Source organism: Squalius cephalus (genome assembly GCF_949319135.1).
Source record: "Squalius cephalus genome assembly, chromosome: 3".
Lineage (NCBI taxonomy): Eukaryota > Metazoa > Chordata > Actinopteri > Cypriniformes > Leuciscidae > Squalius > Squalius cephalus.
The window spans coordinates 1,062,675-1,185,174 of NC_137124.1; the positions used below are offsets into that span (position 1 = coordinate 1,062,675).

General features: G+C 40.8%; 3 protein-coding genes across 8 annotated transcripts in view; all 3 read left to right on the forward strand.

Moving 5' to 3' along the window:
• Nucleotides 1-1,173, forward strand: part of LOC307155301 (butyrophilin subfamily 1 member A1-like) — a 25,876-nt gene extending 24,703 nt beyond the window's left edge. For 2 of the 5 annotated variants that reach the window (XM_079865885.1, XM_079865887.1), the window contains exons 11-12: nucleotides 1-221; nucleotides 278-566. The exon at nucleotides 1-221 is cut by the window's left edge and continues 414 nt beyond it. In XM_079865885.1, coding sequence (XP_079722011.1) covers nucleotides 1-176 — 176 coding nt within the window. In that variant the 3' untranslated portion in view covers nucleotides 177-221; nucleotides 278-566. Of the gene's footprint in view, nucleotides 567-854 lie in introns of those variants that run through there. The other 3 variants (XM_079865886.1, XM_079865884.1, XR_013820474.1) reach the window with 2 other exon arrangements.
• A 7,634-nt stretch (nucleotides 1,174-8,807) lies between these two features.
• Nucleotides 8,808-71,251, forward strand: LOC307155302 (butyrophilin subfamily 1 member A1-like). 2 transcript variants are annotated; one of them, XM_079865888.1, is made up of 11 exons: nucleotides 8,830-9,145; nucleotides 9,263-9,319; nucleotides 32,984-33,346; nucleotides 66,376-66,669; nucleotides 67,141-67,242; nucleotides 67,344-67,364; nucleotides 67,512-67,550; nucleotides 67,763-67,804; nucleotides 69,020-69,058; nucleotides 70,088-70,129; nucleotides 70,250-71,251. In XM_079865888.1, exons 2-11 carry the CDS (start codon nucleotides 9,265-9,267, stop codon nucleotides 70,858-70,860), a joined length of 1,608 nt encoding a protein of 535 aa, XP_079722014.1. In that variant the 5' UTR covers nucleotides 8,830-9,145; nucleotides 9,263-9,264; the 3' UTR covers nucleotides 70,861-71,251. The 2 variants fall into 2 exon arrangements, with proteins under 2 accessions (XP_079722015.1, XP_079722014.1); XM_079865889.1 differs by lacking the exon at nucleotides 67,344-67,364 and having other exon boundaries at nucleotides 8,808-9,145.
• A 4,635-nt stretch (nucleotides 71,252-75,886) lies between these two features.
• LOC307155303 (butyrophilin subfamily 1 member A1-like) lies at nucleotides 75,887-110,890 on the forward strand. Its single transcript, XM_079865890.1, has 9 exons — nucleotides 75,887-76,180; nucleotides 76,298-76,351; nucleotides 87,488-87,847; nucleotides 89,456-89,749; nucleotides 90,104-90,202; nucleotides 90,280-90,300; nucleotides 101,333-101,371; nucleotides 107,717-107,758; nucleotides 107,846-110,890. Exons 2-9 carry the CDS (start codon nucleotides 76,300-76,302, stop codon nucleotides 108,433-108,435), a joined length of 1,497 nt encoding a protein of 498 aa, XP_079722016.1. The 5' UTR covers nucleotides 75,887-76,180; nucleotides 76,298-76,299; the 3' UTR covers nucleotides 108,436-110,890.
• Nucleotides 110,891-122,500: the final 11,610 nt, after the last annotated feature.

The following is a 122,500-nucleotide window of genomic DNA, read 5'->3' on the forward strand; positions in this document are numbered from 1 at the left end:
ATGTCAAAGAGAGGAAACATCTGCTGACCATGAGCTCCAGATTCACTGGATCAGTCGCTCCGCTGTTTAATCCAGGTGTAGGTGATGAGAGTCCGCTTGAAATTCTGGATTGTCCAAAACCTGTAGAATCACCTGTAGAGTCCAGTGAACCTTTACTGAGCAGCTCAGACGCCTGACTGACCAATCCAGTGTGTTTAGACAGAAGAACGGATATGAAAAAAGTAAATCTCTCTTCTCAGATATACATACTAGAAAAGTGTATAAAATGCACAAGTAGAGCATCAAGCTCATGGTTTGATTCCCAAAGATCATGAATACTGAAATACAGCTTGAACACAGCAGCATCAGTTCAACCAAACGTTAAGATACGACAACTTTAGATGAAGCAATATTATTACAATAATCCCATAACGTCATCAGATCAAGTGCTGCACATTTGCTGCTCACAGCAACACTATTACAGCTCGAGACACTCTTGATCTGACTGATTCAGGGATCTCGTCTTGCTCTGATACTGACTGAACTGCAGAACAGAAAACTGAACATGAACCAACAGTGTCTGACATTCATCTAGTGTCTGAAACAGAGATGATGACGTGAGTTATTACAGTCTTCACATATTAAAGAGTTCTTCATCCTCTCTGTTACTAACACATATATCCAGAAACACATGAACTTACTATAACTATACTTTTACTTTCCTGCATTTAATGTCCCTAACCTGTGTATTAATCTGTGGTCCGACTCTAAACTTGTGTATTATGAATATTGTTGGCTCTTATGACAAACTGCTTGTTCCTCATTTGTAAGTCACTGATAAAAGCCTCAGATAATGAATAAATGTAAATCTTCAGTCTTACAGGAGGAATAAAAGTCTTCATGCCTTTAAAATCAAGGCTCACAAAACATGATGCTCAAAGATATTTGTACTTTTTTACTGTATATTGATGGAGAAACATGATGTCTAAAATGTTTGATAAAATCTCTATAAGGTGCCTTGACCAAATACTTTTGATATTTAACAGATGATCGCTGTACTTTGGGCTCGTACTTTTCTTTTATAAAACACTGTAGCTGATAATTGAAATGCACATTGATTGATGTTTGTGTTCATTTAATAAAAAACACAATGATCTGAAATGTAAAGTCTGATACAGATGGCTGAGGGCGAATCCACAGAACAAGATGCTCAGAGTAAATGAAAACGAAAGACACAACTGCAGCATCAATATAAAATAGAATCAAATCTCAGAATCAAAATACAACTGTCACAGTCACTTATTCTCAGTTTCATTATCACAGACTTTTAGTTTGTTTTCACAAGTTTCCTGTTTCCCTTTTGCTCTATTTTCCCGCCACTCGTTTGTCTCCTTGGTTACCGTCATTATGAGTTCTGTGTTTTAGCTGTGTTTGATTATCATCTCGTTTGTGTTTGCTTTAGAAGTTGTACACTCAAGGTTGTTTTGTTTGCCTGCCTGTATGGATTGCCTTCGAAAGTGGATTATTAAACACTTTTGAAACGACCAATAAAGAAATGGACATTGTGTCTATTAACGTTGCTCCAACGTTGCTCCACGTCCCTCCGGCTCCACCTCTGTCCTCTGTCCACCGACTCCACCTCAGTCCTCCGTCCCTCCAGCTCCGCCTCTCTCCTCCTTCCCTCCGGCTCCGCCTCTCTCCTCCTTCCCTCTGACACGGCCTCTCTCCTCCTTCCCTCCGGCTCCGCCTCTCTCCTCCTTCCCTCTGACTCCGCCTCTCTCCTCCTTCCCTCTGACTCCGCCTCTCTCCTCCTTCCCTCCAGCTCCAGCCTCTCTCCTCCTTCCCTCCGGCTCCGCCTCTCTCCTCCTTCCCTCCGGCTCCGCCTCTCTCCTCCTTCCCTCTGACACCGCCTCTCTCCTCCTTCCCTCCGGCTCCGCCTCTCTCCTCCTTCCCTCCGACTCCGCCTCTCTCCTCCTTCCCTCCGGCTCCGCCTCTCTCCTCCTTCCCTCTGACTCCGCCTCTGTCCACCGACTCCACCTCAGTCCTCCTTCCCTCCGGCTCCGCTTCTCTCCTCCTTCCCTCCGGCTCCGCCTCTCTCCTCCTTCCCTCTGACACCGCCTCTCTCCTCCTTCCCTCCGGCTCCGCCTCTCTCCTCCTTCCCTCTGACTCCGCCTCTCTCCTCCTTCCCTCTGACTCCGCCTCTGTCCACCGACTCCACCTCAGTCCTCCTTCCCTCTGACTCCGCCTCTCTCCTCCTTCCCTCCAGCTCCGCCTCTCTCCTCCTTCCCTCCGGCTCCGCCTCTCTCCTCCGTCCCTCCGGCTCTGCCTCTCTCCTCCTTCCCTCTGACACCGCCTCTCTCCTCCTTCCCTCCGGCTCCGCCTCTCTCCTCCTTCCCTCCGACTCCGCCTCTCTCCTCCTTCCCTCCGGCTCCGCCTCTCTCCTCCTTCCCTCTGACTCCGCCTCTGTCCACCGACTCCACCTCAGTCCTCCTTCCCTCCGGCTCCGCCTCTCTCCTCCTTCCCTCCGGCTCCGCCTCTCTCCTCCTTCCCTCCGGCTCCGCCTCTGTCCTCCTTCCCTCTGACACCGCCTCTCTCCTCCTTCCCTCCGGCTCCGCCTCTCTCCTCCTTCCCTCTGACTCCGCCTCTCTCCTCCTTCCCTCTGACTCCGCCTCTGTCCACCGACTCCACCTCAGTCCTCCTTCCCTTCGGCTCCGCCTCTCTCCTCCTTCCCTCCGGCTCCTAACTGACCAACATTGTCCCCATGAATGCTCCCACCATCAGTTCCTCCATGGATTCTCTGCCTGTCTGCTTGCTTGTTATTACCAGTCCTTCGCCTACTCCTAGGCCTTCTCCAAAAAACCCTCCCTCCCTCATCTCCTGTTTGTTTTTGTCACGACGTGAGGTCGTGCCTTCTGGGGAGGGGGCTAATGTCACAGACACTCATTTCTTATTTCATTCTCATATCTTCTTGTTCTTCCTTCAACCTTGTGTGACAACAGAGCTGTGATTTCTTGTTTAAGTTTATTGTCCGTTCTGTTTGTCACAAGGCGGAAATTTGTCTTTGACACTGGTGACATCCACATTAACGCCTTAAAAAACATCACACATTAACAACACAAACACAGAATTAACTAAATTATACAACTAAACACTATTCTCATCATAAAAATAAAAAAATCCATTAAAAAAAAACGCTATAATGCCAGCTATTCTCTTGAATTATATTAGAAAATAAGATAATCACTGCCATTGGGACAAACGATTTTTTTTTAATACATGTTTCTTCTGGCCAAAGGAATTGAGTCTACGCTCAGATGGAAGCATTTTAAAAGTAGAATGAAATGGATGAGTATGATCTTTAAAGATCGCAATTGCCTTTTTTTCATAAAACAATCAAATAAGCCATGAAGTGGGTGTTGTTTGTGTCCACTGATTGATTATTTGTAAAAGTTTGTTCTTCTGTTTAACTGTTTGATTACCTTACCATGAAATATTATTATATGTAAGAATAATACATCAATAATTGTACCTAGGTATTTAAAATTCGTGGCCTGCTCTACAGTTTTTCCTTTTATGACAACTGGTTTGTATACAGGGCCATTACCTACTATTCTTGTTTGATTCCTCAGGCATATCTCTTTTGTCTTTTCAATATTAAGAAGGTTTGATAGCTGCCATCAAACCAACAAATAATTAAGGGTGTAACAATACATCAGTATGGATCGATGCATTGATCAAACGTCTAACGATACGAAGCATCATTGCCACATGTAAAATATCGATATGAGGTACCTTTATTTTGACACTCTCCATATCCTTATGTAACGTCCATCTATGCAGTTCCTCCAAAACGCGCATTTTCGTTTACTCGCCATACTGTCTGCGGTGTGTCTTTAAAATGTTAATCTCCTCATCTGAAATAGACGCCTGACGATTGACTGAATCCTAAACACGTTTCGTCACAAAAGCCGGTATTGTCCACGGTCGAGGCATCGCGAGTTCATGTTTTACAGCAGAAACCGACAAGCACCCTTGTTGTTTGTGGACACAACCCGATAAGTCCGTTTTAGCAAATCAGCGCACGGTATTCAGGTCAGGTGACAAGGCTACTTGTCACTTCGAAAATATACGCTAGCTGAGAGGAGTTTAATGCTGATTAAAAGTGATCGAGGATGGATAATTTCAACAAACTTGATGAACCCGTGAAATCTTCTTCGGGGCGTAAAAGGAAAATAAAAGCTGAAACTTTTTCACAGAACCTTGCTAAAGCAGTACGTTACAGTGTTGAGGGAAAAGCTCCCAGTATTGCGTGTAACCACAATAACAAAGTTTGTCAGGCGTCTATGTCAGCTGAGGAGATTAACGCTTTAATATATGAAAAAACATTCTTCAATTAACTTTAATTTTGCAAGTTGCCTGTATTTTTTGAGTTATTATTACTTTATTAAAACAACCCAGCTGCAGTTGCATTGATGCAGGGCTCTCAAGTGTCACGCATTGAGCGTGACAGTCACTCATTTCGGTCTTTTGTCACGCACTCCCGCCACACATTGTATTTCTCACGCGGAAAAACTGTTTATAATATATTTAATATTCCGCAGCACCCAAAACTTCTCTGGCCGCGCCGCTCTCACTATAAAACCAGCAGGAATCAAGCGCGTCTCCCTCCCATATTCTTAGTCGAGCCTGCCACTTATCAGCCAATCAAAAAAAAGAAAGTGGGTACACAATAGCCAATCAGAAAATAGCACTATTGTATCTGGGGCACGTTCAAGTTCAAAACGGTGCGCAACGTTTTGCTACGGTTTCCGGGTTGAACGTCATGTTTCCTGGAAGCGGCGTGCACCGGTGTACAACGGGGTTTGAGATACGTTTTCTCTTGTTTGGTGGGTGTGTCAGAACTGCTGTCCAATCAGCAGCAACATGTATATAAAGCACGCGGTATTAAAGTGAACTCGCACAATGGGTTCAAGGAAAGTAATTTACAAATGTGTTTGATGCAGCTCGGTATACGCAACAACTGAGGATATTAGAAGACATGTTTGTTGTAAGTTTTATTGTAAAAATATAGGATATCAACATAATGATGTAGTTGTTTATATTTTTAGCTTCATTGCAAGTGTATGACATTTGGTATAGAAATAAACAATGGTAATTAAGTGCTTTTCCTAAAAATGAGAAAGAAAATACAGGGTATTAAAACAGTATGAACTACAAATAAAGTCAGTATGTGAGGCTAAATAGATGTGTTTTAGTCTGAATTAGGTATGTGTGCTTCAGTTTCAGCAATCCCTTCACTCGACTGGGATGTTCTCTTGTGTTCTGGGCGGCAAGTGCAGTAACTGTAACATCGGGCATATTTTGTAGTATTAAACACATATTTATACCGACTTCATCAGGCTCAGAAAATTCTTCACAAAGAACACAAAGAATGGCCTTCTCAGCTGCCATAGTTGCAACTCTTGCGTCATCAGAACAGTGTGTTCAACGCATCACCGTTTCTGTTTAAAAAACGTTGTGCAACGTTTTGTCGGGGCTAAACCATAGACTGTAAAAAATATGGACAAAGCGTCTGTGACGTCACCCATAGACTTTCTGAAGAACGGGTTTGAAGCCGTTTATGGGGGGTATGGGTGGTGCCATCTTGGAAAATCTTGGGAAATCCTAACCCCGCCCACCTTCTGGCCAATCCATATATGGGTAAAGGACGCGAGTCCGGTTATTCTGCAAATGGAACAGCGCCTGTCACTCAGCTCGCTCTGCTACTCCGGTTATCTCTGTGTGTATATTTTAGGCAACGAAATATGTTATAAAACACCATACTAACTCTTTTCGTTTTCATTTAAAGAAATCTTAAACATTATAGCCACACAAATGTGGTTCAGGCAACGCGTATTGATTATATTCACTGCATAACGTTAGTCTATTTATAACAAAACGAAATATAAAACACAAACCTGCCTCCTTTCGTTTAAATATAATATAAAAATATTAAACATTTTAATATGGACCAGGCAATATGTGCATTTGTACTAAACAACAGATGTTGCAGTAAACAACATTACAGATCATCTTCGTTGTATTAAAATTTAAAATGACAAAACTCAACCCAGTCTCTTTTTGTTAAATTTCAGATTTATCAATATTAGCTATTATAAAAGTATAAGTAAAAGGAAAAACTCTTAAAACTACATTTCATGATACAGAAACAGTAGTATTATATTTCAACTGTATATTAAAAAATGGCGCTTCTAATGTTGTCATTCTCCTTGGCGCAGCCTATGCTCGTTATCAGCTGTCAATCGAGCTGTCAATCAAAGTTAACCACGCCCTTATTTGTCATACATTTTATATCTAAATACTCTCTAAACTAACGAGTTAGAACAAATTCACCCCCCTCACAGTTGTCAGGCACTCGGAGCCTATCGAAAAATACAATAAAAGTCCATGGGACCATCCTGTAAAAACATGAATTTATGCTGTGAAAACGGACATTTTAACAGGGGGTCTATGGACATTTGCTCCTTTTGGGACCTTCCTCTAGCGGATTTTCAATGTATTGCAGTTTTTCGCACTTCCGGGTAGGCTTCATTTTTCAGATTAGAATGTTGCCGCTTGGTGTGAACGCAGTTAGGCAGTGACTTTGCAGACACGAAACTGATTTCGGACAGACTTCTGAGGCAGCCTAACGGTGTAATGATCGACAGCAAAATAGAGCGAGCTTCATTGAAAACTAGGTGAATATTTATTTACTACAATAGTATTTTCTCGCCAGAAATGACTTCATAAATGGAAAACGTTTATCAAAAATGAACATTTACACACAAACTGACCACTAGCCACAACTTTCAGACGCCATCTTTACGTTTCTAGCTCAACTGTCACAGAATGGAAAGCACAGGATTGTGGGATATCGAAGGATAGATCTATGCTACCTTCACAAATCGATCAGATGAAGGAGTCTCAGGAGACAGGAAGTGAACTCGGCATTATAAAGCAAACACAAACGAGACGATAATCAAACACAGTTAAAACACATAACTCATAATGACGTAACCAAGGAGACAAACGAGTGGCGGGAAAATAGAACGAAGGGAAACAGGAAACTCGTGAAAACAAACTAAAATTCCATGATAATGAAACTGAGGCTGCGTCCTAAAACTGATCAATGCTGCCTTCGGATTCGGATTCCAAGGTCGGAAGGCATCACGTCTGAATGCAATGTTAGTGTTCACACTGCACACTGGATCGGCGACAGGAGGTTTCACACTGCAAGACTTCACAAAAGAAAGAATCGCCGACAACTTCTGTCTGGTTCACAAACTACGTTTCACAACCAAACACGCACGAGAAATGATAAGGAAATAACGCAAGATCAGAGTTCTCACGCGAAACTGAAATTGTTATTAAAAATGATATCCTGCTGCAAGAAGACTGCGATCCAAACTGTCTGTGCGCTGATTTGCAGCGAAAAGGAGAAAAGATAAACCGCTTATTTGGGGAGACGCGGAGAGCAAGGAGTGTGTGTTCTGCAAAGAGAGTTGAGGGTAAATAAATCATTTTGCAATGCGCTGCTGTTGCTGCCGGTCAAGCAACTGTGTACTTTGTTTCTGTTTGATATGACTGAATATATATATTAAAATACTGATATTTTAGTCTATAACTCCTCCCCGAACTCCCCGCTGCCCTGTTTCCTGCTCTCCCATTGGCTGTCGGTCATCGCCGATGTAGTTTTCAGCCAGAACACATTCACACAGCAGGATTGTGAATCGCAGTCAGGTCCAGATATTTAGCAGATCAATCACTCACAGGCGTCGGCGACTCGTCTGCGATTCTCTCAGATCGCGTCTTTGATAATTCACGCTGCGTGATTTTCACGTGAACGAACACCGATTTGCCTATGATTTCAGGCATTTGTCGGCGATCTCACAAAACCTGTCGGCGAGCGAAAATCGGACCAAAATCGTTCAGTGTGAACTCGGCATTAAGCGATTTCTGATCGTTACACGCTGTTGAGCGCTGTACATGCTGAGAAAGAATTGTTTTTCTGTGGCCATGAAAAATACCCTTTTCTTAGAATTAATAAATGATAAATACTGAGTGTTCGCTGGACGAACTGATTAATTAATTGAAATATTAATTTAGCTACATCAAGTTAATCCGATTAGCTGATCCAAATATTCATAATTAATCATAAAAAGTATTAATATTTCCTCTTTGAGCTGATTTGTTAGTTCAATGAATAACACATAATGACACACAGGGTTTTTTCTTTCTATCAAGTATTTACCATAATGTCACTATTTTGGTCTTTGCCAATTAAAATGAACCATATTTTCATAGAGGATCAGATTAAACCCTTAAACAGGAAAGATCAGATTGTTCACTTAAACAGGGTCAAACAAAATGCAAACCCGGATTTCTCTATGAAAATATTCATTACCATGAGCAGAAGAACAGGCTGATGAAGCTTCTCTCCTCCTCCTCCCTCCAAACTAATGACGTCATCAAAATGAGTTGAATGACGTAGTTAGCAGTTTTCTACAGCATCTAAATTAATACATTTATTTTCACTAACAAAATATTCATAATTATATGTATCATCAAGTGTGCTAAACGCACGACATGTGTTAAATTATTAATAAACGCATCCTGTTTTTAAGGTATAGCGTCGTCTCTGTCGTCCTGATCATCGATCCATATTGATCTACAATATCGCACACCGCAGGCTTGGAAAACTCCTGTCCTGGAAAACTTTTTTCTTTTTTCTACAGTGGATCCATGAGGGAAACATCCTTCTACACGTCACTGTCGGTGCGACGAGATCTGTATGGGATTTACATTGTTTATTAAATCGCCTCGTAAAAACCGGTACAGAAAACACACACTCATATGCATGTTCACACCTCAGAGATTATTACACAAAAACACATCTAACAGAATTAAACTGAATATGAAGCGTTATTAGTCATCTGATGACGTCTGTTTTATTGGGATCGCGTTATTTATAGAAAGTGAAAGTAAGGAGGAAAATCGGGAGCACGCTTCATAGATTCTGATTTTCGTCTATTTTATGGTTTATTTCGACTCTATGATTGTGTTGAACAGCTCATATTCATCTAAACCAACCAGACTACTGTGATTTAACTGTGAGTCTCTGTCTCCGGTGAGTTTCTGTCTCCTCGTTGAACACGACAGTCTGATCATATCTCTCTCATATTATCCGCGTGTTTGAGGGAGAAATCCCGCAGAGTTTGTTTTATTTGAGTCTGTATTTTCACAGGAATGATGTCGAGTATCATCATCGCTTTACTGGTGAATCTCCTCATAGAGACATCTGGTAAGAACCCGGTGGATTTCATTCAGATGGCTAAAATATTCCACAGCCCAGACAGCAAGCCAACATTGAATAGCCTAAACATTGTTTTTCCATCTGAATCATCATTATGGTTGATATTGAAATTTCATTGCAAAATAAATGTTGAATCACCATTACCATATCGATGAAAACCTGATGTTATTAATGTTGATGGCAACAATATTGAAACAACATTGATCTATAGTTATTTTTATGATTGATTAAGCATTGATATTTGGTTTACCGGGCGATCGCTGAATGTGTTGAAAAGTCATTGATTTATAGTTGACCGGGAAACGACGCTGATGTTGTTGAAAATTCATCGATATATAGTTGACCGGGAAATATGATTGAAAATCCATCAATTTTTGGTTGACCTGGAGATCAACACCAACGTACAGCACTGGACACAGCTCATTTCTGGACCCTTGGCACAAGCGTACAGGTAAGCTTGCTTAATATGAATGAATTGTACCAAATCAAATTACTGTTAGGCTGATCGTTAACATGATGGTTAGTGTTACCGACGCAGTGTTGCAGTGAAATAGATTTTTGTTTTACCAATGTGTGAAAATCTGCCAAAAGTACTTCGTGGTTCTCTTCTAGGTTATAAAGTTATCAAAACCTCCTAGTCCAGTCTATTTTTGTGATAGCTAGCTCAAAATACATGTTTGTATGTTTGTACCCATTGCTAGTGTCGTGAAATCTATTAACACAGCACCGCTATCTCTTCTGACCGCCGGAGAACACCGGCGAAACCAACGCTAGCATAGTGCTCCACCGAGCGCTACCGACAGCAGTGACCGCGGCTTACTTACAGCCCCACATACTTCATATAGAAACAATTAAAATGCCTCGTTAATTTTAAAGACATAGCCTATTTATTATTATTAGACTGTTTTTGCAGTGAGATTTATGCATGCGCTCGAGCGCATGCTATATTCCTCCATGCACCCAGTATTTAAGCAGAAATTAATGTTATAAGTAGGGGAGACCGGGGACAGTTGCAACACTTTTTGCATTTCCCTCAATTACTCAGAGACTATTTGGACTAGACCAACCAAATTTGTATATATTAAACTTGCATCTGTCTGCTAATTACCCATACCATTTAAAGATGATTATATATCGTTCACAATATTTATTTGAATGGAAGAAGTCAGATGTTGCAACTGACCCCGACCCAGGGACGGTTGCAACATGTTAAAAAATACCTTAAATTTCATTAATTAACTTAAGCTTTTTGTCTCAATGAGCAAAGAATTCTGAAAATATTAACTGTTTTAGGCCTACTATAATATTATAGTATTATTTATTTCAATAATTTTATTGTAGCCTATTATTTATTTATTTAGTCATATCAAATAACAGTTATTGAGTTTTGTTTGTTCATGTGTAGAACATAGGCCTACACAGATTCAGTGTGCAGGTGTTACAGATGCTATTCAATCTCTCCATATTTCAGTGTCAGACAGGAAGAATTGAACAGTTTGCAATGCAACAAACTTTTATTAAACATGCAATTTATAACTTGTTGCAACCGTCCCCAATCCTATCAGCCATGACAGATCATCATATTCCTGCTAGACACACTGACTTTGACACATGCTAACCATGTCACTTAGAAGCCAACAAAATAATAATTCAAACAAAGTAAGTTTTGATTAATTCATACAAAATTTCAGGACAGTATGACAAAAATATATCTCATGAAAAAATTTACTTTCATACCTCCAAAACAATTTTTGTTCAATAAATGCAGCAGCAGATGTTGAATATGTCTACTGTTTTCTTGGTAGGTGGAGGGTCTAACTGTGCATGTGCAGTGTGAGTGTCATCACTCTAGCTTGTTTCTGATTGGAGAAAAATGACATGTTGCAACCATCCCCTGTTGCAACTGTCCCCGGTCTCCCCTAGCCTATCCAGTTATTTATATTAAATTTGTTGAGTTAACAATTAGTTCTGAACTTATAAAATAATATACATGAATGAGTCACTTGGCCTCATAAATTGTCCTTATGAAAGATGTCACTGCAAACTAATCCTTTTTGCCTCCCTTTAATTCGAATACATGCATGAACATATTGGGCAGCTTTGAAAAGTGCTTTGAATGTAGGGGAAACATCATAGGCTAGCCTACAACACATGGACAAATATCCGATCATTGAGAAATCATAGGCATAGGCTGCTGAATTTGTTCCAAGTGTTCAAATATGTGTTCTGTTTAACATAAATGTTAATTTTTTGCATTGTGATTTTATTTTCTGTTTTAGATGCTCTTACTCAGCAGATGGGGACAGCGGCCGTCACCCAATTCACTTTTGCACAGGCTGTGCTGCGCTATGTGCCAGACCGGGCATAACCCAGCAAACACAGAACGTTGGCGCAACGTACCCAACCTTCTAACAACGTTTTAACAACATGGCCAAAAGGTTGCTATAACTACGTTGTGTAGTGAAGGTTGTTACAGCATTGTCACAATGTTGACATTGAACCACTGTTCAGGGCCATTGCTTAAGGTTGTGCCTGGGGTGTCTGGACAACCACTGGACTACATGTACTCGTCACTGCCCTGAAGCGGGAAAATCAGCCTTTTAAATTCCAACCACCTGTTGGGCTCATTGTGTTCTCGTTCTTCATCGAGCAAGGATACGTGAGTATTGCGTTTAATTTAGCCTACCTCAGCTATCAAACACAACCTACAACTTTAATTTCTAATGTGATTAATGTAGCCTCGCTCGCACTGTTTAGTTTTTCATTAGATTTTCCCGCTATTTAGTCTCATTCGTTTCTTTGCTCCTCTATCGTCCGGCTTTCGGCTACTGTCTGCCATACAGACCCGGTTTTGTTCATTAAATGTTCTGATCTGCTTTTACTTTTTATGTTTTATTTATTATACTTAAAATAAATTGGTATATTCGTTTATTTCTTTTTTTTTCTTTTTTCACAAATGTATTACTTTTGGAAGTGCAATTTGATTACCATATGCAGTTTTAATAAAGTTGAATTAACGAAACCTTCTGTCATTTTTACTCTTCAAAGTCTCCACTTGCAGGTGTTGATAGCCCCATTAAATAATAATATAGATAAACAAACGATAAAAAGTATATAATTATCTAACAAAATGCTAAATGGGGATAATAATATTGTCAGAACGTCGTCTCTCAGTTGCTGAATGTCGCGCAACAGCGTTGCTACAGCCCTGTGTCACGTCTTACAATTCTACGTTGTTACAATGTTGCGAGCACGTAGACAGCGACGTTGCCATAGCAGAAATGCAACGTGCCACAGACATTGCCACAACGTAAATGTGTTTGCTGGGAAGGGACTGGACGACAAAATATTCAGGCGTCAGAGGACATTGAAGTGTAAATAAAGAGTACAAATAATTAAATAAAAAGGCTAATAAAAATGAATTTGTTATTAGTGTGGTGTGTTCAGTGTTTTATACAAGATTTCAAATGTTCCATTACTTTTTAAAATCCTGGCTGTAGATAAAGCAGGCTATTTAATTTATGGCATTACATTTAAAATTAACATTTAAAAACGATTGAAATTCCATTGAAATCACGTTGATCCTTAGTTCAGTTGAAATTTCAACGTTGTTTCAATATTAAAACAGGGTGCAAAATGATGTAGAATCAACATCAGAGTTCGATGTTGATTCAATGACTTAATGTTGAAAACGCAATCCCAGCAAACACATTTACGTTGTGGCAATGTCTGTAGCACATTGCATTTCTGCTATGGCAACGTCGCTGTCTACGTGCTCGCAACATTGTAACAACGTAGAATTGTAAGACGTGACAGGGCTGTAGCAACGTTGTTGCGCGACATTCAGCAACTGAGAGACGACGTTCTGACAATATTTGTATATGCTGCTATATCCCCCATTTAACATTTTGTTAGATAATTATATACTTTTTATCGTTTGTTTATCTATATTATTATTTAATGGGGCTATCAACACCTGCAAGTGGACACTTTGAAGAGTAAAAATGACAGAAGGTTTCGTTAATTCAACTTTATTAAAACTGCATATGGTAATCAAATTGCACTTCCAAAAGTAATACATTTGTGAAAAAAGAAAAAAAAAGAAATAAACGAATATACCAATTTATTTTAAGTATAATAAATAAAACATAAAAAGTAAAAGCAGATCAGAACATTTAATGAACAAAACCGGGTCTGTATGGCAGACAGTAGCCGAAAGCCGGACGATAGAGGAGCAAAGAAACGAATGAGACTAAATAGCGGGAAAATCTAATGAAAAACTAAACAGTGCGAGCGAGGCTACATTAATCACATTAGAAATTAAAGTTGTAGGTTGTGTTTGATAGCTGAGGTAGGCTAAATTAAACGCAATACTCACGTATCCTTGCTCGATGAAGAACGAGAACACAATGAGCCCAACAGGTGGTTGGAATTTAAAAGGCTGATTTTCCCGCTTCAGGGCAGTGACGAGTACATGTAGTCCAGTGGTTGTCCAGACACCCCAGGCACAACCTTAAGCAATGGCCCTGAACAGTGGTTCAATGTCAACATTGTGACAATGCTGTAACAACCTTCACTACACAACGTAGTTATAGCAACCTTTTGGCCATGTTGTTAAAACGTTGTTAGAAGGTTGGGTACGTTGCGCCAACGTTCTGTGTTTGCTGGGATGTTGATTTAACATAAGGTGTGTTGGACATCGGCTGCGGCTGAATGCACCCGATCGGCGAGAGTAGCCGCGTGCCGGCGGGAGGAGCTGCAAACGGAGACGTGAAGTCGGACACTTTCTGGTTCCCGTAGTGACCGCTCACGTGGTGTTTGCATACTTTACCACAGCTGAAGTGAAATAAATGCAATATTTGCCAAGTAATAGATGTTTCAGAGACATTTTCATTCAATACTTTATGTACTGCTTCACAGCGTCTGTTTGAACAAGAATAAAGTTCAACATAAGCTACTAATCAATGAAGTGGAGTCTACGTTTTTTTTTAATCAGTTTTAATTTGATAAACATGACACAATATAACATCGCAACGACATGAAAAGAGTGTTTACTGTTATAAAAAACTGATTTGAGAGCTTTAGAGGAACTAAAGGTGTTCGAATAAAAACGAAACACACTATTAACCTGAAAATCGGAAACAGTAATAAAAATAACAAACCAAAAGATTATTGGAAATTTAACTCTCAGTTACTAAAAAAGAGTTTTGTTATTCCATTAAAAAAAATATTTTTGATATAAAAAATGACAATACACTAGACACATCTATACTAAAATGGGAATTTCTGAAATTTAGTATTAGAAAGCATTCAATAACGTTTGGTAAAAAAGTGAATAAAGAAAAGAGAGCTCAAGAAGCAACTTTGGTTAAAGAACTCATGACACTTTATAGTAAATCAGATTGGAGTGAAGAGGACAAAGAAAAAATAAGTAATTTGCAATCCAAATTGGATAGAATGTATATAGATAAAGCTAAAGGTGCATATATTAGATCCAGGGCCCGGTGGATTGAAGAAGGAGAAAAGAATACTGCATACTTCTGCAAATTAGAAAAACGCAGACAAGAATATAATTCGATTTGTAGTCTAACAGTTGATGGAGAGGAATGTACAGAACCCAAACGCATTGAAAAAGGAATCTTTATAAATCTTCCTATTCAGAACAAGATGTCTCATCTTTTTTTGATAAAATTAACAACTTGATTCCTGTTATTGATGAAAATTTTAAAGAAGTTTGTGATGAGGAACTAAGAATTGTAGAATTTGACTATGCTAAAAAAAAAAAGGCATCTGATCGTTCGCTAGGACCAGACGGTATTACAACTAACTTCTATAAACACTTTTGGGAAGACTTAAAACACCTATTGTTTCAGGCTATAAATGAATGTATTAATCAAAAAGAACTGATGGAAACAATGAAACAAGGAATAATAAAATTGATTCCAAAACCTGGAAAAGATAGAAAATATTAAGCAATTTAAGACCTATTACACTGTTGAATACAGACTACAAGATTCTAACAACAGTTTTGGCAGCAAGATTAAAGACGGGTATATCTAAATTAATCAGCCCAACACAATCTGGTTTTCTTAAAGGAAGATCCATCCATAATAACATCCGCCTGGTCCTGGATCTTATTGATTATAATTATTTAATTAAGGAAGATGGTTTTATCTTTTTTTTGGATTTCCATAAAGCATTCGATTCAGTGGAACATTTATTTATTGTTAACACACTGAGACACTTTGGCTTTGGAAATAAGTTTCTTGATATGATCACTATGTTACATACAGATATTAATAGCTGTGTTTCCCTCTCAGAAGGTACCATCCATCCATCCATCCATCTTCTACCGCTTATCCAGGGCCGGGTCGCGGGGGCAGCAGTCTAAGCAGGTATGCCCAGACTTCCCTCTCCCTAGACACTTCCTCCAGCTCTTCCGGGGGGACACCGAGGCGTTCCCAGGCCAGCCGGGAGACATATTCTCTCCAGCGTGTCCTAGGTCTTCCCCGGGGTCTCCTCCCGGTGGGACATGCCCGGAACGCCTTTCCGGGAAGGCGTCCAGGAGGCATCCGGAAAAGATGCCCGAGCCACCTCAACTGACCCCTCTCGATGTGGAGGAGCAGCGGCTCTACTCTGAGCTCCCCCCGAGTGACCGAGCTTCTCACCCTATCTCTAAGGGAGCGCCCAGCCACCCGGCGGAGAAAGCTCATTTCGGCCGCTTGTATCCGGGATCTTGTCCTTTCGGTCATGACCCAAAGCTCATGACCATAGGTGGGAGTAGGAACGTAGATTGACTGGTAAATCGAGAGCTTCGCCTTGCGGCTCAGCTCCTTCTTCACCACGACAGACCGGTACAGGGACCGCATTACTGCAGAAGCTGCACCGATCCGCCTGTCAATCTCCCGTTCCATCCTTCCCTCACTCGTGAACAAGACCCCAAGATACTTGAACTCCTCCACTTGAGGCAGGAGCTCTCCACCAACCTGAAGCGGGCAAACCACCCTTTTCCGACTGAGAACCATGGCCTCGGACTTGGAGGTGCTGATTTTCATCCCAGCCGCTTCACACTCGGCTGCAAACCGTCCCAGTGCATGCTGGAGGTCCTGGCCAGATGAGGCCAACACGACAACATCATCCGCAAAGAGCAGAGATGAAATCGTGTGGTCCCCAAACCTGACCCCCTCCGGCCCCTGGCTGTGCCTAGAAATTCTGTCCATAAAAATTATGAACAGAACCGGCGACAAAGGGCAGCCCTGCCGGAGTCCAACACGCACCGGGAACAAGTCTGACTTACTGCCGGCAATACGAACCAAGCTCCTGCTCCGGTCGTACAGGGACCGGATAGCCCTTAGCAAAGGGCCCCGGACCCCATACTCCCGGAGCACCCTCCACAGGCCGCCGCGAGGGACACAGTCGAATGCCTTCTCCAAATCCACAAAGCACATGTGAATTGGTCGGGCAAACTCCCATGAGCCCTCCAGCACCCTGTAGAGGGTATAGAGCTGGTCCAGTGTTCCACGACCGGGACGAAAACCACACTGTTCCTCCTGAATCCGAGGTTCTACTATCGGCCGGATTCTCCTCTCCAGTACCCTGGCATAGACTTTCCCAGGGAGGCTGAGAAGTGTGATCCCCCTATAGTTGGAGCACACCCTCCGATCCCCCTTCTTGAAAAGAGGGACCACCACCCCGGTCTGCCAGTCCAAAGGTACTGTCCCCGACCGCCACGCGATGTTGCAGAGGCGTGTCAGCCAAGACAGCCCCACAACATCCAGAGACTTGAGGTACTCAGGGCGGATCTCATCCACCCCCGGTGCCTTGCCACCGAGGAGTTTCTTGACTACCTCGGTGACTTCAGCTTGGGTGATGGACGAGTCCGCCTCCGAGCCCTCAGCCTCTGCTTCCTCAATAGAAGACGTGACGGCGGGATTGAGGAGATCCTCGAAGTATTCCTTCCACCGTCTGGTGATATCCCCAGTCGAGGTCAACAGCTTCCCACCTCCACTGTAAACAGCGTTGGTAGGGCACTGCTTCCCCCTCCTGAGGCGCCGGACGGTTTGCCAGAATCTCTTCGAGGCCGACCGATAGTCCTTCTCCATGGCCTCACCGAACTCCTCCCAGGCCCGAGTTTTTGCCTCCACAACCACCCGGGCTGCAGTCCGCTTGGCCCGTCGGTACCCATCAGCTGCCTCAGGAGTCCCACAAGCCAACCAGGCCCGATAGGACTCCTTCTTCAGCTTGACGGCATGCCTTACTTCCGGTGTCCACCACCGGGTTCGGGGATTGCCGCCTCTACAGGCACCGGAGACCTTACGGCCACAGCTCCGAGTGGCCGCGTTGACAATGGAGGTGGAGAACATGGTCCACTCGGACTCAATATCTCCAGACTCCCTCGGGATCTGGTCGAAGCTCTGCCGGAGGTGGGAGTTGAAGATCTCTCTGACAGGAGATTCGGCCAAACGTTCCCAACAGACCCTCACAGTACGTTTGGGTCTGCTGAGTCTGTCCAGCTTCCTCCCCCGCCATCGGATCCAACTCACCACCAGGTGGTGATCAGTTGACAGCTCCGCCCCTCTCTTCACCCGAGTGTCCAAGACATACGGCCGGAGGTCGGATGAAACGACCACAAAGTCGATCATCGACCTCCGGCCTAGGGTGTCCTGGTGCCATGTGCACTGATGGACACCCTTATGCTTGAACATGGTGTTCGTTATGGACAAGCTGTAACTAGCACAGAAGTCAAATAACAGAACACCGCTCGGGTTCAGATCAGGGGGGCCGTTCCTCCCAATCACGCCCCTCCAGGTGTCACTGTCGCTGCCCACGTGGGCGTTGAAGTCCCCCAGTAGAACGACGGAGTCCCCAGTCGGAGCACTTTCCAGCACCCCTCCCAGAGACTCCAAGAAGGCCGGGTACTCTGCACTGCCGTTCGGCCCGTAAGCACAAACGACAGTGAGAGACCTATCCCCGACCCGAAGGCGCAGGGAAGCGACCCTCTCGTTCACCGGGGTGAACTCCAACACATGGCGGCTGAGCTGGGGGGTTATAAGCAAACCCACACCAGCCCGCCGCCTCTCACCATGGGCAACTCCAGAGTGGTGAAGAGTCCATCCTCTCTCGAGGAGTGTGGTTCCAGAGCCCAAGCCGTGCGTAGAGGTGATCCCAACTATCTCTAGTCGGAATCTTTGAACCTCACGCACAACCTCAGGCTCCTTCCCCCCCAGAGAGGTGACATTCCATGTCCCTAGAGCTAGATTCCACGTCCAGGGATCGGGTTGTCTAGGCCCCCGCCTTCGACTGCCGCCCGATCCACTTAGCACCGGCCCCTTACGGTCCCTCCTGCAGGTGGTGGATCCACGGGAGGGTGGCCCCATGTCGCTCCTTCGGGCTGAGCCCGGCCGGACCCCATGGGGGGAGGCCCGACCACTAGGCGCTCGCATACGAGCCCCAACCCCGGGCCTGGCTCCAGGGTGGGGCCCCGGCTGCGCCATACCGGGCGACGTCACGGTCCTCTGTTTTTTTGGCATCATAAGGGGTTTCTGAACCGCTCTTAGTCTGACCCGTCGCCTAGGACCTGTTTGCCTTGGGAGACCCTACCAGGGGCATATAGCCCCAGACAACATAGCTCCTAGGTTCATTCGGGTACTCAAACCCCTCCACCACGGTAAGGTGGCAGTTCAAGGAGGGGAACTCTCAGAAGGTACATGTCCTAGATTTAAGGTTGAACGAGGAATAAGACAGGGCTGTAGTATTTCTCCTCTTTTATTCATTGCAGTGACTGAACTACTAGCAATTGCGGTTAAAAATTCGAATATTAAAGGTTTAGAGATAAACAACCACAAGTTACTCATAAGTCAGCTCGCTGACGATACAACTCTGTTTTTACAAAATAAGGAACAAATACCAGAGGCTGTAAAAGTAATAGAGTGGTTTTCACAAGCATCAGGCCTATATCTGAATCTGAGTAAATGTGATCTGATATCTGCTCTGAATCCTCACTATATAATATACCAGTCAAAAATGACATTAGATATCTAGGTATTTGGAGTTCCAAATCATCAGATACAAGTGAAAAAAAATCATTTCCAAGATAATATTGATAAATGTGGAAAAACATTAAACAGTTGGCTACAAAGAGATTTAACATTATTTGGAAGAACAATGTTGACCAAGATTGAATCTATTTCCAGACTGATATATCCATCCTACTCTCTTGCTATTTCTCCAAAGTTAATTAAAGAAATTAATAGAATCAATTTTAATTTTATTTGGAAAAATAAACATCACTACATTAGAAAAGGGGATCTGTTAAAAAATTATGAGGAAGGTGGCATAAAGGCAATCGACTTTGAAATTATGAATGGAATATTGAAAATTAAATGGCTCCAATCTTTTTTGAGGAACGGCGAAGAGATATGGTTCTCCTTACCGGCATATATCTTTGATAAAGTGGGAGGTATTAAATTTTTAATAACATGTGATTTTGAAATATCTAAATTGCCTATAGGCAAGGCAAGGCAAGTTTATTTATATAGCACATTTCATACACAATGGCAATTCAAAGTGCTTTACATAGAAGAAATTAAAATAATAAAAGAAATAGGAATAATTAAAACAGTTTAGAAAAATAAAATAAAATACAGTACAAACAGTCGGACGAACATTGGCACAGTGCTCATTCAGTAAATGCACAGCTAAACAGAAGTGTTTTGAGTCTGGATTTGAATGTGACTACTGTAGGAGCACGTCTGATCTCCTCTGGAAGCTGGTTCCAGGTGCGGCTGGCATAATAGCTAAAAGCGGACTCGCCATGCTTAGAGTGAACCCTTGGTATTTCTAGCTGATATGATCCTAATGATCTGAGTGATCTGTTGGGTTTATATTCAGTAAGCATATCTGCAATGTATTGAGGTCCTAGGCCATTGAATGATTTATATACCAGTAATAATACTTTAAAATCAATCCTAAATTTAACTGGGAGCCAGTGTAAAGACCTGAGGACTGGTGTGATGTGTTCAAATTTTCTGGTTCTGCTCAGAATCCTGGCGGCAGCGTTCTGTATGAGCTGCAACTGTCTTATGGTCTTTTTGGGAAGGCCAGTGAGGAGTCCATTACAATAATCCACCCTGCTGGTGATGAAAGCATGAACAAGTTTCTCTAAGTCTTGTCTGGAAACAAAGCATCTAATTCTTGCAATATTTTTCAGATGATAGTATGCTGATTTAGTTATTGCTTTGACATGACTACTGAAACTAAGGTCTGACTCTAGGGACACACCGAGATTCCTGACTAGGAAGTTGTTTTTAGTTGTTTGACCCCTAGAGTGAAGGTATGCGTTCACCTTGAGAACTTCATCTTTGTTTCCAAATGCAATGACTTCAGTTTTGTCTTTGTTTAACTGAAGAAAGTTTTGACACATCCAACTGTTGACTTCGTCAATGCATTGGCACAGGGAGTCAATGGGGCTGTAATCGTTAGGCGATAGGGCTAAGTAGATCTGTGTGTCGTCTGCATAGCTGTGGTAAGCAATTTGGTTCTTTCTCATTATTTGGCTCATTGGGAGCATATACAGGTTGAACAGGAGTGGTGCAAGAATTGAGCCTTGAGGGACTCCGCATGTCATGGATGTCCACTCAGATTTATGGTCACCTATACTCACATAATAACCTCTCCCATCTAAGTATGACCTGAACCATTTTAGGACTATCCCAGAAAGCCCCACCCAGTTTTCCAGCCTGTCAAGAAGTATGTTATGATCAACAGTGTCAAATGCAGCACTGAGGTCGAGTAGTACCAGCACTGATAATTTGCCTGAATCAGTATTTAAGCGAATATCGTTTATTATCTTTATGAGCGCTGTCTCTGTGCTGTGGTGCGGTCGGAAACCAGATTGAAAATTGTCAAAGTATCCATTCAAGCTCAAGAATTTGTTCAGCTGATTGAAGACAACTTTTTCAATGATCTTGCCTATGAAAGGAAGATTTGAGATCGGTCTATAGTTGCTTAATATGGTCTTATCCAGATTGCTCTTTTTCAGGAGGGGCTTGACAACTGCAGTTTTCAGGGAGTATGGAAAACTCCCAGAGCGAAGTGAGACATTTACCACTTCTAGGAGATCTGCTTCTAAACTGTTTAACACACTTTTGAAAAATGATGTGGGAAGTGTGTCAAGAGCGCATGTTGATGTTTTAAGGTGCTGTACAGTTTCTTCCAAAATTTTGCCATCAATTTCTTTGAAATCAGACATAGTAACTACTTTCTCAGGTGGTTTGATCTGTCTGACCCCAGCGCAACTTAAGGATGTGCTGATCACCTTTCTGATATGATTGATTTTCTCAGAGAAGAACGAAGCAAACTCACTACACTTGTTCACTGAGAGCATTTCACTGGGAATCTGGCTTGGAGGGTTTGTCAGTCTCTCTACAGTAGCAAAAAGAGTGCGTGTGTTGTTTAAATTGCTGTTTATAATATTTGAGAAGAAAGTCTGTCTAGCTTTGCCTAGTTCCATATTGAAAGCATGAAGGCTGTCTTTGTAGATGTTATAATGGACTACAAGTTTAGTCTTCCGCCACATGCGCTCTGCTTTTCTGCATTGTCTTTTCATATTTTGCACTGCTGTTGAGTTTCTCCAAGGTGCTTTTTGTCTGCCACTCTTCTTCCTGACTTTAACAGGAGCAATATCATCAATTATACCTTTAACTTTTGAGTTAAAAGAATCAAGGAGAAAATCAACAGAGTCTGCAGATATGCTTGGTGTTAAGGATATAGCCTTCATAAATAGTACACTGGTGTTCTCATTTAAGCATCTCTTCTTGACAGACACAGATTTAGCTTCAATGGCAGGAGAGATCAATATATCAAAGAAAATACAGAAATGATCAGACAGTGCTACATCCTTAATAACAATTAATGAAATGTTTAGACCCTTACTGATAAGTAAATCTAGAGTGTGTCCACGATTGTGTGTGGGTCCATGTACATGCTGAGTCAGATCAAAAGTTTTTAAAACAGTTTTGATTTCTTTTGCCATATTGTTTTCTGCATTATCGATGTGAATGTTAAAATCTCCTGCAATGGCAAAACAGTCAAACTCTGAGGTAATTGCTGATAACAGTTCTGTAAAGTCCTCAGCAAAGGCTGGAGAGTATTTTGGAGGCCTGTAAATAATGATAAGTAAAATGCGTGGAGCACCTTTCAACACAATACCCAGATATTCGAAAGAAGGGTAATTCCCAAATGATATTTGCTTACATTGATAGACATCTTTAAAAAGAGCAGCTAGACCCCCACCTCTCTTAACAGCTCTGCAGACACTCATAAAAGTAAAGTTCGGAGGGGCTGTTTCATTGAGGACTGTTGCACTGCAGCTGTCTTCTAGCCAGATTTCATTTAGAAGCATAAAATCCAGGTTGTTTGTGGTTATTAAATCGTTGACTAGAAGTGATTTATTTTTAAGTGAACGAATGTTTAAAAGTGCTAACTTAACAGTCTTACTTTTTGTCCCCACATCAATCTTACTTTGACGTGTAATAGGCACCAGATTAGTTAGGTTTGCTGCACGGCTATTGAAGGCCTTAGATTTTCTATCTTGTAATAGAACAGCAATCGAGAAAGATACAGGCACACTGGGTTCCCGCTTGTTCTGTAAACATTTGAGAAAGTTACTGTTATCAGAGCGGGGACCCAAAACACATCACTGAGAGCTGGTATCAGTTGTTTTTGGTTCACCTCGAGCAGAAGGAGGATGGTGTGGGCCCTGGCGTTGTGGCAGAGGCCGAAGAGCTCTCACAGGAGGGGGAGGGCGAGCTGGGCCTGCAGGCTTTGGTGCGGGTGGTAATGGTGCCTGCCGTTTTTTGGTTGGTATCTGGGGGCTTGCAGCAAAAGAGTGGGATAGTCTGGTTCCAGCATACACCAGTTCTTCCATTTTCTGTGAGAAACACAGTAGTGGCGATGCTGGAGAGAGGGATAGCGTATCTGGTGAAAGGTGCTGTTGCTCTGGTGTTATATGAGGTTGTGATATGCTGTCCTGGCTTCCCTGGCTGTTTTCCAGGAAGTCGTCCTTGGGTGCTGAATCTTCAAGCAGTTCTGATATGTCTCTCTGTGGGCAGGGCTCAGCTGAGATTGTGTCCGTGAGCAGAGGTTGTTGTGGCGGAGTGGATATGTCAACCGCATGTCCATTTTGCTGCTGAAGTGAAGTCCCGTGGTCATTCATACTGTGTCCATGTGTGTGTGTGCCGTTCAGATTTAGTGGATTGGCACAAACTATAGAAGGATGATTGAGGGAGAAGTAGAAATTGTCCTTTAACACTCTTGAACCAAGTTTGTTTGGGTGATGGCCATCCCGATGAAACAGTTGTCTCTGACTCCAGAAAAGATTGAAATTGTCAATGAAGTTTACTCCTTTTATATTGCAGGTTTTTTGCAGCCATGTATTTAGCCCAAGCAACCGTGAAAACCTGTTTGTTCCTCTTGCTGGGAGTGGTCCACTGATGAATGTTTGAACTTTCAGTCTTTTAAGTGTTTCAAAAAGTTCATTGAAATCCTTCTTAAGGAGTTCTGACTGCTCTTTATGAATATCATTCTTCCCCACATGTATGATGAGTCGATTTGCAGTCTTATGTTTCATCAGAATGTTCTGAAGTTCCCTGTTTACATCCGAAGTTGTTGCTTGTGGAAGGCAGCATGTAGTTGTATCCCTGCCGCTAATGTTTCTGATTATCGAGTCCCCCACTATCAGAGTCCTGGGCTCGGCTGCGCTCTGAGCTGAGTGCCGCTGTCTGCTCGACCTTGAGCGCCAGTTAGCATCAGTGTTAGCTACTGGCCCATTCAGTCTGTGTTCGATCATATTCATCACATTTGGGGATTCCTCATTTACATTCATTAGTACTTCAAATCTGTTCTCAAGATGTATAGGGGGTGGTAGAAGACCAATGTTTGCAATCCTTGTCAGAGCTGTATCTGGGGTAGAGGATGCTACTGCGGCAATATGTGATGCTCGTGACAATCTGATGTCTCGAGTGCCTTTGGGTCTAGCTCCCTGTTTGTGCCATCGATTAGTAAGTCGATTGGCTTGTTTCTCTACCTGTCGAGGAGCACTAGTTTCATGGGACTCACCGGCTATATGCTGAGGGTGTCCATGACGAAGCTCTGTTGTGTGCTCCGTCTGGTTTGGTGGTCCCGTAAGTAACTTTGTTTCAAGAACTGCAATCCTTTGTAAAAGTCTGTGGCAGTTAGTGCAGCAAGTAGATTCTTGAACCAGAAGAGGCATTTTCTCTCTTATCTGTATGAATGTAGGCAGTTGTGTTTTCCTTTCCCGGAATGTAAACTGGTCGGGTAAAAGAATTCTGCGTTTTTGTAGTAATCCAAACTTTGTTGTCTGAGCACTGTGCTGATTGCTGAAGTTAAAATTAGATGATAAAAGGAAATAAAATATAAAATATAAAATAAGCGATAGAGCAAAGCACGGAGCAGTAAGCAAGAGCGTCCGAACAGTAGCTGAGCAGGAAGTTTTTCGTCTTTCAACTTTTCATCAACAGGTTTTGTTACAGTGGAAACTGATGTTTAAACATAACTTCAGTCCCCACAATGTTCCATTCTGGAACAACAGATTTATATTGTGCAGAAGGAAATCTATGTTTCTGAAAGACTGGTGGGACAAACAAATATGGTCAATTGTTCATATATTGGATGAAAATGGTAATATTCTTGAATTGGAGGAATTTAATTCTAAATATAATATTAACTGCTCAATTGTGGATTACAACAAAGTAACACAGAACATTCCAAAGGTCCTTATTCAAGCAATAAAGAATAATTTTTTGAACATTACATCACCAAGACTACACAAAATTAAAATCGATTATGTGGACCTGGTAGATACAAAATGTAATAATAAATTCCTTAAGCAAACTCTTGTTAACATTTTGTACCCGGGTAGAACAAGAAGCACTCTCTTCTTTCTTGGTTATAACAAATCTGAAATATCTTCAATTAGAACAAAATTCCTAAAATATCCAATTCCCCCTAAATTTAAGGAAGTACATTTTAAAACAATAAATAATATATATCCCTCTAATGAATTTGTAAAGAAAAGATTCAATTTTGAGGTAGACAATTGTCATATCTGCAACATTAATGTTGAAACAACAGAACACCTGTTTTATGAATGTCAACTGGCTCAGAATTTATGGAAATCTCTTCACAACCTGTTGTCCTCCAGATCTATAAACATAGATTTCTTTTCATATCAAAACATTCAGATGGGTGTAATCCTACAAAATAAAAATGATGAATTTTTGGTCAATAATCTAATTATAGCAACAAAATATTATATACATAAATGTCGATTTGCTAAGTCCTCCCCCACATGGTCTGCACTTAAAAATGAACTTTTGCTGTTCCAAAACTGTCTTATAAAGGTTGAGAATGCCCAGGCTAAAAAACTGCATAAACGTTTAATAACACTTTGGATGAGCTGAGTCCCTCTTACTTGGTTTGTTTTATGTTATTTATTTTGTTTTAGCTTATTTTTATTGTTTTGAGTTCTTTCAATCTAGTTTGTTCTCCCTTCTCATGTGAACGGTATAGAAAATGTCTTTGCAGATGATTTGCTGGAGGTGTGACTCTTAGTTTATAATACAATAAGATTTATATTGTACATTTTGAGGATGTCATTTTTTTTTTTTTTTCTTTGTCAGACGTCTTTATTGTTCATTGTGATAATAAAAAAAAAAAAAAAAAAAAAAAAAAAAACACGAAACACACGTGATCGTTGTCATGCAGTGAATCCGGCCAATCGTGGAACAGCTGTGTCGTCATCAGCCCTCGTGCAGCCGCTCTTGAGAAGCTGCGCTGGCTGAGTTCTCCGGCTACTCTCGAATCGCTCTCGCGGTACTTTGATGGCATACGTCACATTCACGTGGCGTCGGCGCTGGATCAAGTCGGACAAAATTTCTAACCGGCATGCACTGCTTTAAGTCAGCCGCCGATCGGTCTGCGCAGAGCTGCATGAAGTCGAACAAGCCTATAGTTTCAATGACTGTTTGCTATCTGGGAGACCTGCTATTGTAACGTGGTGTTCTGTTGTGTTCTTGCTGGGGCTGGGGCACCTTGACACACCTGGTTATTCATAAAATCAACTATGAGTTAATTTACCAGTTTCGATTAAATTTTGGATACCTCCATGACTGATTTAAACAACTGAGACAGAGGACAACTATGTATAAGAAAAGTTACACTTTACAATAAGGTTTCATTAGTTAACATTAGTAATCTACTTTAGTTAACATGAACTAAGAATGAACAATACTTCTACAGCATTTATTAATCTTAGTTAATGTTAATGTCTTTCATCTGATTGGTCAAACCGCTCCGCCATTATTACAAGCTTTTCTTTCTGTCAGGCAGAATAAGAGTCAGTACGAGTGCGGCACTGACAAATGCACTTTAATATAATAATGTCTGAAACCAGAACTGACTGTTAACTATGCACAATATGTGAAGCAGAAACATGTTGCTGGTCACGTAATTTGTGCTGCTGCGACTTGCAAGCGACCCCAATAATGTGAGCCACAGTATATGACAGATTATTTTAGCATGATGTATTTCCCATTGATAAATACAGTGCAAATAGCTCAAATATCTCTTTGGATAAAAGGGAAGTGGAAATAAAAATCAATAATAGGCTGAACTGTACCATGTTAATATGATTAGATGTCTGTAGATGACCTACCCATAACTGTTACATTAGAGTTAGCTAAGGGGATAACATGGTTTGTACAGTATAAAAATCATTATGTCTAAAGTTCCCAGAAAACATGAAAACCCAACAACCCAATGGGAATATATCCCTGTTCATAATCTGTGATTACACAATTCCAATACCAATAGCACCGGGAGGCATCTGGAATAACTCTGCAATGATCAATCCGCATTTTTAAGACAGCTAATTTTACAGTAGGCTCATATTCAGAATGTCCTTCTCGTATAACGCCAACGACCGCACAAATGGGCTTCCTTTGTGAAATATAGCAGACCACCGTTTTAAATAACAGTTTAAAAAATATAACTCTATATTTCACAAATGAAGCTCAGTCAGTCAGTCAGATAGATAGATAGATAGACAGACAGACAGACAGACAGACAGATAGATAGATAGATAGATAGATAGATAGATAGATAGATAGACAGATATAGACAGACAGACAGACAGACATAGATAGATAGATAGATAGATAGATAGATAGATAGATAGACAGATAGATAGATAGACAGATATAGACAGACAGACAGACATAGATAGATAGATAGATAGATAGATAGACAGACAGACAGACAGACAGACAGACAGATAGATAGATAGATAGACAGATAGACAGACAGACAGACATAGATAGATAGATAGATAGATAGATAGATAGATAGATAGATAGATAGATAGAGTATCATTTTTGGGGAGTACTCATGACTTCACTCAAGTACATTTGAGAGGCAAATATTGTACTCTTTACTCCACTACATTTCTATCCATAACTGTGAGTACCCGTTACTTCTTCTAAAAAATAAAAAAAATAAATAAATAAAAAAAGGAAAAAAGAAACATCTTGGAAACCCTCTCAAATGTGATTGGATTGTGCAGGCGCCACTGATTGGGACAGCCTATCAGCAATCACCTTCAGCTTTCCGCCAAAGTCAACTGCATGGTCAGATTTAGATAAGAGACGAAACCATGGACGAAACAATGGATGAAGACGCAGCAGGTCCATCCCGGGAGCGATATTTTTTTTCCCAGGATGGTAGGGGAAGACCCCAGTGACGGGTAGGTTTAGGGGTGGGGTTAGGGGTAGGTCATCAGACCAATCAGGGATGACTTTCCTAAAGAATATTCACGAGTCTTCCCCTACCATCCTGGGGGAAAAAATATCACATCCCAGAAATGTGCCAAGCCGTGGCCCCACCTCGCCAGACTATTTCAATTTTCTGAACAAGTTAATGATAGTTTTCGCTTCAAATGTTTGCTGTGTTTACCAATGTAAGCACTGTGACAGTAGTAATGCAATATTTAGAAAATGTACTCTTGTACTCTTGATACTCAAGTACTTTTAAAAACAAGTACTTTAGTACTTTTACTTAAGTAGACATCTGACTGTAGTACTTTTACTTGTACTTGAGTAAAATTTAGCAAGGGGTATCTGTACTTTTACTCAAGTAATGTAGCTGTGTACTCTGTCCGCCTCTGATTCTGGGCAGTGTGGCAAGCCATGGCAAAAAGCAGGATAACTTGTAGGCTATAGCCTACTTGAAAGGAAAACAAATTTGCTGAGTAAAAACAGAGTTTGTGTAGTTGAAACTTCCATCATGTGCAACTAAACCTCTACAGATAATCCAGAACGATGCAGCTCGTCTTGTCTTCAACGAGCCCAAGAAGGCCCACGTCACTCCTCTGTTCATCTCTCTGCACTGGCTACCTCTCGCTGCTCGCATCAAGTTCAAGGCATTGACGCTCGCTTACAGATCTATCACAGGCTCAGCTCCCTCAGACAGCTGAAAACCCTTCTCTTCCGTGAGCACTTAACCTCATTAAAATTAAATAAAATAAATAAATCCTTTCCTTTAAATCCTCCCTTATCGGGCTTGTGCTACTCTGAACAATGCCTGAACTTCGTATGTTGAGCACTTCTTGCGATGTTTTTGCCTCTTCACGACGACTCGCTTAATTTAGTCCTAAATTGTAAGTCGCTTTGGACAAAAGGGTCTGCTAAATGACTAAATGTAAATGAATCATATTTTTTCTAGTACATCTTAAAGTCCACATGAAATCAAAATTGACCATATTTACTTTGTTTGCCTAAATTGATCGTTTTGTGGTGAACAATTCATCCATGCAAGTCAATCCACACAAAATTTTTTTTTGGCTTCGTAATCTTTAATCAAAATCTGAAAATGCCCCTCCCCTCTGCATTGGAGGACCTTCTCTGATGACGTAGGTTTGAGGAATTGGTTTGGGAAACGCTTAACCACTCCCCTCAAACCGTTAGTCTGTTATGAGCAGAGATGGAGAGGAGGAGCGCTAGAGTAAAACCCTGCCCTCTGTTCAATATTCCGTTTCACTGGGAAATGCGTCACAACACTGGAGAAAAGTCGTTTGCAACTTCCGGTTCATGCGGACTTTAAAATATAGAGCTCATGACAAATAAAAGTTCCAGATAATTAAATTTAAATGCAAAAACCAGTGGAATAACAATATCTTAAAAGAAACTAGAGAGTGGCAAACGTTGAAGTAGGGTTCAAGTTTTACTTAGTTGTAAAGCTTGAAGTGTAAAGCTTGTTCTCATACACAGATATGGCCTATTTATGAATGAAATTAATGCATTTATTTGTCATTTAAACTAATGCAAACAGGGAAAGAGAGTAGAAAAGACTTATTATCCTGTCGCCCCCTCTAGTGGACAGCGTTAAGTATTACGGCCTTCATTGTTCAGCAAACCAATGGATTTTTTGGGAAAGTAAGTCTGACCAGTTAGAAAAGATATAAGCGAGTCAGACCAGTCTGAAGGTCTGAGCTGAGTTTGGTGAAGCATTAAAGTTCTAGGCGGAGTCAATTTCTCATAATAATAATAAATAATAATAATGTTTAAATATATGCTGGCTCTCTCAAGCCAACATAATACAGAAAACTCAGAGAAACATCGACCAATTCAGTATGTAATACAATTGTATTAGTTTTATAATAAAACTAATAACATTTTAAAGGTATGCCGTGCTCTTCAACCGACATGATTTTAATTAATCCCAAATATGCTAATTAATGTACGTTCACTGATTCTACAGTAGCTTCTCTCTTTTCTGTCTCTTTATTTTCATGTGAACTGAGTAGGCTACACATGCTTACATTCATAAATATAATCTTTATTTCTATTCAATTTTCAAAATTATTTATACGTCACACACGCCTACCTGCCTTTTGATGTAAATAAAAAACGAGAATGGTAAATGTTACGGACATATTATCATGGTACAGTTCAGCCTATTATTGATTTTTATTTCCACTTCCCTTTTATTCAAAGAGACGGAACTATTTGCACAGTATTAATCAATGGGAAATACATCATGCTAAAATAATCTGTCATATACTGTGGCTCACATTAATAGCAGCAGCACAAATGTGACCAGCAACATATTTCTGCTTCATATATTGTGCGTAATTAACAGTCAGTTCTGGTTTCAGACATTATTATATTAAAGTGCATTTGTCAGTGCCGCACTCGTACTGACTCTTATTCTGCCTGACAGAAAGAAAAGCTCGTACTGAAGGCGGAGCGGTTTGACCAATCAGATGAAAGGGGCGTTTCAGCACCGCCCACGTGTGCAAATGAAATATCGAACCCATAAACCGATTTGTAAACCACAAACTAAAAATTATTTTTCATTTTTTAAACTAAACGAATAAACGAGCTGGTTTTCATTTCTTGTTATTCTATTACAAACAGGAAATGAAATGATCAAAAAGTACATGGACCGTATAGGCCAACATCAGGTTCAGAATTTAACTTTTCCATTAAAGAACAATATTTGATTTTTTAAAATAATTTCCTGCAGCATTTTTTAATTTTGTAAAAGGCACTTTTTTAATTAGTACCCTGTCAAATGTATGTTTAGATGTCAGATATTTAAATTTAATAAATTAATTTAATCAAACAGAATATCTGTTGCCAATGTGGCACAGAAGCTGTAATGGCATGTTTAGTTACACTTACAGGGCCCTATCTTGCACCCAGTGCAATTGACTTCGTACAGCGACGCATGTCTCATTCCTATTTTGCACCCGACGCACAGCGGACTTTTCCCTCCACAGACGCACGTCGGTAAATTAGGGAATGAACTTGTGCTCCCGTGGGCGGTTCAGTGAAAAGAGGAGGCGTAAACGTTCCCTGGTGCTATTTTGCAGTTTCAGAAAACAATTCCGTTATTCAGATGCTATTTTAAGGGCTCATGCTTGGCCATAATGTAGCGTGTGCTCAACACACACACACTCTGCTTCTCTCATCTACACACAGACGCAGCAGTTTTCTTTTTGCAAACCATGCATTATTACAAGGAAAAATATTCCACACGAGGGAAATCATTGTGGTGTCCATGAAGATGTGAAAAATAGGCATAAATCTAGCTTACACATTTACCCGAATTATCATACGCCTGTTTAACCGAAGCTAATCTGGGTGTGTTTCTCCATCCCCAATGTCACTTCTCTGTGTTTTACGGCCCTGATGAGAACGTCGGTCTCCTCGGCTGTGAACCGCTCCTGGCAAATCCGCCGTTATAATAGCAATCCGCCATGGAACAAGCGCGCCTGCTCTTAAAGGGAATGTGAGATGATGCTCTGATTGGTTTATTTCACGTTACGCCCAAACCACACCTATGAGTAATGAAGCTACTTCAAACCAACACATTTTAGATTTTCCCACAAAGTTACTTGCGTTTCGCATTTGATACTTGCGTTTCAGAATGTTAAAATAGGGCCCTCAGACTGTTTAATGCTGCTCAAGGGTGGCATAAATGTATTTACACAACAATTGCATAATGTTATGAGATCAACGTAATTTTAAATTGGCTACATAAAGTAGGCATTTATAAATTGTAAAATTGAACAATACGATCTCCTTACTGGGTAGGGCTGCAATATTATTATTATTATTGTTGATTATTGTCCTTGATATTGAAAAAAAAAACAAGTCTTCACATTGCTTATCTTAGTAGCATGAAAAACAAAACCGTTATTCATATTGGGAATAAATTATAGCTTACTGAAAGTGAGAAAAGAACGTTCACATCATTGTGAATGAGTTCATCAGAACTCCTGTTATAATAAATAATGTCTACACTGCATAAAGATTTTTTATTGACATGGTATCTGCACTTAGTTGTTCATGATGAGAGAATTTGTGGGACTGCAGAACTCTGTCGGAACGCTCGCTGAACAAAACTCCAGTGTTGCAGATTTCTTCCTCAGCGATGACTAATGTAAACTCCTCTATTTGGCCGTGGATTAATGTGGAAATGTGATCATGCTCAACACTGTAAAAACTGCTTAAAAAAGCTTTGATGCAACGTGAGCAGATATGAATATAATTCCGCAATTGACACTTTTTATTCATGTTCACTTTTCACTTCAATCACAAGTCAATCGTTTTAGTTTTTGCACCTGTATTTTAAATTTAAGGCATTTATGTGAACATTCATGGCATTTTTACCCCAAGCCCAAAAATGTAATAAACATTACAGGTGCAGTCTTTAATCCAGTCATTCCAATGGGAATCTGCACGATCGGAAGTTTCGTTTGAGTTTCGCTCATATTCAAGTTGGTCACTTGAATCCACTGCATTGAGAAACATAAAACAGCTTGGTTTTAAAGTGACTTCTGTGTGAGCTGTACTTCATACATTGTTACATTATTGACAATAGATAATGGACACTTTTTGCATCCAAATTTTATCTGAAATATTGCTAATGCTATGAGTCACTGTAACTAGTAAAATAAAATAAATACAGTATATAAATACATTAAAGACTAATGCATAGTATTTTTTTTTGGGGGGGGGGGTATATCTTGTATATCTTTATATCTATAGTATATCTTTCTGTGTCTCTCAGAGTCGTTCACTGTTGTGGTTCCTCGTGATCAGACAGTGGCTCATGTCGGGTCCACAGTCACTCTGCCCTGCTGGATCTCTCCTCCTGAGAACGCTGAAGCTCTGGAGATCCGCTGGTACCGTCATGACCAGTTCAGCAACCCTGTTCTCTTCTATCAGCATGGGAAGATCCAGGACGTCCAGGAGGAATCGTTCAGGAACAGAAGCTCACTGACTCTGCGCTCAGATCTGTCTGGTGGACTGAAGAATGGAGACGTCTCTCTACGCCTGGAGAAACTCAGGATTCAGGATGAAGGTTCATTTCACTGTTATGTCAGTGGAGAAAGTAAATATGACAGCAGAGAGGTGGTTCTCAAAGTCACTGGTGAGTCAAAAACTATATTATATAATTCATTATGTTTATGTGGATTTACAAATCATTAAAGGAATAATTCACCTATTATGTTGCATGAGTAGGCTTTTCTCCAGATTTCAACTACTATAATTGTGAAACTAATGGAATATCAAAAAGCAATCAACCCAGCAATCAGGGAATGTTCTCATTACTTTCGCTAATGTTCTGGCAACGTTCTCTCAAAATAATAAACAAATATTCTTTCAAAATTCTTCTAGTAACATTAATAGAATATTTGTTAAAGGGGGGGTGAAATGCTCATTTTCACTCAATCTCCTGTTAATCTTGAGTACCTATAGAGTAGTGTTGCATCCTTCATATCTCCAAAAAGTCTTTAGTTTTATTATATTTATAGAAAAAAGATAGGCTGTACCGAGTCTTTCCGGAAAAAAACGAGCGGCTGGAGGCGGGCCGTGTGGGCGGAGCTAAAGCTGTGCTAACGCGCCGAGCTAACAACACACAGAGACATTTGTTCAACAGTTTTACTCACCGAACCTTTATCATTGTGACTGCTCGATCCTTAAGCATTAGACGATCTGCAAATCCGTCGATCTTGGCTTTGTTTATAAAACAATCATCGTCGAAATGCAGGGAACAAACAGTCTTGCACAACCTCCGTTGATGCTCAGGAAAAACAAATTCCATCCACTGGTTCCTTAACGCTGGGTTCTTTGGGAATCTGTGCAGGGATGTCTTGCCCTGGCAACCAAAAACCCACTTCTTTGGTGACATTGACTTCCCTAAAGCCGAGCACAGCGCTTTGATGGGCGTACTGCTTTCGCTTTCTTCTCTCTCTGGTCTACGGTTGCGCGCGCGCCCGCGCTCTTCCGGCAGAAGTGCCCTTAGGACCCATATAAGGAAATTCCGCTACATCTGACGTCACACATGCCCATACTCGAAAAAAACTTTCCGAAACTTGTGACAAACCGGAAGGAGCATTTTTGGCACAGAAATACTCCTTCAAACGCACAATTTAATTTTTGAAACTTTGTCCATGTTTAGCATGGGAATCCAACTCTTTAACAGTGTAAAAAACTCAGTATGCATGAAATAGCATTTCACCCCCCCTTTAAACGTTATCTGGTCTAATAATGTTAATGTAAGGTTAGCACAAAAACGTTATTTATACATTGTTTGTTGAAGGTTTTATAAATGTCCTGATAATGTTGGGAGAAAACGTTCTTAGAACAAAGTTTTTTGAACATCCTTTAAACATTTAGAATGTCAACTAACTTCAAATGAATAAGGCTGTGATTGGTGTTTTAAAAGAACATCCTTGGAACGTGGGAAAGTTGTATAGCTTGTCCCATAGTTATTGTTCCTAACTTTTCTCTTAAATGTATGTAAAGGTTATGCAAGTGTTAGAATTAGAAGAAAATCATGAAATCACCACATATTGTCTTTAGTATTTGATGAATGCTTTCATAATGTTGGCAGAAAACATTCTTTGAACATCATTCTTTAAATGTCCATTAAATTTCAAGCTTCGCTAATGGCTACACAGCAAAACCACCTTTATTTATATAGCGCTTTATACAATACAGATTGTTTCAAAGCAGCTTTACAGCGATTACAGGAATATTATGCATTTCGGCTGTTCAACTGAAGTCAGTTCAGTGTTGATTTAATTCCGTTGTAAAGATCTTCAATTATTAAATTACTTCATTTAATCTATAATGCAGTTCTGCAAAAAAAAAAAAAAAAAATGTCATCAACCAGACTATGGTAACCTTGGGATAAGGACGAGACAGACAGACTAATATTAGCGTAGCGTAATATCAGCCATTCTTCTTATGATGTAACGAGTACATCAGGTATTATAGGAAGTGTTCCTGGTTCCGGCTGACCTAATTTATGCAGCCTAACAATCATTTAACTGATTTAATTAATAGAAATTGATAATGTGTTTTGTGTATGTCAGGTTAAAGATATGTGTTTTAGTTTTTAGTTACAGGATCTACCATCTGCAGTTGATTTGGATATTCTAGGTATTATCAACTGGCCAGAATTTTGAGATCACAATAGGACTATAATGCATTTAGAGCTCACTCAAGTACTGGGGAGCTAAACCATTTAGTGCTTTGTAAGTAATCAGCAATATTTTAAAATGTATACAATAGCCGCTTTCCGACCAAGTAGTTACAGGAACTTAGTTCTAGGAACTGTCCACTTCTAAACAGTTCTAAGAACTACTCTCCCCCAAACTCGGTTTTGCTGTTTGCGTTCGCACTGGCCAAGTGGCCATAGGAACTGGTAGGAGGGGTAAGGGAGTGACGCAAGCACAGTGACTTTTATTTTGACACGCGACGGACCTTTATTTTGGCGGCGCTGAGAACGCCAGAGCAAACAATGCTCGCATTCTCTGTGTTTATTAGTTAGCGATCTGTCTAACAGTACTGTTTAATATCTTATCAGATAGAACTGTTATAAAAAGTAGACATTATGTGAAAAAAGGTTATTAGCCTATGCCGTGTGGTTGATGTCCAGTGTTGCTAGCTGGGCAGAAATACATAATCATGTTTGGCTTGGTCCCCTCAAAGTTTCGTTGGGTTTTCACTTCAGCATAAAGGTTTAGAGACCCATCTATCACTGTTTTCCATGTTTAAACTTTGTATAGTTAGTTTATGGAGTAAATATATAGGCTATAATCTGTGTGTTTATTTCTAGCTGTTTTAAAAATGGCGGGTGCTGGTGTTCCACGTGCGTTAGGTCAATCAGCGTACACTAACGTCACGGGTAGTTCCTATAGTACTGATTTAGACCCTACTCTGAAGTAGGACCTAAATTAGTTCCTACAAATGGAGTTCCTAGAACTAAAATCGTTCCTAGTTCCTGCGGTGCGAACACGCCGACATCCGGGTACTTTAGCGAATAGTTCTAGGAACTGTGAAAAGGTTCCTCCGGTCGGAAAGCGGCTAATGTTTAATAGGGAGCCAATGCAGTGTTGACAAAACCAGGCTAATATGGTCATACTTCCAGGTTCTAGTAAGAGCTTGTAACACTTCGATTAGTATTCACACCCAGACTAATTGTATTAATGCACAAGATTTATATTAGGGAGGGAACCACCGGCTACGGTCTGTGTTAGTATAAATACTCAGCAAGACAAGAAATAGATGCAAAAGTGAGTATTATTCACAAAAGAAAGAGGTAAAGAATACATATGACCATCAATACAAGATAGGAAATCACACATATAAAAACCAGAGTCAAAGCATTTCAAAATAGAAAGAAAAAGTCACACTTCAACAATACTATTTACAAAAGCAGTACAAAAGTTCTGAATAGGCAGAAATGACAGTCCTTTCTGTTGTACTCAAGTGCACGAAAGTCTGGAAACGAAATGGCCGGAATCAGTCTGATATAATCCATCATAAATCATGCGAACAGCTAGACTTTTTTCTCCTTGTACATCAACCCAGAGGTTAACGAGGAGGATAGAAGTAAGGTGTCCTGGGGTTAAACTGTCATTTTGATGAACAATCCTCCTGGATATTATCAGGAAGGACTAAAGAGTCCTTATTGACTGAGCAGAAAAGCCCATTAGATTCCCAGTCTGGACTCATGCACCATGCTGTTAGTCTCCAAACAAATCTAACTCCTTCTATCATTACCTTGCTGATATCCTAGAGAAATAAGCACACTACCTCCCCCTAGTGTCAGGTAGTAGCCTTACATACCCAAGGGAAACTAATGTGACAGGTTAAGACTGTTACAAGCTTCTGCGTTTTGGACCAGCTGGAGTTTGTTTATTAAGCGTGCGGGGCAACCACCCAGTAGAGCATTAAAATAATCTAGAACTAACTGTTCCGCATTTGTTATTGAGAGCAAATGTTGTAGTTTAGATATATTTTTAAGATGGAAGAATGTGGTTTTACAGATGCTAGAAATGTGGCTTTCAAATGAAAGATTGGTATCAAAGACCAAACCCAGGTTCCTAACCGACGACGGAGACTTGACAGAACATTCATCAAGTGTTAGACAGTATTCTAGGTTATTACGTGCTGAGGTTTTTGGTCCAATAATTAGAAACTCTGGGAATTAAGTAATAGAACATTATTAATTTCTAGTCATCCATTTTTTTATATCAGCTACGCATTCCATTAATTTTGTGAATTGGTAAGTTTCATCGGGGCGTGAAGAAATATAGAGTATCATCAGCATAACAGTGAAAACTAATGCCATGCTTCCTAATGATATCTCACAAGGGTAGCATGTACAGAGTGAACAGCAACGGTCCTAGTACTGAGCCTTGTGGTACGCCATACTGAACTTGTGATTTAAAGGAGAACTCCGGTCAATTTTAATATTGAGCTAATTTTTTTGTAAATTTGGAGTGCTGTCAGTACAGAGAACAACGACAAAAATCTCATACCTGTATTTACTTCCTGTTTTCGGTCGAAGTCCACAGTAGTCGATTGTCGAGTTCACATTGACAGCTGACAGTCTGAGATCACGTGCGTGAACTCTACAATCGACTACTTTGGACTTCGACCGAAAACAGGAAGTAAATACAGGTATGAGCGCTGGCTGAATTAACATAATTTTTATTCATATCTTTCACATCTACTGCAGTCAGATTCACCCGTGTTCACTCTGAAGGAATCACTCACATGGCTGGGCACTTGTAATGACACATCAAGGATGTTAAGAGGCTAAAAGCAGGTTTAAAACTTGCCCCATTGAAGTCAACAGGGTGCAAATTTTAAAAAGAGGATAACACGATGTAGGCAACACCGATTTTTGTCGTTGTTCTCTGTACTGACAGCACTCTAAATTTACAAAAAAATGAGCTCAATGTTAAAAATGACCGGAGTTCTCCTTTAACACTTTCTGGTCTCACACAGATATCTTCATCTTTTCAGTGTTAATGCACTACAGTGATATCACAATGGCTGGTTCAGTTTTTTTTTTTTTTTTTCTTTTCTTTTTTTCTCATTAATGCTCCAACTTCATAATTGTTAAATTTAAGCCTATCATGAAACTACAGAAAAAGCAGTTGTTTAAACCACTTTACTGCAGTAATTTGACTATCATTAAAGTAGTCATGTTGATATGCTTTTTCATCAATCTCTTTCTTTATCAATGCAGTAATGTTCTCTGAAAACAGTAATGCAATTTCTGAAAGAGAAATCAACTAAAGTCAAGGGTCAAGAGATCAACTAAAGATTTTGCTTTGAAGAATGTTGTTGTTAAAGGTCCCATTCCATGGATTATTTGTATTATTTTATAATGTTTCCAGGGGTGCCCTTATAATGTTAGTATGTTTTTTAGATCAAAAATGTGTATTATTTAGAAATAAAAGGCATATTTCCTAGCCTGATTTCATTCCCTGGTTTGAACACTCTGTTTGAAGGGGCGTGTCTGCTGTGAGACTTCAGTGTAAACGCCCTCTGCTGTGATTGGCTGACATGCTTGCATATGAAATATCTGGCATTACATGTGGAACTATCTGGAAAACTTTTACTATTACAGCTATTATACGTTTTTACTATTACAGCTATCTGGATTAACGAATCGTGAGAAGTTTTTAGTATTTAGTATTTAGTATTTAGATCTATTTCAATATAAAAGGTTGCAGTGATGATGAGCATTGAGCAGATGACAGTCTGTTGATCGCGTGAAAGATCTTATCATTGCAACACAGTTTCTGCACTCACTAATGATTTCACCAATGCAAACATGAGGCATATAAATACAGTAAGAGCTTCGTTGTGCAGTGTAACAGCGTCATTGATTTCATAACGAGTTTTGGCAAGAGTCCAGATAAACTCGCGCTGTGTGATTGACAGCTTGGGCGATTGGAAAGGGATTGTTCTGTGATCGCTTTCTGTATATTAATCACAGTTTAAGTAAGATTATTTTCATCCTACTAAGAGAAACGATGTGAAGTGGATCTCTACTTCCATATTAAATCTACACAGTCTCACCCCAAAACGTCACATACTGACGCTTCTTGACCATACGGCAACATACGACGAAAAGGGTACCCCTTTAACGTCCATGTGTGACGATTCGGGTTATGGGTAGGTTTAGGTATGCGTTAGGGTACCGCTAGGAGGCGCTGCTGGTGCGCTTATGTCTGCGTCTCATATTGACGTTAAAGGGGTACCCTTTTCGTCGTATGTTGCCGTATGGTCAAGACGCGTCAGTTTGTGACGTTTTGGGGTGAGACTGTGTTGATTAAATCACTACTTACCGCTTGCTGGAATATAGTTGAAATGGCCCCCTTCGTCAGTATGAGACGCTGAGAGAAGTCTGCTTGATATTATCCCAGGTTAGAAAAACAGTCTGTGGTGAAATGGATAGAGCAAACTAACAACTTCGAATTAAACTTTTGCGGTATCCGATATATTATAGATAAACATCAACCACGTCTGTCGTTCGCCATCAATACGCCTGTGTTCCTGTGGGCGGAGGTTACGGTTCTAGTGACATCATTAAAGAAGGAAGTAGAGGGGTGTAGTCCAATCCAGCCGTTTTTTGTAGTCAACTTCTGTTAAATAAAATATCTCGCTTGGCATTGAACTTTGAGCTTTATAATTTTACAGATATTATTTATACTCTAACAACAACATTACACACTAACTAAAGTTTGAAACATGGGATCACGAAGAACGGGACCTTTAATAAAAATTAAGTTGAAAGAATGTTTCAGGAATATAATACTAACTGTAAAAAATAAAAATAAAATTCCTCTAATATAAGGAAAACGTCTCGGGTTACGACTGTAACCCTTGTTCCCTTAGAAGTGGGGAAGAAACATGAGGAGGACTTCAGACGCAGTAAGCTCATCTGTTTCACCGAGACATGGTTAAATAAGGACCATAATGTGAATATAGAAGGATATAACGCAATCAGAGCGGACAGAGATGAGGTAAAATCACGAAAAACTATCGGTGGGGGGCTCTGTATGTTTGTTGACAAAACGTGGGCAACACAATTTACCGTGGTTGAACAGACATGCACAAGAGACTATGAGATCCTGATGGTATCTTTTAGACCCTTTTATTTACCCCGTGAATTTGGGCAGCTCACAATTATTTTAGTGTATGTTCCAGGTCCCAATAACAAAGAGGCAGCCGAGTGCATTTCGGACAGTTCGAACACCGTGCTCTCAAAATCAGCTGATCAACCTGTGTTTATTCTTGGGGACTTTAATACACTGTCTTTGACAACACATCTCCCAATGTTACAACAATATGTTGACTGTCCAACCCGCTCATCACGCATCCTTGACTTGTGTTATGGCAATATCGAGGATGCATATAAGGCAATATGTAGACCTCCCATTGGTAAATCAGACAATAATGTTATTCATTTATTGCCGAAGTACAGACAACGCGTGAAGAGGGAAAAGCCCATCGTCAAGACAATTAGGGTCTGGGACAGAGAGAGTGAGGATAAGCTAAGGAGCTGTTTTGAAACCACAGACTGGGACATGTTCTTTGACTCATGCAGAGACCCACATGAACTGACAGACTGTATCACTTCATATATACAGTTCTCTGAAAAATCCATAATTAATACCAAGGAAGTAAGAGTATTTTATTATTATACCTTTATTTAACCAGGAGGTCCCATTGAGATTCAGAATCTCTTTTACAAGAGAGACCTGGCCAAGGTAGCAGCCAAATCACAACAAATGCATACATAACAAACACCAAATTACATTTTCACAATAAAAGAAGTACCAAATGTTAAAAATAAAAATATAAAACACAATGAGACTCTTAAGAAAAACAAGAACATGTCTCCATCACAACACTCTTTACAGTAGTTTTAAATTCATTTATGGACATAAGGGTTTCTAACTTTAGCTCTTTTTGTAGATTATTCCACCCCCAAGGTGCTAAATAAGAAAAAGCAGTTTTTTTTTTGTTATTAGTATTCCCTAATAACAAGCCCTGGCTGACAAAAGACATGAAGAGATGTCTTAATGACAAAAAGATGGCTTTTCAGAGGGGAGACACTGAAAGTGTTAAAAATAAAAGAAAGGAGCTCAGAGCCAAGATACAAAGGGCCAAAATGGACTTTAAGCATAAGGTGGAGGACCAGTTTTGTACAGGGAACCCCAGACAAGCATGGAAGGGACTTAACACAATGATGGGAAGGAGATCCAAAGGAGGAGATGACGACGACTTAATAGACACTCCCTCCTTTGTGAATAATCTTAACCAGTTTTATGGAATATTTGACATTGCAGATTTTAAAGATAAGAGCAACGCCATTTGTCTAGGTGCACACAGAAACCCCACCATTCAGCTTTCAGAACAGGAGGTTGGCATCTGTCTCTCACAGATTAAGCCCCACAAAGCACCGGGACCTGATGGTTTAGGTGGGCGTGCTCTGAAGGTGTGTGCCAGCCAGCTAAAGACTGTTTTAACTAGATTATTCCAGTTTTTATTAAATACCTGCACTGTACCGAAGACATGGAAACATTCTATCATAAGACCAGTACCCAAACAATCAAGGTCTAAGTCCTTGAATGACTTTTGCCCTGTAGCTTTAACCCCCATACTGGCTAAGTGCATGGAGAAGGTTGTCAGTAAACATCTTACCTCATGCATAAAAGAACAATTCGATCCATTACAGTTTGCTTACAGGACAAATAGGGGGACTGATGATGCTACTCTTACTATGGTTAACATGGTTTCTAGTCATTTACAGCAGAATGTGCACGGATTTTATTTATAGATTTTAACTCTGCTTTTAATACAATGCAGATCCATATTCTGCTGCAACGGCTTTTGGACTTAGGTGTGAATGGGGGTCTTGTACATTGGGTCAAGGACTTTTTAACCGACCGCCCACAGAGAGTCTGTGTCAGAGGAACAGTATCGGAGGAAATTGTCCTAAACACAGGAGCACCTCAGGGTTGTGTTCTATCACCGTTATTATTCTCTGTGTATACTAATGAGATGACAAAGCAAGACAACAAGTATAAACTATTTAAATATGCTGATGATATGGTCTTAGTTTGTCTTTTTTTATAAGAATGATGCTGTGTCTGATTATTTTGCTCAGGTTTCCTGGCTGGAGCAATGGTGTAGGTCCAGCTTTTTGTCAATCAATGCTGTGAAAACAAAGGAGCTGATTTTACATCATGCAGAACCATCCCTGTCGCTTACTCTCTGTGGTCAAACAGTGGAGATAGTAAACAGTTTTAAGTATCTAGGTACACATGTGGATGATAAATTAAGTTTTGCTGAAAAAACTGATTGCATCTGTAAAAAAGCCGGGCAGAGAATGTTTTTAATTAGGAAACTGAAGGAGTTCGGTGTTAGTCAAAATATTCTGGAGAAAGTGTATGTCAGCCTGATAGAGAGTATTCTTGTGTTTAATATCTCCGTCTGGTTCGGTCACTTAACACTTACAAATAAAAACAAGTTGGACAGGATAGTCAAAACAGCAGGAAAGGTAATAGGCCGGCAACAAAAGTCACTGGATGTCCTTTATAGTACAGCCCAGAGCCATAGAGAGAAAGAGTTGCGACACTCCCATAGACCTCCGTTGTAAAAAATGGCGGCGCTTTTAACCGCCTACTTCCAGGATTTGAAGATCGGAATAGTTACAAACACTGTCACTTGGGCGTTGGACACCATTCACTTACATTGCTGCGCGTCGAGTTGTTCTAGAGTTAAGTTGCTGAAATATCGACCTCTTTTGAATTGTCAACTGTCTATATTGTATCAGAGGCCCTTTGCGATGCTTATACTGGTCTTCATTTGTACATGCACAGCGTAATTATTTATATTTTATGTTGGTTGTTTCAACCAATTTTCAAGCACTGCCTGCTAGCTAGTGCGACTTCGTCAGCTGTGACAGTAAGAGTTCGGTAATGAATCGCTACCACCTTTATAGCAACTTTTATTTTATTTTATTTTTTGGGATATACTAACTTTTCATTATGTTTTATTGTCTTGAGTGAAGCGGCTTGTGAGAACAATGCTGGACCTCTATGATTGTTATGGGATTGTGGCAACACCACATAAGTTTTATATAATATTGTAATTATTAGCATGAAAGGAGAATCTAGATGTATCTCCATTACTATGAACTGTGTAGTGCTCCATTGTACCTGTCATTTGTTCTTCATGACGTGACTGTGTTTATGTTGTCGCGGGCTAGATCAGCTGACTGTCAGTTATCAGCTGATTGGAGTTACCTGACTAAAACCACGTCAGCTGACTGGGGAATGTTTTTTGTCGGAGGATGACGCACTCAGTTGGAAAAAGAGGATAAAACGCGCGAGAGTGGACTAAGGGGGAGCTTCAAGCTTACAGGGAGACTACGTGAGACCTGGGACTAAGCTCGTACTTTAAAACCTACTCACCAACGATACGGGCTTGATTGCAGAGAATCAACATCCTTCGTTGGTAATCAACTCCCAAAACCGGTGAGAAGGATCCTCTTTGTGGGTCTAACGCTGGATATTTTCATTTGTGCGTTACATCTTGCCGCGGTGTTTTGAAAGACTTGCTTTGTGGATACTGTTCCGTGCTGACGAAAGTGCGTGGCTTGATCACATAGACATTCAACCTGTTGCACGGCTTGTGGGACATTATGTGAATAAGACTGTCTGTTGTTGTATGTGATATCGTTTGTTTGGGAAATATATGTCACATTTAAATCTATTGCATTTCCGATGTCTTCCTGAAACAATTAAGAAGCAATTTCATTAATGAATGTACTCAGTCCATGACTCCCGTGATTTTTTGTTAATAATCTAAAAAAAACTACATAGCAGATTGTTACATATGGTGGCCCGTACGGGGAATTGAGTTACGTTGATTTTGTCTAAAAAAAAAAAAAAAAAAAAAAAATCTGACAATTTCATTCATTGATATTGAAATAGTATGGCAGGAAGAGATTGTGAAAGGGGGCTTGAAGCCAGTCTTGAGGCAAATATGCCATGCCATACACCTGTATTTGGAGATCCAGATTTTACAGCTGGGCCATTTGTTACAAGAAGGTCTACTACTGCAACAGATTCAGTAACATCTTTATTGAAGTCATTGTACATTGGTGATAAAGAGGATGATGATGTTGAAAATAATGTACTTGAAGAGAATGGTATGGTTGATGGGGAAAATGTTGATGATGAAGATAATGCAGTTGGTGATGAGGAGGATGATGATAGTGATGATGATGTTGTTGATGATGACGATGTTGTTGATGTAGAGATAGTTACACAGGCTGTACAAACAGAGGTTGATGAGTTAACCAGTAGTGTTACTATCATAAAACAGCAGCTAAGCAAACTGGAGAATGATTTTAGAGATTCTGTTACAAGTGCTATTAATAGAGAGGCGAGTCTCAGGCAATATGTTGATAAAAGCTTTGTGATAAGGTAAGAGAGGACTCAAAAGCAAAAGTGACAATCACAGTTCTTTAATCGAAGCAGTAGTCTGACCACAGGTATTTTCAACAGAGAGTTCCAAACAGCAAACTAAAGATGCCAGCATCAGCTGGTAATAACGAGAACACAATCCTCCTCTGCGGCAGATGAACAGAGAGCAGGTAAAATAGCAGACCTCGTGAATGAAGCAGAACAGGATTCTGGCGACGGGCACCGAGCAGGTAACAGGCCTCAGTTCTCTGTAGGTGAATAATGACGGCAGCAGAGTAATTCCAGCAGAAACAGTAAATCCACAGGACAGGACAGGACAGGACTGCAATAATACTCAGGTCTTTACGCATAAGAGAAAACAAACAATCTGACAACAAGACTAGGAAAGAGAGGGTAGAAGAAGCCGAGATAATAAGGGAAGATAAGGAACAGGTGGAGATGAATGAGCGTGATGAAAAGTGATAACAGCTGTCAGTAATGAAAGGGAGCGTAGTGGTGAACTGTGTGTGAGCTATGTGTGTGTCCAGCAGAGGGAGACAGAGAAAGAGGCAGGATCATGACAGTACCCCCCCTTCAAAGAGCGCCACCTGGCGCTCCTGAGGGGGAGCACTGGCGAGACCGGAGGAAATCATCAATGAGCGAGGGATCCAGAATGTCCCGGGGGGAGACCCAGCTTCTCTCCTCAGGACCATACCCCTCCCAATCGACCAAATATTGGTGCCCACGACCACGACGGCGCATGTCCATAATCTTACGGACAGTGTAGACAGGAGAACCCTCAATACGAACGTCGGAGAACGAGGCACGAGAGGGTGAACGATTTACAGGTTTAAGACAAGAAACGTGAAATACTGGGTGGACACGACGAAGATTAGGCGGCAGACTAAGCTTGACAGCGACAGGATTAATGATCTTGATTATACGGAATGGTCCGATGAAACGAGGCGCAAGTTTACGAGACTCGGACTGGAGAGGTAAATTTGCCGTGGAAAGCCACACTCTCTGACCAGTCATATAACGAGGACTCTTGACACGAGACCGGTTAGCAGCGATACTCATGCGTCTTCTCGAACGACAAATAGCGGATCTCACCCTCCTCCAAGTACGCTTGCAGCGACTGATGAAAGTCTGAACGGACGGGCAGTTAGAGTTAGTCTCTTGTGACGTGAATAAAGGGGGCTGATAGCCGAGACAACAATGAAAGGGAGAGAGACCCGTGGCAGAAGATGGAAGAGAGTTGTGGGCATATTCTGCCCAGGGAAGCTGCTCAGCCCAGGACGCAGGATTACGATAGGCTAGACTGCGAAGAGTACGGACGACAATCTGATTGGCCCGTTCGGCCTGACCATTAGTCTGGGGGTGAAAACCCGAGGAAAGGCTGGCAGTGGCGCCAATGAGGCGACAAAATTCTCTCCAAAACTGCGAGGCGAATTGTGGACCCCTATCGGAAACGATGTCGGTAGGTAACCCATGCAACTTGAACACATGATTAACCATAATCTGGGCTGTCTCCTTGGCAGAGGGGAGTTTGGCGAGTGGGATAAAGTGAGCGGATTTAGAAAAACGATCGACCACAGTCAGGATGACGGTATTACCAGCCGATGGAGGGAGGCCAGTAATAAAGTCGAGACCAATATGGGACCACGGACGAGTAGGAACCGGTAGCGGACGCAGCAAACCAGCAGGAGGAGAATTACTAGCCTTGGTCTGGGCACAGACAGGACAGGACGCGATAAAACGACGCGCATCACGGTCTAACGTGGGCCACCAGAAACGTTGGCGGATAGATGCGATCGTGCCCCGGACGCCGGGATGGGCAGTTAATTTGGATGCATGACCCCACTGAAGAACAGCTAAACGCGTAGGCACAAAAAGATAGCCCCTAGGGCAGTTTCGCGGGCTGACGACACGAGAAAGTGAACGCTTAACCTGTCTCTCGATTCCCCAAACCGTAGTACCCACTACACGACCGGGGGGAATAATCTCCTCCCTGGAGGTGACGGTGGTCGGGGAATCAAAGAGACGAGACAATGCGTCAGGCTTGGCGTTCTTAGAGCCTGGGCGGTAAGAGATGGAGAAGTCGAAGCGCGTAAAAAATAGCGCCCACCGAGCTTGACGTGCATTCAATCTCTTGGCCGAACGGATATATTCCAAATTACGATGGTCAGTCCAGACGATAAAAGGGACAGAGGAGCCCTCTAGCCAGTGTCGCCATTCACCTAAAGCCAGGCGGATGGCAAGCAGCTCGCGATTACCAACATCGTAATTTCGCTCTGCGGAAGAGAATCGACGAGAAAAAAAAGCGCACGGGTGTATCTTGCCATCTGAGACTGATCGCTGAGACAGAACAGCTCCTACTCCCAGCTCAGAAGCGTCGACTTCAACAATAAACTGTCTAGTGACATCCGGGGTTAGAAGAATGGGCGCAGAGGTAAAAAGTCTTTTTAGACGGTCAAAAGCCTCTTGTGCAGACTCGGACCATCTAAAATTGGACTTAACCGACGTCAAGGCGGTGAGCGGCGCGGCTACTTGGCTAAAATTGCGTATGAAACGCCGATAAAAATTTGAAAAACCGAGAAAGCGTTGTAACGAGACACGAGAGTCAGGGACGGGCCAGCTGGCGACAGCCTGGACCTTGGCTGTATCCATACTGATCCCCTCTGCGGAGATGACTGAGCCCAGGAACGTAACGGAGGACGCGTGAAACGTGCACTTTTCAGCCTTGACAAAGAGTCGGTTCTCGAGTAAGCGTTGGAGGACACGACGAACGTGTTGAACGTGGACTTGACAAGAGGGAGAGAAAATTAAAATGTCATCGAGATAGACGAACACGAATATGTTGAGCATGTCCCGAAGGACGTCATTGACAAGAGCCTGAAAGACGGCGGGAGCGTTGACCAATCCGAACGGAAGAACCCTATATTCAAAGTGCCCGAGAGGTGTGTTAAAGGCGGTATTCCATTCGTCCCCTTCTCTAATCCGTACCAAATGATAGGCGTTACGAAGATCGAGTTTTGTAAAAATCTTTGCCCCCTGCAAGATCTCGAAGGCTGATGACATCAATGGCAAGGGATAGCGATTCTTGACAGTGATGTCATTCAGCCCCCGATAATCTATGCAGGGGCGCAAAGACCCATCTTTTTTCTTGACAAAAAAGAAACCAGCGCCGGCAGGCGACGAGGACGGAACTATGGTACCAGCATTTAGAGACTCGGACAGATAATTCTCTAACGCCTCCCGTTCAGGAGCAGAAAGTGAGTAGAGTCTTCCCCGCGGAGGAGTGGTTCCAGGGAGAAGATCAATACTGCAGTCGTAAGGACGGTGAGGGGGGAGAGAAGTGGCCCGGGAACGACTGAAAACCTCCCGCAAATCGAGATATTCTTCCGGAACTCCAGACAAATCCCCCGCCTCTTCCTGAAAAACAGAAACAGAAGAGACAGGGGGAACAGCAGAAACTAAACACTCAACATGACATGACAACTTCCATGAAAAAATGGATCCCTTGGACCAATCAATGTGAGGATTATGGAGCTTAAGCCAAGGATGGCCCAACACAACAGGAGTATATTGAGATCGAAAAATCAAAAAAGAAATTGTCTCTCTGTGATTACCAGAAACGGTAAGAGTCAATGGAATAGTCTCTTTCTGTACTCTAGGAAGGGAACTACCATCTAGGGCGTAAAGGGGGGTGGAGTCTCTTAAGTGAGTGATGGGAATACCTTGCTGAAGTGCCCATTCTTCATCGACAAAATTTCCTTCTGCCCCAGAGTCGACTAAGGCGGAGCAGGCGACTGACGATTCAGACCAATGAAGCAGCACCGGAAGAGTAGTACACGAACGTGAAGGGGTAACCTTGGTGACGGCGCTCGCCAGTAACCCTCCGCCTACTGACGAGCGCTTGCTTTTACTGGACATGACGAGACGAAATGATTGGCCGCCGCGCAGTACATGCAGAGACGATTCGCAATCCTCCTCTCGCGCTCCTTAGGCGAGATGCGAAGGCCTCCGAGCTGCATGGGCTCGGGATCCGTGCTGGAAGTCGGGGTAAAAGAGTTGACAGGTGGCGTGGAAAGGAGAGCGACCTCCATGCGGCGAGCCCTGCGCCGTAAATCGAATCGCTTCTCGACTCGAATCGCCAGGTCGATGAGATCGTCGAGCCGAGCGGGCACCTCCCGGATGAGAATCTCGTCCTTCAGATCAGAGTTCAAACCCTCCATAAAACGAGCGGCCAACGCGGGTTGATTCCAGCCACATGTGGTAGCGAGGGTCCGGAATTCAATAGAGAAATCGGGCACGGAGCGCCTCCCCTGCCGAAGAGTAGAAAGCAGACGGGAAGCCTCCTCACCGATGGCCGAGCGGTCGAAGACCCGGATCATCTCGTCTTTGAAAAGCGAGAAACTGAAGATGCAATCCGTCCCCGCCTCCCAGTTAGCCGCCCCCCATTCACGAGCCCGACCAGCGAGAAGGGAGATAACGTAAGCGACCTTGGCTCTCTCCTTCGCGTACGTCACGGGCTGTAGGGAGAACACCACCTCACACTGGGTCAAAAAAGAGCGACATTGAGTGGGCTCACCCGAATAGACAGGAGGATTATTAACCCGGGGCTCCGGCGAGTCGTGAGGATCGTGTGAGGTGGAGGGTTGGAGGCGCATGGTATGGACCTGGCAGGAGAGTTCTGACATCTGAGCGGCTAGCGTCTCGACAGCGTGTCTAGCGGCGGAGATGTCCTCCTCATGTTTGCCCAAAAGGGCACCCTGGTGCTCGACTGCCGACTGGAAAGAACTGCCACTTGCTGAGTCCATGCTTTGGTCAGATTGTTCTGTGATAAGGTAAGAGAGGACTCAAAAGCAAAAGTGACAATCACAGTTCTTTAATCGAAGCAGTAGTCTGACCACAGGTATTTTCAACAGAGAGTTCCAAACAGCAAACTAAAGATGCCAGCATCAGCTGGTAATAACGAGAACACAATCCTCCTCTGCGGCAGATGAACAGAGAGCAGGTAAAATAGCAGACCTCGTGAATGAAGCAGAACAGGATTCTGGCGACGGGCACCGAGCAGGTAACAGGCCTCAGTTCTCTGTAGGTGAATAATGACGGCAGCAGAGTAATTCCAGCAGAAACAGTAAATCCACAGGACAGGACAGGACAGGACTGCAATAATACTCAGGTCTTTACGCATAAGAGAAAACAAACAATCTGACAACAAGACTAGGAAAGAGAGGGTAGAAGAAGCCGAGATAATAAGGGAAGATAAGGAACAGGTGGAGATGAATGAGCGTGATGAAAAGTGATAACAGCTGTCAGTAATGAAAGGGAGCGTAGTGGTGAACTGTGTGTGAGCTATGTGTGTGTCCAGCAGAGGGAGACAGAGAAAGAGGCAGGATCATGACAAGCTTGGCTGAATTGGGAAATGTGGTAATGTCCAGCATAGAAAAAATGGATAGAGAGGTTTATAATTGCCTCTTACGTAGAGATAAACAATGGGAAAAGCAGTTGAACAAGCTAAAGCTGACTAGCACTCCTCTTAGTCAGAAAACAGTAGCTTTCCCCACGAATATCAGTCCAATAGTAACTTCTAACCCCGCTAGTTGGTCTGGTGCATCTCCTTTCTACTCCAAACCTCCTGTAAAACTAGAGTTTCCCACGTTTGGTACCACTAATGAATCATCTGATGTCCTGCACTTTATTGAGCAGTGCGAAAACTTTCTAGAATTGCGACCCCTCTCCAATCACGAGCTTTTAGGTGCTCTCTCGACAGTTTTAAAAGGACCGGCACTTAGTTGGTGGAAGGCCACAAAACGCCAGATACATGATTGGACATCATTCAAGGACACCTTTATGGCAGCCTTTCTGTCTACAGATTATCTGAGTGAAGTGGAGGAGAAACTGAGGACGACAGTACAGAGACCTGATCAAGGCCTCAGAGACTTTGCCTATGATTATCAGGCTTTGTGTCTGAAATGGAAGCAGGACATGCCTGAGGAAGAGATAGTCAGGCGCATCTTGAATAATATTAACCCTAGAGTGGCTGGTTGTCTCCGTGGAACGGTATCAACTGTGACACAGCTTGTGAAAATAGGCTCTATGGTAGAGAAGGACTGTGCTGGAGCCAAGGAGTATTGGCAGAGGGTACAAGCGAGTTCTGAAAATAAAGGAAAAAAAGTATCAGAGAAAAAATTCCATTGTGGTGCAGCAGAGCTCAGTGTGGTGCAACATCAGTCCTACAATAAACAACAACATGGTCTCCTATTAGTGCCTATTACCATCAGAGGCAGGCAGGGAGAGGCTGTATTGGACACTGGTAGCACCTTCACATTGATGAAGGAGAGTATGTGGCGGCAGGTGACGTCAGCTGAGGAAGGTTTCCTACCGGCAGAGAGGCAGAGATTCGTCATGGCAGATGGAACGGTTCACCAAGCCTTGGGGAAGAAAACAATCCCTCTCGACTGGCACAGCAAACAGTGGGCTGTGGAAGTCCATGTAATGGAAGATCGTCACCTGGCATTTCCTGTGATCTTAGGTCTGGACTTCCTCACTACGACTGGGGTCATCCTCAACCTGGCTAAAAATAGTTACGGGTTGAAAACCAATAGAGGTTACACTTATTATGGTTTCAAACTACAGCGAGACCACTCTAGTGAAAGAAATCAGGATACCCTCACCTCATCACAATGTGTTCACCTCTACTATGCTTTGCCTCCAGGGGAATTACCTCCTTGTTGGGTGTCCACTTCCATGGCGGACTCGGGGCCGTGTTACGACACTGACTGTCCAGAAGGGCTCCAACAACTGATGAGGGCCTGGCCGTCAGTTACCTCCAATAAGCTGGGCAAGACCAATGTGGAAAAACATGCCATCTTTGTCCAGGATGAAGTCCCAGTCAGGTCCAAGGCCTATCGGGTGTCTCCCCTAAAAAAAAGAGTCATTGAGGAGCATGTAGAGAAGATGTTAAAAGACAACATCATAGAACCCTCTCAGTCAGCCTGGTCATCCCCTGTGGTGTTGGTGAATAAACCAGATGGTTCCTACAGGTTTTGTGTGGACTACAGGAGAGTAAATGCAAAGACCTTACCCGATGCATATCCAATGCCCATAATTCATGACATCCTTGAATCACTGGAAGGCGCCTCCTGGTTCAGTTCGTTAGATTTGCAGTCCGGACAGGGACGGACTGACAATCTGTGCGTTCTGGAAAAGTCCAGAACGGCCGTCCAACCGAGGGCCGTCGGCACAAAAAAAAAAAAAAAAAAGTCTAATAAAGCAATATGAACAGCCAACAGCAGGGGCAATAATATGATCACTTAGGCCTATATGCTACGTGTAAAAAACAACAACTGAGGAAGAAGAGTCGGCCTATAGCCACTGACAGAAAGTTTTATAAGGCTGCACTTTTAAATTTGCTTACATTATATTTGAATAGCAGTGGTCTCCAACGCCTGTGAGTTGCCCGCTAAACACATTCTATAAATAGCCCCAACTTGCCGTCGGGGTTCCAGACTTCGAATAAATGGTATAATTTCTGCTCGGCCCAAAAAACAGCGATCGCGGACAAAGCAGCTGTGCGGGCTGATCTCGATCACGCGAACATTAGGCTATTACACAGAGCTGCGCGATCCACTGAGAAGCATTTAAATTCAGCACAGAATTCACTATCTCTATTATAAACCCACAAATGACTATGTGATTTAAGCTTGTAAAAAGCCAGATGAAACAGCGCTGATATTCTCAACATATTGACGCAAAAAAACAGGCGAAACATTGTTCCGAGAACAAACCAGCTAGAAGACATTTCACACCAAAACTTATGAATTAACTTTAGTAAAACAAACTTTTTTGGCAGAAATGTGCCTGTATTCATATTAAAAATGCTGTTATATTAATATAGTCATGTATTAAATGTAGCCAAATGCAGTAATGTTTTGTTTAGAAGTTATGGCAGTTTATTTGTTTCATTTTTTTTTTTTTTTTTTTTTCATTTACTAAATGTTTGGGCTACTGTTTTTGATAACACATACAATAGGTTTATAGAAAATCAACAAAAAAATCAATAAATATTTTCATAATTTTTCAGGAATTGTTTTTTTTTAAACGCTTGTAAATCTGAACCAGAATATCAAGATATTTTATTATTTCCCATATGATGGTGAAAAGTAAAAAAGCTTCACCATGTTATGTATAATAAATATTGGAGTATAACAAATACAAATTCCTTCTAGATTATTTTATCCCTTGAGGTAGCCCTCGCACACAAAAAGGTTGGACCCTGGTATATAGTAACTATATGTTTTATAATTACAAGTTTGTGTAATTTGGGGTTTCTGTAGCCAGTGACATTTCATTATTTGTATTTTATGGCATTGTACATTTTTTGTTTTATTTGAAGGCTGAGGCTTCATTAATAAACACAACCCCAATAATCATCATTGGTTTTGAGATGTTATTGCTGTGAACACCTTGTCTGATAGGCTACAGTACTGTGGCATAGTATCAGGACATCCTGGCTAGTGTCTGTCGCACACGGCTAGAGGCGAATGGCCGGATGATGGGCCTATTTGGGAGAAAGTCCAGGGCTGTTTTTCAGCCCCAGTCCGTCCCTGAGTCCGGATATTGGCAGGTGGCCATGACTGAAGAGAGTAAACCAAAGACGGCCTTTATCACCTCTCTTGGCCTATTCCAATTTAAAGCTATGCCTTTTGGACTTCGTAATGCCGCTGCTACATTCCAGCGGCTAATGGAGAGGGTCTTGGGGAAGTTGAGAGGGAAGATATGTTTTGTTTACATAGACGACATAATCGTATACTCTCATTCCCGTCAGCAACACCAGCAGGACCTGGCAGCAGTTTTCCAAAGGCTACAGGCAGCCACTCTCAGCCTGAACATGAAGAAGTGCCATTTCTTCAAGCAACAGTTAAAGTTCCTGGGGCACATTGTCTCAGATCGAGGCGTGGAGGTGGATCCAGCTAAGACACAGGCAGTGTCAGACTTCCCAGTGCCACAGGATGTGAAGGCTCTACAACGTTTCCTAGGACTGGCTGGCTGGTACCACAAATTCATTCACCATTTTGCAGACCTGGCCTCACCTCTTAACAATCTTAAGAGGAAAGGAGTGGATTGGAACTGGACCCATGAGTGCCAGGCCAGTCTGGAGGCCTTGAAGGAGGCCTTGAAGAATCCTCCCGTGCTTGCCCAACCTGATCCAGCTTTGCCCTACCAGGTACTCACTGATGCCAGTGAAGTGGGTCTCGGTGCCATCTTGTCACAAAACACACCCGAGGGTGAGAGAGTGATCGCCTATGCCTCCAGGGGACTCCGAGGACCGGAAAGAAATTATTCCACCTCAGAAAAGGAGTGTCTGGCAGTGGTCTGGGCTGTGGAGAAGTGGCGACATTACCTGGAGGGTGTGGAGTTTACCGTCTTTACCGACCACGCTGCTCTGTCATGGGCATTCAACTGCCCAAAGACCTCCTCTAGGCTGACCCGGTGGATCCTCCGGCTGCAGCAGTTCTGCTTCCGGGTGCAGTATCGCAAAGGATGCCTTAATGTTGCACCCGATGCGCTGTCCCGGGTCTATGAGCCACTCTCAATTCAACCATCACCCTGTTGGGCGGTCGCCACCCGAAGTCACTCTGAGCTACCTACCACCTTGGCTGAGATTGCCCAGGAACAGGAGAAGGACCAAAGGGTGACGGAGTTGCAACCAGACAATTCTCAGTCATGTCCTCCGAATCGCATTAGCTTCGTCATGCATCAGGGGGTGCTGTATAGGAGAATTCCCTTATCGGACCAAGGGGAGAAGTGCCAATTGGTTGTTCCTCAATCGTTGGTTCCAGAGTTCCTGTGGTACTTCCACGACAATCCATTGGGTGGACATCTCGGACGGCTGAAGACTCTGTTACGGATCCTAGAGGTAGCCTGGTGGCCAAGTGTCCGGAAAGACGTTTGGGAACACACAAAAAATTGTCAAATCTGTCAGCAATATAAGGCTGATAACAACAAGCCATCTGGTCTACTTCAGAACATTGAAATCACTGCACCAGGGGAGATGTTGGGAGTTGACTTTATGGGTCCTTTCCCAAGAAGCAAAAAGGCCAATTCTTACCTGCTGGTGGTAGTTGATTACTACTCCAAGTGGGTTGAAATGTTTCCCTTGAAAGATGGAAAAACACCTCGTCTCGTCAAAATCCTCAGGGAAGAAATATTCACCTGGTGGGGAGTGCCGCAATACCTGGTGTCAGACAGGGGGCCTCAGTTTACTTCCACCCTTTTAACGGGACTCTGCAAAACATGGGGGGTAGTCCAAAAGTTAACCACTAGTTACCACCCACAAACCAATCTCACAGAACGCTTCAACAGGACCATAAAAACCATGATCGCATCATTTGTAGGCCAGCATCATAACACCTGGGACCAGTGGCTGACAGAGTTCCGCTTTGCCCTTAATACAGCCCATCAGGAGACTACTGGGCGGACTCCTGCTGAGCTAGCTCTGGGCAGGATCCTCAAGGGTCCGCTAGAGAGGCTCATCAGCCACCCACCATCTCCCACTCAGCATGCGGCATACAAACTGGTGGAAAGACAACAGAGGATGACAGAGGAGGTTAGACGGAGAGTAGGAGTGCACCAGGCTAGACAAGCTAAGTACTATAATTCCCGCCGTAAAGATGCACAATTTCAGCAGGGTGACTTAGTCTGGGTCAGGTCCCATCCACTCTCAGGGGGGGTCTATGTGGCAACACCACATAAGTTTTATATAATATTGTAATTATTAGCATGAAAGGAGAATCTAGATGTATCTCCATTACTATGAACTGTGTAGTGCTCCATTGTACCTGTCATTTGTTCTTCATGACGTGACTGTGTTTATGTTGTCGCGGGCTAGATCAGCTGACTGTCAGTTATCAGCTGATTGGAGTTACCTGACTAAAACCACGTCAGCTGACTGGGGAATGTTTTTTGTCGGAGGATGACGCACTGAGTTGGAAAAAGAGGATAAAACGCGCGAGAGTGGACTAAGGGGGAGCTTCAAGCGTACAGGGAGACTACGTGAGACCTGGGACTAAGCTCGTACTTTAAAACCTACTCACCAACGATACGGGCTTGATTGCAGAGAATCAACATCCTTCGTTGGTAATCAACTCCCAAAACCGGTGAGAAGGATCCTCTTTGTGGGTCTAACGCTGGATATTTTCATTTGTGCGTTACATCTTGCCGCGGTGTTTTGAAAGACTTGCTTTGTGGATACTGTTCCGTGCTGACGAAAGTGCGTGGCTTGATCACATAGACATTCAACCTGTTGCACGGCTTGTGGGACATTATGTGAATAAGACTGTCTGTTGTTGTATGTGATATCGTTTGTTTGGGAAATATATGTCACATTTAAATCTATTGCATTTCCGATGTCTTCCTGAAACAATTAAGAAGCAATTTCATTAATGAATGTACTCAGTCCATGACTCCCGTGATTTTTTGTTAATAATCTAAAAAAAACTACATAGCAGATTGTTACAGGATCACCAGTCCTATCTGTTTCATGGATCACCTGCCCCTGGTTTTTGTTTTTCTTGTTCACACACACTCACACGAGCACACATTTTTGTTGTCTGTCATTGTTTAATAAAAAATATTTAAGCAAACTCTGAACGGACCGCCACGGCAGACCTCTTTGCGTGATCACGAAGGTAGGCTAATGGCTGAATTGGAATTTATAAGCAAAATCACAGGAATCAATAGCCTAATACAGCCCAGTTGTGCTAAAATAAATATCACGAGACGTCCATCATCAGATGAATGATATGGAAAAGTTAAGTTAGAGCCGCTAAAGCCAGTGCTACTACCCATGCGAACATGAACACTAAGCTTTTCCCTCCAAAAATATAGCCTAAAACTTATCTCCTGCAAAACTGATATTAATAAAATGCAATAATTAAATAAATAACAGCTGAAAAAGTACTTGGGTGTGTGTTTTATTTTATATTTACCGTTCAATAATGCAATCACTGCTGTCTGTCCCATAGAAGAACATGACAGCCAGCGTATGTTTTGGAACTATTGGGGCTTACATGAACCACGTGACAGCCATAGCGGCGACATCAAAGAGTGTCGCAACTCTTTCTCTCTATGGCTCTGGTACAGCCCTATAGAAAGGCCCTGAGCATTATTGGTGACAAAAAACACCCACTCCATAATGAGTTTGAGCTGCTCCCTTCAGGACGACGATACAGAGTGCCTCTGGCAAACAAGAATATCTATAAGCGATCTTTTATACCTAGTGCAATAAATTTAATGAATAAATCACACTAAATGGTATTTTTCTGTAGAGAAAGTATACTGTACACGATGGGTATGGGGCAAACTGCAGTGATGCGATGTGATGGGCGGAGAGATGTATGGCACTGATGTGATATGATGTTGATATGTTTATATAAGTTTATGTTTGTAAAATGATGTTTTTATAGGTCTGGTGAGACCAAAGAAAATTTTCCAGCCTTGGCTGGACAATTAAGTGGTATTCTATTCTATTCTATTCTACTCTAAAATTCCGCCTTCATGTGAGGTGGAGGATGAAAAGCCTGCAGAATTGTGGGCCGTGCCGTGTTAGAAGGCACCTTAGACACATAAACAGGCCTGGGATGCAAGATAGCCTTAACCCTTTCCAGGAGCAAACTCCAGGCACTCAGGAGATATAGAAAGGGCCTGAAGATCTCCTACTCTTTTAAGGGAAGTGATTGCTTAGAGAAAATCTACCTTGAGTGAAAGGTTCTTGGCCTCAGCCGACTCTAAAGGTTCGAAGTGGACCTCGACCAGCCCTGCCATGCTTTGAAATATTCTATTATATTTGAAATATTACCATATACTGCACCCCTGTACGAAATTCAGAACGGAAGGGGACACACATCAGATGTGTACACACTGCTTGGGAGTGCAGCACACTTAGGCAGATCTCGAGGGAGCCTGTGCAGATTGTGAAAGGTTGCTGATCTTAGTGCTTCACTCCCGTCTGGCCATTTTCAGTGACGATGGTCAGGCTTGCGTTCCCCGTGGTCCGGGCGCGGCGTCTCAGATCATGGGGTTCCCAGATGGAGCTGACAGAGGCACTCTGCTGAGGCACTTTCTCAGGCTTCCTTTGCCAGTTCTGATGTTCTCCCTCCTCGTGCGGAATCCTTTTACAATATGCACAGGCTCTCTCCAGAGCTGCCTGAGCGTGCTGCACTCCAAAGCAGTGCATACACACACATCTTTTAAATGATGCATTCATGACCTCGAGACTAGATTACTGTAATGCTTTATTAGCTGGTTGTCCTGCAACCTCAATAAAGAAGATACAGTTAGTCCAAAATGCCGCCGCTAGAGTTCTTACTAGATCAAGAAAATATGACCATATAACACAGATTTTATCATCACTGCATTGGTTACCTATAAAGTTCTGTATTAATTACAAGGTATTGCTACTGACTTATAAAGCCCTAAACGGCTTAGCTCCAGTCTATTTAACCGATCTTCTATCGCCCTATAATCCATCGCGCTCTTTAAGGTCACTAAATTCGAGGCTTTTGGTCATACCTAGGATATCCAGATCGTCCAAAGGAGGGAGAGCATTTTCACATTTAGCTCCAAAACTCTGGAATAGTCTTCCTGATACTGTTCGTTGCTCAGACTCGCTCTCCCAGTTTAAAACTAGATTAAAGACGCATCTCTTCAGCCAGGCATTCATATAATACTTTTAATCTTACAGTTAAATCCGACCTCTAGTTCATAGACGCCAGAGGAGAACTGGCCGCGACTGAGCCTGGGTTCTCCCAAGGTTTTTTTTTTTCTCATTAGGTCCTGATGGAGTTTTTCTGTTCCTTGCCTCTGTTGCCTTTGGCTTGCTCAGTTGGGGATATTTGAGGATACTTAATTTTATTAATCAATGAATCAACAATACTATTGATCAGCATTACCAAACGTGGACGCTTTACACTAGAAACAAACATTGATGTATTATTTTAATTTAATACTGTGAAGCTGCTTTGATACAATCTGCATTGTGAAAAGCGCTATATAAATAAACTTGACTTGACTTGACTTGACTTGATTTTGCCATGTTTGCTGATAATATACAGGCTTGTTTGACAGAAAACACCAAATAAGACAGACAAAGACAGAGAGCGCTTGCTGAAGAGTAGAAAGCTAACTCTGTTGTGTGTCGGCGTCCCTTTGTAGCTTCTGTATATGCCGTCACCCATTACGTCATGACGCAAAACCAATCAGGATTGGCTTAAAGATGAACTGAACTGAAAATTTGAGTAAAGGTGAAATAACAGATGTATTTTATTTATTCTCATTGGTACAATTATTAAAATGGCAGAATTTGTTAAAAGGGATGAAATGGTACATTGAAAATGTTGTTGTTGTTACACGGGCGCCGCCATGTTGGATTTCAGCATTCCGCTACGTCACTGGAATGGTAAGCTACTCTGTTGCTAACCAACACAAGCAGAGCAGCCATAGCATGTACATAGTCTGAGGCTGGAACGCTCACGTCAGGCAGAGGACAGAGAAGTATGTTAACTGTTATCATGCTATTAAGTATACTAAGCAAAGGGCTGGAAGTAACGTTGTCACATACAAAAAACATGTACATATTCACTTACACGCACATATAACGTGTAACGTTAGGCTTTATAGCGTTCAACAAAAGTGAGACTGACACACTCTGCATTCATTGAAATTGAACTTGAGTAACAAAACCAAGCTAGATACCAAACGATCCAACCAAGGTAAAGAGCTAGAAGAAGCTAAACACGTTGGAAGCACTTTTGTCAAACTCCACAAGCTAGCCACCACTCCGACCATATAAACTGTATAATTAAAGGGATACTTCAGGATTTAGCATTAAGCTTTGTATAAGTAGAAAACCTGTAGTATTTTCGAATTACCATGCTTTCCACCCTCATATCCCCCTGAGAGGAGAGATTTATGTATTTTTTGTCTGGAAAAAATCCTCCGATGATGCAAAAATCGTCATTTTGCGTCATCGGAGGATTTTCTGGCCAGAGGCTAAAGACTACAGCCAGTAGGAGGCGCTGTCCCGCATGTTTTCAACCCGCCCATAGAGGGAGGGATCTCACTCACAGAATATACACAGTGTCAGCCGTCTTTCTTTGGAAGCTAAGCTAGTAGGCTCTTGTTCTGTGGAGAAAGCTGAATATAGGAGAAAGCTGACTAAGTAGGGGTTACCATCCTCCTTTTCCCGGACTTGTCCGGCGGGCGAGATGATCGTTCAAAATGTCCGGGATTCAGCTTTTGCGTTCTGCGGTCGCCATTCATTGTTTACATGCACACCTTTTGTTTCAATCTAACTGAATTCATTCCGATTGGTGAATCTGAATGTAGTGTTTACATGAACGCTAAACAAGTGATCGGTTGATGTGCGTTTTACCCTTGCTAAGAAAATTCCCGCTCCTCCGTGAGAGATACGAGACCGGCGCGTCTCAGTAATGATGCCACCGGCCTCGCGTCGTTCTCCCGTGCCCCTCAGCCTCGTCCTGCTCACCACAGTAAACATGATGAATGAATGGCGACTGTAGAACGCAAAAGCCGAATCCCGGACATTTTGGGCGATCTCTAGAGATCCGCAAATCCCTGGCAAACTCATCACGTAGGCTAAGTTAGCCTTGTTGTTTTCAACTGCGCACTCTTACCGGTAGGCGTGGCCTCCTAAGGCAGCGAAGCAAGTGCATTCTGGGAGTTGTTGTCTTTCATCCACATAAGCCAAAAATACATTTTCTGGCTTTTCTCAGTCTAGAAAGCTCCAAATTCAAAAATTTCTTCACATTTCTTCTACTTAAATGACCTATTTTAAATACACATTCATCTTCCCAGAGGTGAAGTATCCCTTTAAATCATAAATCATGACTCCGACGATAGCACAGATCGATAATAATGCGTTTACTAGCAGCTAACTAAACCGCAGCAGGTCTGTAAACAGAATCCAATGTCCCTCTCTACTCACCCTGAAGCTAGCTGATGTTCATCGTGTCAGGAAACATTGTTGATGCAGGGAGTTCAAGTCACAGAATTAGCTGCTAGGTCCAATAGGTATCTGTGCAGTATCCGGCCGTGCAGTATTTTGATTTTAACATTTTGCGTGCAGCGGACCCCCCCCCCCCCCAAAAAAAAAAAAAAAAACATTTTGCGTGCAGCTAACTTAACAAGTGATCCCATTGGATGAATTCGTCCAATCACATTTGCCATTTATCTGCCTCGATTTTCTAAAACGCACAGTACCTCAACCATGTTTTAGTATTTTTCTCTTAAATGCACACGACATATACAAGCAGTCTCTATTAAAATGCATAATGTGCTTGTATACAATAAATGAGAGTGCATGACAGGTGTTGTATTACATATTTATTAAATGTTTAATTTAGTTTTTCCACTGCAATAGTATATAAACTGATAAAGTTTATAGACTGATTTATTGAGTCTCCAGCAAGAGTCTCCTTTTCTGCCAGACCTGTTTTCTCTATTGTGTTTTAAATGAGTCAGATCACTTGATTCTCACCTTTCGGAGCCCAGACGTTGAATCGTTAGGTTGATTGACTTTCACCTTTTGTCTTTAATGGCTCTGGGATGGCTCTTGGAATTGGAGTTCCTGGCCAGTATCAGCATGTGAATAGTTATGCTGATTCAATTGGACTCAGAGTAGGGTGTGTTCCTACTTCATTTGCATGCTTTGTTCAGAGTCTCCACCTCTATGTAATCCCTCCCCCTTGGAATGTATATAACTACAATGCATACTGCATTAGAGTTAGATCATGTTGGAAGTACTGCAGCCACGTACAGCGGAGTTCTCAATAAAGAATAACTTCTGTTGAACGTGATCCCCAACGTCTCCTGGTCTCTGCTTTGAAAAAAGAAAAACTTTACAACAGATGGTGCCCTGTGACCCGGATGGAGAAGAAGGAAACTCAAAGAATTTTAAGCTCAAAGAACTGAATCTTGAAACTTCAAGCTCAACAAAAGATCTGACAAAGATTGCCAGACTGAATCTTTCCAGCTTCCTCCAGATTGAAAACTTCAAGCTCCAAAAAGATCTCAATGCCTGACTGAGTTCCAGACTAAATCTTGAAACTTCAAGCTCAAAGATCTCAACAAAGCTGACTGAGTTCCAGACGAAATTTTTCTGTACAACCAACGATTCGGTGAGTTTCACTCCATTCAAAGAAGAATTAGCTTTACGTGGTAGTTATTTCTGTTGATCCTCTGTTCTTGTCAGCAGGGAAGTTAAGTGTGGTAATGTGGAAAGTTAACAATAGTTAAGCTGTGTTAACAAGTGTACCCTCTATTGTAGACAGTAGAGAGAAGTTTTAATGTTTTTTTTTTTTTTTGTGGTAACAGAAATTCACAAAATGTTTAGGAAAAGTACTAGACTGATTACACCTTTTTGGACAGATAGGGAATTCAAGTCTTTGTTATCAGAGCACATGGACTCCATCGTGACTGAGAAAGTCAGATTGAATTTAACAAAGAAATTTGACATTGATGCAGACAAAGTGTGGTCAATTGAAGATTGTAAGAAGGTACAAGGAGAAAGTATTCGCAAGAACAATGTGAAAGCCATTATCTGTTGTCACAGAGAATTTGGTTTAACCCTGGCTACAGAACAGTCTAAGCGCAACTCAGAGCTAGAGAAACAGATCAAAGAGCTCCGTGCTAGATTATCTTCTGTGACTAAGAAAGTAAACCGCAACAAAGATGCAGAAAAAACTGATGTGGTAGAAGTTAGTCAGCCTGATAACAATTATCCTGACTTAAAAGCTTTCTTTGAAACAGATGTAGCCATCCAATCAGTAACTGATGAGCCTGTAGATTCAGTGCAGGTTTGTGGTGCTAGGAGAAGATCTCAGGGAACTGAAAGTGTTACTTACAACTCTTCTGTTGTCCAAATACAAACTGTTGTCAAAACATCTTTAGGTCCTAAAGATATTGAGAGAATTGCTGAAAGTTTGCCATCAGTGCAAATACATTTTTCTGAGTTTAGGAGAGCATTGTTCAGTAAAACGCATCTTTACGACATGTCGTTGCCGGAAGTTACACAGCTGATGTCACAAATTCTAACTGAATCTGAATTCAACAATTTTGAGTCTGCTGTTACTTCCGAACTGCAACATGTCAGTAAAGGCGATTTGAGAGAAGGTGTTTTGAAAATTTTAAAGAACATTGTTGGACCGAACGTGGACTGGTCAAAAATTACCAATTGTGTACAGATGAAGGGTGAAACTGTTTGTGAGTACACAGAACGATTCTGTCAGACCGCTGCCGTTTACAGCGGAATTGCCGACACTCCAGAGAAGGTGTTAGGTCATAATAGTCCTCTAGTTCGCACATGGTCCGATGGTCTTTTGTCAGAACATAGAAATGCATTGCCTTTCTTAGATCTTACATGGTCAAATAGAACCCTGCAAAACAACTTGGACAGGTTAGCTACTTGGGAAAGAGACTCTGATGTCAAGGCAAGAGTAAAAATTGCAGCAGCATCCTTTAAGGTCAATTCAGAGAAACAGAAACGCAAAAGTCCTAGAGAAGCCAGTTGTTCTTACTGTGGCAAGCACGGACATTTTGGAAAAGAATGTAGAAAAAACAAAAATAACTTAAGACAAGTTAACAATGTTATGCAGATTTTACTACATTTGTTTGCTACTTTGAAGCAACCCCTCCCCTCGTCATTGGACTCGTGGGTAAGATTTTTGAGGTGTTAACCATTTGGGCTGTGATTGCTTAATCTCCCCAGTAACTTACAACAAAGATGAAAAACTTATTGACTGTCACAGCCTTTGTTTGGTGGACATTCAGTATACTCACAGCCTTAAATGTTATACCACAGAAACATTACAATCAGACACCATCCTCTGTTATGATGCCTACTAGGACTGGTGTTTCACTGGAGAATGGAAATGTGCCAATTTTCTCACATACTGTACAGTGTGTACACAACACAGGGACAGAATAGGACACGGACAAGTGAGGTGCCCTGGGAAGAACTGAACGCAACTGGCGTTCGGGGGTGAACCCAGGGTGAAGACACTACCTCATAGGCCTTTTCCCATTTAGTCCATCCTTACCTCACTGGTCCATAGGTGTCGAATCAATTAAGATTAGGAAAAGAAAAAACACTATACGATCACAATGTTTTCTGTAATATAGTTATATGTAAAAACTATATGGTCACCAGAAGTTTACTTTGATAAGTTTCAGACGTAAAACCACTATACGATCAAATGACTTATGGAAGAATGAAGTCTATGCATGAATACTGCTGGTCTGCCGTTTCTTTGTTTTCTTGTGTTACAGGTATGTGTTGATGTCTTCGCAAGCTGAAACCTGGTGTAAATGATCACCTCAGATTTCCATTAACAAGCCTCATGAGGGACGAGTCATCTGAGCGACTCTGCGTGGGAAATGGACTCTACAGGAAACAGACTTCACAGCTATTCAGGCGCCATGGACTTTCAAGACTTCCACTCTTATGCTCCATGGTTTTCTGTGTAATCATGTGACATTTTACACCCTGCGTCGAAGGTGTCAACAGTTATGGTTTTGAGAAGAACTATGACACTCATGTAAATCAAGGACACAACACAGAATAAGTTATACGTCCCTGTAACTTACACAAGTTACAAGAATGAACTTGCTATGTGCCTGTAACTTACACCAGTTACAAGAATTAACTTTTAAGTGTCTAAATTTGTATTTTTGTGAGAGTTATTAGAACTCTCAAAGGGGGAAGTGTTGTATTACATATTTATTAAATGTTTAATTTAGTTTTTCCACTGCAATAGTATATAAACTGATAAAGTTTATAGACTGATTTATTGAGTCTCCAGCAAGAGTCTCCTTTTCTGCCAGACCTGTTTTCTCTATTGTGTTTTAAATGAGTCAGATCACTTGATTCTCACCTTTCGGAGCCCAGACGTTGAATCGTTAGGTTGATTGACTTTCACCTTTTGTCTTTAATGGCTCTGGGATGGCTCTTGGAATTGGAGTTCCTGGCCAGTATCAGCATGTGAATAGTTATGCTGATTCAATTGGACTCAGAGTAGGGTGTGTTCCTACTTCATTTGCATGCTTTGTTCAGAGTCTCCACCTCTATGTAATCCCTCCCCCTTGGAATGTATATAACTACAATGCATACTGTATTAGAGTTAGATCATGTTGGAAGTACTGCAGCCACGTACAGCGGAGTTCTCAATAAAGAATAACTTCTGTTGAACGTGATCCCAACTGTCTCCTGGTCTCTGCTTTGAAGAAAGAAAAACTTTACAACACAGGCTACAGCCCTCCAACCTCCCACCATATTTCCCTCTTATAACACCATGAACCACTATTGCTCCATTAATAATTGACTATGTACATTGCAAATACAATCTGTATCATACCTGCATTACTTTTATTTCGTGTAATTTACAACGTAACAGCGTTGCATGCTCGTAGTTTCTTTTGCACTTGGATCAGTGAGGCGATACAGTGCGCGCCGCTGCATTTGCGCGTGCAATTGAAGAGTGTGCGCTACGAGAACAGGATAACGGCTGACAGGACAAGAAAGTCCGTTTTCTGAGGTGAAAGACTTTATTTCAGCGTACACTTATGTTGCTGCCTGGTATTTCCTATTGTGCTGGGTTTTCTGAAGTAGTCATGATTTGCCACATAACATGCTTTAAACACGCACGCAGAGTGGAAAAGGAGGAGCGGGGGGGGGGTGCGGGGAGCAAGGATCACAAATTAACTATATCGATATATGCGATATGGTCTAATTCCATATCGCATTTCAAAAATAAATGTTCCAGGTTGACCTCTCTGCAACAGATTGATCCCGCTGCAGTGTCTATGCTCCGGCAGCGCCCGCACCCACACCAGTCACTTCCCCCCCAAACGATCCTGTACTGTAGGTGGAGCCTGAAACTGATCGTCCTCCTTGTGGTGGTAGTCAGGTACTACTGGCCTGTCCCTCACAGGCTCAAATGCGTAACCAAAATGACTCATTTTCGTGTGTATAGGACCTGCAGCTGCAGCTGCCTATATACCTTCGCAGATCCTACCATTCCAGTGACGTCATCAGAATGGCCAGCGTTCTTATACTAACAATTTTTTGTGTTGCTTTTTAAAGAAGCTATATTGATATTTTTAATAATTTTTTTGTGTAATTTACTTTTAATTGTCATAAACAACATGTTATCAATGTTGATTCTTTCAGTTCAGTTCATCTTTAAGCCCTATTCGGATGGAGTAATGTAATTTTACCACAGGACGTCTGTAATATTAATGGCCAATTCACACGGGATAAGATATCTCAGTAAAACTAGCAGAAGTGGGAGGGGTAACTCGATTATTTCTTTACCCCACCTCTCCGTGTTAAACTAGTCCTGTCCGAATAGGGCTTTAGTTCCCCAAAGTGTTATTCCGACGCAGTGCGATTTCCCTCGAAAGGGAACTGGATATTTTAAAGTTACCATAACCAACACAGAATGTTTGGAAAATGTTCTTAGAACAAACATTTGTTTGCTGGGAAGCAGCCTTCATTAATCCACTAGAGATTGCATTTACCCAAAGAAATTTAAAATATACTTGCACAGTGTTTGTAGAACATCTGTCTCTTCTCTTCCAGCTTTAGGATCCGCTCCTGTCCTGTTTCCACAGCCTCTGGATGATGGACGTATGAACATCAGCTGTAAGTCCAGCGGCTGGTATCCAGAGCCGAACGTCACCTGGATGTCAGATGAGCGAACGGCTCTCCGTCCTGGAAGAGTGTCTCGCAGTCGTGGAGCAGATGAGATGTTCTCTGTCCACAGCTGGACGGCTGTCTCTCACTCGGACGCTCAACTGGTCTCATGCTCAATGTCTCTCAAGACTGGAGAGTTTAGAGAAGGAAGATTGAACATACAAGCCATCGTCTCTTCAGGTCAGGGAACATCTTAGAACAGTGTTCTTCAACCCTGCTCCTGAAGGACCCCCAACACTGCACGTTTAACCCATGTGATAATGAGCTGATGAATTGAATCAGGTGTGTTTGATTAGGGAGACAAAGAAAACATGCAGTGTTGGGGATCCTTCAGGAGCAGGGTTGAAGAACACTGTCTTAGAACAAACATATTTGTAGATATCTGAACAAAGGCTGTTCACAGACAATGCGGTGTGAGTTCCGAAAATTTTCGGATGTGAGTTTGGTTAGTCAAATTAAATTTTACATTTTTCAACCATACAATTAAAAATAAAATCCCATCCTACATTTAGTTCTCAATCCTGTTTCAGAAGAAAAATGGATTATGAATGACATTTTTATGTTTACAAAGTAAAAAAAAAAAAAAAAAATCACTGTAATGGATTTATATATTTTGAAGATATCAAGATTGATCTGGTTTGTCTTCCTCAGATTCATCAGATCCATGGAAGGCTCTTTTCTTCACCCTTCTCATCTGTGCTCTTCTGGGTTTGACTGGGCTGATCCTGTACAAATACAGACATAAACTAACAGGTACAATCTGGTTAAAAGATTAAAATTATTTCATCTTTAAAAGCTTTTTATGCTGGTATTTTATGCTTATGTGTTGATATATATATTTATCTTTCTTTCAGGGAAGAAAACAGTTAAAGAATGTAGTTAAACTACACATATTTAATTTTAAGATCCAAAACACATGTGAATCCACTTAACAGCAAAATGTATTATGGTTACAAATTCTGGAGTATTTGTGGAAACAATTAATAATTAAATCTTCAAAATGAAATTTTCTCTCATTTTAGTTTGTGACGATGAAACTATGGAGCGTCTGACAAAAGAAGGTATCTGAAGAAGCGTAATTATTGCAATATCCAATATCAGCAATAATATCTGAAGCTATTCAATAAACTTCAAACAAATGCTCATGTGTATTTTGTAGCAGAAATCTTGTATCAGAACACATTTCCAGCAAATAGTAGTAACTGTATATGTCCACAATTACAGCTGTAGTTTTCTTTTTCTAAAACCTTGAACTATTTGTTTTTCAATTTAGATGTGGGAGACAAAATTACAGAAGAACTGAAGAAAGATACAGGTATTTTATGATGATATATATATGCATACACTGTACAGTATTTATAAAGCTTGTTGTTTGTTCCATCCTGTCCCTTTTTCTCTCCTGCTTTGCTCCAATCTCAGACTGATTAAAGGGTAACTAAACCCTAAACCAACTTTTTTTAGTTAATGATCTGTAAGAATGGGGCTTTATTAGTGCTGTTCATTGATTCGAGTAACTTTTTTGACATCTGGGTATAAAGTGTTTTAATTCTACAATATATGGTGTAAAAATGTCTGAGTGCTGCCCTCTTCAGGTTGAATGGTGGCTACTGCAGTTGAATTTTTCTATTGGATGTTTGTGGTGGCAGGTGACGTAAGCAGGTTCCAGCTCACCACGCCCTCCCTTGGTACGAGCTCACCACGCCCCTGGTACGAGCTAGCGTAGATTTATCTGTATTTACAGTGTGCAGGAGGGTACGTAGGTGTAGTGTTGCTGGTTGCAACAGCACTGCTGGACTGCATAGCTTTTCAGCAGACTTGGAAATTAGGCGCCAGTGGTTGCACTTGGCCTGGAAGACCGTGAGTGTGAAACCTGCATTCTCCAACGCAATAGAGGTGGAAATGGGCTTCTCCACACAGCTTGCGCTGAAAAGCGACGCAGTGCCAAACGCTGCTCCTCCTGCATGGACTCCACCACCGCAGCGGTGTCTTGATGTGAGTGAGCATATATATAATCACAATTTATGGTTAGGCTAAAGTTAATCCTCTGGGGTCGACAAACGCGCCGGCACATTTTGCTGGATTTTTTCACATAGCGGCAAAAAATATGAATATGCCTACAGAGAGCGCGCGCTATTGACATCAACTCGATAAAACTCGTCTTTACGTCGTCTTGCGACCCTGTGAGTCTCTCTCCATTTTAGAGTCTGACAGCAGGTCATCGTGCAGGTGTCGCTCATCAGCAATCACGCCACCGGCCTCGCGCCGTTCTCCCACAGTATTGAAAGACTGACATAACTAAAGTAATTCCTGGATGAACGGATGAACACTAAGAGCAGTGTGGTGTTTTTATGAGGCCAGAATGACCTTTGACCCTGAGCCTAAGAAGCGTAACTGACAGCAATTCAAGTTAATATATAAAAGAGATTCTGCCTGAAAGAGTTCAAAGAGTTATTGAGGTTTATAGTGTCTGGAGTATTTGTGGAAGCTGAATGATAATTAATCCCTCCAATTCAATTTTCTCTCATTTTAGTTTGTGACGATGAATCTACGGAGAAACTGACAAAAGAAGGTACTTGAAGATGTTGTTCTTTGATATATTTATATATATATGAAGAACTGAAACCGCTTAAGTGACGCACTAATCATTAAATAAACATTAACATTCATGTTGTAGCAGAAGAAAACATTAATATTACAGGTTTGGTGACTCACAAAACACTGAGTTTAGGACTGAACTATTCACACACACACACACACACACACACACACACACACACACACACACTCTCTCTCTCTCTCTCTCTCTCTCTCTCTCTCTCTCTCTCTCACATACAGTCACACACACACACACACACACACACACACACACACACACACACACACACACACTCTCTCTCTCTCTCTCTCTCTCTCTCTCTCATACAGTCACACACACACACACACACACTCTCTCTCTCTCTCTCTCTCTCTCTCTCTCACATACAGTCACACACACACACACACACACACACACACACACACTCTCTCTCTCTCTCTCTCTCTCTCTCATACAGTCACACACACACACACACACACACACACACTCTCTCTCTCTCTCTCTCTCACATACAGTCACACACACACACACACACACACACACACACACACACACACACACACACTCTCTCTCTCTCTCTCTCTCTCTCTCTCTCACACACACACATACAGTCACACACACACACACACACACACACACACACACAAACACACACACACACATACTCTCTCTCTCTCTCTCTCTCTCTCTCTCTCTCTCTCTCACACATACAGTCACACACACACACACACTCTCTCTCTCTCTCTCTCTCATACGGTCACACACACACACACACACACACACACACACACACACACACACACACACATATTGTGATTCCGCTGTATATTTTACAAAGTGTTGCAGAAACATAGTGTGAAGATAATCAAATATACAACTTCATTATGGGGAATAAACAATTCATAAAAGTTGATAAAATCTAATAATTTCTGTTATATATTGATGATACAGATACAGGAGTAGATTTCTTTCTCTAAAGTCTCAAATTATTTATTGTTTTAGTTGTGGGAGACACAATTATAGAAGAACTGAGGAAACATGCAGGTATGACATCATCTCAGTTATATATATTTCATCATCTTTAGTCATATATGCACATATTTGTAAATATGATCTCACTCAAATTGAAGTGTATTAATAAGTGTTGCATTATTTTCTTCACAGTTCAGATCACTATTGATCCTGGGCGTTCACATCCAGATCTGATGATCACTAATGACCGTAAAACAGTGAGAGACGCTCCAGGATATCAACACACTGGAGAGGGATTTCCATATCACTTATGTGCACCTGGAGCTCAAACATTTACATCTGGACGTCACTATTGGGAGGTTAATCTGGCACGAGAAGATACACCTCCTAAAAAGTACTGGTTAATTGGTGTGGCGAAACATGAAAATCTTCGTGTAAAAGACAGATCTGCTTCAAAGGACAGATCGGCTTTTACTCAATCAAGCGGTTACTGGTTCTTGTGTTCAGACGGTCCTAATGGCTTTTACACCAACTCTGATCCACCAGTTACTCTCTCACTGACGCCGAGACCTAAACAACTGGGAGTTCTGTTAGATTATGATCACGGTCAGCTGTCATTTTACAATGTCAAAGAGAAGAAGCATCTGCTGACCATGAGCTCCAGATTCACTGGATCAGTCGTTCCACTGTTTAATCCAGGAGTAGGAGATCCGAGTCCGCTTACAATTCTGGATTGTCCAAAAACAGAAGAAACACCTGTAGAGTCCAGTGAACCTTTACTGAGTAACAGCTCAAACGCCTGACTGACCAATCCAGTGTGTTTAGACAGAAGAGCAAATGTGAAAAAAGTAAATATCTCTTCTCAGATATACATACTAGAAAAGTGTATAAAATGCACAAGTAGAGCATCAAGCTCATGGTTTGATTCCAATCATGAATACTGATAAAGTGTACAGCTTGAATACAGCAGCATCAGTTCAACCAAACGTTAAGATACGACAACTTTAGATGAAGCAATATTATTACAATAATCCCATAACGTCATCAGATCAAGTGCTGCACATTTGCTGCTCACAGCAACACTATTACAGCTCGAGACACTCTTGATCTGACTGATTCAGGGATCTCGTCTTGCTCTGATACTGACTGAACTGCAGAACAGAAAACTGAACATGAACCAACAGTGTCTGACATTCATCTAGTGTCTGAAACAGAGATGATGAAGTGAGTTATTACAGTCTTCACATATTAAAGAGTTCTTCATCCTCTCTGTTACTAACACATATATCCAGAAACACATGAACTTACTATAACTATACTTTTACTTTCCTGCATTTAATGTCCCTAACCTGTGTATTAATCTGTGGTCCGACTCTAAACTTGTGTATTATGAATATTGTTGGCTCTTATGACAAACTGCTTGTTCCTCATTTGTAAGTCACTGATAAAAGCCTCAGATAATGAATAAATGTAAATCTTCAGTCTTACAGGAGGAATAAAAGTCTTCATGACTTTAAGATCAAGGCTCACAAAACATGATGCACAAAAATATATGTACTTTTTTACTGAATATTGATGGAGAAACATGATGTCTAAAATGTTTGATAAAATTGTCTAAAGGTGCCTTGACCAAATACTCTTATATTTAACAGATGATCGTTGTACTTTGGGCTCGTACTTTTCTCTTATAAAACACTGTAACTGATATTGAAATGCAGATTGATTGATGTTTGTGTTTATTTAATAAAAAACACAATGATCTGAAATGTAAAGTCTGATACAGATGGCTGAGGGCGAATGAAAGACACAACTTCATCAATATAAAAAATAATAATTTCTTGTAGTTGTAAACATTCTCAGAATCAAACTACAACAGTCACAGTCACTTAGTCTCAGTTTCATTATCATGGACCTTTAGTTTGTTTTCCCGTTTCCCTTTGCTCTATTTTCCCGCCACTGGTTTGTCTCCTTGGTTACAGTCATTATGAGTTCTGTGTTTCAGCTTAGTTTGATTATCATCGTTAGCTTTATAAGTTGAACCCTCACAGTCACTCTTTGTCTGGTCACGGTCAATGTTAGAGGTTGGTTTGTTTGCCTGCCTGTTTGGATTGCCTTTGAAGTGGATTATTAAAGACTCTTAAAACATCATCAATAATCACTCATCAACCTTGTGTGACAGATGACAGGACCAAACAAAGAAATGGATATTGTGTCTATTAACGTTACCACAAGGAGGGGCAATAGAGTTTTGGATGGAGGGACAGATTTTATGTTCCAGGTTTTGGCAGAGACCTGGAGCGATACGTGGAAGAGTTCCTCGACAGCTTCCATCTTGCCACCTGTGATGGCGTCTGCCTAATGGAGGAATTTCAGTGTGGTCTGGATGAAGATCTGCGTTTCGTCATGCCCTGCTGGACGCCAGAAGCTAACATCAACTTCACACTGTGGACGAATGGATCGGCGTTCACAGCCAGACCCAGAGCCCTGCCCACCGCCAACACACTGAACCGAGGAGACTTCATCTGAGACCCGCAGACGGAGAGCTTCAGCCTGCCGTGATGTGTGAGCCAGAGCTGCTAAAGAGAGGACAGCGCCGACCATCGTCCCGGAGCCAGAGCCCCAGACTGAGTCTGACCAGGGGTGTGAGCCAGTGACATCTGTGGCTGAGGGAGTTCTGGTGGAACTGGACACTGAGGACTGGCTGATAAACTGGGACACTGAGGTACTGCCTCCCACCCTGAATCATTCAATCATGTCTGTTCTTCATCATCGCTGTTTAAAGACAGCACTGAGACCGTTCCATTGACCTGTTGGGAATTGGAATTACCGTTATTGATCCCGTCCAGCTTCCCTCTCTCACCCTCACCTCAGAGCTCAGCCAGTCCTCCAGCCCCGCCTCTGCTGGATGCCTGCAGCCCTTCGTCTTCCCCGGGAACGACTTGCTGCGACGTGAAGCCTCAGGTCGTGCATCCACCAGCCCTGCCCGAGCGAGAGGATCCTGTGGCCGTGCCTCCGGCCTCTGATCCCTTCGCTCCACCTCGGCCCGTCGACCTGTCGGCTCCGCATTGGCTCCTCCCACCCTCGGCTCCACCAGAGACCCTCGACCCTGAGGCCCCACCGGCTCTCCCTTGGTCAATCATCAAGTCAACTTTATTTATATAGCGCTTTTTACAATACTGATTGTTTCAAAGCAGCTGTACAGAGATAACAGGAAAATAATGCAACAAAGTTGTTTCCAGAAGAAAATACCGTCCCAGTCCAGCTTAAGCAAGTTAAGTGATGTTTCATTTTTGTTGTAAAAAAGCACTCATTGTCACATCCTCCCCTTTGGTCTCTAGAGCCAGCAGTGTCACTCAAGCCCATCCACTCTCTGTCTGCACTCTGAGCTCCACCTCCATTGCCGACTCTTCCGTCGGTCGTCCCCCAGATATCGTCAGCCAAACCCCCCCTCCATCGTCTCTGCCGTGGGCTGTCGTCCTAACTGCGCTCTGGGTCTGTACCATCTGGCCACTCCTTCCATCATTGCCCTCATGGATTCTCCCACCATCAGTTCCTCCATGGAGTCTCTGCCTGTCTGGCTGCCTGTTAGTACCAGCCCTTCTCCTACTCCTCACCCTCCTCCAAAACCCCCTCCCTCATCTCCTGTTCGGTTTTGTTACGGCGCGCCCTTCTGGGGAGGGGGCTAATGTCACAGACACTCATTCGTCAGCTGCGTCTGAAGACTTAGGCAGTGACTTGTTGCCCTGCTGCCCTATCAGGCAATGACTTTGCAGACAGCGTCTGTGCACCAAGGCACCTCACGAAACTGATTTCGGACAGACTTCTGAGGCAGCCTAACGGTGTAATGATCTACAGCAAAATAGAGCGAGCTTCACTGAAAACTAGAGGAATATTTATTTACTACAATAGTGATTTCTCGCTAGAAATGACTTCATAAATGGAAAACATTTATCAAAAATTTACATTTTTACACACAAACTGACCACCAGCCGCAACTTTCAGACGCCATCTTTACGTTTCTAGCTCAACTGTCACAGAATGGAAAGCACAGGATTGTGGGATATCGAAGGATAGATCTATGCTGCCTTCACAAATCGATCAGATGAAGGAATCTCAGGAGACAGGAAGTGAACTCGGCATTATAAAGCAAACACAAACGAGACGATAATCAAACACAGTTAAAACACAGAACTCATAATGACGTAACCAAGGAGACAAACGAGTGGCGGGAAAATAGAATGAAGGGAAACAGGAAACTTGTGAAAACAAACTAAACTTCCATGATAATGAAACTGAGGCTGCGTCCTAAAACTGATCAATGCTGCCTTCGGATTCCAAGGTTGGTAGGCATCACGTCCGAACAGGGCCGTGGCTAGAGGATTCGGGCTCCCTTGAAAAAAATATTGATGTGGCACCCACCAATATCATATACTGTACAATAGATGAGCATGGAGGCCCACATATAACAGAAGATGGTGGTGTTGTTGTAAAACCTTTATTTTACAAGTTAAATGTTTATATAAAAATTACAACTAATAAAAATAAAAACTAACAAAAAGCAAAAAATTGTTAAATAATAATAAAACCAATTTTTAAAAAAGTAACAGCAAAATAATGTTTTCCCCTTCAGTCTGTTATAATTCATAAATCAAAAAGTAAACATTTAGAAATTGACAAGAATACAATCAAATAAAAAAAAATGAAATTATTTATTGTCTTATTTTTTTAATAAAGATAAAATGGAACTGGTAATATTATTAAATTACGCTATAATTTATTCATTCAAGTGCAGTGTGTTGTATTCGTGTTTTCTTATTCCCAGCGAAATAACAATACAACCTGTCTTTGAACCTGTACAATACAACAATACAACCTGTGAACTCTGCATTAAATGATTTCTGATCGTTACACGCTGTTGAGCGCGTTCTGTGGCCATGAATAATACCCGTTTCTTAGAATTAATAAATGATCAATACTGAGTGTTCGCTGGACGAACTGATTAATTGACTGAAAAATTAATTTAGCTACATCAAGTTAATCCGATTAACTGATCCAAATATTCATAATTAATCATAAAAGTATTAATATTTCCTCTTTGAGCTAATAGTTCAATGAATAACACATAATGACCCACAGGTTGTTGTTGTTGTTTTTTTCAATCAAGTATATACCATAATACTTCACAATCACTATTTTGGTCTTTGCCAATTAAAATTAACCATATTTTCAAGTCAAACTCTGAAGATCTCCAAAACACTTTAATTAATAATAAAAAAGATTGAATAAATCCATCTATAACCCTGTTAGAGGATCAGATTAAACCCTTAAACAGGAAAGATCAGATTGTTCACTTAAACAGGGTCAAACAAAATGCAAACCCGGATTTCTCTATGACAATATTCATTACCATGAGCAGAAGAACAGGCTGATGAAGCTTCTCTCCTCCTCCTCCTCCCTCCAAACTAATGACGTCATCAAAAGGAGTTGAATGACGTAGTTAGCAGTTTTCTACAGCATCTAAATTAATACATTTATTTTCACTAACAAAATATTCATAATTATATGTATCATCATGTGTGCTAAACGCACGACATGTGTTAAATTATTAATAAACGCATCCTGTTTTTAAGGTAGCGTCGTCTCTGTCGTCCTGATCATCGATCCATATTGATCTACAATATCGCACACCGCAGGCTTTTCCTATCCTGGAAAACTTTTTTCTACAGTGGATCCATGAGGGAAAAATCCTTCTACACGTCACTGTCGGTGCGACGAGATCTGTATGGTTTTTACATTGTTTATTAAATCGCCTCGTAAAAACCAGTAAAAACAGAAAACACACATGTATATGCATGTTCACACCGCAAAGATTATTACACAAAAACACATCTAATAGAATTAAACTGAATATGAAGCGTTATTAGTCATCTGATGACGTCTGTTTTATTGGAATCGCGTTATTTATAGAAAGTGAAAGTAAGGAGGAAAATCGGGAGCACGCTTCATAGATTCTGATTTTCGTCTATTTTATGGTTTATTTCGACTCTATGATTGTGTTGAACAGCTCATATTCATCTAAACCAACCAGATTACTGTGATTTAACGGACGAGTCTCTGTCTCCGGTGAGTAAATGTCTCCTCGTTGAACACGACAGTCTGATCATATCTCTCTCATATTATTCGCGTGTTTGAGGGAGAAATCCCGCAGAGTTTGTTTTATTTGAGTCTGTATTTTCACAGGAATGATGTCGATTATTATCATCGCTTTAGTGGTGAATCTCCTCATAGAGACTGGTAAGAACAAAACAAACAGGTTTGGATTTCATTCAGATGGCTAACATATTCCACACAGGCCTGCTATTGTAACGTGCTGTTCGGTTGCGTTTTCTCTCGGTTTGCCCTTTTTAAATAATATATAGCCTATATATTAAGTCTTCCAGTGGCGGCTGGTGAATAGGCTAATGTTCTTGGTGGGACTGTGGAATATCAAACAAGTCCAGCAAGCGTGGCACCTTGACTTTGATACACTTGATTATTCATAAAATCAACTATGATGTGTTAATTTACCAGTTCCGGTTAAATTTTGGAATACCTCCATGACCGATTTAAACAAATGAGACAGAGGACAACTACAAGAAAAGTTACACTTTACAATAAGGTTTCATTAGTTAACATTAGTAATCTACTTTAGTTAACATGAACTAAGAATGAACAATACTTCTACAGCATTTATTAATCTTAGTTAATATTAATTTCAACATTAATGCACTGTGAAGTAACATGAACAAACAATGACCAACTGGATTTTTATTAACTAACGTTAAGAAAGATGGTAACACTTTACAATAAGGTAAATTAGTTAACTACCTAGTTAACATGAACTAAGAATGAACAATACTTATACAGCATTTATTAATTTTAATTAATGTTAATTTCAACATTTACTAAAACATTATTAAAATCAAAGGTTGTATTTGTTAACATTACTTAATGCTCTGTGAACTAACATGAACAAAGAATGAACATCTGTATTTTTATTAACTAACATTAACGAATATGAATAAATACTGTAACAAATGTATTGCTCATTGTCAGTTCATGTTAGTTAATACATTATCAAATGTTAACAAATGAAATCTTATTCAGCAGTGACGGCTTGTGTTGGTCTTCCCTTGATCACTAGTCCGGGTTTTGCTGAAGACTACAGTTTGTCTGGTCAGAACAATGATTATTAAATGTGCAGAGGCTATGTGTGGTTCTGTGAATACAAAATACAAATATAAATATGGATATAAACATGTAAAAACACAACACAGTATTAATAAAGCTTATTTGGTAAAACTGATCAACAAAAGGTAAATTATAATATTTGAATAAATTGGAATGGGTGTTCAAATATAATGTGACAAATGGTGCGTTCAAGTCATGTTGTAAAGATCATATTTACGAGTTGAACACACATGAACGCCACCACAATGCCGTAAATACGAGTGGAAAGCTCTGGATTATTTTAAGCCCCGATCTACGAGTTACCACAATACTTAAAGATAGTGATATTTTCAGGCTTTTTTATTTACAGCAAAGTAAGCTGATTGCCTGCACAATATGATAGCATTAGATTATAACAATATAATATGTAACGATAAGGGACCGTTCGGTATTTATGGAATGGACCACCGGAGGAAAATAGGGGAGGGTCATGTCTTTTTATCCTTTGTTGAGGGGAGGGTCACCCACCTTTTGAATTCATGAAAACAGCAACATTTCAAAGTGGCTTGTTTGGTGCATGTTTTTCCATCGCTATCAGATGGGTCTGACCCAGCAAAAATCCAGTTTGGCGCTGTTTGACAGTGCGCGCGCGCTTCGGGGCGTACACGCTCAGAAAAAGTGCATCATGTCAGAAAGCAGAGGTTAACGCCTGTTTCACACACACTCCGTGTGCAGTGTGTATGTGCAGGAGCAGCATGCTATAGTGCTTTCACATGTGCTGCGTTTGCAGTGTGCAACTGATCCGCGGCTGGACCACAAACTCACTATTTTTATTTCAAATCCAGAAGTTATCAGCAACTTTTATTAAAAAAAAAAGTTTTGTCAGCATTGCGATTCTCTTTATACACATATACACACTTTAATAGACGTATTCACGTTTAAACACAATTTAAACAACGTATAATTCAATGCATACTTCTATATAGATTTATATATTAAGTTGCTCAAGCAAGTGGTAAAATATTAAACCATGTAGCCTACTTATATTAAAATCACAAACATTTTAAATTAAAACTTAAAATTGACATAAACAGCCGACTCTCATGTCTTTTCTTTTGCATTTCAATTTAATAGGCCTATAATAAATCTTGCATGTCACAAATAACTTGTTTTTCCACCTCCACGAATGAGACGAGTGTTGTTCATTATGTCGCCTTGTTGAGGTAAATTGTAGTTTCCCTTGCTTTACCCCGGTCTTAAAGTAAAAAGATGACTGTGAAAAATAGTAGTATTTAATTAAATACATTTATGGTGAGATTACTAGGCTACAATTTATTTAATTAAATGCATTTATGGTGAGATTATTATATTTTCATGTCAATCTGTGTTCATTTTGACCACGAACCATGCGCTGTCACTTTAATTCAGCGCGTGCACAGAGCAAAAATAGACTCGGTGTGGAAACTATCTCTGCACTGCTGTATACACACCGCTCCTGGAACGCGTTCCCGGACCGCATCCGCGCGCAGTGTGAAAGCTCTAACATGGGTACAGGCACCACATACGCACTGCAAACGGATCAGTTTGGAGGGTCATAGAAAAATGTATTGCTGGCGAAGGGAGGGTCAAGTCTATTTTGACTATAGATCTCAAATCTCCTCCGGTAGCCCCTTAAATAAAAAAACGAACAGTCCCTAAAGTTTACATTGGCTTCATAAGTGAATTAAAAACTTAAAAAAGCAAAACACACCTGATGCACTTTCCTTGTTCTTTATTTTCTAGAAGTAGAGTTTAAGATCTTTGCTGTATTTTTGTATAATTAATTAAGAGGACGTAACCGGCCATCTTACTCCGACGAAGTGACTTGAACGCACTGACTTCCCACACGTGTGCGCTAATGCTGTGCACATGAGCATGGCTTCTGCAGTCAAACTAAGATGTAAACAACTTTGAGCGCATACATGATGCCTGAGATGCAACACCGCATCAGTGCTTACAAGGAGTAAATTAGTGCTGTCAATCGATTAATTTTTTTAATCGGATTAATCGCACACTTATCGTGAAATTAAGCATATTTATCTTGTTTTTCTGTATTTTCTGCAAGTTTCAAGGACCTTTGAAGACTTCAAATATCCATTTGATTTAAGGAGTCCTTTTAATTATGTTATATAATAAATGTATGCACATCAAAGAACCCGTGAAAAAAACATTAAACTTGACAGAATTCACGGTTTAGTATGTGTACAGAGCAACAACACAGAGCTTGTTGTCATTTTTGACGAGTTAAGCTGCAATACCGAACAGGACCACAAGGAAACGCCTAATAAACCGCCTTGACTCGAGTGCATAAACCTACGATTACTAAACACAGCAACCTACACATGACAAATCAAACATTATCCTGAGTGTGTGCGGAAACAACTGTGTCTGTGCATAAATGCAGCGTTCGATCAGTGGTCGAGAGCAAACATACACGCTTTGCAGTGGCATGATGGGTTTTAACTTCATTCAGGAGATTTTGGGTAACTGCACAACTGACAGATGACTTTGAGCGCACCGCCAATGGTGTGTGTGTGTGTGTGTGTGTGTAAGTAACAAAACGACAAAAAAGCGACAAAACGACCAACTTTTGGATCCTGCACTTAAGCCTATAATTTTGTTTTTAAACATTTTATTATGTATTTAAAAGTTGCAGAATGGATTCATTTGGAGACTTCGAAATCGGCCGAGATAGGCAGGCATTTGCTTAGATGAATTTGTGTCTTTGATATCTCTGTGTGTGTGTGTGTGTGTGTGTGTGTGTGTGTGTGTGTGTGTTGTTTGATTACAGTATTGTACTTAACCCTCTGAGGTCTGAGCTGTTTTCTGGGCCCTGGAGGTGTTCTGACATGCTCTGACATTTCTGGTTATTTCTGTTACTTGTGACATTTTCATGGCTAAAGTCTAATTACACTGTATTCAGCACAAACTCTGCTACAATAATATATCAGCAGCATGTATGTAAAAGTTTGTAGTTTTGAGATAATGACATTTATGCGTGGTTTGTGAAAATACAAAAAAAAAAAATTCTCACTGAAATAAGGCCATGAAATCCATACTGATTATTTCTTCACAAGACTTTTGAAAATTGTATCACGTAGCCTAGAATATTTGCTCTAAAACTATGTGAAAATCACCCTGACTGCTCATTCAGAGAAGACAATATATTGATTAAAAAATTGTACGACGTGTTTTGTGTTAGAAAGCCTTATGCGGCAGCTCATTAATATGTAAGCTTTTCTCACCTGAGAAAGACAAAGAACCTCCCCAACGGCCCTATTAGGAGCTATACTAATATAGCTCCTAATAGCCCTATCATTCTGAGCAACCTTGCACAATACTGTAAATGAGGAGATTTAAAAAAGAATGGCTTTTAAATTGTTTGGATTTATTTACAACACAACATAACCCAAAGATACACAACAAATGCCAAAAAAACCACTTCAAAGACAGACCTTTGTGCCATTCCTAAAAACATTATACATACCTTTAATTTCCAAGGTGTTTGATTTTCACTTTACCATGTTCATGTTCCAGAGACTCATGTGAATGTTGAAGTCGGCAGGACTCAGTGGCATCTGGGCCCTGAAAAAAAAGTGAACATACTGATATCAAGAGAAAGGCCTGCACGATTTTGGAAATAAATATTAGATTTTTCTGGTTAAAATTGCTTTTTAAAGTTCACAAAATACACACACACACACACACACACACACAAATGTTTCCAACAATATATAATATAATGAACACAAGGTTTGTTGTGCCTTGTAGGCATAAGCTATGCGCAGTGCTGGGTAAAATAATAATAACAATAGATAGCAGTATAAATCTTCCAAAATATTTCAGTAACAACCAAGCTAGAGAAAAATATATTGATTATCATGTTACTTCAAATGTTTCCATTCGTTATGATGATATGAAATGAGATAATAGTAAAAACATGAAGCCGTTTGGTGCGTTTTGCTTTTCAAATGTTCAAATGATACATTCAAACGCGATCGCGCTGCAAAATCTGATACATTCAAACGCGATCGCGCTCAAATATAAAACATTATGGTTACCATACATATCTACGTTTGACCACATATCCACAAACACAGTAGGCTTAACAGTAAACACGGGTCTAAATATTATAATATTCCCCATATATCTAGCAACAGTTCAACTGCAATGTGACATTTATGCAACAATAACAAACTAATATGTAAAAATTTCTTACCTTAAATCTTTCTTGTCTTCAAATCGCGTTCTTCTTCTTCTGAGGTAGCCTAAATCCAATGTAAGCTCTGGCGCGTCTTTCAAACACAGTAAGGAGTAAGTTACGAAGTCTCTGCTTCTTTGTTTTGAGGTGATGAGGGCGTTTTACAGGTCTGCGTTTCTCCGCATGGATCATTTGCATGTCAATCGCTTGTGCGCTCGTAGGCGTGTTCAAATTAAATTTAATGAGGACGCGTTTGAGAAACTGTACATGCCGCTGCTTTCGTATGGATTACTTAAAAATAGAATATTTGTTTTTTATATTATTTACATACTTTAAAAATAGAGATTCCAAGCGTTGTATAGACATGCGTTTCAAGTCTGTGTGACAAACATTCGCTGAGTTACAGGTCATTTTCTGTCGCGTTTCAGAATGAGTTTCACATTGAGAGAGACGGCAGAACGCGCATCATGTTTATTTTCTTTGTTTTACGGAAAACACAACATTTTGTTTTTATTATGAGTGTACACAAATAAAAGAAGACATTTAACAGCTTTGAATGATGTACAACACAAGTATGTAAAATCAAAATCAACAGAGTATTTTGCACTGATAAAAAAAAAAAACGAGTAGATCACGCCGGCGTGATTGCCGACCTCAGGGGGTTAAGATGGTGGTGTTAGACTAAATAAATGGTCTTTTAAATATCATATGCATATCTCCGTTCTGTTGACTAAACATTAGGCCTAATCCAACTTTATAATTGTGTATCTTTAATTTGATGTTACAATTTCATCTACACATAAGTATAATTTCAATTGGTTACATATTTCTCATTCTTTAGACAGTTGTTGGAGGAGCAAGATGGTGTTGGAGGTGTTTGATGTTTTGTCAGATGAACCAGTCAGTACCAGTCATGTCAGTCCTCAACGGTACACAAAAGTTAAGGGAGTCTCAATCCTCTAATAGTGCAGTAACAGTTGATCTCACCCAGTCTGCAAAAACATTTACAGTGAGCTCACAGTCACACACATGACATGGTCTGTCTCTGTATAGTTCTGCCTGTGTAGTTGAAGTAATACCGTCTAATATGTATTGAATGTAAACTGCGGCTGAACCCTAGTATGATGCTGTTCTTGAATTCATAGTTATTGCTTAGCTTCAACACTAGTCTGTTTTTTTTTCCTCCGGTCTCGACTCGGTCTTGGTCTCGACTTGGTCTTGGTCTTGACTTGGTCTTGGTCTTGTCTTGGTCTCGATACCCTCTGGTCTTGGTAGTGTCTTGGTCTCGGTTTAGGCGGTCTTGACTACAAGTCTAAAAATCGTAAGGTCTCCTTAATGATGTGCCCCATGCTCCATTCATTAGTGCCTTCGGTTTGATCTATCCTGGACAGAGATTTGAGGAAACACCGGACTGCACTTTAATCTACTTGGAAAAATGATTTCAGAATACTTCAGAATAAATAAAGATGTAACATTTATTTGTCAGGTAAAATGTATCATGCCGATTACCCAAGTGATTAAAAACCAATTCAGAAATAATAAATACATGACATCAATTACTCAAAGATGACTCTAAAAGTAAGCAATGCATTCCTGACGGAGACACACAGCGGTGTGTGAGTGTGTTCCAAGTGTAAGACTTGAGGAAACACGGACACAGCACTGCATGGGGGATGTTCCTGGTTACAGGTTCCCAAAGACTGCTCCGTCACCTACCCTTAAATACCCAGACCAGAACAAAAGGGTTATAGCAATATTTTGTTGCTTTGGGTCAAGTCATGTACCCCAGGGGGTAACACTTGAGGAGAACAGGATTCTCCTAAGTTCTCAATCTTTCTCATTAAACCAATGACTGCAATGAAATTAAGACCATTTTACCAATCGCACTGAGACATTTAAAATGATACCAAACATGAAAAGGAAAAACAATAGATTCACAAGATACATTATATGTGATATATAGACATTCTCAGTGATCTTTTGGTGACTTGAATCAGGGAGAGAGGGAGGGTGGAGGGAGAGGGGGATGCAGAGATAAGGAAGGAGAAGAGTTTGGACGGGACAATGTCCTGTGCTCTTTCTTTGTGATCTTCTGTCCAGGGTGCGTTTTATTGCTTTATTGCTTTATTGCAGGGTGAATTTTAACTCAGCTTTTGTTTTAGCAGGAAAATCTATTCTTACACGCTTACTGTACAACTCCTGTGCGTAGCTCTTCAGAAACAATCACAGAATATGACAGAGCTTGTGTTATAAAGCAAAGCACACACTGGAATAAATAATTAACTAAAATCACAATGCGAGTCTCTATTCTCTCTGATATCGCTGATGTAATCAGCCTGGCCTTCTTTACATTATTGCTGTTTTGGACTGATTGTTTGAATGAATTCGATTACTGGATTCACTGAAAGCTTTCCCAGAGTTTAACGGCTTAAAATGGTCTGATCACAAACAGAGAAGCAGAATCGGGTTCAAGTCAAGTCAAGTCATCTTCTTTTATATAGCACTTTTAACAATGTAGATTGTTCCAAAGCAGCTTTACAGTGATAATAGGAAATTAAAGTAACAGAGATTGTTTTGGCTTTACAGCAGCTCTAGAATAAAGTTATTGTCCAGCTAAAGTTAGTTTTGATTGATTCACTTCCGTCGCAACGATCATTAGTTATTAACTTATGGGCCGCTAACACAACACCGCTAAGTTCCTCCTGAACTTGAAGCTTGTGCTCGAGCCAGTCCGCAAAGTCCAATAATGTGGGAATAGTGACATGAAGAGGATGTGTGTACCTCTTGAAACTGGACCTGAGGTGATGTGGCAGTTTGCTCATCAGTCTGGACACGTGACCCATACTCCAGCTCGACATTGCCTTTCTAGCCCAGCTGTTCCAACAAACCAGGGAATGCACAGTCTGAACATGCTAAAAGCTTTCACATCTTCGCTCCGAATGTTCGGTCCATACATCAGTTCTGCAATGTGTTGTAAGGCTAGCTGATGGGGTTGGCCATACATTTTATGGAGGGCTCTCATGGTGTTTGGTCCTTTGGGGAATATACATGATTATATGAGTTGTGGAGTGAGTGCTGGTGAACTGCAGGTCTCCACTCACCATAGTGGAGCCTCTCTCTCTCCTGCCTCCTCTTCCTATAACAGCCAGTTCCACAGCCCCACCACCGCTGGTTCCCTTTAGTCCCTCGGCTCCTCCTCTGACAACTCTCCACTGTGTGGATCTACCCAGGGTCTTCTGATCTCCAGCTCAGCCCAGTAAAGAGGATCCCCTAGCTCCGCCTCCAGCCACTGATTCTGTCACTCCACCTCGGCCTGTCAACCTATCGGCTCTACCTTGGCTAATACCTCCGTAGGCTCCACCAGAGACCATAGTCCTTGAAGCTCCACCGGGCTCCCTCATCCCTCCGGCCTCGCCTTGGTCAGAAGTCACCCTACATGGAGGATCTTCTGCTGCGCTCTGTCTCGTCTCCCCTTCGGCTCCACCTTTCTTCCGGCTCCACCTCGGTCCTCAGTCCACTGGCTACACCTCAGTCTTCTGGCACCCTGGCTCCATCCTAGACACTAATCACTGCGGCTACACCTTGGACTCCAGGACCATTGGTGTTGCCCGGTCCCATCTGCTCTCCATCTTTGCCTTGGTCTCCACCTCTATCAGCTCCATCTCCATCCATCGTCCCCCTGGTGTCGACAACCAAACATTCACCATCCCTCCTTTGACTCTGCCGTGGGTCATTGTCCATTGTTCTCTTTGCCTTTTGGTTCATGCCTTTTGCCTGCCCTGTTGCCGAGCCCCACCCTCTCTCCTCAGTTGGACTGTTACAGCACGAGGACGCGCCTTCCTATAGGGTACAGCGTACTGTATGTTCTGTTCTAGTTTTGTTTTCACTCCGTTTGCTCTGTTTACATTTTCCTTAGATCCCTAGTTAGTCTCCTAGGCTGTTATTTAGTTCTACCAGTTCTGTTTCACGCTAATTACTCCCCATCTATTTAATAGTGGTCGACCGATATGGGATTTTTAATGGCCGATGCCGATGCCGATATTGAGAAAGCAATCTGGCCGATTGGCCGATATGAGGCCGATACAATACATGTGAATACAGTAAATGAGAGACATGAATATTGGTGAAACTAAATGAACATTTATTGTACATACTATTTATGCAAAATTCTTTTTGCAATAAAAAATATTTACTAAGAAATTAAAATGTAAACAAAAAGGTAAGGTAACACTTCAATAAATAAAGTTTTAGTGCAACTAAAACTATTTATTTGTAACCTGCAGTAAGCAGCAGTCATTTTTTCAGTCACATAAATAATTACTGCTGCTTACTGCAGGTTACAACAAATAACATTTATCATTAATGAACCAATCTAAAGAATATTCATAATGACAAAATAGTATGTGAGATTACATACATTTTATGTACAACATAGTTAAATATAAATCTCACATAGTTTATTTACACTATTTACTTTAAAATAGTTTAAATAGTTCAACCTTTTTTTAAGGTTGTTTTACTTCAAGTATATTTAAATAATAATGATTTATGTGTTTAGTTTTGCTTGTGTGTTTCTTTAAAACGTTGCAAGCCGTCACATGTATTTGCATGACATACATGAACATATGAAAATGTATACTGCACACGATATTACGCCAATCATGGATAAATAAATACAGTAGATAGTGAATAACATTTTCAAGGATTTATTTTTAAATGTAATATTATTACATAGTGTTCTCCTCTCATCCACCTCACGCGACCAACTGATCTGTAATGAACGCGACCCAGCTTTTCCGTGCACGCGAGTCCGTTGGAAAACAGCGTCTAGTTTAAATGTAACCCGAGAACAACGCGCGTATCTGAGGAACAGCCAGTCACAGGATTTTTGACTGTTTGTGAGGTAAAATGTTTTCAGTTGTGTTTGAATTCGTTTATATCACATCTGTGACCCCCACTGGAGCTACCGCTGGGCTGCGGATCTGACATATCACGGTACTGTTTGAATAGACTCTGCTGCACGCCGGAGTGTTTTTGTGTGTAACACAATGTAGCGTCAGGTTAGAAAGCGAATGCGAATGGTCATTTACTGTGTCTGTCAGATGTCTGCTTCACTTCTGAGTGGCTTGTTTTACGGTGCTGGGCGGAGCAGAGCGAGTGTATTCAGTTCATTCACGCTCGCTCTGTTCGCGTCAGTGGAAAAAAGCGCGAATGCACAGTCACAAACTGTTTTGAAATATATCGGCCAAACGGAAAGATTTATCGGCCGATGCCGATATCTAAAAAATTCCAAATATCGGCCGATATATCGGCCTCGGCGATATATCGGTCGACCACTACTATTTAAGCCTTGAGTTCTCCTTAGTTCGTAGTCTGTTATCGTCTATTTACGTGGTTGTGTTTGTATTATTATTGTTGTTGTTATCTCCTGCGATCCCCTTTCTGTTTCTGTTGTGGATTTATTAAAGATTTATTTATTTTTTCTTCCCCTGTGTCGAGCACTTCAATACAGCCACCAGCCGTGACAGCTATAGATCAACAAATGTTCATATTTATTGAGTAAATCATATATATCAACACTTTCCATTGGATATTATGGCACTGGGTTACAATTACACATTGTAGGTTATTTAGGATAATGTGACACTAAACTAAAACCCGAATGCTATAACTCTTGACAACAAGGTCATTTCAAAACGATTGCTTGCTTCCATGATTAAAAAAAAAAAAAAAAAAAAAAAAATGAAAAACTGTATCTTAACAATTATATAAGCAAAAGAAAAAGCAAATATGTTTGGCGCACAATAAACTAATCAAACACGTTTAAATTCAGTGGAAAATCAAATGAAGAATTACAAATGCTCATTATGTAAGATATACAAACAAATACAGTTTATGCTTAGAATATTTGCACTAATGCATATGCATTATTGACTAAGGCATGGTATATTTCATTGGGTGTGTCTTTCTGTCTCTCTCAGTGTCGTTCACTGTTGTGGTTCCTCGTGATCAGATAGTGGCTCATGTCGGGTCCACAGTCACTCTGCCCTGCTGGATCTCTCCTCCTGAGAACGCTGAAACTCTGGAGATCCGCTGGTACCGTCAAGAGTTCAGCAACCCTGTTCTCCTCTATCAGCATGGGAAGATCCAGGACGGCCAGGAGGAATCGTTCAGGAACAGAAGCTCACTGACTCTGCGCTCAGATCTGTCTGGTGGACTGAAGGATGGAGACGTCTCTCTACGCCTGGAGAAACTCAGGATTCAGGATGAAGGTTCATTTCACTGTTATGTCAGTGGAGAAAGTGAATATGACAGCAGAGAGGTGGTTCTCAAAGTCACTGGTGAGTCAAAATCTACAATTCATTGTTTTATAAGGTTCTACACCTTATTAAAGATATAGTTCACGATTTGTTGCATGAGTAAGCTTTTCTCCAGATTTCTACTAATCTATCTCTGTAACCAATAGAATATCAAACCCATTTTTTAAGGAATGCTGCCATCATTTTCCAAAGAAATGGTCAAGCACCCTCCACTGAACCATTAGCAGGGGCGCGGGAAGAGTTTTTAGGTTGGGGGTGCTGATTTTTTGGGGGGGGGGGGGGGGGGGGGGGGGGTAGGGGCGTCACCACTTTTGAATAAGAAACAATATCAAGACTATAAAACTCGTCAAATCTCCGCGAATCACAACAAGCGTATCAGTGAGAACGCTTGTTCAAATAGCGCTCACTCAAACCTGACTGCACATCACATTTTTTACTTTATTGATTCTGCTTTTATTCGTAACGCAATGGACCGGTCAACGAACGCGACATAAATTAATCCTTAAAGAATGGGACTTTATGTTTTGTTCATTTGCACAAAAATAATAAATAACTTACCGTAGCCTATTTTATAAGTCGCTCCAGAGTCGCATAATGCATAATAAGTCAAAAAATGCGTCACGAGGAAGAAAAAACATATAGGCCAATAGCTTAAGTCGCACTGGACGAAGTCGCATTTTTTTAGAAATTTATTTCACACACACACAAAAAAAAAACATGTTACAGACAGTTCTCCGTTACGGACGTGAGCGCTCTAAAGCGGCACTAAACGAATGTTTTAAAACTTTCACAGAGACCTCAAACTGAAAGCACAAAGCCTGTCTTTAAATTTAATTTCGTTTTGTATTAATTGTATCTTAATTTTAATCGATGTTTCATCAAAAAAATTGTCTGGGTTTAATAAATAAGAAGGCTATTAGAAAATAGATAATCAGGACACGGAGGCGCTGGCGAACCTGGAGCTCGTCTCATAAATGAACCGAAACTCAGCGTAGGGCTATAAGGTAGCCTATGCCTCACAGACCTGAGACATAGGCTATAGATAGCTTGAAATATCTACTTTAAAGCAGAACAATTCAAAACGAAAGAAAACAGACTGCGCTGCTTATGTAGGCCTAATTCGTATGAAATGTGCATTTCTCTCTGGTGCTGCGAAGATCGCGATTCGACAACTTCATCTTATAGCCGACACTGACAAAAAATGTTTTATTAGTAAACAATTAAAGTGTATCCTGCTATATTTTACATATTTGCCTGCTCCTTTCAAAACACTAACAGTGGGGTTTTTGACTTTTTTTTTTTTTTTGCAGCTGCGGACAAATTCTTTCGACACACACACAATAGCCTACACTCTGCGCTTATGTTTTAAAAACATAATTTAACATATATAACAATTTTTAAATAGCCCACTTAAAGTGTTTATTACAAGTAAATGACTAAATGCTAAAAATTTATAAATTTTAATGAACTAACATGCGTTGCATTTACAATTCTGTGAAAACAGGGGGTGCTGCAGCACCCCCAGCACCCCCACTTCCCGCGTCCCTGACCATTAGAGATGCATTTACCCAAAGAAATGTAAAATATACTTGCACTGTGTTTGTAAAACATCTGTCTCTTCTCTTCCAGCTTTAGGATCCGCTCCTGTCCTGTTTCCACAGCCTCTGGATGATGGACGTATGAACATCAGCTGTAAGTCCAGCGGCTGGTATCCAGAGCCGGATGTCACCTGGATGTCAGATGAGCGAATGGTTCTCCGTCCTGGAAGAGTGTCTCGCAGTCGTGGAGCAGATGAGATGTTCTCTGTCCACAGCTGGACGGCTGTCTCTCACTCAGACGCTCAACTGGTCTCATGCTCAATGTCTCTCAAGACTGGAGAGTTTAGAGAAAGTAGGATTGACATACAAGCCGTCATCCCTTCAGGTCAGAGAACATTTTCAGTTAGAGAACATTTTCACTCATACTTGATGTTTAAGTTGCAGGACATTGCAGGATATTTGTACTTATCTCCTACAAAGTGATCAAGTTTGCTTGAACTTCACATCATTTCCAACACCTTAAATGTTTTCCCCTGCTACCTTGTAATTTTTAATTTAATTAAGCCTGCTCATAAATGTTTAAAGTCAGTTAAATAAAAACGTAGATTGGCCTAATTTGAACTGGAAAGTAAGACTGATTACCCTCAACTAACTGCTAGTTGGTCATACTAGTTCTTAAGACACAGTCTTAACATAATGGCTATGTTTATGCAACTGGCCTCTGGTTTCTCTTTCTCAGATTCATCAGATCCATGGAAGGCTCTTTTCTTCATCATTCTCATTTGTTGTCTTGGTTTGGTTGGGTTGATCCTGTACATATACAGAAAGAAACTAACAGGTAAATAACAGAATTCATCTTCTACAGTTTTTATGTATTCAGTTTGTCATTTGTTTATATTTTTATCTGTTTTACAGGGAAGAAACAAGAAGTTCAAAGTAAGTAACATGAACTGACTTCATCAACATCTACATACAATCATAAAGTGAATTACCCCTTTCAGGCACAGAGTTACCAGGGGAAAATGCTAGTTTCAAGCAAAAAAACAACAAAAACTTAACATTTTATGAATATCTGTTGCTGATGGTGCTTCTGAAATAGTTTTTATTTATTTATTTATTTGATAGGGACAATGCACATTAATGAACATCTGCATTGAAACAACAAAAACAGACGTAAACATGCCAGATTATAGCCACAGGGCTAATTTACATCCGTAGTCCCTTGGCAAATTACAGAAATACAGAACTTATAACATACAAAATGACAAAAATGAATAAGTACAAGCAAAGTAAAATAAAAGTCACTTAATGGTCACAAGACTGGTTTGCTTTAAGCCACACTTTGAGTTTGGTTTTAAATATAGGAAATGTGGAACATTCCCTGACAGTGATGGGGATACTGTTCCATAACTTACAAGCCTTCACAGACAGAGCATTTTGTCCAAAGGCTGTTCTTCTGAAAGGCACCTCACAGTCACCTCTAGCGGAAGCCCGTGTCCTGGCACCACTGTGAGTCTTTGATTTAAAGAAGTCCGACATGGGAGATGGGGCTAATCCATTTAACACTTTGTAAACAAAACAGGCATATTACAAATATGGAAGGACATTGGTTTTTTATCAAAGACTTTTAAGGCATTTTTATAGAGTGATTCTATTGATTTGAGTGTGTTCATACCAGTCAATGTCCAACTTGTACAACAATATTCAATATGTGATAAAATCATAGAATGTAAAAAACCTTTGGCAGCCCCAAATGGTATAAATTGACGGATTTGTTTAAAATTTCGTAGATTGAATTTTACTGTACTCGATATTCTTTTTACATGTTTTTTTTTTTTTGTTACCAGTTAAACTGAGTTGACTTTTAAATACATTTCTGTATGTATTACTGAAGGGAACATACAGCATGAGAAGCTATAAAGACAACTAGATTAAAAAGTTCGTCGAGACAAACTTTAAGTTGGCTTGAGAAAGCCGGACCAGAAAGTTTAAAGAAGTTTAAAATAGTTTGGAGTTTAAATTAGTTTAAAGTTTAAAGTAGTTTAAAGTTTAAATTAGTTTGAAGTTTAAAGTAGTTTAAAGTTTAAATTAGTTTAAAGTTTAAAGTAGTTTAAAGTTTAAATTAGTTTGAAGTTTAAAGTAGTTTAAAGTTTAAATTAGTTTGAAGTTTAAATTAGCTTAAAGTTTAAATTAGTTTGAAGTTTAAATTAGTTTAAAGTTTAAATTAGTTTGAAGTTTAAAGTAGTTTAAAGTTTAAATTAGGTAGTTTAAAGCTAAAAAGTTGTTGGGGGTTTTCTAGTGGGTTGCTAAGGTGTTCTCGGTGGTTGCTAGGCGGTTGCTAGGGTGTTCTGGGTGGTTGCTATTGTGTTGCTAGATGGTTGCTAAGGTATTTTGGGTGGTTGCTAGGTGGTTGCTAGGGTGTTCTGGGTGGTTGCTATGGTGTTGCTAGGCAGATGCTAAGGTATTTTGGGTGGTTGCTAGGCGGTTTCTAGGATGTTCTGGGTGGTTGCTAGGGTGTTGCTAAGCGGTTGCTAGGGTATTTTGGGTGGTTGCTAGGGTGTTGCTAGGCGGTTGCTAGGGTGTTCTGGGTGGTTGCTAGGGTGTTGCTAAGCGGTTGCTAGGGTATTTTGGGTGGTTGCTAGGCGGTTGCTAGGGTGTTCTGGGTGGTTGTTAAGGTATTTTGGGTGGTTGCTAGGCGGTTGCTAGGGTGTTCTGGGTGGTTGCTATGGTGTTGATAGGCGGTTGCTAAGGTATTTTTGGTGGTTGCTAGGATGTTGCTAGGCGGTTGCTAGGGTGTTCTGGGTGGTTGCTATGGTGTTGCTAGGCGGTTGCTAGGGTGTTCTGGGTGGTTGCTATGGTGTTGCTAGGGTATTCTGGGTGGTTGCTAGGCGGTTGCTAGGCGGTTGCTAGGGTGTTCTGGGTGGTTGCTATGGTATTTTGGGTGGTTGCTAGGGTGTTCTGGGTGGTTGCTAGGCGGTTGCTAGGGTGTTTTAGTGGTTGCTATGGTGTTGCTAGGCGGTTGCTAGGGTGTTCTGGGTGGTTGCTAGGGTGTTGCTAGGCGGTTGCTAGGGTATTCTGGGTGGTTGCTAGGCGGTTGCTAGGGTGTTCTGGGTGGTTGCTATGCTGTTGCTAGACGGTTGCTAGGGTATTCTGGGTGGTTGCTAAGTGGTTGCTAGGGTGTTTTGGGTGGTTGCTAGGCGGTTGTTAGGGTGTTCTGGGTGGTTGCTATGGTGTTGCTAGGCGGTTGCTAAGGTATTCTGGGTGGTTGCTAGGCGGTTGCTAGGGTGTTCTGGGTGGTTGCTATGGTGTTGCTAGGCGGTTGCTAGGGTGTTCTGGGTGGTTGCTATGATGTTGCTAGGCGGTTGCTAAGGTATTCTGGGCGGTTGCTAGGCAGTTGCTAGGGTGTTCTGGGCGGTTGCTATGGTGTTGCTAGGTGGTTGGTAGTTGTCACAGATGGTTACTATGGAGTTTTTATAGAGTCCTTAGCATGATCTTGGTATGATTTAGCACTTAACTAATTGATATTAGCATGTAGCTATTCACTGCTAGCATGTGTAGCATGTTGGAAGTGCTGTTTGCTAGCATGAGTCAAAAGAGCCAAACCTCATCTCTATACGATGTTCTGATACTGAGATATAGGTCTTGCAAAACGGTTGCTAGGGTACTCAAGTTTGGTTGCTATGGAGTTGCTTGGGAGCTTGAAGCTTTAAACTTAAGAAGTTTAAAGTGGTTTGAAGTTTAAAGTAGTTTACGAGTTTTGAGTTTACAAGTTTAAATGAGTTTAGAGTTTAAGTTTAAATGAGTTTAGTGTGTGTGTGTGTGTGTGTGTGTGTGTGTGTGTGTTCACACACACACACACACACACACACACACTCAGAGCTTATGAGTTTAGAGTTTATAAGTGTATAAATTGATGAGTTTATAAGTGTTAGAGTTTTTGAGTTTAGAGTTTATAAGTTTTAAATGAGTTTAGAGTTTATAAGTTTAAATGAGTTTAAGAGTTCAGAGTTTATTAATTTATGAGTTAAAGAGTTAAGTCTATGAATTCATGAGTTTATAAGTTAATTAGTTTATAAGTGTATGAGTTTAGAGTTTATTAGTTTAAATTAGTCTCATTGGCTAATATAGTATATAGAATGGCAGTTTGGTTTAGTCTTCAAGGTGTTTAGATTTGAATTTTCGTCGGTTGGTGAGTTTGAATGTAAATTTGAATTTTTTAGAACTCCCTAATGTAAGTCAATGGGAGTTTTTCCGAGTTTTGATCGGCATTTTTAGGAAAACCGTAAGTCCGATCAGTCTGAAAAGATATAGCAACTAACTTCAGATCAGTTTGAGTGTCTGAGCCGAGTTTGGAGTATGTAGTGTTAAAGCTCTAGGACGAGTTTGAGTCAACAGTTTTTAACAGAAGAATAATAATAATAATAATAATAACTAGATGCTAAAGTTCGTCGAGACAAACTTTAAGTTGGCTTGAGAAAGTTTGGACCAGAAAGTTTTTTGCTAGGCGGTTGCTAGGGTGTTCTGGGTGGTTGCTATGATGTTGCTAGGCGGTTGCTAAGGTATTTTGGGTGGTTGCTAGGCGGTTGCTAGGGTGTTCTGGGTGGTTGCTATGCTGTTGCTAGGTGGTTGCTAGGGTATTTGGGTTGGTTGCTAGGGTGTTCTGGGTGGTTGCTAGGCAGTTGCTAGGGTGTTTTGGGTATTCTGGGTGGTTGCTAGGGTGTTCTGGGTGGTTGTTATGGTGTTGCTAGGCGGTTGCTAGGGTATTCTGGGTGGTTGCTAGGCGGTTGCTAGGGTGTTTTGGGTGGTTGCTAGGCGGTTGCTAGGGTGTTCTGGGTGGTTGCTATGGTGTTGCTAGGCGGTTGCTAGGGTATTCTGGGTGGTTGCTAGGGTGTTCTGGGTGGTTGCTAGGGTGTTGCTAGGCGGTTGCTAGGGTGTTGCTAGGCAGTTGCTAAGGTATTTTGGGTGGTTGCTAGGGTGTTGCTAGGGTGTTCTGGGTGGTTGCTAGGTGGTTGCTAGGGTGTTCTGGGTGGTTGCTAGGGTGTTGCTAGGTGGTTGCTAGGGTGTTCTGGGTGGTTGCTAGGCGGTTGCTAGGGTGTTTTGGGTGGTTGCTAGGCAGTTGCTATGATGTTGCTAGGCGGTTGCTAGGGTATTCTGGGTGGTTGCTAGGGTGTTGCTAGGCGGTTGCTAGGGTATTCTAGGTGGTTGCTAGGATGTTGCTAGGGTGTTTTGGTGGTTGCTAGGGTGTTGCTAGGCGGTTGCTAGGTTGTTCTGGGTGGTTGCTAGGCGGTTGCTAGGGTGTTCTGGGTGGTTGCTAGGGTGTTGCTAGGCGGTTGCTAGGGAGTTCTGGGTGGTTGCTATGCTGTTGCTAGGCGGTTGCTAGGGTATTGTGGGTGGTTGCTAGGCGGTTGCTAGGGTGCTTTGGGTGGTTGCTATGCTGTTGCTAGGGTGTTCTGGGTGGTTGCTATGGTGTTGCTAAGCGGTTGCTAGGGTGTTCTGGGTGGTTGCTATGATGTTGCTAGGCGGTTGCTAGGGTATTCTGGGTGGTTGCTAGGGTGTTGCTAGGCGGTTGCTAGGGTATTCTAGGTGGTTGCTAGGATGTTGCTAGGGTGTTTTGGTGGTTGCTAGGGTGTTGCTAGGCGGTTGCTAGGTTGTTCTGGGTGGTTGCTAGGCGGTTGCTAGGGTGTTCTGGGTGGTTGCTAGGGTGTTGCTAGGCGGTTGCTAGGGTATTCTGGGTGGTTGCTAGGCGGTTGCTAGGGTGTTCTGGGTGGTTGCTATGGTGTTGCTAGGCGGTTGCTAGGGTATTCTGGGTGGTTGCTAGGCGGTTGCTAGGGAGTTCTGGGTGGTTGCTATGCTGTTGCTAGGCGGTTGCTAGGGTATTCTGGGTGGTTGCTAGGGTGTTGCTAGGCGGTTGCTAGGGTATTCTAGGTGGTTGCTAGGATGTTGCTAGGGTGTTTTGGTGGTTGCTAGGGTGTTGCTAGGCGGTTGCTAGGTTGTTCTGGGTGGTTGCTATGGTGTTGCTAGGCGGTTGCTAGGGTGTTCTGGGTGGTTGCTATGATGTTGCTAGGTGGTTGCTAGGGTGTTTTGGTGGTTGCTATGCTGTTGCTAGGGTATTCTGGGTGGTTGCTAGGGTGTTTTGGTGGTTGCTATGCTGTTGCTAGGGTATTCTGGGTGGTTGCTAGGGTGTTGCTAGGCGGTTGCTAGGGTGTTCTGGGCGGTTGCTATGGTGTTACTAGGTGATTGGTAGTTGTCACAGATGGTTACTATGGAGTTTTATAGTTCTTAGCATGATCTTGGCATGATTTAGCACTCAACTAATCGCTATTAGCATGTAGCTATTCACTGCTAGCATGTGTAGCATGTTGGAAGTGCTGTTTGCTAGCATGAGTCAAAAGAGCCAAACCTCATCTCTATACGATGTTCTGATACAGAGATATAGGTCTTGCAAAACGGTTGCTAGGGTACTCAAGTTTGGTTGCTATGGAGTTGCTTGGGAGCTGGAAGCTTTAAACTTAAGAAGTTTAAAGTGGTTTGAAGTTTAAAGTAGTTTACGAGTTTTTGAGTTTTGAGTTTATAGGTTTAAATTAGTTTAGAGTGTGTGTGTGTGTGTGTGTGTGTGTGTGTGTGTGTGTGTTCACACACACACACACACACACACACACACACTCAGAGTTTATGAGTTTAGAGTTTATAAGTGTATAAATGGATGAGTTTATAAGTGTACAAGTTTTTGAGTTTAGTTTATAAGTTTAAATGAGTTTAGAGTTTATAAATTTAAATGAGTTTAAGAGTTCAGAGTTTATTAATTTATGAGTTTTAGAGTTCATAAGTCTATGAATTCATGAGTTTATAAGTTAATTACTTTATAAGTGTATGAGTTTAGAGTGCATTAGTTTAAATGAGTCTCAATGGCTCATATAGTATATAGAACGGCAGTTTGGTTTAGTCTTCAAGGTATTTTGATTTGAATTTTCGTCGGTTGGTCAGTTTGAATCTAAATTTGAATTTTTTAGAACTCCCTAATGTAAGTCAATGGGAGTTTTTCCGAGTTTTGATCGTCATTTTTAGGAAAACCGTAAGTCCGATCAGTCTGAAAAGATATAGCAACTAACTTCAGATCAGTTTGAGTGTCTGAGCCGAGTTTGGAGTATGTAGAGTTAAAGCTCTAGGACGAGTTTGAGTCAACAGTTTTTAACAGAAGATTAATAATAATAACTAGATGCAAAAGTTCGTCGAGACAAACTTTAAGTTGGCTTGAGAAAGTTTGGACCAGAACGTTTTTTTGCTAGGCGGTTGCTAGGGTGTTCTGGGTGGTTGCTATGGTGTTGCTAGGCGGTTGCTAAGGTATTTTGGGTGGTTGCTAGGCGGTTGCTAGGGTGTTCTGGGTGGTTGCTATGGTGTTGCTAGGCGGTTGCTAGGGTGTTCTGGGTGGTTGCTAGGTGGTTGCTAGGGTGTTTTGAGTGGTTGCTAGGCGGTTGCTAGGGTATTCTGGTTGGTTGCTAGGGTGTTTTGGGTGGTTGCTAAGGTGTTCTGGGTGGTTGCTAGGCGGTTGCTAGGGTGTTCTGGGTGGTTGCTATGGTGTTGCTAGGCGGTTGCTAGGGTGTTCTGGGTGGTTGCTAGGCGGTTGCTAGGGTGTTCTGGGTGGTTGCTATGGTGTTGCTAGGCGGTTGCTAGGGTATTCTGGGTGGTTGCTAGGCGGTTGCTAAGGTATTTTGGGTGGTTGCTAGGCGGTTGCTAGGGTGTTCTGGGTGGTTGCTAGGGTGTTGCTAGGCGGTTGCTAGGGTGTTCTGGGTGGTTGCTAGGGTGTTGCTAGGCGGTTGCAAGGGTGTTCTGGGTGGTTGCTAGGTGGTTGCTAGGGTGTTTTGGGTGGTTGCTAGGCGGTTGCTAGGGTATTCTGGTTGGTTGCTAGGGTGTTTTGGGTGGTTGCTAGGGTGTTGTGGGTGGTTGCTAGGGTGTTGCTAGGTGGTTGCTAGGGTGTTCTGGGTGGTTGCTAGGCGGTTGCTAGGGTGTTGTGGGTGGTTGCTAGGCAGTTGCTAGGGTGTTCTGGGTGGTTGCTATGGTGTTGCTAGGTGGTTGCTAGAGTATTCTAGGTGGTTGCTAGGCGGTTGCTAGGGTGTTCTGGGTGGTTGCTATGGTGTTGCTAGGCAGTTGCTAAGGTATTCTGGGTGGTTGCTAGGCGGTTGCTAGGGTGTCCTGGGTGGTTGCTATGGTGTTGCTAAGGTATTCTGGGTGGTTGCTATGATGTTACTACGTGGTTGGTAGTTGTCACAGATGGTTACTATGGAGTCTTTATAGAGTTCTTAGCATGATCTTGGCATGATATAGCACTTAACTCATTACTATTAGCATGTAGCTATTCACTGCTAGCATGTGTAGCATGTTGGAAGTGCTGTTTGCTAGCATGAGTCAAAAGAGCCAAACCTCATCTCTATACGATGTTCTGATACAGAGATATAGGTCTTGCAAAACGGTTGCTAGGGTACTCAAGTTTGGTTGCTATGGAGTTGCTTGGGAGCTGGGAGCTTTAAACGTAAGAAGTTTAAAGTGGTTTGAAGTTTAAAGTAGTTTACAGTAGTTTGAAGTTCATGACAGATAGATAGATAAATAAGTTAGATACACACACACACACACGCGCACACACACACACACACACACACACACACACACACACACACACTAACTCGCTCACACACTCACTCAGACACACACGCACACTCAAGAGTTTATGAGTTTAGAGTTTATAAGTGTATCAATTGATGAGTTTATAAGTGTATGAGTTTTTGAGTTTATAAATTTAAATGAGTTTAGAGTTTATAAGTTTAAATGAGTTTAAGAGTTCAGAGTTTATTAATTTATGAGTTTAAGAGTTCATAAGTCTATGAATTCATGAGTTTATAAGTTAATTAGTTTATAAGTGTATGAGTTTAGAGTTCATTAGTTTAAATGAGTCTCATTGGCTAATATAGTATATAGAACGGCAGTTTGGTTTAGTCTTCAAGGTATTTTGATTTGAATTTTCGTCGGTTGGTGAGTTTGAATCTAAATTTGAATTTTTTAGAACTCCCCAATGCAAGTCAATGGGAGTTTTTCCGAGTTTTGATCGTCATTTTTAGGAAAACCGTAAGTCCGTTCAGTCTGAAAAGATATAGCAACTAACTTCAGATCAGTTTGAGTGTCTGAGCCGAGTTTGGAGTATGTAGAGTTAAAGCTCTAGGAGGAGTTTGAGTCAACAGTTTTTTTACAGAAGAATAATAATAATATTAATAATAACTAGATGCAAAAGTTCGTCGAGACAAACTTTAAGTTGGCTTGAGAAAGTTTGGACCAGAACGTTTTTTTTGCTAGGCGGTTGCTAGGGTGTTCTGGGTGGTTGCTATGGTGTTGCTAGGTGGTTGCTAAGGTATTTTGGGTGGTTGCTAGGCGGTTGCTAGGGTGTTCTGGGTGGTTGCTATGGTGTTGCTAGGCGGTTGCTAGGGTGTTCTGGGTGGTTGCTAGGTGGTTGCTAGGGTGTTTTGAGTGGTTGCTAGGCGGTTGCTAGGGTATTCTGGTTGGTTGCTAGGCTGTTTTGGGTGGTTGCTAAGGTGTTCTGGGTGGTTGCTATGGTGTTGCTAGGCGGTTGCTAGGGTGTTCTGGATGGTTGCTAGGCGGTTGCTAGGGTGTTCTGGGTGGTTGCTATGGTGTTGCTAGGCGGTTGCTAGGGTATTCTGGTTGGTTGCTAGGGTGTTTTGGGTGGTTGCTAGGCGGTTGCTAGGGTGTTCTGGGTGGTTGCTATGGTGTTGCTAGGCGGTTGCTAGGGTGTTCTGGGTAGTTGCTAGGCGGTTGCTAGGGTGTTCTGGGTGGTTGCTATGGTGTTGCTAGGCGGTTGCTAGGGTATTCTGGGTGGTTGCTAGGCGGTTGCTAAGGTATTTTGGGTGGTTGCTAGGCGGTTGCTAGGGTGTTCTGGGTGGTTGCTAGGGTGTTGCTAGGCGGTTGCAAGGGTGTTCTGGGTGGTTGCTAGGTGGTTGCTAGGGTGTTGCTAGGGTGTTTTGGGTGGTTGCTAGGCGGTTGCTAGGGTATTCTGGTTGGTTGCTAGGGTGTTTTGGGTGGTTGCTAGGGTGTTCTGGGTGGTTGCTATGGTGTTACTAGGTGGTTGCTAGGGTATTCTGGTTGGTTGCTAGGGTGTTCTGGGTGGTTGCTAGGCGGTTGCTAGGGTGTTCTGGGTGGTTGCTATGGTATTGCTAGGCGGTTGCTAGGGTGTTCTGGGTGGTTGCTAGGCAGTTGCTAGGGTGTTCTGGGTGGTTGCTATGGTGTTGCTAGGCGGTTGCTAGGGTATTCTGGGTGGTTGCTAGGCGGTTGCTAGGGTGTTCTGGGTGGTTGCTATGGTGTTGATAGGCGGTTGCTAGGGTATTCTGGGTGGTTGCTAGGCGGTTGCTAAGGTATTCAGGGCGGTTGATATGGTGTTACTAGGTGGTTGGTAGTTGTCACAGATGGTTACTCTGGAGTTTTTATAGAGTTCTTAGAATGATTTAACACTTAACTAATCGCTATTAGCATGTAGCTATTCACTGCTAGCATGTGTAGCATGTTGGAAGTGCTGTTTGCTAGCATGAGTCAAAAGAGCCAAACCTCATCTCTATATGATGTTCTGATACAGAGATATAGGTCTTGCAAAACGGTTGCTAGGGTACTCAAGTTTGGTTGCTATGGAGTTGCTTGGGAGCTGGAAGCTTTAAACTTAATAAGTTTAAAGTGGTTTGAAGTTTAAAGTAGTTTACGAGTTTTTGAGTTTATAAGTTTAAATGAGTTTAGAGTGTGTGTGTGTGTGTGTGTGTACACACACACACACACACACACACACACACACTCAGAGTTTATGAGTGTAGAGTTTATAAGTGTATAAATGGATGAGTTTATAAGTGTACAAGTTTTTGAGTTTAGTTTATAAGTTTAAATGAGTTTTGAGTTTATAAGTTTAAATGAGTTTAGAGTTTATAAATTTAAATGAGTTTAAGAGTTCAGAGTTTATTAATTTATGAGTTTTAGAGTTCATAAGTCTATGAATTCATGAGTTTATAAGTTAATTACTTTATAAGTGTATGAGTTTAGAGTGCATTAGTTTAAATGAGTCTCAATGGCTCATATAGTATATAGAACGGCAGTTTGGTTTAGTCTTCAAGGTATTTTGATTTGAATTTTCGTCGGTTGGTCAGTTTGAATCTAAATTTGAATTTTTTAGAACTCCCTAATGTAAGTCAATGGGAGTTTTTCCGAGTTTTGATCGTCATTTTTAGGAAAACCGTAAGTCCGATCAGTCTGAAAAGATATAGCAACTAACTTCAGATCAGTTTGAGTGTCTGAGCCGAGTTTGGAGTATGTAGAGTTAAAGCTCTAGGACGAGTTTGAGTCAACAGTTTTTAACAGAAGATTAATAATAATAATAAGTTTAAATAGGATTTCAGTAAGTTGGCTCTCTCAAGCCAACTTAATAATAATAATAATAAGTTTAAATAGGATTTCAATATGTTGGCTCTCTCAAGCCAACTTAATAAGTTTAAATAGGATTTCAGTAAGTTGGCTCTCTCAAGCCAACTTAATAATAAGTTTAAATATGATTTCAGTAAGTTGGCTCTCTCAAGCCAACTTAATTATACCACTATAAAATTAATCTTATAAGTGAAACGTTGTTTTATAAGGGAAACATTAAACATGATGCATATGTATGAACTGTGCTGGTTACACACAGAAACCACAGTGCATACAGAGAATCACCAAATCACATCATTATGAGATTTTTAAAATAAATTTAACTATCATGAGATGAAATGTTTTGTTATGGTTTGTTGCCCATTCACAGCAATATGCATTTTTGAAAGAAATTCAGTCTCTCTGCCTGAAAGGGTTAAAAGTATATTTAATTGTTGTTTTAAAAGTCTGGACTATTTGTGAAAGCAGACTGATAATTAAAACTTTCATTGAAATTCTGTCATTTTAGAGTGCGAGGATGGATCGATGGAGAAACTGATAAAGAAAGGTATTTGAAGAAGTTGTTTGTCATTAGCTATAATTTTATACGAACTGCTGAAGTGACCCACTAATCATTAAGTAAACATCTACATGCATGTTGTAGCAGAAGAAAACATGAATATAACAGGTTTGGAGACTCTGAGTGGAATATTGTAGAAAAGTTGTTTTGAATATTGAAAATAGAAAGAACAGAACAACAAAATAATCACAAGTTAAAAATTAAAGCTGCAAGCAGCATTTATCGGGGTTCAAGCAATTAAGGCCTTTAAGCACAAAAGCATCAAAAGTTATTAAATTTTATATTAAGCAAGCATGTAACCACTGACATAATAGATGGAAAAGACCGTTTACAGCCAATACAGGCAGTTTACCATGGGGAATATATGGTTTTAAAGCTTTTTAACAGTTATAGCGCCACCTATGGTCCGATCTCCATAAAATTGTTTACTGTGACCTCAAATTGAACCCATACACATGTGTACTGAGTTTGGTGAAGATATCTCATTTACTTCTTGAGTTATAGCCATTTTAGTAAAATAGGCTCCTCCCACAACAATTTACCACATTCTAGTATTATTTACTATGATTCTAGCATGATTTACATAGTTTACCATGATTTTATCTTAGTTTACCTTGATTTACCATATTCTAGCATGATTTTACCATGATATACTACATTCTAGTATGATTTACCATTGTTTACTGTGATTCTAGCATGGTTTACCATAGTTTATCATGATTTATCATAGTTTACCATGATTTACCCTGTTCTAGCATGATTTACCATGATATACCACATTCTAACATGATTTACCATAGTTTATCATGATTTATCATGGTTTACCATGATTTACCCTGCTCTAGCATAGTTTACCATGATTTACCATGTTCTAGCATGATTTACCATGATATACCACGTTCTAGAATGATTTACCAGGATTCTAGCATGATTTACCTTGATACACCACATTCTAGTATTATTTACTATGATTTACCATGTTTCTAGTGTGATTTACTATGATTTACCACATTACTAGCAATTATGTGAAGTGTCAGTGCAAATGAAATGATAAACACTTACAAAATCTGATTGTGTTATAATAGTTATTGTTATATAAGTGATTTTTAGAGTCTAAATATGAATGTGAGCACATGTGAAAAGACTTCATTAATAAGTAGAATGGCCAGCAGAGGGCAGTAGAAGACCACTTATTGGCTCACTTTCACTTTAAACTTCATGATTTTCACCAGTTTTCTGCACTAAAGCAAACCAGTTTTTCTATGTTAACTCAATAATGCATGCTTACACACACCCACCCACCCACACACACACAAATAAACATACACAAATATGTTTTTAATGTTTTGGGATATGTTATTGAGAAAATATATTTATTGGTCTATAGGAATTCCTTTGTGATCTAATAATATAAAAAAAGAAAAGAAAAAAAAATGCTTTTTAAAGCATTTGTTTGTTTCCCAATACTGAAAACTAATGAAAAGGTCATATGTAATCCTGCTGCTCCCTCTAGTGGACAGTGGTATTACAGCTTCCATCTTACAGTTGAAGTGATTGAATGAATTAATTAATGGGAATTTGGTTTTTCACTTATATCTCGGGAACCGGAAGGCTAAAAATTCTGAAACTCAGAGCATAGATAGTGCTTGAGGAGCCGTGTTGAATGAGACCATCAAGGTGTTTTTGGGCGATTGGGGCCAGGAGTTATGACCGTTCAAAGGCATATCTTTTGGGGCTTTTATCTCTGGAATGCCCAGGGCAAATTACACCACATTTGAATCGAAGCTAGACAAGGACGGGCCCTTTCCAACGAGCTCTCACACAAGGTTCGGGGTGGTCTGGGTTGGGAGTTACGGCCGTTCAAAATCGGGGATCCCGCGGACTAGCGATCCGCGGGGGTCGCGCTCCCGAGGCCCGCGATGACACGTTTCGATCAAGAGCTCGGAGAGGTCCTTACCATCAAAATTTGAGCGCGCAGACACATTCCGTTTTCGAGTTATGAATGAATTTGTTCTGGGGGGCGTGGCTTAAATGGCATTTTACTTTCGGTTTCTAGTAGGCCTATTCAGTTCTCAATGTGACACAATTGTCAGTAATACTCCAATAGGTGAATTTTGACAAAATGTGATTGTAAATGTTAAAATAATGATTTTACAGTATAAAGTCTAAATATGAATTATATAACAATATTAGGGAGTAGTATGATGAAATGTGTTCTGGTGTTCTGCTCTCCTAGCATGCGCGTGCACCTCTCTCTCTCTCTCTCTCTCTCTCTCTCTCTCTCTCTCTCTCTCTCTCTCTCTCTCTCTCTCTCTCTCTCTCTCTCTCTCTCTCTGCGTCTCGCGCAGAAGAGAGGAGCAGCGCTTTAATTCAGTTAAACAGATATTATGTTGCTTCTGTTCAGTTAAACAGATATTATGTGCATTTGACACTGTTGATCATAACATACTTCTTGACAGGCTGGAAAACTGGGTGGGGCTTTCTGGGATAGTCCTAAAATGGTTCAGGTCATACTTAGATGGGAGAGGTTATTATGTGAGTATAGGAGACCATAAGTCTGAGTGGACATCCATGACATGCGGAGTCCCTCAAGGCTCAATTCTTGCACCACTCCTGTTCAACCTGTATATGCTCCCAATGAGCCAAATAATGAGAGAGAACCAGATCTCTTACCACAGCTATGCAGACGACACACAGATCTACTTAGCCCTATCGCCTAACGATTACAGCCCCATTGACTCCCTGTGCCAATGCATTGATGAAGTCAACAGCTGGATGTGTCAAAACTTTCTTCAGTTAAACAAAGACAAAACTGAAGTCATTGCGTTTGGAAACAAAGATGAAGTTCTCAAGGTGAACGCATACCTTCACTCTAGGAGTCAAACAACTAAACATCAAGTCAGGAACCTTGGTGTGACACTAGAGTCAGACCTTAGTTTCAGTAGTCATGTCAAAGCAATAACTAAATCAGCATACTATCATCTGAAAAATATTGCAAGAATTAGATGCTTTGTTTCCAGACAAGACTTAGAGAAACTTGTGCATGCTTTCATCACCAGCAGGGTGGATTATTGTAATGGACTCCTCACTGGCCTTCCCAAAAAGACCATAAGACAGTGTCAGCTCATACAGAACGCTGCCGCCAGGATTCTGAGCAGAACCAGAAAACATGAACACATCACACCAGTCCTCAGGTCTTTACACTGGCTCCCAGTTAAATTTAGGATTGATTTTAAAGTATTATTACTGGTATATAAATCACTCAATGGCCTAGGACCTCAATACATTGCAGATATGCTCACTGAATATAAACCCAACAGATCACTCAGATCACTAGGATCATATCAGCTAGAAATGCCAAGGGTTCACTCTAAGCATGGCGAGTCCGCTTTTAGCTATTATGCTGGAACCAGCTTCCAGAGGAGATCAGACGTGCTCCTACTGTAGTCACATTCAAATCCAGACTCAAAACACTTCTGTTTAGCTGTGCATTTAATGAATGAGCACTGTGCCAGTGTTCGTCTTTAGTGTTCGCTTTAGTGGATTAGTGGTCAGTTTTGCGTTTTTGGTTGCTATAGCGCCACCTATGGGCCAATCGGGGTTATACTCTCTGAACCTCTCCTCGATTTTTGTACTACCATATGGCAAAGTTTCAAGGTTCCAGCTCTTACGGTTCGTCCGACTGTTTGTACTGTATTTTATTTTTCTAAACTGTTTTAATTATTCTTATTTCTTTTATTATTTTAATTTCTTCTATGTAAAGCACTTTGAATTGCCATTGTGTATGAAATGTGCTATATAAATAAACTTGCCTTGCCTTGCCTTGTCTAATTTTATATGCAAGTATAGCCGAAATCACAACACAGATATTGTCTTTATCTTATGTGTATTTGAGTTCATCAGACGACGGCTCGATTATCAGGACTTCTGTTGTTGTTTGACAACAGAAACAGTAAAATATACCAATGAAAACAGTTTTATTGAGAATTTAGCTTCATCAAAATGGGCACAGAGAGAGAGACAAACTAATGTAGCCTAATAATAAATAATAAATGTACATTTAGCATTTTCAGATGCCCTGTCATGCAAAAATCTAAACATTTTTTTTGTTAATGTTAATGTTTTGTTACCGTTTGTGTTAGTAAATTGCTCAGTGCAAAGAAAGAGAAGTAATGGGAACCTGGTATTTCTTTGTTCTTTCTACATGTGTCTAATAGACATGAACAAGTTCTTTGAAAAACATCTATGACCTTTGAAACATATCTCGTCTTCATGCTCTGTGTTGACTATGGTTTCAATTATAAACATACATTTGCATAAAGCATCCATATTTATCCATGCCCATGTTGATTAGAGTATTACAAACTTGAAAAGTATTAATTTAAGGTACATTTAGAACAAATAAAAAATGTGCGATTAATCGCGAGTTAACTCATGACAATCATGCGATTAATCGCGATTAATTTTTTTTAATCGATTGACAGCCCTAATTATCATAGATGGAACACACCATTTACAGCCAATACAGGCAATTTACCATAGGAAATATATGGTTTTAAAGCTTTTTAACAGTTATAGCGCCAACTATAGTCCGATCTCCATAAAAATTTCCATGCTTCTTTAGCATGTTATGGCACATATGCTCATCAATTTTCGTGAAGTTCTGAGTTTTCATTTAGGATTTATGGACGTTTGAGTGTATTTTGCCACGCCCATTTTCTAAATAACCCTATTATAGCCATGCGAAAAATGCAAAAGTTTTTTTGATAATTATTGATCTAGAGAGTCCAGAAAATTGTCCTAGATTGGCTAGATCGGGCAAAAAACCTAGGACTAGTTCGCAAAAGTAGGTTTTTAACATAATTGCGAATATTTAATGAACGGTTTGATTGACAGCAGTAGTTCTTGAGGCAAAGTTGTTCAGTATGAGGAGATCTATCAAATGATATGCATATTGTGTGGATGTGTGCAACAACACGTGATTACAGAGCCATAAAACTCGTTAGCACCAACTAGTGGTCGATTTCTTTCAAAATTCTTACAGACCTCTAGGGCCATGAGTCAAACATGCCCATTGAGTTTCGTTCCAATCGGCCTCCGTTAACATAGTCTAATAGGTGCTCAACTTCATTGGCCGATGGCGGCCATGTTTTTCGAGATACACCAATGTCCTCATAGATATATATGGCACCTTGGACCAAGACACTGCATACCAATTTTCAAGTCAATCGGACTAACTGTCAGGTGGTTATAGCCCTTTTCATATTTTACATGTTATAGCGCCACCTAGTGTTCAATGGTCGCGATTTTTTTGCTGTGACCTCAGATTGAACTCATACACGTGTACCGAGTTTGGTGAAGATAACTCATTTACTTCTGGAGTAATAGCCCTTTTAGTAAAATAGGCCCCTCCCACAATGTACGTTTTGGCGCCCCTTAGCGACCGTGGATTGAAATTTCAACTTTTTTTCGATAATTATTGATATTCAGACTCCAGAGAACATTTCTGCGCTGGTTTGGTTCCAATCGGGTGAAAAACCTAGGACTAGTTCGCAAAAGTAGTTTTTTGACAAAATTCAAAATGGCGGAAAAATTTGCATACCGGAAATGAAATCGGAGATATAGGTTTTGATCGCTTTAGTGGATTAGTGGTCAGTTTCGCGTTTTTGGTTGCTATAGCGCCACCTATGGGCCAATCGGGGTTATACTCTCTGAACCTCTCCTCGATTTTTGTACTACCATATGGCAAAGTTTCAAGGTTCCAGCTCTTACGGTTTGGGCTGCACGATGCGTTTTACGGCGGAAGAAAAATAATAATAAAAATCCTTACAATTACAATAGGGTTTCAGCACTTCGTGCTTGAACCCCTAATAAACAAGAATCTGCATTTGAGGTCCAAATATCTGAAAACAGCACTGAAAATATTACTTTTGTATTGGTCTAACTTAATATCATGCTTCTTAAATAATTTTTTTAGTAAAGAGCATTTTGCGCTTCAATGGAAGCCAATTTTACTTAATAGTATTTCTTTGTATAAAAGATTTCAAAATTTGAATGGGATTTTTTGAATCCCAAATTTTTGTATCCCATATTTTATATGTCTCAGATTTTTGGACAATGTGTATTTTACAAACTATTGCAGACATTATAAATGCAATTTCTTATAAATGTCTATGACTAGAACATAATCTGAACAATCAAATATACTTCAATATTCAAAATAAACAATACATGAAAGTTGAATGTTATTTGAAGCTATATATCAAATAGCTAAATGTTATCAAGTACAGCTGCAATTTTCTTCCTGTAAAACTTCATTGTTTTTCATTTTAGGTGTGGGAGATGTAAATATAGAAGAACTGAGAAAACATGCAGGTATGAAATCATCTTAGTTATATATGCATATATGTGTAAATATTTTACATACAAAGATTATTAGTTCCTGTTTTTTCTCTTCCTCAGTTCAGATCACTATTGACCCTGAGCATTCACATCCAGATCTGACGGTTTCTAAGGACTGTAAAATAGTGAGAGACGCTCCAGGATATCAACACACTGGAGAGGGATTTCCATATGAGTTATGTGCATCTGGAGCTCAAACATTTACATCTGGACGTCACTATTGGGAGGTTAATTTGGTAGTTCCACCTAACCCTACTAAAATCTACTGGTTAATTGGTGTGGCGAAACATGGACATTTTCGTTCAAAAGACAGATCTGCTTTAACTCCATCAAACGGTTACTGGTTCTTGTGTTCAGACGGTCCTAATGGCTTTTACACCAACTCTGATCCACCAGTTACTCTCTCACTGACGCCGAGACCTGAACAACTGGGAGTTCTGTTAGATTATGATCACGGTCAGCTGTCATTTTACAATGTCAAAGAGAGGAAACATCTGCTGACCATGAGCTCCAGATTCACTGGATCAGTCGTTCCACTGTTTAATCCAGGAGTAGGAGATCCGAGTCCGCTTACAATTCTGGATTGTCCAGAACCTGTAGAAACACCTGTAGAGTCCAGTGAACCTTTACTGAGCAGCTCAGACGCTTGACTGACAGTGTGTTTAGACAGAAGAACGAATATGAAAAAAATTAATATCTTCTCAGATATACATACTAGAAAAGTGTATAAAATGCTCAAATAGAGCATGGCACTAGCAACATCAAGGTCATGCTTTGAGAGATCATGAATACGGATCAAATGTACAGCTTGAATACAGCAGCATCAGTTCAACCAAACATTAAGGTTCGACAACTTTTTTTTTTTTTAAATGATCTTTTTATTTGGAAAGGCAAATTCCCATCACATATATTAATTACAACTTTAGTTGTTCAAGTACATAAGGTAGGGATGAATTCAGAAAGTTTAGATGAGTTTGTCCATATTGCCCTTCTGAGTTTTTCTTTTACGGACCACTACTTATTCCAGTTGGAAACAATAACAAAGCAGAACAGAACCGGGATGCGCAGCACTTCAGGTAATTAAAACATCACTTAAAAAGAGGGCAGGTCTACATAAAGCACAAGTACAGTCAAATGAAATCAGATCTGATTGGTTTTACATACTCAGTCCATTTGGTCCAAATCTTATAAAATTTTTCTTTTTCAACTTTGAGGGAAAAGGATATATTTTCCATAACATAAATCTCATAGACAATTTCAATCCATTCATCAATGGTGGGTGGATCTACTTTTAACCATTTCCTCGTAACAGATTTCTTACTGGCTGCCAATAGTATCGCCAGCAATTTTGTATCGTTGATGTTCCATGTTTCAAACCCTAGATTGCCCAAATACACAGTTTCACATTTGAATGGAATGTTTACATTAAATACATTGTTTATATGTTTGTGGATCTCTTCCCAGTAAGATCTTATTGTCTGGCAGTCCCAAAAAATATGGAAGTGGTTGGCTCCATTAGATCCACAAAGTCTCCAACAGGCATCTCTGCTGCCCTGGTATCGTTTCTGAATGGGTGTGATAAAAAATCTTGCAATGTTATTCCTGCAGAACTCCCGCCATGTGTTTGACCCGGTTGATAACCATTGTAAGGAACGACAACTTTAAATGAAGCATCGCTTTAGATGAAATAATCCCATAAGATCATCAGATCAAGTGCTGCACATTTGCTGCTCTCAGCAACACTATTACAGCTGGAGACACTCTTGATCTGACTGATTCAGGGATCTCGTCTTGCTCTGATACTGACTGAACTGCAGAACAGAAAACGGAACATGAAACAACAGAATTAGCCATAAGGGGGTCGCACACCGGACGAGAAGCACGGCGCCGCGTCACGTCTAGGACAACTCGAGGTATCGCACACCGGACACGCACTTTCTCAGTTTATGGCCAGCAATATTATTATGTTTAAGGACATTATGGAATTAAGATCATGTCTGTACTATGTTATGATTGTACTGTACAATTAAATACAATCGTTGTTAAGTCTGCAGTCTGAATTCACATTACCTCAGAGCGTCCGTTAACTGAATGAATTGAGAATATCACCTGAAAATACGATAACATCAGCAGTTTTCATCCACGTAGCTGATTTCTGTAAATTAATGTAAAACTAAATGTATATTGCAGCACAGGGTGAAGTCAGTATATACATTAACGACAATTTGAGACAAATAAATGTACATTTAATATAAAACTATGTAAATGGCGCTCTGTGGCGCGGCAGGATTTTGAACACGGTCCTGAGCCGTAGCTGGGCACCGCGGACAGACGCTGAATGGCGCCACCGGTGTGTGTACACTCATAGAGAATTATGTGTTCGAATTTTAAAGACGTGGCGCGGCGCTTCTCGTCCGGTGTGCGACCCCCTATAGACCCCCTATAGAAAACTCATATGCAGTCTGAGCCTGACCGCCACACATCGACCGTAGGCTATAAGACAGACAGCAATTAACTGTAGTAACTTTCCCTCAACAGCTCGACATCCACTGTTAAATGCTCACTTTGCATTTTTTGTGCAGCTGATTTGTTGTCATGCAATGTTTTGTCTCTTTTGACTGACTCGAGTGGTATAAATGTTGATTAGTCTGTATAGTGGCTTAAAAACAATATTTTATATAGGGCTGTCAACATTAACGCGTTAACGCATGCGATTCATTTTTGTCCAGTTTAACGCGTTAAAATATTTAACGCAAAACGCAGCATTCGTTAATTTTTGTCATCCTTTGGGAAGCGTTACAGTATATGATCCCGCTCTTATTCATGTAAATGCTTTTAAACGCGCTGCCTGTGAATGTCCGGACACACACACACAGAGAAAGACGTGCACCAGTATCCTGCACAGACTGCTTGCCAGAAAACGGTCCTCTTTCACGCTTGAACCGATTATGCCAAAATGTCTGTTTTGTCGAGAATCCTCATAACATAAGAGCATTCTTAAATTAGTGAAATAAAGTCTTAAATGAACGCAGAGTTGTGAGAATGTTTCTGTCAGCAGCGGCTGCTCTTAAAGGGACAGCAGCCAATAAAGCTTTCTGTCAGTAAAGTTAAAGGAGAACTCCGGTCAATTTTAACATTGAGCTAATTTTTTTGTAAATTTGGAGTGCTGTCAATACAGAGAACAACGACAAAAATCGGTGTTACCTACACTGTGTTATCCTCTTTTTAAAATTTGCACCCTGTTGACTTCAATGGGGCAATATTTAAACCTGCTTTTAGCCTCTTAACATCCTTGATGTGTCATTACAAGTGCACAGCCATGTGAGTGATTCCTTCAGAGTCAACACACGGTGAATCTGACTGCAGTAGATGTGAAAGATATGAATAAAAATGATGTTATTTCAGCCAGCGCAAATACCTGTATTTACATCCTGTTTTCGGCTGAAGTCCACAGTAGTCGATTGTCGAGTTCGGGCGCATGATCGTACGTACTAAACCTATGCGCGTGAACTCGACAATCGATTACTGTGGGCTTCGACCAAAAACAGGATGTAAATACAGGTATGAGCGCTGGCTGAAATAACATCATTTTTATTCATATCTTGCACATCTACTGCAGTCAGATTCACCCGTGTTCGAGTCAAGTCAAGTCAAGTCAAGTCAAGTTTATTTATATAGCGCTTTTCACAACGTAGGTTGTATCAAAGCAGCTTCACAGTAATAAATTAAAACAATACATCAATGTTTGTTTCTAGTGGAACGTCCACATTTGGTAATGCTGATCAATAGTATCGTTGATTGATTAATTAAATTAAATATCCCCAAATATCCCCAACTGAGCAAGCCAAAGGCAACAGTGGCAAGGAACCGAAAAACTCCATCAGGTGACCTAATGGAGAAAAAAAAACCTTGGGAGAACCCAGGCTCAGTCGGGGGCCAGTTCTCCTCTGGCGTTTATGAACTAGAGACCGGATTTAACTGTAAGATTAAAAGTATTATATAAATGCCTGGCTGAAGAGATGCGTCTTTAATCTAGTTTTAAACTGGGAGAGCGAGTCTGAGCAACGAACAGTATCAGGAACACTATTCCACTATTTTGGAGCTAAATGTGAAAATGCTCTCCCTCCTTTGGTGGATCTGGATATCCTAGGTATGACCAAAAGCCTCGAATTTAGTGATCTTAAAGAGCGCGATGGATTATAGGGCGATAGAAGATCCGTTAAATAAACTGGAGCTAAACCGTTTAGGGCTTTATAAGTCAGTAGCAATACCTTGTAATTAATACGGAACTTTATAGGTAACCAATGTAGTGATGATAAAATTGGTGTTATATGATCATATTTTCTTGATCTAGTTAGAACTCTAGCGGCGGCATTTTGGACTAACTGTAGCTTGTTTATTGAGGATGCAGGACAACCAGCTAATAAAGCATTACAGTAATCTAGTCTCGAGGTCATGAACGCATGAACTAACTTTTCTGCGTCAGAAACTAATAGCATGTTACGTAGCTTAGCAATGTTTCTAAGGTGGAAAAAGGCTGTTCTTGTAACATATGAAATATGATTTTCAAAAGACAGGTTGCAGTCTAGTATAACACCCAGGTCTTTTACTGTACAGGATAAAGTAACAGGACATCCTACTATGTTAAAGTTGTATTGTGAGAGGTTTTGTGGGTGGTTTTTTGAACCGATGATTAGTACCTCTGTCTTGTCTGGATTTAATAAAAGAAAATTGCGCGTCATCCAATCTTTTAGATCTTTAACACACTCTGTCAATTTGGATAATTTAGCGTTTTCATCCGGCCGTGATGAAATATAGATTTGAGTGTCATCAGCATAACAATGGAAACTAATTCCATGTTTCCTTATAATATTTCCAAGTGGCAGCATATATATTGAAAATAACAGAGGGCCTAACACAGATCCCTGCGGCACTCCATAGTTTACTGGAGTTATGATCGATTTTTCTCCATTTAAATAAACAAAATGGTAGCGGTCAGATAAATACGATCTAAACCAGATTAATGCTTGTCCTTGAACACCAGTATAATTTTGTAGTCGGTCTAAGAGTATTGTGTGATCTATAGTATCGAACGCAGCACTAAGATCAAGTAAAACTAGTATTGAGATACAGCCTTGGTCAGAAGCTAAAAGTAAATAATTTGTGATTTTAACGAGCGCAGTTTCAGTGCTATGATGCGGCCTGAATCCTGACTGAAACTTTTCATAGATGTCATTTTCATGCAAGAAAGAGCCCAGTTGGGCGGACACAACTTTTTCTAGTATTTTAGACATAAAAGGTAGATTTGAAATGGATCTATAATTTGCTAGATTATGTGGATCTAATTGTGGTTTCTTAATGAGAGGTTTTATAACTGCCAGTTTAAATGTTCTTGGAACATGACCTAAAGATAAAGATGAGTTAATAATATTGAGGAGAGGCTCTTCCACTACAGGTAACACTTCTTTCAGTAGTTTAGTTGGTATAGGATCTAATAAACATGTTGTTGTTTTAGATGAAGTGATAAGTTTATTTAACTCTTTTTGTTCTATAGTTGTAAAGCACTGTAATTGTTCTTGCGGGGTGATAATTGAGGCTGAATTATAAGGCGCGATTGAGGATTGAACGTTTACAATTGTGGTTCTGATGTATTCTATTTTCTCAGTGAAGAACTTCATGAAATCATTACTACTAAACTGTAACGGAATATTTTGTTCAGGAGACATCTGTTTATTTGTTAGTCTAGCCACGGTGTTAAATAAGAACCTAGGATTGTTTTGGTTGTTTTCTATTAGTTTGCGGAGATGCTCAGCCCTGGCCGCTTTTAGGGCCTTTTTATAACGTGACATACTGTCTTTCCATGCGATTCTAAAGACCTCTAAGTTAGTTTTTTTTCCATTTACGCTCTAAATTACGGGTTTCTCTCTTTAGAACATGCGTAGTATTGTTGTACCATGGTGCTTTACTTTTCTCTCTGACCTTTTTTAATCTAATGGGTGCAACAATATCCAATTTTCCAGAGAGAATGGTGCTCATAGTGCTGGTTAGTTCCTCTAGTTCATCTGTTTGTTTGGGTTGACTGAGCATCTGAGACAGATCAGATAAGCAATTTGAAAAATTATCTATGGTGGATGGAAGGATTGTTCTGCCTAATCGATAACGCGGCGCAGCATGATATATTACAGGAGTACGTAATATGCAAGTTACCATGTAATGGTCAGTGACATCGTCACTTTGTGGAATGATATCTATATCGGTTGGATCAGTTCCATGCGATATAATTAAATCGAGTGTATGATTAAAACGATGAGTTGGTCCGGTAATGTTTTGCTTGACCCCAAAGGAGTTTAATAAATCTATAAACGCAGCCCCTAATGCAGGGGTGGGCAAACTACGGCCCGCGGGCCACATACGGCCCGTTAGGCTGTTTAATCCGGCCCGCTGAGTATTTAAAAATTGTCTTAAGATCGCATTAATTTAGCCTTTTTTCTTGCAATACTTTGCGTTATATATATATATATATATATATATTGCGTTGCATATATTTGACAATCGGAATATCAGATATTGCATGCCATAGCTAACAAATGTAAAAAAGGAAAAATTAACGTTACATAAAAGCAGATCATTCATTCAGCGCTGTTGTGGCTGCGGTGCGTGCGTCACGTAACAAGCACGCGTCACCATGGAAACCAAACAGACAGCGACTTAAGCGCATAGACTTGTTGCACGTTAATGTTTTTTCCTTTTTTGGAAACTCACAGAGAAAAAAATGTTTGTTAACCGCGTGCACACCTACGTTTTTCCTTTTCCTTTCCTTTTTTTCATTAAATGTTCTGATCTGCCTTTGCTTTTTATGTTTTATTTTATTATTCTTAAAACAAATTTGTATATTCGTTTATTTCGTTTTTTTCCACAAATGTATGACTTTTGGAAGTGCAAATTGCCATGCAGTTTTAATAAAGTTGAATTAACATAACAAATTTACTTTTAGGCCCATTAAATAATAATAAGGATAAACAATATTTAAAAAGTATAGGCTATAATTATCTAACATCTGACTAATTAAAAATTAACATCAAGACATAACATGCTAAATGGGGGATATTCTAGCATAAAAAAATGTATTGTCAGAATATCGTCTCTCAGTTGTTGAATTTCGCGCAGACGTTGCCACAACATAAATGTCTGTTTGCTCAGCCCGATCTCATGAAAGTGCGAATACCATTGTATTTGTAGTGCTTATGATACGCAGTTTTCGTGTGCATATGATACGCACTATATGGCGTGTAATAGGCACGCACTCCGCACCCCTAATCCTAACCAAGGGGTTTACAGTGCATATCATATGCACGCAAAAAAACATTTTTGGCATATAAATGGCAGAGAAATAAAATTAGTGGTATAGATACGCACTTTCAGAGATAGTGCTTCATAATCTGCTACTGGGCCGGCCCTCTGTCAAATTTTAAAACCCAGTGTGGCCCTTGAGCCAAAAAGTTTGCCCACCCCTGCCCTAATGCATCATTTGGATCTATGTGTATGTTAAAATCTCCAACAATTAATGCTTTATCGACATTGACCAATAGGTCTGAGAGAAAATCTGCAAACTCTTTTAGGAAATCAGCGTAAGGCCCAGGCGGTCTATATACGGTAGCCAAGGCTAGAGATAATAGGGATTTTTTTCTAGCATCTAAGAGCGTAACATTTAGTACAAGTACTTCAAACGAAATAAACTTATAACCCGTTTTCTGAGTAACACTAAGAAAATCTCTATAGATTGTTGCAATACCGCCGCCACGACCAATCAGACGGGGCTCATACTTATAGGAGTATCCTGATGGAGTAGACTCATTTAGACCGAAATAATCATTTGGTTTAAGCCAGGTTTCAGTAAGGCAAAGTACATCGAAGCTATTATCTGTGACTATTTCATTTACAATAACTGCCTTAGGTGTGAGTGATCTAATGTTTAGAAGACCTAGCTTTAGAAATTGTTTTTGATTACTAATAGCAACATTTTCTGGTTTAATAACAATTAGATTTTTTTCTAGATCCTGCAGTAGATTTATCATTTGATCTCACTAAACGAGGAATAGACACAGTTTCTATGCAATGTTCAACACTAGTATTTATATCAGTTAAATTGGTGCAGCAGAGACTATGATTTGGACTTTTGGTTACTAGTCAAAAGGTATTTAACATTTTGGAGATGTTATCTGACAGAAGATCCGATCCGAATCTGCTTGGGTGTAAGCCATCAGCACGGTAAAGCCTAGGACGCTCCCAAAACAGATTCCAATTATTTACAAAGAGCAGTTTCTGCTCATTGCACCATGACGTTAACCATTCATTTAGCGCGAATAATCTACTAAACTTTTCATGTCCTAGACGGTACGTGGGAAGCGGTCCTGACACAATGATCGTTATATCAGGCGATGTGCTGCGTACCGTATCGATCAGATTCCTGAAGTCTTTCTTCAGAACCTCCGTCTGGTGCAGCCTGATGTCGTTCACTCCCGCGTGCAGGACAACAGTTCGGTTTTGTGTGGATATCTCGAAAACCGGGAGGGTCGGAGAGAGTTTTCTTGGTCTAGACCTGACTCGCGTCTTCCGCTGCGGAAATATCCAGGCTTCGGTGGCATGTTGGAGCCGGAGTGAACGAGACCATGGCTGATCGCGACCTCGATGCTCGGGACCGATGTTGAGAAACGCACGGAGTAGACGAGGTCGGAGTCAGCGGGTTAGTAACGTTAATCTCTGATTTGTGTGCATCGGCGCGTGATGTTTCAAGAACTAAACGCCGGTCTCTCAGCTTGGCTTGTCTCACTAAAAGGTCGTGGATCTGTTTCTCAACAGCTTCCAGCTCAGACTGCACCGCGTGCAGCTCAAATATGTCCTCACCTGCACCAAAAGGTAGACTACTTACATCTGATATATTTGCCATTTTAACAGATGGACAGTACGTTAAGTTAGCAACGACGCTACCAGTGATGCTATCAATATTAATACTAATTTATGGCTGAAGTCTTGGATATAATCCGTCTTTTTAGTGGTACGGGTGTAGAGTAGACGCACGATAGGCGAAAAAATTTTTGTTTGTAAGTGAGTGTGGAGAAGACGCGTTCAGCCGTGATCCACGAACGTAACCTATAAGAGTATCCAGCGTTGGATCACTAGGCTTGAGACGCGTCTGCTCAACAGTCCGCGTTGTAACTATGAGGTGAGGAAAAGTAGAAAATGTTCGTTGTAAGTGAGTTTAAAGAGAAATCAAGAATTATAAATCAATCGATGGAGCTCCAAAGACAACAACGCGTTCAGACGCGACACATGCGCATTCCCTCTGAAGGAATCACTCACATTGGCTGGGCACTTGTAATGACACATCAAGGATGTTAAGAGGCTAAAAGCAGGTTTAAAACTTGCCCCATTGAAGTCAATAGGGTGCAAATTTTAAAAAGAGGATAACACGGTGTAGGCAACACCGATTTTTGTCGTTGTTCTCTGTACTGACAGCCCTCCAAATGTACAAAAAAATGAGCTCCATGTTAAAATTGACCGGAGTTCTCCTTTAATCGCAGAACAAAGGGAACAGAGGAAACTACTCACTGCTATTGACTAAAGAACTATCGTAGCTTTAATAAGCATTAGTCTATATTTAATCTGTAATTTATGCTGTGCAGACTGTTATATAACTATATTCAATTTCTGTATGTCTCTTGGACAGGAAGGGCAAAGGTAAATATTACATTTATTATGGGTTTATGTGAGGATTGTTTGTTAAGTTCACTTAAATTAAAAGTTGTCTTTTTTTTTTTTTTTTTTAAGCCTAATGTTAATTTTTTTTATAGCTTTCAATTACACTGTAATGTTGGATGGCTATAATTAATGTTTAAAGTTAGGGGGGAGAAATATTTTGTATCCAGACATCAATAGTTGTGTTAGTATCAGTGAGACTGGCCTTTATATACTCTATATTCATTTGTAGATTAACTGTGAAATTATTACATTCTAAAATATATAAACTAATATAAACCTATACAAATTTAGGTGTTTTTAATTGCGGAAAAAATGTATGATTAATCGAGTTAATTTTTTTAATTGATTGACAGCACTAATGGCCTTAAAAATATTACATTTAAATTGAAGATACCTGCAGAAACCCTGATAAGACAGGCTTAAACGCTTCACTTACTTGTGATCCCTTTGGTACTGAAGAGGATTAGGGCCAGGCAATAATAAAAAAATAAAACCATCTTGAGATTAAAGTCATTATAATGCGAGATTAAACTCGTTAAATTTCAAGAAAAAAAGTCGAAATACAATCTTGAGAATAAACTAATTAAATATTGAGAATAAAGTCGTTGTGTTTCGAGAAAAAACTCGTTAAATTTCGAGAAAAAAGTCGAAATACAATCTTGAGAATAAACTCATTAAATTTTGAGAATAAAGTCGTCGTGTTTCGAGAAAAAACTCGTTAAATTTCGAGAAAAAAGTCGAAGAAATTGTGAGAATAAACTCGTTAAATGTCGAGAATAAAGTCGTTGTGTTTCGAGAAAAAAAGTCGAAATGAAATGTAACGTTAGAGAATAACGCATTTGATCAGTTCATTGCATAACCTGATAGAGGACATGGCAGAGTTAGATCACTTAGACAATCTATTTTTTTGACTTTCTTTCAGTAACAAAGAATAGAACATTAGGTCTAGGTCGGCTAGGTGTTTTTAGAAGAAAAAAACAGTCCAATTTGCGCGATGTACTCGCTTTTGTCCAACATGAAATTCATGGAGGTTTCGTGGTTTCCCAGGATACCATAAGACGCATTATTAAACTTGTTGATCCTCAAGGTGTGGAATTTCGACGAAGGAGACGCTTGAGAAGACGCCACTTGCGCTGGCCCAAATATACTCTGGCATATGGACAGCTATGATAAACTAAAACCGTACAGCATTGCCATTAATGGCTGTATAGATGGTTACAGTCGTTACATTCTGTGGATGGAGGCGTACACAACCAACAACGATTAATAATGTGTCTTATGGTATCCTGGGAAACCACGAAACCTCGATGAGGTTGATATCAGTAGGCTATGCAATGAACACTGATCGAATGCGTTATTCTCTACATTTCATTTCGACTTTTTTTCTCGAAACACAACGACTCTATTCTCTAAATTGAATGAGTTTATTCTCAAGATTGTATTTCGAGTTTTTTTTCTCGAAATTTAACGAGTTTTTTTTCCTCGCAACACAACAACTTTATTCTCTATATTTAATGAGTTTATTCTCGAGACTGTATTTCGACTTTTTTTCTCGAAATTTAACAAGTTTTTTCTCGCAACACAACGACTTTATTCTCGATATTTAATGAGTTTATTCTCAAGATTGTATTTCGACTTTTTTTCTCGAAATTTAACGAGTTTAATCTCGCATTATAATGACTTTAATCTCGAGATGGTTTTATTTTTTTATTATTGCCTGGCCCTAATCCTCTTCCGTACTTTTCCCTACTGATGATATTAATGATAATATGATAAGGATGATAATGATCCCTAATGATTCTGCTTCCAAAAACATATGGCAATCAAATATCATTTTCATTGAATATTGATGGAGACAATGTATTATGTAAATATAAAGGCAGCTAACGAGGTCAAACTGATCTACATAAACGTGCAATGATTATAGCTGGATATGATTCCTGATAAAATAATTTTAGCTTGTTGTACCGCATGTTAAACTGCTCTGTAAAGTGTTTGTGGTGCTCTTAAAAAGTTAAACATATAACTATACTCTTTTTTTATTATTAGTGCACATCTGAGGATAACTGCATTTTTTTTAAAAACGTGTCTGTCATGAAACTGTTGTTGTATATGTTGTTTTGTTTTAATAAAAGACAATTGCCTGAAATGCGAAGTCTGAGTATGATTCCACAAATCAAGATAAATGACACTAATGCACAAATACAGTAAAACTACAGCAGTATTGGGTCATGATGCCACTCATTCATCTCACTGAGCATTGATGAGATTAAGAGCTTAATAAATGCCTGACATAAACACAGAGGTGCTAGATGATTTATAGTTTCATACTTACATAATGTGTGTGTGTTTGAGAGCTGCTGAACATCTGAAGTACACACACATCTTCTGCTGCATGAATGATAGAGAGAATTCAACAGGTCTAAACTGAGAAACAGTCAATTAATACGTTTTTACATTAAGAATGGCTGAGTCCGTGTGTTATAAACATGAATCAGTGTGTGAAAGTATGAGGTAAACAATGATAAACACACACTTCTAGTGGTGTATCTTGGAAATAAATAGTTATTTTGCAATTTTAATCCAATTTTGGGTCTGATTAAATTATTTAAAGTCCTCCATGTGGTGTTTTTAATGTGCTTTAAGACAAACCATGTGTAAGTTCATAAGTCGACACCATTGCTGAGTATTTCCTCCTTAAAACTGCAGTGAACCAAAGACAGTCTCAAAAACACGCTTTGAAATCGCTGGTGTTTCTGACGTCACAAACTACCTTGTAACCAATCAGATCAACGTGTGATCGTCAACCAGTGGATCTCTGAGCTGAGAGAGTGAGTGGAGGCGGGGCTCATTCGCATATTCATAGAACCGCGCATACTAAATGAGGCCAGGGTGTCGAGTTACATTCAAGACATTTTAAGGCATGAAGAAAAAAAATTCTAGGAAAGAACTTTTAGATGTGTAATTCTGGAGATCAGAGATGAGTTTTAACAGAAAGGGGGACAGGGGGACATTAAGGGCCTGTTTACACCTGCTCACATACATGCGTCTTCACAAAACGGATATAAATCCGATCTTAAATTCCCGCGCTATATGCAGATTTAATGGAGTTCACATCACCGAAATCAACATGAGCTGCATTTTATTGATCATCAGCTAATTTCACAATTAAAGACCGCAATAAGAGAGAGAGGCAACAGCCCTGGTGAGATCATTCGGTTCTTTACTTTTAATGATGATGATTGTGTGTCTGCGACTTTCACTTTGATCTGCGATAGTTCACACGCTGGCTTGATGAAGAGATGCTCCTCTGCATTAGCATCGTCATATCTGGCTATAACATGACATATAGCCCACAACACGCTCACACACGTTCATTTTTTAGCATTGTTGGGAGGAGTAAAATTTACATGTGTGGTTTCAACAACCAGAAATGGAAGGTTGCATTATGGGAAATGCATCGTTGCTCTGGTGTAAACGGCAAGTTAAAATCTCTGTAATGCACACAGAGAGCAAACACACACATGAGCAGATTAAACACACACGTGTGTCGTTCTGAACAAACACTGATTCACTGGAGGGAATATAATGCTGTGGCTCCATCTAGTGTTCATCACCAGTGTCCGCGCTCGAGCTCAGGAAACATGAGTCTGTGTTTCTGCATATGATCTGGTGAGAGCTGAAACACTGAGTGGCTCATTATATGAAATATTACATGAACAATTAATAACAAAAAAAAAAAAAAAAAAAATATATATATATATACACTCACCTAAAGGATTATTAGGAACACCTGTTCAAGTTCTCATTAATGCAATTATCTAATCAACCAATCACATGGCAGTTGCTTCAATGCATTTAGGGGTGTGGTCCTGGTCAAGACAATCTCCTGAACTCCAAACTGAATGTCAGAATGGGAAAGAAAGGTGATTTAAGCAATTTTGAGCGTGGCATGGTTGTTGGTGCCAGACGGGCCGGTCTGAGTATTTCACAACCTGCTCAGTTACTGGGATTTTCACGCACAACCATTTCTAGGGTTTACAAAGAATGGTGTGAAAAGGGAAAAACATCCAGTATGCGGCAGTCCTGTGGGCGAAAATGCCTTGTTGATGCTAGAGGTCAGAGGAGAATGGGCCGACTGATTCAAGCTGATAGAAGAGCAACTTTGACTGAAATAACCACTCGTTACAACCGAGGTATGCAGCAAAGCATTTGTGAAGCCACAACATGCACAACCTTGAGGCGGATGGGCTACAACAGCAGAAGACCCCACCGGGTACCACTCATCTCCACTACAAATAGGAAAAAGAGGCTACAATTTGCACGAGCTCACCAAAATTGGACAGTTGAAGACTGGAAAAATGTTGCCTGGTCTGATGAGTCTCGATTTCTGTTGAGACATTCAGATGGTAGAGTCAGAATTTGGCGTAAACAGAATGAGAACATGGATCCATCATGCCTTGTTACCACTGTGCAGGCTGGTGGTGGTGGTGTAATGGTGTGGGGGATGTTTTCTTGGCACACTTTAGGCCCCTTAGTGCCAATTGGGCATCGTTTAAATGCCACGGCCTCCCTGAGCATTGTTTCTGACCATGTCCATCCCTTTATGACCACCATGTACCCATCCTCTGATGGCTACTTCCAGCAGGATAATGCACCATGTCACAAAGCTCGAATCATTTCAAATTGGTTTCTTGAACATGACAATGAGTTCACTGTACTAAAATGGCCCCCACAGTCACCAGATCTCAACCCAATAGAGCATCTTTGGGATGTGGTGGAACGGGAGCTTCGTGCCCTGGATGTGCATCCCACAAATCTCCAGCAACTGCAAGATGCTATCCTATCAATATGGGCCAACATTTCTAAAGAATGCTTTCAGCACCTTGTTGAATCAATGCCACGTAGAATTAAGGCAGTTCTGAAGGCGAAAGGGGGTCAAACACAGTATTAGTA

What these genes read in the sequence shown, in the direction of transcription:
- LOC307155302 (XM_079865888.1), top strand. Translation starts at nt 9,265, where the DNA reads ATGATGTCGAGTATCATCATCGCTTTACTGGTGAATCTCCTCATAGAG. An exon ending in GAAGAAAACAGTTAAAGAAT is followed by an intron (nt 67,365 to 67,511) that starts GTAGTTAAACTA and finishes CTCTCATTTTAG; the next exon opens with TTTGTGACGATGAAACTATG. An exon ending in AGAACTGAAGAAAGATACAG is followed by an intron (nt 67,805 to 69,019) that starts GTATTTTATGAT and finishes CTCTCATTTTAG; the next exon opens with TTTGTGACGATGAATCTACG.
- LOC307155303 (XM_079865890.1), top strand. Translation starts at nt 76,300, where the DNA reads ATGATGTCGATTATTATCATCGCTTTAGTGGTGAATCTCCTCATAGAG. An exon ending in ACAAGCCGTCATCCCTTCAG is followed by an intron (nt 89,750 to 90,103) that starts GTCAGAGAACAT and finishes TCTCTTTCTCAG; the next exon opens with ATTCATCAGATCCATGGAAG. An exon ending in AGAACTGAGAAAACATGCAG is followed by an intron (nt 107,759 to 107,845) that starts GTATGAAATCAT and finishes TCTCTTCCTCAG; the next exon opens with TTCAGATCACTATTGACCCT.